The 131986-nt window shown below is 42.0% G+C and overlaps 3 protein-coding genes and 1 long non-coding RNA gene across 7 annotated transcripts in view; 2 read left to right on the plus strand and 2 right to left on the minus strand.

Annotated features, from left to right (window-relative positions):
* pkd1l1 (polycystin 1 like 1, transient receptor potential channel interacting) overlaps positions 1-30545 on the minus strand; it is a 33546-nt gene extending 3001 nt beyond the window's left edge. The window contains exons 1-48 of the mRNA XM_030079811.1: positions 30447-30545; positions 29934-30063; positions 28997-29131; positions 28445-28626; positions 27025-27193; positions 25139-25378; positions 23760-23892; positions 23439-23642; positions 22586-22767; positions 22246-22449; positions 21919-22082; positions 20929-21555; positions 20262-20492; positions 20065-20139; positions 19165-19236; positions 18911-19084; positions 18718-18795; positions 17993-18135; positions 15696-15816; positions 15478-15604; positions 14876-15068; positions 14618-14674; positions 13940-14320; positions 13590-13847; positions 13395-13508; positions 12814-12965; positions 12498-12598; positions 11809-12007; positions 11602-11685; positions 10741-10948; positions 8911-9017; positions 8655-8754; positions 7086-7211; positions 6800-6973; positions 6526-6694; positions 6173-6267; positions 5386-6071; positions 4988-5072; positions 4587-4769; positions 4379-4497; positions 4145-4255; positions 3925-4033; positions 3512-3595; positions 2216-2418; positions 1788-2022; positions 1202-1306; positions 713-853; positions 167-301 (exon numbers count right to left, since the gene is read on the minus strand). Coding sequence (XP_029935671.1) covers positions 167-301; positions 713-853; positions 1202-1306; positions 1788-2022; positions 2216-2418; positions 3512-3595; positions 3925-4033; positions 4145-4255; positions 4379-4497; positions 4587-4769; positions 4988-5072; positions 5386-6071; positions 6173-6267; positions 6526-6694; positions 6800-6973; positions 7086-7211; positions 8655-8754; positions 8911-9017; positions 10741-10948; positions 11602-11685; positions 11809-12007; positions 12498-12598; positions 12814-12965; positions 13395-13508; positions 13590-13847; positions 13940-14320; positions 14618-14674; positions 14876-15068; positions 15478-15604; positions 15696-15816; positions 17993-18135; positions 18718-18795; positions 18911-19084; positions 19165-19236; positions 20065-20139; positions 20262-20492; positions 20929-21555; positions 21919-22082; positions 22246-22449; positions 22586-22767; positions 23439-23642; positions 23760-23892; positions 25139-25378; positions 27025-27193; positions 28445-28626; positions 28997-29131; positions 29934-30063; positions 30447-30486 — 8145 coding nt within the window. The 5' untranslated portion in view covers positions 30487-30545. The remainder of the gene's footprint in view (positions 1-166; positions 302-712; positions 854-1201; positions 1307-1787; positions 2023-2215; positions 2419-3511; positions 3596-3924; positions 4034-4144; positions 4256-4378; positions 4498-4586; positions 4770-4987; positions 5073-5385; positions 6072-6172; positions 6268-6525; positions 6695-6799; positions 6974-7085; positions 7212-8654; positions 8755-8910; positions 9018-10740; positions 10949-11601; positions 11686-11808; positions 12008-12497; positions 12599-12813; positions 12966-13394; positions 13509-13589; positions 13848-13939; positions 14321-14617; positions 14675-14875; positions 15069-15477; positions 15605-15695; positions 15817-17992; positions 18136-18717; positions 18796-18910; positions 19085-19164; positions 19237-20064; positions 20140-20261; positions 20493-20928; positions 21556-21918; positions 22083-22245; positions 22450-22585; positions 22768-23438; positions 23643-23759; positions 23893-25138; positions 25379-27024; positions 27194-28444; positions 28627-28996; positions 29132-29933; positions 30064-30446) is intronic.
* Positions 30546-31542: 997 nt separating this feature from the next.
* LOC115379114 (uncharacterized) lies at positions 31543-32529 on the plus strand. Its single transcript, XR_003930196.1, has 3 exons — positions 31543-31667; positions 31748-31898; positions 32060-32529. It is a non-coding gene; the product is annotated as an uncharacterized LOC115379114 (long non-coding RNA).
* Positions 32530-42906: 10377 nt separating this feature from the next.
* skida1 (SKI/DACH domain containing 1) lies at positions 42907-48336 on the minus strand. Its single transcript, XM_030078787.1, has one exon. The coding sequence runs from the start codon at positions 48334-48336 to the stop codon at positions 45874-45876; it is 2463 nt and encodes an 820-aa protein (XP_029934647.1). The 3' UTR covers positions 42907-45873.
* An 11169-nt stretch (positions 48337-59505) lies between these two features.
* mllt10 (MLLT10 histone lysine methyltransferase DOT1L cofactor) lies at positions 59506-111357 on the plus strand. Of its 4 annotated transcripts, none has more exons than XM_030078962.1 (21): positions 59506-59904; positions 62142-62221; positions 69882-69936; positions 74443-74552; positions 74741-74844; positions 76727-76820; positions 80661-80750; positions 88000-88098; positions 88333-88669; positions 89811-90029; positions 90594-91067; positions 97938-98098; positions 102657-102774; positions 104285-104363; positions 105649-105842; positions 106209-106358; positions 106721-106776; positions 107114-107412; positions 107722-107745; positions 108167-108257; positions 108638-111357. In XM_030078962.1, exons 1-21 carry the CDS (start codon positions 59742-59744, stop codon positions 108932-108934), a joined length of 3294 nt encoding a protein of 1097 aa, XP_029934822.1. In that variant the 5' UTR covers positions 59506-59741; the 3' UTR covers positions 108935-111357. The 4 variants fall into 4 exon arrangements, with proteins under 4 accessions (XP_029934822.1, XP_029934823.1, XP_029934824.1 ...); XM_030078963.1 differs by having other exon boundaries at positions 107725-107745; XM_030078964.1 differs by lacking the exon at positions 107722-107745.
* The last annotated feature ends 20629 nt before the right edge of the window (positions 111358-131986 follow it).

Below are 131986 nucleotides of genomic sequence, written 5' to 3' on the forward strand. Positions count from 1 at the left end.
ATTTTTTGAATGATGGAAAAAAAATGGGACTATATCATATTAGCAAACACTATTTTCCCCATAAAATGAATACATTAACAGCATTTCCAAAAGAAGGCCTTTCATATAGTCATTGATAGAGGACTTGAGGACTTGTATCATTCCTGTTGGCACATTATGTCTTTACCATTGGCCCGATGAGGCTTGAGATTGACCGTGTGAGGATTGTAGCAGATGCAGCCACGGCCCTGTTCACCCCCAACACAGCCACACACTTCACAGAGAGGAGGAAGAGCATCACGCCGCGCAGGGTACGGATATGCTTCAGACACAAGGACATGGGCATCATTATCAGCATCGCTGTTGTCATCCTCAACACCTGCACCAAAATCTCTCTCTCTCTCTCTCTCTGTCTAAGCATTTCATACGCTCAAAGCTTAAATGAGATTTCTCATTTTTTAAAGCAATATGTTGGGAAAAGACTATTAACCTCACATGCAGCGTCTCTTACAAGTGAAAATGCGATTGAATATCTTCCTCAGTCTGGGTAAGTCAGAAAAAGGGTATTTTGCCTAAAATGTTGGAGTATTCTTGTAAATTTTAATGTTACATCAATTAACTACTCAGAGCATGCAGAAGGGAAGGGAACTCCCTCTTGTATCTCTTTCCCTCTCTCCTGTCTTCTCTCCACTTATCCTTCTTTCTCCTTCACATCCCCTCCTCCCCCTCTCACTTGCTCCCAGAGGGCCAGAAGGCTGACATCAACATGTCCTCTGTAGTCTGGTCTGTGCAGCAGGTCCATAGCCTCCAGGGTCATAGCAGAGTGGCAGATGTAATAAATATAGTAGACTATGATCACTGTTAGCACACTGACCTGCAGAGAGAGAGAGAGAGAGAGAGAGAGAGAGAGAGAGAGAGAAATATAGAGTGCAGAAAGTCTAATCAAGCACATTTCATACAGCGAGCACAAACAACGGTTTGCACTGTGTCCTTCAAATGCTTTTTTGTGTGATTTATTCTACCTGTGTGTTTGATTAAGAGCAAGAGGTTAGTTTACCCTTCCAGTAAGGTCACTGTGGTCTTGTGTGCACTTATGCCTGTGTGTGTATATGTGTGTGCACGTGTGCTTGTATATGCAGGCACATGCGGGGTATGTAACTGTGTGTGTTTTTGTCTACATGTGTTTGTTTGTGGTAGATTACTTGTATTGCAATTTTCTCACCTCCAGCCAGTTGCAAGGTGTTCTCCAGTATCCCATCAGCCCTTGCTGCCCTGCAGAGTACACTTGGCGACAGAGTTGCAGCAGAGACAAGAGGAGGAAGAGGAGCTGGAGGGGAGGGAGAGAATCTGATTTTCGGATTTATAAATTTCATAACTCACCCTCTACCCATTATTGAGATGGTAGTAGCTATTTTGTGATAATTCGTAGGATGTGCATAAGGTCAGTGTGGAAACTGCTGTTAACCAAGAAAAAGCTGCCTCAAAAGTTTATTAGTCAAGAGCAAAATTTATGTCCAAGCTGAATATTGGAGTTTAATTTACAAAATTTTCCCCTGTCCACCTTTAGCTTTCTTTACCCACCAAGCTGACACCTTCTGTTTAGGATTATACAGTCGTAGTTCATTTCTTGCCCAATCCATTTTTATTTGGTTCAGGGACATTGGTCATTTGGCAGATGACCTCCTTGCTCCCGTTGAGAGGAGATTTATAATGTTCATATCTTTGCCTATATCCATAGTAGCGCCTTTTAATTCCTCACCTGCTAAAGGACAACCTTTTCTTTGTTTTGTTGTTGTTGTTGTTTTTACCTGGCAGATCATAACGACATAGTCCCATACAGATGGAGTGTGATAGATCCTCACTGACTGGACGTTGACAGAGGGCAGCAGGACACCGGTGGGGCTCTGCTCGGTGAGCAGGGTCACGCTGGTGAACAAATTGGGTGCAGGGCTGTACAGGGTGATGTGGACCTTCAGGGCCACCGTTCGTCTGCTCAGCCAGCCACCTGAGTGCAGGATATTTAGTTTGGACACAGCTGCAGATCTGAGAGAGAGCAGAGGACACCTGGTTAATGATATCAAGAGACATGACATTGATGAGGAACAAGACCTGGATTACGCCTAATCCAGCATCATATATGTGTATATAAGAAGATGAAAACCTAAATCCTTCTATAACACACAACTAGAGTTTCCATCATGTGAGAACTGTGTGTGTGTGTGTGTGTGTGTCTGACCTCGTGTAGCCTAGGCCAACTGTAGCACTCTGTCCTGTGTAGCAACCCAGTTGGCCACACATCTGCTGAGCTGCTGCCGTGGGAAACATGAGAGCAGAGTGTGGATAACTGGAGTCTCTGATCCCGGACCAGAGCAGGGGAAGACATTCTGGGACGAGGCCAGCCGTCCCACGAGGGACCTGAGCAGAAATGAACTCAACTCCCTGTAAGAAGGACAAAATAAAGTCAACGGTCGCCTACAAACACAGTCAGAACTCACAGAAGATGGGGAGTTTTCCTAAAGCTCAGCGTCCAGTATCAATATGGACAGAGCCAAGGCTTATTCAGTCTCAGTTCTGTCAAATCAAAATGTAAATGAAAAGTGTGAGCGATCATTACCTACAGACAGCATGCTGCAGTCTTTTCCTGCCTTCAATAACTGAGTTTGAAAGGAAGTCCACTTTCTACTTTTTTGTATGGAAAATAAATTGAACCCAGTAGTGGAGCATTCGTCTCTACTTGTTGCCAGGGCTGATGCTGGTGAAACAGCGCCCTCTGCTGGTGTATGTAATTATATGCAAAGCAGCTACTCTTTCAGTAGTATGATATGACCAAAGCTGGGAGGTAAACTTTCAATAAATATATATATATATATATATATATATATATATATATATATATATATATATATATATATATATATATATATATATACACACACACACATACATATAAATATATATATATATATATATATATATATATATATATATATATATATATATATATATATATATATATATACACATACACATATATATATATATATATATATACACATACACATATACATATATATATATATATATATATATATATATATATATATATATATACACATACATATATATATACACATACATACATATATATATATATATATATATATATACATATATACATATATACATATATACATATATATATATATATATATATATATATATATATATATATATATATATATATATATATATAATGCATAGCAAGTGATTACTGGATCACTAAAAATGACTAAAACAATCTGATTACTTTTATTTACATTTGATTTATTCTACCGATCAATCATTTCAATTGCTATAATCTAGCAATCAGAATGGTTCCAGAACAACCTTTTTTTTCCTCAATACTGTTTATAACTGCCAGTGTTTATAATCAAATGAGTCAGTAAGGTGAAATAAGTGGTCTAAGCTGACATGAAACAGTATGTGATTTATTACTTTCAAGTTGTGGTCGTGAAAACATGAGGTGGGCTACCTGGCACTGAGGTGAGTTGGACATCTCGGTCTTCCACAGGACAGGCTCTCCAATCAAAACTTGTGTTTCTTGGATAAAACTAACCTGAGGAGCAGTGAAGACAAAACACTCAATTGTCAGCCTTGGCATTGGTAAGAACTTAGTGTGAAGGAGGATTATATGTACAAGGTCAATATAAATATATCACAAACTACCTTGCTTTGCATCACTGTTCTCTCCACTAATACTTAGATATGCTTTCCTTCCTTGACTGGCTGAAGTGGGAGTAACTGAGATTCAGAGTTTAAGTGATCTGATCCCCAAGCCTCCTCATTTTGATTTGATTTCGGACTAGTGGATAAATTCTGCTCAGACTAGTTTAGCAATTTGCATGGAGTGATGAGGCCACTGGAGAGCTTTTAAAGTCATTTTACCTTGGCTGTGGCAGACGGTCTCTGGTAAAGGGAATCCAGCAGACTGGTCTGAGCCCACCTCCACCAGTCATCATGGTTTTGGATGGCTGGAAATGGGTTTTGATGGTCCCTAAGTAAAGACAAAATGAGACTTTAAAGTGTTTCTGTGTCTGTGTTTAATGGAAAAATAGAGAGAAAGAGGTAGGAGACTACAGAGAGCATGTGTGTATGCATCTGTTACCTTGTAAACTGTTTTCTGACGGCGTTGTTGAGGCGGAAATGGTCCTTGAAGGAGCCACCATAGGTTACACACAACAACAAAACCAGCATAGGAACACAGAGGGTCAAATCCCTGGGAGAGAGAGACAGAGAATGTCTCCAAATGACACCATTTCAATGCACACACATGCAGGAACACATACACACATACACACGCACGCACACACACACACACACACACACGCGCCTCACATACCTGAGTGTTTTATTGATGAGAGTCTCTTTTCTTTTCTTCCCCCGAGTTTTCTTCAGCTCTGCTGGAGTCGGTGGGCGCACAAGACGCAGGTACCGGGCTCGCCGACGAGCTACAAGCTGCTGTCAATCAAAAATAATTGGCTGATGGGCTTATGGAATAGAATACAATGGAATAGAATAGAGTAAAATACAATAGAAATGGCTATTACCTTTTCAAGATATGAGCATTTTCCCTGAGGGAAGGCAAATGGCCTGAGCCCTTCAGGTTGATTACAGCCATTGTGGCCCCACAGTTTCAAAGCCTCCATCTCAAACCCAGTGATATCAGAGAAACTGGAAAAGTCTGTCCGGTCCCTGTACCAGAAAGAGACGGTGACTGCCACCACAAGTATCTGAAAAAGAAAAATAAGGTTTCAAATTGAATGAGCTAACTTCTAAAAACAGTGCTTACAGTGTTTGTTTTTTTGTCCATCTAATGGGTAAGCTTAGTTTAGTATTTGAAGACAATATAGTACATTCATTTTGTGAAAAATACTGAAAGTTGCTTAAGACCAGTTAATATTAGACATGCTGGGTTTGGATCAGGCTTGGAGTGTTTAAGTTGGTTTACCATAGCTGGATGGATGAGGAAGATGCAGGAGAGCAGGGAGAAGAAAAGGGAGTGGATCCATAGCAGGACCTTACTGCTGCTGAACCTGACACACACACACACACAGACACACACACACACACACACACACACACACAAAAATTATGACACTGAAATATATGACATTTCAAATATGATGCCACACTGACCTGTTATTGTACGAATGATAATTTATCTGTTCATTTGTTTTATACTTCCTTTAATGGAGTAGCAATCAAATCAAATCAAAACAAAACATCAAACCAACATGGAAAAAAAAAAAAAACTTTCACGTCCTCAGCAAAACAGACACTCCTCACTGAAAAACAATTAAAAACAGACACTGACAGATGTTGAGTGAAAGACACGATGGATCCCACCTTATTCCCAGCAGTGTGGACAGCAGCAGGCAGCAGAGGGACAGCAGCACGCACAGCGCCCCGGCCAGGAGGTGACACCAGTGGGGTCGTGGTCTGACTCTCGCCCCTGACACTGCCGAGCTGTTGTTGGCATGGTAACCACTGCTGTGGTTGGAGCACTCGGCACGGCGACAACTGCCAGACATTGTGCTGAGAAAACGGTCACTGTCCTTGGAGCCAGAGTCGGATGAGGCTTTTATTTGGGAAACTGGATCCTTCTCCATCTGGATCACCAGATCCCCATGTCTCTCTAGGTTCCCATTCCTCTCTCCATCCAGACTGGAGTGGATTATTTGGCTCCCATTGGGTTCCCACTGAATTTTATGCTCTTTCAGAGGATCTGGATCCTTACTGCCCGTGGTCACTAGATTCCTCTGATTAGCCTTCATTAGTAGATCCCCATCCCTCTGACTGGTCTGGGTCACATGAGTCCTGCTGCTCTGGCTTTCAAGATCTCTCTCTTTACCCTGAGGTGTTTGGTTTACATTATTCCTCTCAGTGATCAGATCCTGGAGGGCGACTTCCCAGCTGCTCTGCATCTCTAGAACATCCTCCTTCCTGGTCACTAGATCGCTTAGGATTACAGGTTCCTCATCTTTGTCCTTGCTTGTCAATTCGCCATTAGACACTGAAACAGCGTTTTGGCCCTACAGGAGAAAAATAAGTGTCAGATAGGGATGAGGAAATGTTTGTGTGCTGGTGTGTTGCATTTTCTTTTTCTATGGGGAGCAACTGCTCTGAGTGTAACCTGGTATTTTGTCCTCCAGGCTTTCTGAGCCCACTGCTGAAGACCACTCCAGGACAGATGGGACCCTGATACGTTGTTGTTCACCAACAGGGCATCTGCCGGAACACAGGGAGGGGTGCAGAGGTAAAGAAAGAGGAAGTGAGATGAGGAAACAAGGACAGAAGGGGCAAGAGAGGGAACAAGATGTCACAAAGCATGAAGAAAAAACATGTTTTGTGACAAAAACAGAACAAGATGAAAAGAAAAATTGACTTATTTTATGATCTATGTTGGTTATTTCATTCTCCCATCCCAGGACAGAGGAGAAATTGTGCACGGGACCTTATTTCACTCTATGCCAGCCTAAACCTCACCTTCAAAAGAGTCCAGTTCCAGTTTGACTTTGGACTCCATCACCCTGACCTCTCGCACACGGAACAGGAAGGATATCAGCGTCGCCACAGGCAACACTGCCAGCATACTAAATACACCCGTCACCACGGAAACAGCTGATACATCAATAAGGCCCAACTCGATAGTCAACTGTAAACAAGGGACGAGGAACCAGTGTTTTATGGGCAGTATAACTCAGAACTGTACAGATACTTGAGGCTGCAACATTCCTGCTGTAACTTTTTGGTAACTTACTTGGTCATCCATCTGTGATATGAGCAGTGTGTTGACACATGCATATCCCAGAAGCAGCAGCAGACACACACTAAGTCGCTGAGCATGTGTGAATGAGCTAAAGGAGGGGCGGCAGTACAAAGACATCCAGAGATGGAAGTCAGCCAAGTAGTCAGAAAGCTTCAGATGCAGCAACTGTAAACACACAAGAGGAGGAACTCCCACATGTTCACACAAAGGCGTGAGGGTCATATAGATGAAAATACACAGTGTGTGTTTGCGTTCAGACGTGTATGCAAGTGTTAACCTTGGCAAAGCCTATTCCCTGAGTGCAAACTGTGAGCCTTCTCTCCACCTGGCCATCACTCTCGCTGACAGAAAGCCAGCACTGACCAAGGAAGAGCCAAGCGCGTCCCTTCACCTGGAATAAAAACTGAAAAATGATTCGTCCTGACATGGCCATATGCAAACTCCAAGCAGGAGGATCAGACTCTGTACTGATATTTCTGGAAAAGTAGCGTGAAAAAGGTAGTATCTTAAGTAGGGCTGGGCAACAATTAAAATCTTTAATCGCAATTAATTGCATAATTTGCCTGATTAATCACAATTAATCGCATTGTATTCGCAAAATCCAATAAGTAGTGTAAAGAGCACTTTTATTTCAATGTTCTGCTGCCATATAAACGAAAGTGCCATAACATTTGTTGTGCAAACACTTTTAACATCACTACTTATCAGTAACACATATTTAGTGTAAATCTCAACTTAAAAAATGTCATAATAATAATAATAATAATAATAATAATAATAAATTAAATAAATAATAATAGTAATAATAATAAATTAAAGCTTATTGCCAGGACATTCTCTTTATGAAAAAAAAAATCTACCAACAAAATCCTGAGCCACATCAGGACAAACAGGCAATTTCTGAGGTAACAGCAGAAACTTTTAACAGGGAGCAGCATTACCAGTCTATGTTCAATACCAAAGTGTGAAGCACAAAAAAGTTCACTACTGAAACTTCCTTTACAGGGGACTAGAATGTAAAGCGCATGTTTTACTGGACTTCTGTTTTTTTTCTATTCCTCTGCACTAAGCCAGTTGCTAAGGCACACACGATTATTTACATTTTCATTAGATAAAGAAGCTCTCTTTTTATTTTGCACAATGTGACCAGCAAGAGAAAACAACCTTTCACAAGCGATTGCTGCGCAATCAATAATCAACCATGTTGTCTGTGTCGCTGTCCGTTGTGCTGCTGCAACCGCGTATAAACAAAAGTCTGTTTATAATGAAAGTAGGCTACAGCAGTCTGTGTGCGCGGGGATCCGGCAAACCTGGTGCTGGCCGGCACTGCGTCAGTACCGGCCAGCACCGGCCGCGGCACCGCGCGGTGTGGGGCAACCCGGCCAGGTCTATTCTGCTGGATCTGCCAGGTGCCGCTCCGGCTGTCAGTTGGACCTTTCTGAAGGAGGAGGAAGTTACCTCCGAAACTGTCACGGTAAATAAACATCCCATGTCTGATTAAAAGGACCAAAAACGTTTTTTAGTTAAAAGGAAGACTTGATGAATGTATTTGAACTACACTGATTTATAATGTCGTCGGGCCATGCCTGTGTCTGTTTCAATGTGATGACGTGCACACCGGGGGCAAACGTGCTTGGGCACGTTTGGGCTTTAGGTAATGTGAGTGCAACAGACTTTTACAAAATAAAAGCGTGTGAGCAACATGCGTTAATGCGCGATAAAGTAAATATCGGCGTCAATAGTCACGTTATCACGTTAATGAATTAACGTGATAATAATGCGTTAACTTGCCCAGCCCTAATCTTAAGATTATGTAATGATTAAACAGGGAAAACACACACTTTACCTCTGACACCTCCACTTGTTTGAGGTACCAGCTTGGACAGGGTCCCGTGTTGTCATGCCAGAGGTGCACCCCCTGCAGTCGCCCCAGACTCTCTGTGGTACTGGGGAGTAGAGACAGGAGAAAATTTTAGATGATTACTGTCATCTTTTCACCATGTTTTGTATTGAAACTCACAGCTTACATTATCAGCACTAACGACTAGTAAAGGTAGTGCTATATCCTTTTAATTTGATGAACTCAGTGCTAATAACTTTACCTCAGTATGAAAGTGTCCTGAGAGTTCCTCCTGAATGGAAAGCCTTCTGGGATTTGTAGTTCCTTAGTTTGCGAGAAGCCATTTTCCCCGTGCAGTTTGATGTAAACCTGATAATTATAAACATTGCATTAAGATGTATATCATGTATTTAGACGGACAGGAGGGGCCTTTGCTGTAGGTGAGACTAAATCAGGAGCTGCAGGACCCTTACATGTAGTCTTCATCATTATTATTCATCTTCCTGCTGTCCATCCACGTTTCCTGACCAAAACATTGCAAAACAAAAGCCTGCTGACCAAAATGGAGTATCGTATTATATATAACAGTAATTAAAAAAAGACAGTCTTGATCCCTGACTGAATTTCCTCTCCGATGCAGGAATCTTCACAGCCCCAGTCAGAGGAGTCTACTATTTCCAATTCATTGCTTGGGAAAACAGTCACTCCTACTGGCCCTGGCCATTAAACTCTATCACAATAACAAGATAATGATGTTTAATTTTGATGCCAATGACAACGTTGTACATGTAAACATGTCTAATGCGTTGGCTCTTGAGATGGAGGAAGGGGACGTGGTCTACATAGTTCTCCCCTCAGGCTACAGCTTATGGGACTCAAAATTATTCAACTTTTAGTGGCTTTCTGCTGCTCCCTTTGTAAGGCCAGCTACATGCGGCTCTCAGATGCCAACAGTTCATCTGTTACAATGAAAGGACGTTTATTATTCCAAGCCACTCAGTGTTTTTCAGGCATTAGAATGAGAACATTTTGTTCAACAAAATCAAGGAGCATCCACACAGTGTGTAAACCGCTCTATTAAATGTTACAGAGGGGAATGGCTGGTCCGTGAAAAATGTAATCATAACAAATGTAAATTATATAAAATTAAATAATTTTAAAAAGAAATGTGTTGACAAAAACTGAGCTAAGGGTAATGATACAAAGCCAGAGTTTGCTTTTGTGCCAGTTTAACAAGGATGTTATGTTGTGTGTCAAAAAAAAAAAAAAAAAAAAAAAAAAATCACATTTTCAATGTTATTAAGGTATGGCCAGTTATTAATACAAAGTCGTTTTAAACAAAAGACACCTTTGCTCTATCTTTGGCACTCGGCCTGCAGCTTTGTACCTACAACTGAGTCACATATACAGTATGACAGCACTCCTTCTTATGTGATACTGGTTGATTAAAATTTCATGCATGTGCTTACTAAATTGTGTTTGAGTGCATAATGAGGGAGAATGAAGCTGATGAACTCTTATTTCAGAAGAACAGAGAAAGAGAATGCTCTCCGAGGTCTTATTGATAACTGTCAGGTTGCTGATATTTAGTGTTTTCTCAGCTGTATGCTGCTCCTCTTAGCTACTGCAGTGACCCAAAGTCCCCACAGGGCTCAGCAGAGTACAATCTTAAATCTGTCGTAGTGGTCTTGGCCTCAAAACTGCACACCAGTGGGAAGAAAATGGAGCGTAGATTTAGAAACCCTGAATATTACTTTAACTTTGGCACAATTACAGAAATGCTGATTAACATGTATTGTACCTGTCAATAAACCAAATGAAAGAATAAAAATCCTGACAATCTAATAGATGAACCTAAACCTAATTTTTCCTATTCTGCTTCTAATGTTCTTTTTAGAATTTTTTTTCTTTTGGATGATAAACATAGACACAAGGATGGAAATGACAGGTCTCAAAAGTCAGTCATTTGGGAAAAAAAGCTATTTTGATAGGATTTATTGATTTTTTTAAAAAAAGGGTTTATGTGTGGTGAAATACAGTGTGAGCATGTGAGAGCGAGTGCTGAGCTGAAAGGGAAAGATGTCCGTCTTACCTTGGCACTCATGTTGGTTGCGGAGCAGAGACCCGTGTGGATCGTAACGGCGTAGAGGTGTGGGTCTGATGGAGAGTTGTCAGGAAGGTAGTGGACTATTTGGCCCTTCTCAGAAACTGTATCAGCTCTCTTACACACCACCAGCCCCAGAGTGTACAGGCACAAAAACAACACCAACACACCAGCCACTGTCAGATCGCTGGCCACACTGAGGTGACGGGGAGAGAAAGAGCAGAAAAATGCTGTTATAGGCACTTCATTTCTATTCTCACCAGCCAAAGACACAACAGGTAAAAATGACAATGAATGCACAAGAACACAGAGACATACAGACATACTACAGAGGAAAAAGGCAGCATGCACGCACTGAAATTAAAGCTTTTATTGTAATCTTTCAGACCTTCATCAGACATCCATGCATGCCAGCAGGACTGAAACACCATAGTGCATTATTAGGATCTTTAATTATCAGTGTGTGGATACCACTTTTTATTCTTTTGTTGTTATTCTTTTGTCCGAAACCTGATCACAAACTGGGTTAAATGTGCACACCAACATTTACACATTCACTTACACACACACTTACACACTAGTGCATTCAATGAGGTATTTTTCTTTTCTGCTTTTCAAGTCGGCACTCAAGACACAATCAGGTTTTCTTTTCTTGACGTTTAAAAAATACTGACAGATTAACGATGATTAAAAAAAGCTGCAACACGTCTCTCACTCTCTACTGCGAATTTTTATTCTCTCTTGAAATGATCAGTGGAAGATTCATGAGCGATAAAAGGTGTGTTTATTAATTTATCTAATATTGGACACTGTGTGCTCGGAGAAAGAGCCCGGGTTGGATGAGGTCACCTTAGGAGCTGGTCCAGATCGGCTGTGTCATGGCAGCTCTGGATCTGCTGCTGCACCACAGTCACCGGTGTCAACTGATTACAACTGTAAAAAAAAAAAAAAATTAAGGGATGATCAAGCTATTTTATTATTTTTGTGTGTGTGTGCGAGTGGCTGGTGATGTGATTGCATGTGTGAAGGCCCACACATATTTAATACCCATGTTACCTGCAGTTGACTGCAGCAGTTGTATCTGCTTGCTGTGTCGTGCAGCCGTGCTGTGTCCAGGCCCCCTGCTGGCCGTCCCAGGACAGACACAGGCTGCTCTCCAGTGTGAAGCTGTAGCCGACCCAGCTGCTTTGCTGCTTGTGCCTGGAGGGCTTCCCAAAGTCAGCGTTCAGCAGGGCCAGGTAACCAACCCCTGCAGCTAGAATCACATCGACTGTCATGATAATAGAGGCAAGTAATTTCTTATTCTCTTACAAAACAAGTGAGAAAGTTAAAAAAAATATATATATATTAACTTGCAAAAACAGAGTTAATGCAAATGTAACCATTTGATAGTTACCCTAATACAATATCATGCACATTCCTTGTGAAAACAGTCTCCAAAATTGGTTTTAAAAAAAAAAAAAATAAATAAATAAATAAATAAATAATCTTGTGGCCACTAGTGACTGGTTTTGAAAAGAAAAAGGACAATAATGGTGTTTCTACATCTGTATTATGCATTGCAAAAACCTTGTGCAATTATTTTAGTCACCAGAAAAAATACGAGGTAACGTTTTTGTAGATGATACATTTCATGGAGTCTTTCTAGAATGACCAGTGACCACTGACAGATAAAAAATAGCAGCAGAGGAGGAGTGAAAGAAGTACAGATTTGTCAGAAGTGTCAGATTGGAGGAGTTTCTAACCGTTGAGAAAGGAGGTTGGCAGAGTGATGCGTGTGGTGTTGCCCTCCCACCGGTGAACCCTGTGCAGATGGTACAGGTCAGGGGTGGGCCTCTCAAACATCCTGGCACAACAAAGATAAATAGTTTTGTTTTGTGGAGCATAAGTTAAACAATGACCTCTGTGTATTTGACCCGAAAACTCAGTAAAAGCATCACCTGTTGAGGTCATAACTCTGGACTCTGAGGACGCTTCACTTGTGGTGTTTTATTTACTGGATTACATATAATTTTTGGATTTATAGCTATGAACCAACCAAACAAGCCTCTGCAAGCCCACCTGAAGAGCAGCATGATGGGAAACGTCTTGTTAGGAGGAGGCGTGAACTCCACACTCAGCTGGATGGTCTGCTGCAAGTGCTGCTGGGTAATATTGAAGCTGTGGTAGTTGATCTGACTGCGCAAGAGGATGTGCTCTCTCACAGAGTTCCTCTACAACACAGAGGGGATTACATGTCAATGCTCGAGACCAAGTCATGAAGCAGAGCTAAACAGACGATCAGTTTTCATAACCAAAGTCAGAAAATGTTTGAAATAGATGAGAATTTCATCATTTAAACTGTAACCACAGTTTACTTCCATTATGATTAAGACATCCTTTACCATATTAAGTTAAAGCATTGTGGGGGGCCATAACAAAACCAGCACAAACCTCATTTTAAACTAATTTTTCCCTCCTAATTAAAGCAGTTTCATAACCTTAAAACAATGTTAGACCTCATAAATATTACGAACGGCTCTGTGATAAATGGCCAGTCAGTAATCTGGCCAGAAACCTTGAGATCAACTCACAGCAAAATTAAAAATGAGACATCAGATAAGAAGACCTGTAAGGAACTGTCTAGTAAGGTAGTGACATACATTTCTGGGTGATTTTTGGAGCTCAATGTTGATTGGTTGAAGAAGGGAGCGAACTGAGATCTTTCTCCTTGTGCTGCACTTGTACAGACTGAGATCAACCACCGGCCCACTCAGCTGCAAAAAAAAAAAAAAAGAGGAAAATTAGAACGGCACTTTGTCTTTTTCAGGCACTCTCTCCAGTTCATCCGGTCTCACCTGTGCAGGAGTTGTGGCCCAGGAGAACGGGCTGTGGCTGAACTCACTCAGCAGGCTGATCACACATGGTCGACGTGGTCTTTTCTCAGTCTCTCCACCGTTAGGAACAAACAGAAGCTGCCTCAGGGAGTCAGGCACGTAGATGGAGGCAAACCCACCGCTGATGATGGTGGAGGTTTGGTTTCGGTATGCGACGTGTAGAGCCATGAGACTGGTGCTGATGCTGTGCTCTCGGGCGTTGCTGAATAGGATGTACTTCTGAAATGGATAACAGAGAGAAATAAAAGGGGTGTGGGTGTGAATACAGTATGAGCGAGTTTACATGTACAGGAGCATGCGTTTACTCTCACCAGCAGCAGATCGGCGGCAGTGTGCAGGATGTTGGTCACAGTCCGCGTCACCTTGCTCTGTTTGATGTCAACACCTGTGGGTGAGTGTGGTGCGTGGCCAACAGGGGCGGCTAACCCCTCTGTGATGTTTCTACCATTTGAAGAGCCGGATAGGAGATAATTAGCTGCAGCTGCTGCCTGCATGATGTCATCATTGTTGGGCCTTTCTGATGTGAAGTCATTAGTTGCGGTGGTGGCCTGCAAGCTGTATGAGAGCAGCGTGACCAGTGTGTGGACTGTCTTCTGGTCCAGGTGGTACAGGACGGGGACGCTGGACTCAGCAAACTGCTCTGAGATGGCCTGGATGTGAGCTGCCACCTGCCTGGCTCCTTCTAATGTTACCTTAAAGGGTTTGATAGGTAATCAGTCAATCAATCAATCATGCAGGCAAGCAAAGCAATAATCGCCTTCCAGCACACAATTCATTAAACAACACCATAAAAGGAAAATGTGATATTTTTCTACTTATTCTTATGTCTAATTACATTCTATCCATTAATACACTGGTACTTCCATGCTTACTTATGCTTCCTCCCTTCGTCCACCCACAAAGAAAAATATTTTTTGGCCAATCAACATGTCAGTATCATCATATTATTTGGTGACACAGTGTGTGAGAGGATGCAGCCATCCACCTACCTGATGGGTGACGTCTAGCAGGTTTTTGAGAGTGATGATGTTGTCTATCATTGACGCCTGGAGATAAATTACACATTATAAAATTGTTGCAAAAGGTAGACAAGTTGAAATACAACAGTTTCTGTACACTTTATATCCTCGGAATACAATTTTGGGCGCATCACATCTTGAATATAATAAACATAACTTCAACATAATGTGTTGTATTTCAACTCATCTGAAAGTAAACTGTAGGCCTGTGTGTGTGTGTGTGTTTACCTGGTCACTGATTTCAAGCTCACACGTTGAGCAAATGAGCGCACTGCGTGTGTGTGTTTGTGCTTGTGTGTTTGCACTGGCGTCCATGCTGAGTCTGTTTAGGATTCTGGAGAGTAGACTGATGTAGTTTCGAATTTCCACGCTGTTCCCGAGCTTCACCAGAGCCGACAGGTTCTTCAAACCTGACTCTGAACTACAGAGACAGAGAGAGAGAGAGAGAGAGAGAGAGAGAGAGAGAGAGAGAGAGAGAGAAGGCAACAAAATGTAAACAATGCAACAGTTCACACAGTGTAGCAGGCCAGAAAAGCTCAGTGTTGGATGTTTATATAAGCAGAATTTAGATGGCACAAAGGCTTCCAGAAAGTTTGGACCACTTGAAAGCCAATAATGTATCATTTCTGTATATGACAACTTATCTCATTCATTCTTTCCTTCTTTCTCGCACTCAGTAGGCCACAACAAGTGTTACTGGCAAATACTGTTTGACCGAGGTCTGTAGTCTACCGTACAGGCTTTGAACAGTGTCACTCAACATGAATGCAATGGCTCCATAATCTTTATTGTCAAGAGATGTGGTGAGAGGATGAAGTGGTGTATCTTACAGCTCCATATCAGGGTCTCTGTGGGAGGAGGTGTTTCTGTGGAAGCTCAGTTTGACTTGAACAGTCACAGGGCAGGGTTTAGTCGCCGTTCCAAACCTGCCACTCCTGATCGCTGTGTAAATGATGACTATGGGAACAATGACAGACCATCACTCATTCATCGAACAATCAATCAGTCAGTCACCTCTGTGTATGGGAGTGATGGCGGGGGTGTATACCTTTATAATCGTCATCAGGGTCACCAGCAGGAAGGCTGAAGTAGTACTGAAAGTCTCTCCCCTGGTACAGAGTCCTGGGTGGGCTGTTTCCTATACTGAAGCTGTATTCGTATATTAGGTCCTTCAGCACACACAAACACACATACACACACATACACACAGGGAAGAGGAAATGTTGTTATATTTGGTTGCTCATTAGTGGCAGGTCTTAAAAAACTGCCTATATTTTAAGTCAAACAGATTTAGGAGTACACAAAACTCTCATCTCAAAGTGGCACGTGAGACTTCGGCATAACCCGCAGATCAGAGCAAATTAGAATGAGGACCAGTCATGCAACTACTAAAATACGAGGTTACATCATCGTATCCTATACTAACAGGGTTTTTCATCAGTGGCACTTAGTTAAGATGCTAACCATCTGCAGTCTACCTGGTGGTCTACAAAAGGAGTAAGTAAGGCATATGAAGAACTGCAAAACCTGTAGAGCTTAGGTTCTCTCACTAGAACCTGTGTTTGCCATGACTTCTACTGCTTAAATGATGTCCCCTAGCTCAACCCTTACTCCATGTTGCAAGTAGGTGAGCTGATCAAATGCATGGGTCAGACCTTGTTTATTTCCAACCAAGATTTAGCTGAGAGATAGTAGAAAGTGATACCACAGAGAAATGAGGCTTCAAGCAGCGGAATGCTCATCGTTCTTTATTGCTGTCACTTCCATTCCCTAGCACAACTGGAAGATGAAAGGAAAGTCACAATGCCCTGTCCTATTCACTGACAAAATTGAGAAAGACTGATGTCATTCCTTAGGTGCTTTTGCTTTGTGCATGAATAATGATACAATATACTTCAATGAGCCTAAAAACTGTCAGCTCATCATTAACTTTGTTCAAGAAGACAGAGGAGCTGGTAACTTAACAAACCAGGAATGTGCCTGGCCAGAGGGCTGAGAAGAATGAACTGATCTCAGCTTCATAATATATTCTGGCAGCTGGTAGCCCCTCTGGTTGAGAAGCCACCAGTCCTGGAAACAGACACGGACAACCGTGATGCATTGTGTGAGCCAGAAACAATAGGCATGGCACACTTGATTTTTCTGTCTTCATGATCAGTGAAGACCGGCTCATGGGCATCTACCTATGACAGCATGGACAAAGACCTTCACCCTCATGCTGCAGGATCCAGAAGATCAGCACCCTGGACAGTGTCAGCAGCCAGCAGCCCTGCTGGTGCCAGAGCCTCGGCCTCGGACATGCAAAACTCACGAGGAGAAGAGGGCAGAGACAGGGTTTCAGGTCACCAGGAATCATTTTGATGGTATTGAAAATGAGCACAGGAGGCAATGCAAGCTGAGCTACTGTCCAGCTAACATCGCTCCAACTATCTCCATGAGCTGTAGCTCCTCAGACTCAAAACCAGACCGTCATGAAGTCCTTTCTGCCCATCACTGTTCATCACCACACCCTGTTACCTGCCCTGCTCCAACACAATGGATATCTCCATGCCCTACTCACTCCTCAATACACTCACTGCTGTAATGTAAAACTGGCTTGCACTGTTTTTGTCTGGCCTTTTCTGTCTGGGGTCCCTAACTGAAATCCTGCTCCTCCTACTGAAATGGATACATGGACTGCTGCTGGAGCCAGCAGGACAATGTGATGATGAAGATTAGTTATATCATGAGAGGGACAAAGTATATCTTACTGCCTGTGCAGTTCTGGTCTGAAGTGGGTTATGTCAGTAAAGTAGCAGGGCATATTTACTTGCAACTGAGGCGTGTATTTACATTTGCAAAAACAGTGTAGCACCTGATTTATTTAACAGCAAAGGAACACTAAATCACACAGTGCGGAAAAGTGCTGCTCTCTGCACTGGGCTGCTCTGCTGTGGGTTGAAACTTGAAACTCTCAAACATGTTGCGCTTCTGACCACACCCTAATCCGCGATTTCACAGCAGGCATTTTCCATCAGCTGTCAAAACCAGCTGGTCCCGTAACTGAGTTTGGGGACCTCTGAGGCTCTCTTAAATAATTCAGTTGTTAAGAGTATTCTCAAGGCTTGGAAGATGTATGAGTAGATTTTAAAATTAGAAGAAGAATATGAAATTTGCATTTCTTTCAGATATTTCCTGCAGTTAAGAAAGAAGAAATCACTCTGAGCAGCCTTACAAGAATGGGCCATGAACTAACATCCATCTCACACACCATGAAAAGTAAAACAATCACTATTTATTATTTGCCAGTATCATTAAACTCAGGCTGAGCTGGATGTATGTTTTGTTTATTTCTGTGTATGATACCTCCTTCCCCGAGCTGCAGAAGATGCTGAAGTGTGTGTGTATCTCCACTCCTCTGTTAGGTTGCACCTGGCAGGTAATTCCTTTTGGAGCAGGACTGTTCGCCAGGAAGAGCTGAGACCGGCCGAGAAAGGTATTATGGGATTCTGAATTCAACAGTAAACCATGATGACAGGATTAGCGTCCAGCTAGGTTAAATACGATGAGGTTGAGACACAATTTCCTGAAGAAAACAACTCAGGGGCTGACATACTGTTGTGTTAAGCTTACTGCAGCAGCCACTGCAGACGTCCCCCACATAGCCACCCACACTGCATCTATTCACTGTATCAACACCACAGGATTATTATTATTATTAATAATTCCATGTGGGGATAGAAAAGTAAATAAAAATTAAAGTGAGCAGCAAGCCTGTGAAAATCAAGACTTCTGTTGTGGCTGTATCTGTCCTGCATGTTTTCCCACAGTGCTGTCGCCACATAATTTCTGCAATAATTTAACCTTTAACTATGAATTGTGAAAATACAATCTCAATTATGAATGTTCCCAACTTTAATTGATCATTTCCACATCACTGCAAAAGCATTCATTTCTTTTGAGTGTATGCCATTGGAAATGCAATTGCAACCATCAAAACATCAGACTTTTTGGACATAATTCACAATTTAAATTGGTTATGAGATGGAAATTTACAAATACCATGCATGCCTATTATATCATAGACTTACTGGCAGTGACTTCCAACATGTATCTGCTCCCTGGCCTCAGACTGAAGTGCCTAAAGCTGAGGAGAGGGGAGGAGATTCCTGGAAAAATACAAAGAGAGGAAGAGATGACTGGAGGCTAGACAGAGGGGGTGAAAGAGAGAAGAGCAGGTGTGTGTGTGTGTGTGTGTGTGTGTGTGTGTTGTTAATGATATACCTGTGTCAGTGTAGGACTCAAACAGGCTTCTCTCTACAGGGTGTCGGGGCAGGTCGAGCAAGGTTGGCTCCTGAAACACCAGAGAGATACTGGAATCCACCAGATTGCTCCCCTCATCTTCACCTGGATCAAACCCTGAGTCACCTCCCAGACCGGAGCCTTCACCATCCACACCTGAGAATACACACAAGCTGATACACAAGCTCTCACATGCATCATTGTTGGCACATATATACAAGCGCACACCAACGCACCTGTGGGTCTGCCTGCTGAAACGCCTGGGTCTCCCTCCACTAAGTCCAGCAAGGGAGCATCGTAATCTGAATCTGTGAAAGACTCAACTTTAATGCACCGTGCACCCAAACACTGAAACTGCACAGTTTCTGCTGACATAAATACAATCAGAAAAAGAAACATTTAATTGGTCTAGTGTATTCATTTAAGCAGCATGTGGAAGGAATTTGTTCTGGTGGGGAAAACTAATATTTTCCTTGACCAACCACAGTGGCACATGAAATTTAATAAAAACAGCAACCACCTTTGTGTCTTATTGAGTCAAATACTAGAACAGCTCCCTCGGCAATAATTGTTTGGATATCTGTGGCACGACTGCTAGACCAGAGAAGTTTAACTGCCAAAGATAAAATTTAAAAGCATTTAGCCAGTGGCCGGAGGTATTTTTAAGTCTGGTTACTACTACAGATAAGAACATACAGTTACTATCTACTGTAATAAATAGGAGGTTGTCTTAGGTTTGACCTTAATACAAGTATGCCTTTAAAAAAAAACCCCTCACATTTGTGCACATTTGTGATACCAGAATGTTTTTATGGTTCTGCTCTGTCCACAAACTTTTTACTGAAGAAATTCAAACAGTGGAGGTGATAAATGAGTTTTCAATTTTAATATCTCTGAAATTTCAACTTTACCCCTAGATCAAAGTTTTAAAACATGACAGTGCTTTCAGGCTTTGCAATTTTCTCCTTTGCTTAGGCCCCTTTGAGGATTGGGGTCACTTGTTAAAGCTGCTGGTGCTCATTGGGAATGGTCAAATCCTCTTAAGCAACCAAAGGCAAACAGTAATGACAGCACGTATATTTGTAAGACCATTCTACCAAGAGAAATCACTGTGGATGTAAACGTAATGACTTTACCAGAAATGTTAGAGTTGGATGTCTCGTTATCAGACAGTCCTGCTGGTGCATCAATGGGCTTCATGCTAACTCCGACTGAAAAAAAAAAAGCAGGGAAATAGGAAGAAACGTAATTCAACATGCCTGACGGTGGATAGGTAATTTTTTGCATCCATCCACTTCCCAGTGCCAATCAACCCTCTCTCATTCTTCTTTACCTGGTCGACCTCCCGTGTCACCACTCTCCAGGATGGGGAAAGCGTAATCGGAGTCAACAGGAGAGTCAGAATCAATGGGGAAGTCGCTGATGACGTCACTGTCACCAAAGGGGGCAGAATATTGGATACTACCGTTGTCAAGGACAACAGGTGGGTACTCAGGATCTGAGGAGGGGTACAGTGGCTTAGGAGGGGCAAATTCTTCCAAAGGATCACGATAAGGTTCCTCTCCTGGATATCAAAAGAATAAATCAACTCAGCAATCAATAATTACTCAACTACCCATTTTAACTATCATCTTACACATAATTTTTTCTCAAACAATTTGATTTCCCCAATAAAACTCCTGGCTAGGGCTCAACAATATGGATTTTAGTAGGAATACTTTACTTATAAAATTATTTTGTCACACATTTTACCTTTATCAAACAAACAGTAGCTTCTGCAATTTGGATACTGTACCTGGCCAAACTGTAATTTTGCTAATATTGTGATTAATTGTTCAGCCCTTCCCCTGGCCCTAAATCATCTTCTATGTATGGCAGGCAGTCAAATGCTCATTAAAGTCAAGAATGCAGCTTTAGATATACTGTTTCTAAACATTACTCAGATAGACTAACCCATGGGATAAAGCAGCATGGCAGTAAACATTGCTGCCCAATCTTACCTGACACGGCTTTTATTAACCTGCTGTCGCCCGAAGAGGAGCTGAATGTGCTGGAGGGCTCAGGGTCCACCGAAACAGCAGCATTGTGTGAGGAGGAAAGGGGGGATGTCGGGTTTGGTGAAGGGGTGAGATTTCCCATCTGAACACTCAAAGTCATGCCCTTGGTCCTCTGTACTAATGTCAATTTTCTAGGGCGACCACTTGGGAATGGGCTCTCCTCTAGAGGAGGCTGAGAGACAAGAGGGAACGAGGCAAAGGCTGGCATGGTGTCAAGGCTGCCAAATTCTGGGGCTGCAGTTTGCTTTTCAGCATCATTCATTACATTTGATGACACACTGGCCACGCTCGATGATGTGTTTTCATTCGTGTCTGATGATGTCCCGCGGTCAGGCAGATTTGTATTTTGCATTAACTCCATGGCTGCAGTTTCATTAAGTGGAGTTGAGGGATGGAGAGCATGGGTGTGTTGTGAAGGCCATGTGTGAACTGAATGATCAGTGACAGTGGTGAAAGATGCACTTATGTCTGCTGGATGTCGGGTGGAAGTCCCGGGAGTTTGGCTGGGAGCAGCAGGGCCCCCAATGACAGGGGATGGAGCGCTGAGGTGCACTGTGTGACAAAATGGGACTAAGGACAAAAACACACATAAGAACAAGATTTAAAGTGTTAAGACTGACAAACTATGAAAATAAGAGATGAATAAAATTGGGAAATACAAGCATGTAGTCCAGGCTTTTTGTTTTAATCATACTTGGTCTAATTCGAGCACCTACAACAGAATAGAATACAATAGAAGTCAAATTTTCTGCTGGGGATTTTTCTTGCATGTGAAAAATGGGCAATTTACTATGCATACAAGTGCAATTACTACAGAAAAAATGCATTAAATAAATAAATACATAGAAAATAAATTCAGTCATGCAATCCATTTAACCTAAAATCACAGTGCTGTTCACAGTGAATTGGATATCGAGTGTTTCTTTGTTTTACCTTCTATGACGGGCTTAGAGGAGGCATTGACCAGGTACAGGCTCCAGGTGTATCGGACGTCCTCTGGTGAAGCATCGCAGCTCTCACATACAGCAGTGACAGAGAAGGCCTGATCCCAGTTCAGCTGGTCTCCCTGGCACTGAAGACAATAAACTGACACCTTTCTGGATTGGAAAAACATTCAGGGGCATGTTAATAGGCGCATGGTGTGTCAAGAGGGATTTCTCAATATATATCACATCCATTCAGGTAAATTTGGTTTCCAAAACATACAATCGAAAGACATCACTTCAATCACTCTTTTTTTCAATGTTATTTAACTTTTACCTGATCAGGTTTGGCATTACTGTCAGAAAGGTCTCTGATGAAGCTGAACGCTCTCCGCTGCTGACGGTGAGTGTGAACTGGAACTGGTCAAAGTTGCTTTTCAGGAAGCTGGCAGGAAACATCAACACGGAGGAGGAAGTGGGACTGTACTGGCTGAAACAGGAGCTGATGATGGAGCTGACCGGTTTACATCTCCAGCTGTAGCTGTTGAAAGAAAATTACAAATAACATGTTTTTCTAAAATTTCTAATTGTAAACACACTGTTTATTGGATACTTTTCAGAAATGACAGAACACACATCATTATTAGTATTCATCATGTCGTGCCCATTTTCTGTACCTGATTGGGCTCATGGGGAAATCAGGGTCATAAGATCGCTGACCGTCAAGGGTTACCATGGTGGTGTTCCTGTTGCTGATGAAGACATTGGTGCCGCCCTGGATGAAGGCCACAGGAGGGCTGGGAACCACCTCCACTCTTACGGTGTAGTTACTGTACACCACACTGCCGACGATTTGAACCTGCAGACCACCACCAGCTTTCGAGTCAAACCACATTGATTTGATTCTGATTTTTTTTCCTAGTTTATTTGTCTCAATTATCCAGAAAACAAACAAAGAAACAAAATACCCTGCTAACAGCACTACAAATAAATAAGCTGCAGTGACATTTTGCTGATTATAGGGTCTTACAGAAACAGATAATGTGACAATTATTGTCATCATGGAAAAGCAGAAATAGGATTTTAACAACAGTTTTGTCCAGTGAAAAGGCCGATTTGCACTGGTGTTGATTTTAATTGCTTCTGTCAAGATGGAAAGGCCATTAGTTACATAATCAATCCAATTTTCACTCCTCAGTGTTATTTTCATATTATAGCTATTCTACATTTAGTCATACCTATTCCTTTATTCCACAGTGAGCTGATGAGGTGATATGATGTAGTTAAATATGATTATTGACAAAACGTTATAGCAAAGGGAAAACAAGACAATTTCTATGCACACATTTGTGACTCCTGTATTACATTGTATTATTGTATGATTGTTAAGTAAGGCAAAACAGGACGTTTTCAGCCTGAGCATCCAGTGAGAAATATAGTTTCACCCCTGGGTCCAGACTCATGAAAACATATTGCTGCTTTCATCATGTGGTAGTCGACCAGCCATGGGTGCCATCCTCTGCTACTTACCCTGGCTACGGCACTGTAGGTGTCATAGTGCAGGAAATGGCTTGGCAGTGTGATGCTCTGTTTGTGTGAGTCTATGAGAGGCAATGGGAAAGCCAGGCCTGCAGAGTCATACAAGGTCCAGGTGTAGTGAAGCCCTTCTGAGACGTCACAGTCGACTTCACTCTCATATGTCACCCCCAGACGGATCACCTCGTACCTCCTCGCCTACATGGAAAGAGGGAAGTTTAGAAAGAAGGAGAGGAGTGTAAATCCTTTAATCTATACTTAACAACAGTTCCTAAACAGGCCTCTTTTGGGTGTAGATAAACCTGCAGCCTGTACCTGTATTTTGAGAGGCCCCATGTTTTTAACTGGTGGTGGCTGACATGGACGGTCAACCACAAAGATGTGACTGCTCAGAGAGGCAGAACTGACCAAGTTAGACACTGTCACTTCCACTCTGAACTCTCCGACCCTACAGGAAGAAAACAAACAAACATTAACATTAGGGGTGCACAATACTATACTTTTGGCCAACATCCAATATGTCAGTATTTTCTAATATTTTTTGACTGATTGCCGATACCGAAACCAATATATGAGCATATTTTTTGCACCTAATTGCAGAGAACATCAAGTCTCTCCTGTAGTGGAATTATCATATTATTATGCCTGCTCTTCTCATGATGACTCACTGGCAGATGAAGGCATAAAATACATATATAACATTTTCCTTCAAACAAAACAAGATTCATCCTACTCAAACAGGCTTGGATGATGCCCTGGCAGAAATTTTCATTTTGGGTCAATACCAGTATTTCATTTTGAAGCTGATTGCACATCCCTAATAAACATATATACACATGCACATGTGCACATGTTTACATACACATGCTATCAGCAGAGTGGCCCATTTGAACTTTCTCTGGAAGAACAAAGAAAAGACCAGATACTGAGTTGGCTAACTTCCAGTGGCTATTCAAGCTTGATATTAACTGCCAAATGTAATACAGGCCTTAAGAACAATATAGAGAACAACAACAATTAAAATGTATTAATGGTTACACATGTATGTTGTTACATTTATTTCCTTGACTTTGTCCATAGTCCTGCTAGCAGACTGTCAAGGACAAGATTCCTCTGAAAGTTTCAATGCATTTTTGCATAAAACAAATCTGAAAACAGAAAGGTATTAATGATTAATTAATAAAGGAGTTTTTGGCATTAAACAAGTGTAGCCTGTCTGTTATTTATAGCAATTATGGCTTCACACCTAAAAAGACACAGAGTCTACTTGGTAAAAAAAAAAGAAGTTACATTTTAAAAATCATATCAACGATTGGAATGCCGTATAATACAAAGGCACATTATTGCAAAATCCTAATTACGGTGTCAACGGAAATGTGTTCCCGAGCTTAAAGGGAATCCCCACTGTGTTTAAAATACCTACAGTGATGGGGATGTCAGGACATCAATGCAAACCAAATAGGCCTATCTTCCCGTGTCTTGGGAAGCTTAGAAGTGTGAGGAATTTTAACTTTCTTGGGAATGTAATGTCCACTACTCCTTAATTTCACTCCAGTCTGGACCTGAAGCCAAACCAAGACAATCAATGCAGGTTTGACACAGCAAAAAAAGAGGTAGGAATATTAACTTTCTGTTATACACACAGCCATCATCAAGCTATACTGTTGGGTGCTGTGGTGTGATTTCTACCTCACCTGTGGAAGACATGCTGTTCTGTGCTCCGTCCCGGCCTGGAGGCTCCGTCCCCAAAGCTCCACAGGTAGGTGAGGTCGGTCCCCACATTGACCCGACAACTCATACTCACAGTCTGGTTCTGCAGGACTGAGGCCCGATGGACCAGCCTATTGATTTGCACCGCTCTCTGGACCAGCAGGGGGAACGTCGCGGAGGTGACAGAGGTCAGGCCGCTGGATAACTCTACCACCACACTGTAGCTGGATCAGTGAGAGGGGGATTTAAAATATGGTTACTATGCCATCATGTGCGCTTACATGGACAGAGTGTAATAAATACCTTTTGATACCACCTCTAGTCAGTGATTGCTTACATTAAAGTAAAACTCACTATTGGTTATTATTCAAGTTAGTAGTAATTTCAAGGCCTTTACTTAGAAAATAAAAGCAGTCCATGATTTAATCAGTTGAATTTTTTGAAAAGAACACTATAGCAGTGACCGTATGGGAGCAATATCATTCTATGGATAGTTTTTTTTTAAATATATATAATCTCCCAAATGGAACAAGGCATTTAATTACCCAGTATCTGTTTAATATGAGCATGCTGCATGTCGCACCATTCTTACTATACTGGGATATGAGATATTTAGCCAGCTTTTGTAAATATGATTCTTTATTTAAATTTAGCAGCTCTTAAACCGATTGTTTGAAAATTACACATACTTTTATAATATTAATGCACATATTTGGTCCTAGGACCAAGGAGAAGACCTGAACGATGAGATGTGGAATGCTGTCCTTTACAGAACCCGCCACTCCTCTGTGTGTTGCAGTGCCAGGTGGTTCACAAGGTGCACTGGTCAAAAACATAAGCTGGCCAGACTCTTCCCTGACACAGACACGGTGTGTGACGGGAGCCATCAGGGCCCTGCTGATCGCCACCTTAAGTTGTGGTTGTGCCCTTCCCTTTGCACATTTTGGGAGTTTATGTTTGATGCACTAACAAGGGTCACTTCTGCTCCCATTGCATCTTCCCCAGTTACAGCCCTGTTTGGTGTCTTGCAGGGTGAGCGACTTCTGGATTTTGTGACTTTTTTCACTTGCAAGATGACTGATGTAGATTCTCACTGAAGGAATCAAAACTATGAATGAACACATGTGGAGTTATGTACTTAACAAAAAAAGGTGAAATAACTGAAAACATGTTTTATATTCTAGTTTCTTCAAAACAGCCACCCTTTGCTCTGATTACTGCTTTGCACACTCTTGGCATTCTCTCGATGAGCTTCATGAGGTAGTCACCTGAAATGGTTTTCACTTCACAGGTGTGCCTTATCAGGGTTAATTAGTGGAATTTCTTGCTTTATCAATGGGGTTGGGACCATCAGTTGTGTTGTGCAGAAGTCAGGTTACTACACAGCCGACAGCCCTATTGGACAACTGTTAAAATTCATATTATGGCAAGAACCAATCAGCTAACTAAAGAAAAACGAGTGGCCATCATTACTTTAAGAAATGAAGGTCAGTCAGTCTGGAAAATTGCAAAAACTTTAAATGTGTCCCCGAGTGGAGTCGCAAAAACCATCAAGCGCTACAACGAAACTGACCCAGGAAAGGAAGACTATTAAAAGAATATTAATGCTCATATATATACACAATCAGTGTGGTCATATTTTGAGTGAAAAGGCATTACTGGGAATCATGGAGAGGAAAATCATTTCAGTTGAATGCATAAGAAATTGTCACATTGTGATGAAGCATGTATCAAACATGGAAAAAAAATCTACCTGAATTGTCACTGAACAAGGTTTTAATGCTGCGGGACACAGACCAGCCTTTAGCAGTATGTTTTTATTAGGAATCCATTGAAACTATCCATATAGTGGTACGTAAGAGAAGTTTACCTGCCGGGTGCGTGGTATCTTTTGATGATGGTCCTTGAGGTGGTTCTGACAGGTCTGGAGTCTCCAAAGTCCCAGAGGAACTCCAGAGGGTCGGCCTCATCAGTCACGGCGAGGAAGGTGATGTCTGTGTTTGTGGGATAAGCTTGCTTAGCTGCATAAATGGCCACGACTAGGGGACAAAACAAACATTACATTAATCTACATGTTATTTACATGCCACAGAGGAAAAACACTCTATACAGCACACCCCCGTACAAATCCTCATGGCTACAGAAAGCAAATGAGAGAAATTGTGGGGCGTACATGGTTAAATTTAGGATAACTTTATTACCAATGTTAAAGAAAAAAAACATGTACACAATCCAGCTGTGCTGTTTCTCCAGTAAGTAACAAACAACAGAAAAGTTGTATCTTGCGCAGTATTATACATTATTTTACAGAGATTGTTAATGGCTTGAAGGCACAAAGCTGGCATGGTTTCCCATTAAAGAGAGATCACAATGTGCTTCAGGGATCTTTCCCCAATGCAATACAAGACTATAATATTGAAGCTCAGGTTTTCTTGGACAGTGATCAAGAATGTGAAAATCAGTCAGGAATGAGAGCCAAGTAATAAACTTTCTGAGGTTAGTCTGTCAACAGCGTGGCAGTATCACGTTCAGATGAAAGCATGAGATCTCAATCAGGCTCAAACTGCATTTACCAAAAGAATTTATGAGCAAGTCGTGTGCCACCTTCACTGTGCAAAAGAATAAAGATTTAAAAAAATGTGGCTTCATTTCAGATGTTTGTCATACTGAGAGATCAAAATGTGTGTGGACATGATGTAGAGATAAAAATCAACCTATGTGAGACACTGATTTTTCGTAACACGTGTCAAGAAAACCCAACCCCTCATTCAGCCTGACTACTAATTTAACATTTTTTTCCTCCCAGAATATGTTGTAGTTTTCAACAATCCTGACTACTGAATGTGTGGCATTCATAGACATGATATGATTAATATTATTTTCACCATGTGTCTGAATAAAACACATTATGCTATATTTCTGCAATAATTATCAAGCAAAATGTTCTTTTGTAGAGTTCTTTTTTATTATTATTCGATCACACAACTTTAGGTAAACCAATTGTTGGTAAATAAAATACAAAAATGAGCTATAATTTATTTATTTCAAGATGACTTTGACTGTAGTCTCCACTAATAATTTTTATGATAAGGTTGCCAATTGGTTAAAATTAATTCATAAAATTTAAATTTAATTTAAAGTAATTTAATTTAATCAAATTAAATTAAAAAGAAAAAAAAAGGCCAGACAAATTCAAATTCTGCCTTTGAGGCTTGAGATGCCAACACAGTCACACCGGTTTGGAGCAGCTGAATGTGTGGAGGAGGGACTGTGACTCTCCAGCGGCTGACCTGCAGGCGGGTGAGGGGCCCCAGCCAGGTGTCCAGACACTTCCATGATGAAAGGACTCCCAGCCTGCACTTTGTCTGGTGACAAAGCCAAACTAATGTTGTGGAAAAATGGCCCTTCAGTTCTGTATACTGCTAAACTTCCCTGTCCATCTTCACATGGCAGGTACACAGTCTCAAACGTTCTATAGTAACACAAAGAAGAAGAGAAAAGAATAGAAAAAAAGAGTGGAATAGAATTTTTTTTAAAAAAGGATGGAAAATTATTTTCAGCCTCATCTCAGCCACAATAAAACCACAAGAGCCTACACAGCCAGCAAGGTAGACACAAAGGGGTAACTGGGTATAAATTATGAATTGGTTGTCAAAAACATTATGAATTTTATATGATTTTGTCAGAAAACATTATGTGGCTTTGCAGACATGGTGACAGACAGGTTTGTGTCTGCAGGTTGAGACATAAGACGAAACGCACAATTAAACACTGCAGGAAAATGGAGACTGCAGCAATATAGTCTGAAATACATGAAAAAGGAGGAATTTCAAATGCCTCACCTTTCCTCTGTGCTTTGTCCTGTGACGTCTTGTGGCCCTCTGTGGGAGGATGAGTTGAAGCACTCATTCATCACCAAACCATCCAGCCCGTTGCCACAGTAACAACTCTCTAAGGTCAGTGCTGCAACCTCATACCTTCAGTAACAAATATTGGAGAGAAAAAAAAATAGCCTCTTATTTTATATATCTATATCTACTGATAAATGTTATTTTATATATCTATACGTACTTGAAGGTCTGCTTTAGTTCCATTCACAGATGCATACACAACCCTATCAACTTGATTTTACAACCCCTGCAAACTGTGTTCCCAATAACCTGCCCTGACATTTACTGTAAATGTTTCTAGTTTAAAAAGATATGATTTTTAGATAATAACTGTCTTGGGCTTTTCTGCAGCTTAATGAAAATGTAGGTTAGTCCAGAAGCCCAAAAAAGGCACATTTCAAACAGAATATCCCTCTCTGAACTGTTCAAAAGTCCACCACTTTCACACAAAAAGCCTGCCTCACAAGTCATCTGCTGTGCTCACATAAAAAATAGGATTTCCATTTTTAAGTTCTTGTTTTTTTCCTAATAGCAATTGATTTCTCGTAGCAGTTAGCAGTGAAGAAGAAGGAGAGATAAATATTATCCAAACAGCTGCGCCTGGTGGTTGCAATAATGCCAGAATAATGAAAACAAAGCTTCCCTACAAAAATAACCCTCAAGGGGTTTAGCAAAATTACAAGTCCCAACAGAAATATAATATTAGGAGATAAAAGCATAGGGTGTGATACGGTTTCTAGTTTCACCATGAAGACACGCGTGAAGTCCCTGGAATATAGTTTTTATGTTAATGATGGTTTACTCGGTAACAAACAATAACCAAGTCACTATAAATACAGGGATCACTTTTGGTGCGAATGTGGTTCAGTTTGTATTTTTCTCCTCTTACCCTTCATCCAGGCAGCGCTTGCAGCATGTTACCGGGTCAAGGTCACCGGCGTGCACGGCTGCGTAAAGACCGACGGGTCGGGAGGCGCTTGTGTTGAGACACCCCATGAACCAGAGTGAAGCCTCCACACCTGGGGAGAAATCGCAAAAGACAAGCGGTTAATTGGTTTAAAGCAGATGCAACGTAGCTAATGAACGCATCGCTGAACGAACCAAACATGCCTTTTCCAAGGAGGGTTTCGACGCAGACCGTAAGGAGGGCAAACCTCATGAGTGCAACTAAATTAACACGCAGCATTTGCCCAAGTCGTGCAAGAGGAGCAATGTGGCCTAGGAGGTATTACAGAGGGACTGGCTCTGACTGAGGGACTCGGTTTACACCATGGGCCGTTTACAGCACACAGGCACACAGGATGGGAGACAGGACAGGGCCACTGTATGCAGATGGGAGGAAAGAGGTGTGGAGGATGGAGGGTTTCACTGCAAGAAACACGGCATTTAAATAAGAAATCACCTCTCTCTCCTTGTGTGTCTCTCTCTCTTTCTCTCTCCATCTCCCTCTCTCTTCAAACACTATGACCGCCACATCTTATATGGCCGATTTACAGCCTCCACCGTGTCCTTGACCTCGTGAGTTTTATACATTGAGGCAGATTAAGTGAGGGTGTTTGGGCCCCACCACCTTGAGGATACTGCTGACTCTTTTCAATGGAAATTTTTCATTCTCACGTAGCCTACAGTCTCAACAGCGTTTCACAGGCCTTTCAGGAATCTGCTCCAGAGGTGCAGCTTCATGCCCTCTCGGGGGTCAAGTAAACGCTTCATCGCCTTGACCTCAGGTAGCCTACACTGTTCTTATAGTTCCTGATGGAAATGATATTACCAAGCTGGCCCCTTACAGTCTATTTGATTAAGGTGAGCTTCAACTGAATACTTGGCTCTCTTTATCAGGGAACAGGATTGCTCTCATTGGCTGGTTTGATCTGGCGTTTTTACACAATTCGCCTTGCAGAGCTATTATTTAAAATCAAGTAACCCGCCCCTAATTCTGTGATTGGAGTAAAATTAATTTTAATTCAAATAAACGCTCAAGGTCGTTAAAATGTGTCAGCATTAATTAATTAAGGTTTTGATTGTTTTTTTTTTCTCCACACGGATTAAAGTTTAAATACTTGAGAATTAAGTCGTCAACGAGACTGGTCATCAACCAGTCTTCTATCTATCTATCTATCTATCTATCTATCTATCTATCTATCTAGGCTGACTGTTCTGTTATTAAGTTATGTCGTGGACAGAGAAAAGAAACTGACGTAACAAAATTCATCTTCATACATCAGGTAGGCCTGCAATTAATCACAGAGAAGCAATGAATTATTTGTTTTTTCTATTATGTGAGATCAAAGCTATATGGACGCAAAAGCATTACTGATTTGATAATGCATGTATATACTGTCCATTGCACAAAATGCTGGTTTTAAGCCGGTTGGATGAGGGCCAGAATAAATTTGGTTTCCATTCTTTGCAACGGCTATTCCAAACGAGATACGGTTTCCTAAAAAAGTGTCTAAATTTCAGCCAATCTCTGTTATAGTTTGAAGTCTCTGGGAGAAGTGGTCTTGATGCAGACATGACTTTGACAAACCAGCCTTGCAGTAGCTGCCAGCCGTATTGAAGAGATGTTTTTAATGAGGCAACTTCACCAAAGTCCAGTGGGAGGATAAGCCTCCACAGAGACGTGAGTTGCATTGCAAACACATGCATCGAGTCATCTGGGTCCTGTGTTGAGTCTTGAAATATATTTTTTTCTCAAAATAGGTAAAATGCCAACAGGGTTCGACGATTCCATTCGTCTCTACTGCAGCTTGTCCTCTGTCGGGCATTTTCCTGAAATCGCCCCTCTAGTATCAAGATGTTGTCACCTGGTTGAAGAGAAGCCTCGAAACGCGTTAGTTTGCATGCAAAACAGGTGAAATCATCCCATCGCCACTTTCACATTTTGGCTTGTTTAAAGGAAATGAGGTCTCACTCTTCAGTACGAGATTAAATGACTTGTCATGTGTATCGTGCACGCGTATGTTTTCAGACTGGACAATGCAAACGCCCAGCATAATCGGTGTGTCTTTTCAGGCAAAGTGCAGCTGCCCTATGAGCCCTTTGGTTTGGGGGAAAAGAGGCATCCTCGTCGTGCAAGTAACTCCGTCGTTCCACCTTAAAAAACTCTTCCGGTTTTCCAGACATCCCCTTTAAGAGAGGCTCCAGGTGCTCCTCGGAGTCAGCAGGGGGCGCTGTCAGACCGCGCCATCGCTCGGAGCAGACTGTACCAGAGAGAGGGGCACAGCGGGGGGAATCAAACACATTTTGCCTGTCCATTTTTTATACGGAATTCGCGCATATTTGGTGTTTTCGTTTCACATGTTTGTTCAGTTACTCCCAGACGTTTTCACACCCCTCGCCTCAAAAGAGACGCACATTTCCTCCCAGACCCCCCAGTTTGATCAGATTTCGTCCCCGGCCATATGGGAACATTTTTGGTTTTGATTTAATATTGAGCTGTGGAACTGTATAACAAAAAGATAACAGTGGCGAGGGGGAGAAAGCTGTGACTAGGTTGATTACCCTTACACATCCTTTGAAATGGGATAATTTCTTGTGAATTAAATTATAGTGAAATTACATTGTTCGTTGTTTTACTGTGGGACCCCTGGAGCCCCTTCAAGGACCCCTGGAGATCCCCCGGACCCCACTTTGAGAGCCACCGTCTTAATCAACTTCAGATTTCAATATGTAGAGCTTAGTCCTGACAGTGCGTAACCCCCCTCCGCCCCTCCCTTCTCCCCCCTCAGGCCTACTAGTTCAGATTAATAAAGCTTAAATAAGACGGCTGGTTCGTTAAGCGCTGGTTTCGTTTCAAATACGGGCGAAAGGTGACAGAATCAACAAATGATTTAGCCAACGAAAGCCTTTCAATGAAGCTGCCAGATCAACGTTATGGCGGTGCGTAACGGAGAGACCGGTCCCAATAAGCAGCCGGTCCACGGCAGCGTTATGTAAGCGGCTGTGGTCTGCGCTCCTGCTGAGGACAGGCAGGAGAAAAAAAGAGTACAGCTGAGTCCGTTACAAAATCACTTGACGTGGAAGAAATTAAAAAAAAAAAAAAAAAAAAAAAAAGTTTGTCTAAAGGCTGTTGTATGTGAGGATGGACAGGACGGTGAACGCACCTCTAAGCCTTTTTATTTGCACTGCAGAATTAACCCTCCTTCATCTGCTGACAAAAATCCTCTTAAGTAAAATTTACATTATGTGTCACTAGTAGGAAGACTGCTGCATTCCAGGTGGAGATGTTGTGCTTTAATGGAAAGGAAGGGGATCAAACCAAAAAAAAAAGGAAAGAATAAAACAAAAACACGCGTGAGTTGTTGTTTTATGATGATGATCAACGAAAGGAGGTTATAGTCTAGCCATATTTTTATTAAACACCACGTGACTGTATTTATGGAGAGCGAGAGAAATAAAGTTCTCTTCATGTTGTTTTAATCCTAAAACCAAATTCCGACGTGTTTCCTGATTCCCTCCCCAAAGACTTAACATTTTAAGTTTGACTAGCCTATAACCTCCTGATATTTATAATTTTTGTTTTCAGGTCTTATATTGAAAATCCTTAATCACTTACCTGTCTTCTCGTCTTGAACAAATGGAAAAATGCCAGACTGTATCAATATGATTTTACACATTTTAGTACGTCTCTCTTCAAGACAGCTAAGACAACTCTTCTATTACCACATAGCTTCAACAAGAGACTATTCCTGGAAAAAAAAATAAAAAGGTTTTGAATACATTGCTGTATGATAGATAAAATGTTGTAGAATACATCCTGATTAATCCAAATCTATGTGATCTGTTGGGCATTTTTTATTATATATATTTTTGAAAGGGATTCTGTGCATTAATTCTATGAGCTAGAAATGAATTCAGGACAGTGAAACGTGCAGAGGCTCGTAGACTCATTCTAATGCGAGATTAAAATACGCGTTTTACATTCAATTATTTGTAACTAATGTTATAGGTCACCTATAATTTAGGGTACTTAGAGTGTACTTACTATAGTGGGCTGATTGTTAAACAGTGACTTTGACTTCACTTTGAATGGAAGTTTTTCTTCATGGGCAATTTAATATAGCCTATTTAAAAAAAAAAAAAAAAAAAAAAAAAACGGTTTCCTCAGTTAATTTACAGATCAGGGTTGTAATTTATGAAATCGACAGAGTTGTGGCCCGGTTTGCAAAAACACTTTATTCCAGTCCGTAATGCCTGAACACAAACCAGATGAAATAAGATTAGCAGATTAGGAGCAAAAGTGATGGCAGCGCACTCGAGTTGCTGAACAGCAGTTATTCAATTACTTAAGATCACTGACGAAAACCTACACACACGCGCGCGCGCGCGCGCACACACACACACACACACAGAGAGAGAGAGAGAGAGAGAGAGCGAGAGCGACTATAAGCAGTTTAATCAGCTTGTGTAAAGTTCTATTCTTTTCTATGTCACCATGTTAAGCCCAAGTATTTAAGTAATTTAAATTGATTTATTTCGAACAAGTAACTTGTATTTCAAATAAAAGAACAGTGAAACAGTGACGTTGTCCGACAAAAAGAGGGAGACAAAAATCTAAGACAATTTTTGACATAAATATATGTCATCAGAATATTTCCATTTATAATTATCACATAATTGCACACTATACGTCTTGGGTGCAGAGTTTTGGAGCTATATGGGACCGAGAAACTCCATCCTGTCCCGGCCAAATAGGGTTAAAACTATAATCCGTCCTCTGTGCTTAAGTTTGATCTCCTTTAAATCTGCGGGCCTAATGGAGTCATCAGTGTGCCGTCACAACAGCATATGCACAAGTGTAGGCCACATATACACGTTAAACATCCATATTTAAAATGAATGTGACGACTGTCTGACGCTTGTTTCCCCGGGGGAAGTGGTGTGTGTGTGTGTGTGTGTGTGTGTGTGTGTGTGTGTGTGTGTGTGTCTAGGGCAAGGGGGGTCTCTGGGCTCGGATTACACTCCAAACAAGCTCAATCAGGCCAAACTATTAACGGAGATCCACCGTAACATGCAACTCTTACCAGAACCGGAACACTGGGAGTCTCCGGTATTTGGCAACAACGGCTCCATTCATCATTTCCATTAAAGTTGTGGTGTGAAAACGAGGGAGTGCTCACAAAAAAATCTGTCGCACAACTGTAGCCTGATAAATTTTGGAATGATAGCCTAAACAAAAGGTCACAGTAATCTCACTTTTGAGGACTAGAAATACACAAATCCCTTTGGGATATAATAGGAATATTATAGTGACACCATGATAAATAATACCGTACACTCATGTAGTATGACGACAGCACTATCACATGAATATACAAACACACTCTAATTGCTATGAGGATATAACCATATACCAGACGAATAATAACATCAATTATTACATCATTTCAAGCTCAGTATGAGTGCAGGCACACTGTAAGTCCCTTTGAGAATATTACAGAAATATTATGAGATAACCAATAATCTGTGATAAATCATTATATAAACTTGCTGTATATGTCCCTATGGAAATTTTAAAGAAAGAATCTAGTAATATTTCATTGGGGGTAGAAAAAGCTTCACCTGCAAAGTAAAATTAGGTGCATAAGGAGTTACAGTGAGGCCTGAATCCCCAGCTTTCCCTTTTGTCCCATACTCTGAATACCCAATATAAAGAAGTGGGTAAAAAAGATGGGTGAAACCTTAGCTGGCACAGGCACAGGCAGCCAAGTGTCCTATTATATTTCTAACCCACACAATTTAAGTTACAGCACTTGGAGAGGAGAAGAAAAGAAACTCATCCACTTAAATCTACTTTTGACACACCATGTCTCCTGCCTGTGTGCCCTGCAGCAAGGCAATAGGTCATCTTTTTCATCCATCTGACTTCTGACACTGGGTTAAATGAACAGGTGAGAATGTCTGCCTACTTAACTCTGACAACATAAAAATGCTGTCAGAAATTTAACTTGTTTTCACAAATGAGCTTTTCTGCCCATGAGGGGTTTCCTGTGGCTGTATTTGAGTTTAGCTGCATGCTTCAGACAAAAAATAAGGCTGTTTAAGCCACTTACCAAGTTTTTAGAGTTTTATTTGCAAATTTAATTTTGATAAAACCTCAAATGAGAGATAGAGAGATAGATAGAGAGATAGATAGATTGAATACAACACAAAATATAAAACTGTCATTATAAAATAATTTAAATTTCAAATAACAGCAGCCTATCTCTGTGTCTCTGTTGTTGTGCTGGTGGCTTTTATCCTGGTCCAGCCTGAGCTCCCTGGCCTGATTCCATGGTATGAGGGGTCAAAGGTCACCGCTGGACGTGGCTGTGCTCCAATCCCCCTATAGTGTCACATATCTCAACTGACCTGTCTTTTTGTAATGGAAACTACAATCCAGGTACTATTGTTCAGTCCATGGACATTTTATTTCTAGCTATAGTTAGCCCTGCCTACTAAAATAAATAGCCTACTATAGAGCCTTCTACTTATTATCTCCACTCATCCAGGCTTCATTTTATTCTCTTCTAATGCAGTTAGACATATACATATATATAATTTATACACTGAAAACACTTAGATTATTAATTTTTATTGCTTGAAAAAAGGTCTATAACCAGCCACTTCTCTTATTAAAACTTGTACTGATGGGAGGTTACAAATGTAGGATTCTCAGAAAATATTGCCCATAAAACCTTTGACATAAACCACTTTCAGAACGATATGGCGGGAGGCTTTTCGTGAAGGCTGCTGTGCCTGTTGTATGCATAAATGATGTAAAACTCTTTTCCTAACAAATGCAAATAATGCCGTATTACCCTCGTTAGCCTATCGCACCAAAGGTGTTTCTATTAGCGTTTAACAAAGAACCCCCGATGAGATTTGTTTGTGGGCGTTAGTGTGTGTGTGTGTGTGTGTGTGTGTGTGTGTGTACGTGAGGGGTTTTACAGGCTGGCAATGTATTGATTTCAGTTTTAGAAAATGGCTTGATCATTTAACTTTTTTCTTTTTATTCTTTATTTAATTTAATTTAATTTTATTTTATTTTAACAAAAATAGCCTGTTCACGTTATGATTTTCAGGGAAATTGGTGAACACTGCTCAAACGCCAGGGTTGTTCAGTCATTCATATGACGGGATCAGGACTTTATTTATTTATTTACAAACCTAAAATGGGGATCATATTTAACACAGTAGATTTTTGCTGGATTATATTTTGTAATTTATCCATCCTGCAGGCGATGTTATCTTCATGCTGGGCGGATTTAAACATCCTGTCTCTGATTTAAATTGAAGCAACATTTTTATTGTTTGTTTATTGTTCTGTTGATTGACAGAATGGATTATAAGACCGACAAACAATTGTCAAAGCTTGTTTGTGGGCAACTTTTAAATCACTTAAGAACTTGTTTTAATTTAAAAAAAAAAAAAAAAAAAAAAAAAAAAAAAAAAAAGTTGAAAAAATCTTAATTGCCCATTTAGTCCATGTACATAAATCATACCAGTTTTGGAGCATAGGACACACTACAAATATTAGAAGTAAACCGTTAAATAGTTTAGTAACACACTATAAATTAGCCTCTAGTTAAAGCTGATGAATAATTCATAGAATAACCTCAGCTAATAGGAGCCAAGGGCTATGCGAATAATGAACACAAAATCGGCTACAGGAAAACAAGCGAGGACGGTGAGCGTTTTCATGAGCAGGACACTCCATTTAAATATGTTGGTACATTTACACACAAAATGCCTGCGAAAGGAGACGACAGCTAACCCTGTAAATTAATTTGCCTCTGATTCTGTATTGTGGTGAGTTGGGTCCAGCTGATTACTTATGGACTATAGACTTATAGTGGCGCTCCAGGCAAGGGGCGTGATTGAACTGGGCTTGCTGATAACTGATTGAATTGTGTTCTGGAAGTTGCCAACTCTCCGTGCTCTCCACACAGGCTGCATCTGGCGCTCCCCGCTCCGCAGAAAAGCCCTCGCAATGGAGTTGAGCTCCATGACCGAGCAGAAGCTCTCTGGAGCTGGTTTTCCCCCTCCTCCCCCATGCGGTCCCTCTGGCCGGGGAAATCCACCAGGCTTTAGCTCTTTGGCACCCTGTGCGTCTCCAAACGTGCATTTCAGCGCTTTGGGGGTCAGTTATTAACTAGAAGGCATTCAAATAGCCGGCACACACTGGAAAATAGGTTGCATTTAGCAGACTCTTCAGTCATTTCAGCAGTTTCACCAACTCATTTGTTGATCATAATAGTTGTATGTATTTTATTTTATTTTATTTATTTTTACAAACATAACGGCTATTAAGATTTTTAGGCAGATCAATGTAATGACAATAATAAAAATAACAATAAAAATAAAAAATAAAAATAATAATAATGATGATGAAAAGAAGAAGAAGAAGAAGAAGAAGAAGAAGAAGAAGAAGAAGAAGAAGAAGAAGAATATACCCTAACAGTTCTGCATTATTTTAGACGTATCCCTAAAATATCAGATCATCATAGCTTAAATTTATGGGCACACTTTTTTCCCGGTATTTAATTATGCGATAAATTCTCCAAGCTAATTTAAATAATTTAAAAACATCGTGATCAGTGCCAAGTCACACAAAGACACCATTTGGGTTTGAATGTAATGAAAAGGGAGAGCAGCAGCAGCAGCAGGGCTGTTCCCAGCTCTGCTCTCCACACTGGCCGCCGTCCCTCCCTCTGACCCCGGCTCTGTGGAGGAGGATGCTGGGTGCAGCCCAGCAGAGGCAGCGCTGTTTCCCCCTGTTTCCTTCACCAGTTAGTCGACGATCGCGGGGAAGCAGGCTACAATAAATTTAACAAACATGACATTAGCGGAATTAACATAGCAGACAGAGTTAATGAATATGTGCCTATGGTAATTACGGTCATTATGGCCCATGGACCTTTAACCTGCTTAGAGGCTATAAACCTGTAAAAGAAACCCCCTGTTTCTCTCTTACTTATTTTACTTTGCTTCTTAGCCTACTTTATTATTTTACTTTGTTACTTTGTTACTGTCTTTTCTTTTTTGTTTCTTTTCCTGTCTTTTCTGTATGGTCATAAGAATATCGTAATGCCCTTACCTTTGCAATGCTCATTTGCAGTTTTGGGGATATTTGTGCTAAACTGTTTTTTTTTTTTTTTTTTTTTTTAACCGTGTCAGTCCCTATGGATAAGAGCGTCAGCTAAATGCCTAACTGCCCCCTAAATTGCAATAAATGGGACAGTTTACTAACTCCTAACAGAGATAAGGTGTTAATCTTTTTTGGGAAAATAAAAGTAGGATATGATTACTTATTTTCTAACGTAAAATGCATTTTTATTCACTCGTATATATTACCCATATGTGCCTTATAGAAATCAGAAGGTTCTTCTCTGAATGGCTCGGTATCAGAAGCTCTTTTTTTCCCTTTTTGTACATTAATCTCCATAGGGTCTTTTTGCACCTTCCACATGTGAAACCTTCTGTGGCTAATAACCCACAAAAATGTTACATTTTCAAAACTATGAAAGGAATAAGGGGCAGCAGGTTGAGGAAAGCAGGAAGACTTTTTTATTGATCGAGTTAATCACTGTTTGTCAGACTGTCGCCTGGCCTATAGGTTAATGTTCTGTAGGTTTTAAGAGAGAAAGCACACTCGCCACAACTAGTAACTCTCTCAGCTCAAGACTTCGAGTCGGCCGCGGGATTGTCCGATTTTGGAATTGGAAAAAAAAAAAAGTTTTGCCTAAACCTTCCACCATGAAGAGGCTCACTCCGGTTCTGCTGCAGCACTGCAGAGACCATGGAGGGGTCCAGACGCATGTAGGTGACACAGCCTGGCTCCAGGCTCCTGTGCTCTGCTACCGGACACACGGTCAGACAGTGAAGGACTGCATATGGTTCACTCAGGTTAGCTATACGCTGGACCATGAGTGGAGTCACATCTTTGATTTTTCATGTTCTCATGTTCAATGATTCGTGGCATCAGTCAACAAGCATGGCTAACTTAAATCCCTCTTTCTCCACCTCACTCCCTGACTCTCTCTCTCTCTCTCACACACACACACACACACACACACACACACACACACACACACACACACACACTTTCACCCACATGTAAGCTACGCTACTCGATTCTTGAGGTTTTTCTGATTCTAAAAGTTTTTTTTTTTTTTTTTAAACTTTTTCTGATGCATAATATGTTTTACTTGGACCGTTTTGCAGTTTTAATAAATAAGACATTTATTGCCCCAGGGCCAAATTTTATATTTACATTTATTTGAGCAATTTTAGGTTGACCATGCAATGTTTATCTGTTGTTATTTTGTTGTTATTTCATCTTTAGATCTACAGACAACTCATAATCCTGCAGCAGCATCTTGACCCGTCTTTTACCACCCTGCGTTATTTCGCCCTCTTAATGGGCTTCATGTCGGTGGAGCAAAAATGACATGTGATCGCTCGAGTCTAACATCCCTGAAATCTGAAGTTTCACTCATGCAGGGGAACTTCAGTCTGATGTCGGCGGCTATAGCGTGTGGTTTTCTCATGCAGAGCCATGTCAGTGGCTCCTCCGCTCTGCAGGACCCTTCTGTTTTTACAAAGCCGCAATTCACAGATTCATTCATAGATAGATCCTTATTGTCCCTCCCTAACATGCACAGAGAGAGAGAGAGAGAGAGAGAGAGAGAGAGAGAGAGAGAGAGAGAGAGAGAGAGAGAGAGAGAGAGAGGGAGAGAGAGAGAGAAAGAGGGAGAGAGAGAGAGAGAGATCAAATATTATAGAGAACACGTGTAAAGCATTAATTTAGGGCCAATAAAAATGAGCAGGAAAATAAATGACTGATAAAACAAGTGGTTGGTAATACATTTATAGTCTGCTAATCACGCAAAAGTCCTGCCTAATTCTCCTCAAGTGTCTCTAAACCTTTTTTTTACATTAATATTTTCGGCCAAAATATTATGAGCTTTGTGGTGACCTTTGGGAAGAGGTGGATGACAGGCAAATACTTTACAGCTGAGAGATTAAACATAAAAACGTCCTGACAGCTTTTATCGGCCTCCGTGTATTTAATTGTCTCAAAGATCAATGCAAAGTGCTGACCCTAACGCGGCCTGTGTCTGTCAGCATTACCCATAACTTGGTTTTCCAAACAGGGGGAGAGCAGCAAATATAATTTTGAGTGCACTGCACAGGGCGTGCGATACAGATTGATTGAATAGCCGGACCCTTTAGGAAATTGGAGGGCTTTTTTTTACTCTTTAATCCAAATTGTGGTGAAAGTTGTTTAATTCTTTTCCGCGTATCCTGTCTATTGTTATTCTATAGAAGTTACAGTCTGCTGGTTTCCAATCCGCGCTGGAATTTAACCCTGAAATGCCAGCAGCAATATAATGGCTTGTCTCTGCTCCCAGTATGGCCCCTCCAGCAGCCGTGCTGGGGCCAGACAGCCTGCCATCCCCGGGCTCCCTTATCAACCTCGGGGCTTATAGCCTATACCATAAAGTACCATTAATCAGGGAAACATCACGCCAGACATGGCGGCTTGTGTGGTGGGCAAGTCTAGTCAAAGCTCCTCACAAATAAGTTGCGTGGTTCTGCACACGTTATTTCTCATGTTACATATACCTACAATAAGCTGATAATTTTCTGTTCTGTGCCATGGTGCGTCTATTGTTCTCAACAGCGACTTAACCTTACACTCTCTCATATTGGCTATATATATATGCTAGCATATACGTAAAATGTATTGACTTTTAGTTGTTCTGACAGCTATTCCTCTTACATTTACTGTAGGATTAATATAGCTCTTCATAAGGAAGTAATGCTGATTAGTTTGACACTCGGGTCATCTCTTTACAGAAGCCTCTTTAACTGCGTGCACACCCATACGGTTGTTTGTTTTATCGGCTACCCCAAGCTTGAACGTCCCTTTTTCCAAGTTGCTGTGCCTATAACGCTGTGGAGGCCAGTGTGTTACAGCTGCTGAGATCTGTCTGTACCCCAATGTAAGCACAGCGTTAAGACCGAGAGGGCTTGCACAGTCTCATGTGTAGTGGTTGGAGAGGCTGCATGCGTAAATGTCTGTGGTTCGCCTCTTTGTTATTATTGCAGGCCTACCACCACCTCTTTTCGGCTCGCATCCGTCACGTTGTGCTGGGAATTCCTCCCTTCTATGGGAATTTAACCCCATAGACGATTTAACGTAAATAGGCCATAGTTTGGAAGTTACCGTGCATGTTCCCTAAAGCACAGAGTCGCCTGTGCACTCTGCAGCTTAGGCCTACTAGTTCTGCCTGCAATGTGGGTCAACACTATCGTAAGACTGGGGTCTATTTCCTCTCAGTTTAATCAATTTAAAATGTAAACTGAAACATTCTTGCCTCGTGACAAAGTAGTAAATCTTGATTATTTCATTATATGCTGGATAGAGCTAATTTTCCTAAGAAATTTTCCGACACTTGAATTTACAAGAGAATACTCATGTTGAACTGGCTGTATAATTGCATATAAAGCGCTGAGCATTTTTTAATAACAAAAAGGACAAGACATACACGGAAGACCAGGGAAACATGAATCTTAATTATTAATTAATATGAGCTGTGACTCAAAATAAAAGAGAAAAGGAAAAGACAAAATCCCATAAAAACAACAACATGGCTCTGCTTTGCTTTCCTGTGCAACGCCGTGACAACAACGCAAGTCCCAGAACAGTTTCTCCATCATTAAAGCTCATTGAGTTCTCCCTCCAAAATAAATGGTGATTGTCCAACTCAAAAAGAAAGAGAAACATAGTCTGATGTACACTCAGTCGCGTTTAATGAATGCTTCATAATAAAAAATAAAAAAGAAAGGGAAAGTGCTTCAGAAATCCACCGTTCAAGTTTCCATTTCGAGTGCAGTTGTCCTATATATTCACAACAAAGTCAATATACAAAAAAACCCCAGAAAAATTCACAAAAATAAATACTCAGTTTTATATAAACAACCAGTGACTTCAAATTCCGTGTCAAAAACCTGACCTCAAGTATTGTATCCAAAAAGCTAAGTAAATGAGTGAATGAGAGAGGGGTGGAGAGGGGGTGAGGAGTTATGCAGCCTCTAGCTGCTGCACGATGCAATTGTTTACATTGATAGCGTCACTGTCAGAGAGCTATTTGTCTTAACGGTGGAAGGGCCCTCCCAACAGGCCATTACCACCATCTCCGTCCCTCAGCCATGCATTGTGAATACTGCGCTGCGTGAGAATAGGCTGGTGCTTCAGGGGGGTAAACCCGCAGCTCTGGGTGCATGCTATCCCTCTTCGTCCTATGCCGTGCAGCCTACGCTTTTGACATGCGGATTAGAGGTTGAAAGCTTCCCTCTTGCAACACAGCAACCCCTCCTCATCCCATCCAGCCCCCTCTGTTTTACCCCGACTACTCATAGGTCCTGCAGACTGCGACATATAGGGATCATGTCATAGATTAAAAAATAGCTATTTTAGTTGGGAGGCGAGGGAATAAGTTCAAGTTTGTATTGTTGTCTTAACAGGAGCCTGGAAATAGGGCCCATGGTGAGTGGGGCTTCATGGCTGCAGAGTGGTGCTTTAATCACATGGCTAAACATCTACCACATGTATTCACACTGATTTAGGCAGGGTGAAACAGAGTTTTTGTACATTTTTTTTTTTTACATTCACCCATTAAATGGTTTCTACAATCCTCTGAATGAATGCACCCTTTGCTGCTGCTGTGCTTGTGAGACGGCTGACATCATTCATAGGCTTTGGGTTTGTTGTGATCAGGCTCACCATAAGCTGGGCCTCTCTTTGTCGCAGACAGAAAAGCCTGCCAATTAGAGCGCGTCCTGGACTGCCTTTGAAACATCTACAAATGCACCTACCAATATCTGGCCTACATTTAGTCGCACCTTCAACCAGTTCAATTGATTCATATTTTTAGTATAATGTTTTGGTGGCATCGATGCATACATTTAAGTCACATGATGCTATTGACTGTGTGGTCAAATGAAACAGGTCTGGAATACATTCACTGGGCGGCCATGTTTCAAAGGCTACATTAAATATGTTGGTGTGGTGTGACAAATAAAGGAGGCAAAAATTTCAACTTGTCAAAAATAGATACTTTTTGATAACCTGATTGCATTTTCGGTGTCAAAGAGAGGACGATAGCCGGTAAACTGCAGGATTAAATACAACCGACAACCGACAGTTTGGTCTCTAAGTTGAAGATTTTTTTTCCAGGTCGGTTTGAAAAAACGGGCTTCAACTAAAAATAGGGCTAATGGACAATAACTGCTTAACTGCCACAACCGTATTGGTAAATTATAATGCACATCGGAATTTTAAACTGCGATGTGCTCCTTATGTTTTTAATGTAAACATAGAGTAGTTACAAACTACTCACCAATGTGGGTCAATCCCAAATCCAATACAAATAGTGATCAAATTACCTCCATGTGGGCTGTGTGTCCATATCAAAATTAACCAGAGGTAAAGAAAGCCTCATCTGTAGCTTTTGTCTTTCAGCATCTCTCAGACACCACTTTAAAGGCTAGTGGAAAACCCTAAAGCTGAAACAAGACCCCCATCAGTATCAAAGTGCAATGCATTTAAGCCTATCAGTTGTGCTTTGTCGCATTGTCTTAAGTAGCCACCGGGCTAGAGGGTATTGCTGAATGTTGTTTTGGTGTTCCCCCCCCACTGTGACCGCTGAATCCCACAACATCAAGCCTATGTCTTGTACATTGTCATTCTCCCTGTGTTTTACATTTCCCACTCTTGACCAATGTCCATGTACTAGGCCTGCAAAACGCAAACACAGATTCACCTTGGCAAATCGATGTGATATGCTCAGGAAATCTGTGGACGAGAGGATCTGGGGGGACATAAGCACTTAAATCCAGCCTAACGTGAGACCTAACGGCGTGCTATGAAGGCCTGAGCCCTCTTCTTTTGATTGTCTGTACATAAGGCCTGTGTTGTGTCTGGGCCTGTGTCTGTGCACGGTTAAACATTTGCAAACCAGGAAATACTCTGGAGGAATAAAAACAAGACTGAACACCAGATCACAGGCACTCTAGAAAAACCCCACAACCACGAGGATTCAGTTTCTGTCAATTCTAGTAAAGGCCTGGGAACATGTATAGATAGACATTTATAAGACCATTTTTGATAGGCTTATTCACTGGAATTGAACAATTGGGCAGGGAGCAGTATGGCCAGACGTATGAGCATGAAAGTCATAAAGAAAACACAGCTTTGAAATATAAAATACACCAAGTTGCACAGAAGGGGAAACCCTGATTTTTGATTTACCAAGTCAAACTTGCCCTCAGTCCCAGCTAAACCAAGAGTAGCCTCATTCCAAAGAATGCTGTGATTTTTACCCCTCTCTTCTCTCAGACAAAGCACAAACCACTGGAACCCTGGCAGCATACAATCCAACAGGTCGAGCATATAAAGGCGAAGAAGAAACAATCGAGTTAAGGAAAAAGTCAAGTAAACACACTTTTGAAAACCCCATGTAGCCTATTGCTTAAGATAGATAGCTTATTTAAAGACAAGTTTTTGTTTGTTTGTTTTCAGCATAAATCCATGAGCGGTGTCTCACAGTCCTGTGGGCGTTTTCAGGTTCTCCAAAGGGGATCTTGCGCGTCTCGGAGGATATTTCCTTGAACAAACTTCAAAACGACGAGGAATGTAAATCCATTCAATGAAACCGGCGGAAAAAAATAATTGCGACAAAGTTGCAGGCCATTTGGTGCGTGCATGTTAAGACTCAGGCTACGATTGGGTTGGACAGAGAGATGGTGGAGGCTTTTGTTTTTGCAATAAAAACACTTCAGTATTTCCTGGTTCTCTGAGCGTGTGGGGGAGGGAGAGGCTGGCCGCCTGGCTGCCATCGCCACACGGGGTGGGACAGAGGGGGAGGCCCGGGGGCCCTCAGCGAGTTCAGGGAGTAAGCAGGGCACAAATCCCCGTCGCTGCCAACAACCAGCGACGGTGGAGACGGGAAATTTGCCATCAGGCTGAAAGGCTTCTTTGCAGGCGATGCTACATTGCTCACACTGCTGCGTTTGCGTCTGATTGGTAAATCCTCAGTACATCCCTCAAAACCTGCAGGACGAAAAGAAGAGGCAGCCTTGTCGACCCTGGGCACGTTTTGTTTTGTTTGCGTCCTGGAAACTCTAGGTTTTCTCCCCAGTACCAGAGTCCGGCAGTTTTTGTTCCTGTGCTCCCCCTCCTCGGTGCAGAAGGTGTCCTGGGTGCCCCTGCATTCCTGAGGGCCACAGGGGGACTTGGGGGCCACGTCAATGCTCTTATCAACGGCTTTAGCCCCGTTGGTAAAACCGTCTGCTTGCTTGATGTCTCCGCAGGGATATTGGCTACTACTGCTATCTGCCTTGTCTCCTTTACATTTAACCGCAGAGGCCTGGCTCTGGTATTCATATTCATCACAGCTTTCCTCCACTTTAATTTTCACATTATGGAGGTTGAAGGGGGGAGTTCTGGCTGTCCTGTCGCTGTCAGTGTGGGGTGTTTCGGTCACAGAGGGCTCCTCAGCCTCGGTTTTTATCTTTTTAAGCGGACTGGGCAGTTTTGGGGTGGTGGTTTTAGCCTCTCTCTTGTCAGTACATTTGGGGAGCTTGGTGTCTTTGTCGTGGTCACAGTGTGTGCTTAGTCCCGGGAGGCATTTGTTGGGATGCCCCGGTGTTCTGCGTAGGGAAAACGCCTTATTCCTGTTGGCTCCGGGTGAGTAAGGGGCCACATCATCCACGGGATCAGCCTGATTTGGATCACCGTACACATCGGACACATTTTCCCTTTTTGACTCAGTGAAAAAGCTCTCTCGAACAACAGTGGAGATAAATTTAGTTGGCTGTGGTCCGGTGTTATTTCTTGTTTCACTGCATGTTAAGTCACATTTCTGACGGTTTTCTTGCCTACTGTAATCCCCCCCATGGAAAGCGCCGACATGGCCCAGTGCCCTGTGTTGTTTTTCTTGTTGCTGGTGGTGGTTGTAGTGAAACGTGGGCTGTAAAAGCAAAGGTGCCTTACTAGTGTTGAGAGTTTTGGTGATGGACCCGACCCGGGCCCGTCTGAACCGGATGCTCTGAACCGAAACCCGACTGGAGACCGAGCTTGAGTCGGACTGAGAGGAGCTCTCCTCCTCCTCTGAGCTGACCTCTGAACTCTCAGACTGGGTGTCATCCTCATCCTCCTCCTCTTCCTCATCCGAGCTCCCAGAGGTGGTAGTGGAGAATCCCGACCCAAAATCTGAGTCGTGGTTCGCCCGGTCAGAGTAGGTGCTGGACTCGGTGTCGCTGCTGTAGCTCTCCGGGAAACTCGGCTGGTGGTGATGATGGTGATGGTGATGTTGGTGATGATGGTGAGGTCTGGGGTCCAGGTAGAAATCTGGACTTATGTGAAAAGCGCCCAGAGTCGTCCCGTGATTACCGGATGATTTAGGCTGCAGGAGCAGCACCGGTGGTACGTGGTGGTGCGCGTGCCTGCTCCTGCTCCAGGAGTGCCTCGCGCTGTCCCTGCCGCCGCCCCCCTCGCGCCTCCTCTTCCTTTTGTGAAGTAGGTCGCCGGCTGAGCGCGAGAGCCTGGACTGAGCAGCTATGGCGGACTGAAGTACCACCGGCTGCCGGCTCGCCGCGCTCCGCAAAAACGAGTGTCTCTGGCTTAAAGTCACGCGGTTCCCCGATATCTGAGCCGTTTCATAGTTTTTAAAGTGTTTGTAACTGGACTTTGTCGCTGAACGGTAATCCCGTCCCTGGGGTTTGTGGTAAAATTGAGGTAGTTTGGAGTCGGGAAGGCAAGGAGTCAGCTCTCTTCTCCTGCCGGTTTTGTTGTGAAGTGCCAGAGTCTGCGGGACGCCGTGCAAACTAAACCAAACTTTTTCCTTCCACAGCCCGGCGTCCGCACGGAGGAGCCCCCGGGACGCGTCCTCCGCCCCGGGGGAACCCACTGCCTTCGCCTTCCTTTTGTTGGACTTCAACACCCGCTCCGTTTTGCAGGAGAAATACAGAGCCTCAACGTCCTCCCGCGATATGAGAGTGCATTTGGCGGCGTGGAAAGCGATAGAGTTTATTGCTTTGAGCTTCCGCAGTTCCTTCAGGTCGCAGTGGTGCTTCTTCACCTTTAGATGGTCCATCCGCTTGTGCACGGTGGTCCGGGGGATATTCTTCAGCAGGTCGGTGAAGACCTGAGACAAGGCAAACATTTGCTTGCCTTTGATGAGCAGGTATCCCAATCTCACTCCCTGCATTTCCTCAAAGCCACACTCCAGGTCTCCCATGTTTTATGTATCCGCTCCAATGTATTAATCCATGTATTCCTCTCTCAGTATTTTGTGGAACAGTCAATCAATTGCATGGGGTCGCAACTCAAGGCATCCTGCTCATGCCCTCAAGCCGTCCACACTGCTGCTGCTGCGTCATGAGATTGCAAACTTTGACATACAGAGTTAAATGGTGCTGCTGGTGTTGAATGGGTTGAATGAGCCGACAGCATCCACTCCTCGCTTCTGGCCCCGGTCCGGCATGGTGGAGGAATGCGACGGATGCATCCACCAAGCCGGGGCTGCTGCTACCTGCCTCTGCCGGCTCCACTCCCCTCTGGTCGGCAGCAGGACAAGGGGTAGGTGTACACCACTGCCACAGCCAGAGGGATAAAATAGCGGAGAGAGAGAGGGAGAGGGAGAGAGAGAGAGAGAGAGAGAGAGAGAGAGAGAGAGAGAGGGAGAGAGAGAGAGGGTTGTGAGAGTGGAGGGGAGGGAGAGAGGGAGGGAGGGGGAGAGTCAGAAAGAGAGAGAGAGACAGAATAAGAGCTAAAATGCAGCTGCTATTCTGGCTGCTGGGTGAGCCACAAATAAAATGACAGAGAGGGGAGGTGCGCCAGACTGGAGACACCTTCATCAATTAATGCCCTCGGAGTCGACGCCCATTGGACGCCGCTGACAGGTGATGCAATAGAAATGGATATTCCACCCCCAACCCTTTTTTTACTCCTCACTCCCACTCCCCACCATTACCATAGTTTACAATGTCTCCTTAGTCTTCGTTGTCTGAGTAAATAATATAGGCTAGTTATGACAAGTTTATAATTCAATAAGCGATCGAGAGCTGCTGCTAAATATTAAACCCAACAAATCTAAAACTACGTGCATATTACCAATGGCAATAGGTAACCGACGCTTGCTAAGTGTTATAACACTGGAATGCAATAGAAGTGTGCTATTCCCCTTCAGTCCACATCAAAATACATAGGTTTCCGTATTATGTTACAATCGGCTGTCTGTTGGCAAAATGATCCTGCACACCCGTTGCTTATTTCAAACGATTTAATAATGTAATCTAGATTAAACAGAGACATTTGCTTTTTGCACCTGGAGCCATGCTTTTTGCACGCACGGGCAGTATTGCCCTGACCAAAGCTCAACTCATCTTCTTTTATCGGCTCCAGCTTTTCCTCATGATTTTTCCTCCATGGTATAGACCTGACCTACTTTTACGTTGGCTATACGATAATGCTTCAGCTTGCAGACGCCTGCTAATTTGTTTGGCTACATAGTAACAAATGAATCGGCATTTCTGTGGAACAATATTTTAGGAATTTTCGCCTTTCCCTCCTACAACCGTCCTGCACATTGCATGTGTGTGTGTGTGTGTGTGTGTGTGTGTGTGATGACTAAAGAAATTAGCTGTATAGCAGGCCATATGCTGTTACATTACTGCTAATGCACGCAGTTGTTATTTCTATTGGAATGGCATTTTCCTCAGCTACAGAAAAAAAAAAACAAAAAAAAAAAAAAAAAAAAAACGCGTGATCTGCGTGTGGTAGTCCTGATATTCCCATAGAATCAGAAGGGCCACGCTTGACCGGCAAATCCCTGTTAAATTGTTGCCCAGTTTTCACCATGGTAAAACACAGGCGACATGAACAGTGAGTGGACAGGGTAAATGTGCACAGTCAGGGTTGCTTTTCCCAGAGCATTTTCTCACCATAATGCAGAACTACCCGCATTTTCTAAAATTATGTATAAAAACATATTGTATTCTAAACAGGTGATCTCGAAGCGATAATTCTGAAATATATATTTTATAGTATATTTGGAAAATTTTATTTAGGATGCATTTATATATAGGCTAAAGTACTAACGACAAGCACACTTTGGATTGTAGGGTGAGAAGAACTCTACGAGGAGAACATAATTTGGGATTATTGTGCGCAACATTGTATATATAAATTGTAGCCTATTTACACAAACAAATTGTAGTTTTTCTGGAAATAATGCCCTTTTACGTGTGCTCTTTACATACATTTTTTACACATGTTCACCTTTACTCTGCGCGTTACGTACAGATATTGTGTGAAGACTCTCCCCAAAATGCCCAAACCGCTGCTATGACTTCTGTCAAGTAGGATACACACACGCACGCGCAGCCATGGGGCGCGCGCGCGCGCGCACACACACACACAAATGCTCGCACGCACGACACACACACATGCACGTGCGCACATATACATACATACATACACACCGACTCAGACGCACAGATAGGAGAGGGGAAACGCGGGTTGAAGCCACCGCCCACAGCGTTGCCCGGATAACGTGACCATGTTGTGTATTATTGGCTAATTGTTTAAATTACCGGCAGGTCTACAAAAAGGTGTCGGGCAGGATTTTGTATTTCCCCCTCGGTGAGGTGTTCCAGCAGTCCCTATATGCTCCGTCTTTGTCTTAAAGGCTGAGGTGAATCCCTTGTGGACCGGTCCTGACGGGCAGGGCTGCGCGTGACAGGGCCAAACTCAAGGCTGTGCATACTCATCACCAGCATTTCAAAGATATTTGCTTATTTACAGGGTCTTTACTGTGCTTTGAGTCGCTTTGATGTTACCTTGATGTTACATCAAAACAGCGTGTTCTGTATGGAAGTATAGTCTATTACTGCTGGTTGAACTCCAGAAATGATTTTTATTATCCCCGCAGAAGCTTTGACATACTCTATTATGGAGTGGGTGGCCTAATTATTAATCGGCTAACCTTATTTATCATGGACGTGAGCCAGCAATACATACATACATACATAGCCTACATAAATAAATAAATAAATAAATAAATAAACAAACAAACTCTCTGAAAATGGGTGGAAGTATATGCTGTATTAAAAACTGCAATAGTGGAAAAAATACAGGCAATAAAATTATTTACACAGTATGGCCGAGGAGCTCACACAACACACGCGTGTGCCGAGTTGAGTGCCTCGTGTCAACCATGGCTGTAAAAAACGTTGTGTGCGTGCGCGCGCGTCCCAGTATATTCATTTAGCCTGCAGCCTATATGCTGCTCTGTGTACTAAACAATACTTAGAGCACTGGGTTTGTTGTTTGTTGCACTGAGGTCACTGGGCGGAAATAGCGTATTCCTATGGCACAGACTGCTATTGTAGCCTTAGTAATGTTTCTAATGTACAGTTAATAGTATGGAGGCGCTTATTTTGTCTATTAACCACACCTTAACTTCCACGATACTCGAGTCATACGCCTACCACAATAATTACATGATTAGGTACAAGTTTACAGACGCTGTTGTTTTACGCATAAGTTTATTTACTGTCTCATCCAGGCTTGCAAGCTGAAGCACACCCTGAGAGGCCGAGTGCGAGCAGAGACCAGGGTGCGTGAGTGCGTTTCACATTTTTGCTTACTCCACACCAATTCGTGTGCATAGACTTGCATGTATGTCATCGCATGTGTCTTGCAGTTTCCCCACTGAATCTGTAGCGACTTACGGTCCTGTGAGTTCTCGCTCTGGTTGCAGAAAAAAAAAGTCGCTTGTCGCTTGCTGATTTCATATGACAACATAAATACATGTCGCATGCAGAGTTTCTCGGCTGCAGTAGAGTGAAGTGAGAGGAGGGGCAGCTCGTTGAAGCCCGGATCCCCAGGGGAATAACTCACATCCCAGAGTTACGGCACCATGCTCGGCCAAAGAGCCACGGAGGAACAGAAGTCAGTGGTTGTTTGATGCACACACAGGTCTGTCCTGCACCGTTTCAGGAACGTGGTTTTCTCTTCTGTTTCCCCGCTCCAATACACTACTTACTTATTGCATGGTCACATATTCAGTGGTGAAGACCTGAATCCCTTTAATTGACCCAAATAAAATATGCTTACTGTGCGTCCAGATGGGCATCCGGATCATGTAGGCTTTGCTTCGAAAATAATTGCCCTAACAAAAATATTAATTTGCATTCACTCTCACGCGACGAACAAAAACTGTATAATTGTCCAACTGTATACTACAACTGGAAACTTTAATTGTCTTAAATTTATTAATTTACAGTGGAAATACTTAGCAAAATTAAAGCGTTGCCTCATAGGTCTCAAAATTATATTGACCAAAGCTGTTGATGATGAACGATGCGAAGTCTTCAGATAAAATGTCAGTGTTAAAGTTACTATGTATTGTTTATTTACCCACACGCACTTACACGCACGCGCGCGCGCGCGCACACAGTTAATTCTGTAGACACTAAATGTAATTACATCTATATATACACACATACACACACACCATTCAGATTTGAACTGGTGGTGTGATATGGTTTATTTTTCCTCGATATTTAAACGTGAATATGAAGATGAACAGCCTGACCAAAAAAAAAAAAAAAAAAAGCTCCTGTTTTATTTGTCTCGTTGCTGTCATTCTGAAGGGCTCTGTCAACATATCTGAGTAGTTTCTACATCACCGGTGCTTCAGACATGAGAACAGCCTCATGTTGGCCCCGTGATCATGCTCTTTGAATTATAGCTTTCAGTGCTGCGGGTTAAAGTTTGAATTAAGGTTGCTTTTCTAGGAATGCCCCTGAAAAAAATCCTTAAAGCAAACAATTTTATCTTAAAATTAATTAGGCTAATCAAAAACATGTACAAATATGTTTGTGTTATTTCCAATAACGTATAGAGATAGTTTGCCATGCAGATTTGTGGCGCACCAGATGCCACTGGGCACCTATTCCCCACTGCTCCTCTGTGAATATCGGCCGGGCTGGAGGGGGGAGAGGGATCTACGAGGGGCAGGCTTCTTCCAGCAGCCCGCCCTGGGCTGGTCATGCGGGGGAAATGCTTTGCACGACCAAACCGGCGTCCTCCTCTCCCAGAGGCGGACATTCCGTCACTTCTGCACATAGACTATATTTGTGATACGCCTTGAATACGGGGATGTAAAAGGGGGTAAGAGACTCACTTTACCCACCTTCGTCTCTGAGGAATGTAGTTCACCCTGACCCAATGATCTAAGTTCATACAGGCATAAACTGTTAACAAACATGAAGATGATGTTTTCACTACCTAAAATAAAATATAAATTGATACTGAAAATACATTTGGTAGTAGATTTGTCGGTGTGTGTGTGGTGTGTGTTGGCTTTATGGCGATTCCTTTCTGAAGTAGAGGGTTTTACCCACTTTTTTTATTTTCCACTACATCACTGGTGAAAATGTATTCATGGAGGACATGGACGGATTGCAGTGAGTCGGTAAGGGCGCGTGCGCGCGCGCGCGCACACGCACACACACACACACACACACACACACACACACACACACACACACACACACACACACTTTCCCTTTCATTTTTCCCCTTTAAATTAAATTTAATATGTTCTGACTAGTTTAATTTAAGGGTAAAATTATATCCAGGTAATTAAATTACGTTGCTTAAGTTTATTCTAGCAATGGAATGTGTCATGCAATTTGAAGTAGCTGATTAAACTATAGGAAGTGAAGGAAAGACACGGATTTTAAGACGTAGCCCAGACAGAAGCCAAAACACACAACCCAACATGATCCACATGTGGAAACTAGCTCACTGGCCTGGTTTACCAGCAGACCTAACTAGTTCATATGGTTCATTTCTTACATGGTACTAACGGTGAGAAAGGGGCGAGTGTTAATAATAATTTGAGGTGGAGCTATCTACCCACAAAAAGCTCTCTAGTGTAGTAAGCAGAACCTCTCAGCCCCTCGCAGTTTTCTTACACGCAGCAAACCAAACGTCCTGCAGCTCCGAGTCATTTGTTTTGCATTGAGTTTTATGGAGACACTTGGTCAAGGAGGCGCAGGCACTTGTAAGAGTATAGACTTTTTATGACACAAACCCACTGCCCCATGCCAAAACAATGAATTCCACTCCACCCCCCACCACCCCCACCCGGAGACTGTGATTTTACATGCAATCTGAGCCTGAAGTGTGTGTGGACAGTGGTGGGGGGAGGGACTCTCTTCACCTTTCACCCCGCCATGTTGGGACTATTTGTATTTTCATGGGCCCCTGTGTTACTCGCAAACCGGAGAGAAGACTGGATTTTAATCGATGGGTAAATATCGAGGTTTTAGAGCAGGTTACAAGCAGGGGAAAAAACATTAAGCGCTTGGGAAGATTTGCATGGGTTCATTCATCTGGCCGTTCAGGTTTTGAACCTCTCCATGTTCGGCTGCGAGTGGAAAACACCGAAACTGTCAGCTCATCAGCTGATTACTATTCAAACAACACAAAATCGACTCGTCTACTGGCACGATTGGATTTCAACAACAGTCTATCTCGAATGATCAACTAGTAGCTTTGCAGGTCACGTTTTGTCTACAGCAGCCATGTTATGAACCCGTTTTATATTTTGTTATTGTAGGCCTACTTACTCAGCAAAGCCCTTAGAAAGCTATCACACATCGCAGGCAACACTGTGACGACAGAAAAAGCTACAATCCTCTAATAAAACAGCATACTGCATGTTATAAAGATACTATGTTGAACATAGTATCATAGTATGTTGGAACATAGTATGTTCCAACAAATACATCAACAAAACTCTAGTGATAGCATCGGCGAAAAAAACTCCCATGAAATGCTTTCAGAGGGCTAGAAACTCTCTTCTGAGAATCACACTATAGGTCCCTATAGGGATATTATAGCTTTGCCACTGGATATAAAAATACCATAAACACAATAAAGTCACTATAACTATAACCTACTATTGAGTGCCACAAAAACATAATAAGTCCCTACAGTAAAATTGTGGGAATATTATGTTGATTTTTTTTTCTTCGACATGCAGCTCCAAAAATTAATCCGAAAAAATGAGCTGATGGATTAGCAACAATGTGGCAAGTAATTCTGAAAGGCTCAAAATAAAATTTTCAGCGTTTCCTTTTAACTATAAAGGCTGTCTGCAGGCCCAGCTGAATTTAGCAAAGCCTTTCTCTGTCGTTACACGGAATTTTATCTTAACTATATAACATACTAGCAATCACAGAGCCTGTTAACCTACTGCTAGAGAGAGAGGGTGGGGTGGGGGTGGGGGTCCATCCAGCTAATCACTAATTACGTACCGTGTAATTATATATTCACATTGTTTGAAATAAGACATTTGACTTTGACGGGATGGAGAACAAGACTCCCTAACTGTACCTCTCTCTCTCTCTCTCTGTGTGTGTGTGTGTGTGTCTGAGAGAGAGAGAGAGAGAGAGAGAGAGAGAGAGAGAGAGAGAGAGAGAGAGAGAGAGAGAGACACTACTCTAATCATCAAATGCCAGATCTCTGCTTTTAACAGAAACTAGGTTGCGTGTTATCGTTACCATTTGCGAGCACAGGACAACCACTCGTTGCTTTTTTCTGAGCAGCAATATTTTCTTTGTTTCAATTTAACTGTTGAAGCATATGGGTGATGAGATTCATATGGCGCATAGCGTAAAATGAATCAAATTTGTTACACAAAACAAGCCCGTAGCCTACGTTTCTGTCCGTCTTAACCTAAGTCTTCTGCAACATTTATATTTATCTTCCAGCAAGGTCAATACACCACAGATAGCTCATATCCCCTAACACACCCTGACATGGATGAGAAATGCTCGTTAATATGTATAAAAGCAAATAGACGATATATCCTATCTATGCATGGGAACATTCCCGGCTTCAAAATAAAACTCCTATTTAGCTGTCACTAGTCATTTGTTGTAGCTTATGGGCTCAATCTGTGAAAACATTCCTCCCAGTCTAATGCTTTACTTTTCTATAGATTACAGCCACGTTTTGGCCAAAGTGCAATGTCCAAGAACTCAATTCTGGTTTCACACATCTTTTTAATGAGCATCCCTTACACTGTCATTTTCACAATTTAAAAAAAAAAAAAAAAAAAAAAAAAAAAAAAAATCTCTCAAACAAACATGCAGCAATATAGATGGAGGTAGGTAGAGCGGTAACAATGGGTTAAATAAAATAGTGTAACACACAATCAAGCACATTTGATATTTGTGTTAAATGTCTCGATACCATCCCATTAAACACTGGAAGACGTGGGAGCTGCCTTTCCTCTGGCACTTGCTGCTTTGCCCCGAGTTGTCTTTCCTACACACTGGTTTTCCTTTGCCATGCTCCTCTCTCTGCACGAACTGAGGACAAGACTTGAGTCAGCCCATACAAACTGAATCACTGTTAACTATTTTTCTGTCTCTGACTGTTAAATGGAGACTATAAAGAAGACAAGAACATGAGGTAATGTTATAGGTGTGAATGAGCATAAATAGAATATAACACAAATGTTTTCAAGACTTATGGGTGAAAAGGTGTTTGTTGGAAAGCAACCTAAATCCTTGGATTCATTTTCCTTGTGTGTTACTTCACAATCCTTTTTAATTCCCTATATTTTTAAAATCAATAAAAGATGAAATACCACAGCCACACATTTATTTCAAGGACATCGCCCCAATCTTCTGTCCATCCACACACTGCTTATTCTCACCCGTGTGTGCTTATCCGACTTTCCTACATCAGTGGAGGCTATAACAACGGTAAAGCAGGTAAAACAGGTTACCTATTGTGCATAGTGAAGAGGCAAAAATCTTGGAAACCCTGTGTGATTGGGTGTGAAACAGAGTCGACGGCCCATGATATCAACTCTTGGCTACAGAATTTATTTGCATTGCTTGCATATCCTGATGCAGTACTTTTCCTCATGTACAAATTCTGGACTCTGTCTTTACTGACAATGTATGCACTTTATGTGGCAAATGAACAGTATACCTATGGAGCCAAGCAGCTGCCCTCTCAGTTTTTAAAAACAGAGCCAGGGCTATATGCACAAGGATTCAGAGATCCTGATCCACACATTTTAAAAACAAATCTGGGACATTATATAACATTATAACATCTAAAAGGTTGGTATTGTTCATAGAATACTGTAAATTATATAAAATCTGAGACTGCTAGATGTGCATTTAGGGATGCACTGTCCTCAGGAAAATCTCTCTTGACAACCTGAGGAACATTATACAGGCTATGTGCAGACTTTGACTTAATCAAGTGCAAGTTGTAAAAATCATTTGCCATTTTCAGTGTTTCAGTAGCTATATGGGCCCCTCCACTGCTGCTGCCCCCTCCTTCGCCTCCCTTTGTTCTCTCCAGCTCTAATAGGTTTTCCCCTGCCACACACAATTCACTTTTTTCCTTTTCCCCAGCTCTCCGTTCCCCCCCTTTTAGTGCAGTGCCCAGTGTCGACTGGAGCATTTGAGCAATTTGAAATTAAAGCAAACAATGGGCAGGCACTCCCAGGGACCTCTCGCTCACCATATTACACGGAGGACGCTCGTGTGCTCTTGCGCATTATTGGCAAGTCATTACGTTTCTCTGGAAACCGAGAGCGGGAGCTTGCTCAGAGGAATTGGTGATGCAAGCAGCAGCTGAGTGCTTGGAATAGCCTGTGTGTGTGTGTGTGTGTGTGTGTGTGTGTGTGCGTGTGTGTGTGTTCAGGAGCATCCTTAGCAACAACAAGAGGATGGTGTCAAATCAAAACTAGATACTGAAAGGTTTGATTTGTGGCTTGAAAATGAGATTTTCAAACAAACATCCATATAATATTTTAGAGTTAAAGGAATCATTCTCACAATAAAAGCTTTTCAAAATGCCGTATCATTAAAATGTGAATAAGGTCTACTCTGTCTGTCAGGTTTTCCCAACCCCTTGGTCAAGACACCACGTGGGGTCATAAACAATTCTTAGTCATGTTAAAATGACTTAAATATGACGACATACCAGTTATTTCTTTTGGACTGTTCAGAAGTGGCTCAGAGACAACAACGCAGTGTTTCTACACAGTGTATGAAACAAAATAAATGATCTATCTATCTACCTATATCTATATATATGTACATATCATCCAGTAATTTTGTGTAATTTGCAGGAATTCTCCTACAGGGTCAGCTGCCAGAGAAGGTTTGGGAAGTCCTGCTCTATATGATAGCCCACTTAAGCTCTATTGAAACTGTGAGTAAATCACTGCATCCAGATCCACAACCTAAATTATCTTAAATGTCCTCTATTATTTCATCACTGCCTAATCACTGCAAATGACACAACCAAAAACCATGCATTCATCAGAAATCAAGCCGCTGGATGGCATTAGTTTTTATTTTTTGCTTGTTTAATTTCATTCTAAAATGAAATGACAAAACTCTTCCATGCAAAACAAACCATCTAGTTGTACTCCATTTTAAAGCTGTAAAAAAATTGTTAATGTTTGAGTAATTCGTAATGGTTTGAGTAAAACAGGAGGGGGTGTTTCAAGAAGCAGAATGCGGGTAAGTGGTGTGTGTGAGTGCATGTGTATGTGTATGTGTGTGTGTATGTGTGTGTGTGTGTGGTGGGTCATGTACATGGAATTGTGGTGGGCCTGTTCTTGTCTCCAAATTGGATACTGGTCATTATCATGTTGCCACATCAAAGCATTATATATACATAGATAGATAGATAGATAGATAGATAGATAGATAGATATAAAATAAAAAAAAATAAAAAAACAACTTAATGATCACTTAGGTTGTCATCTGGCAAAAATCCTATTTTACAAACACAGCCCAACTTTTTTTTTTAAGAAGCACAGAGCCAATACAAACAGGTTAAATAAATCAAACAGCTGGAAAGCATTCAGCAAGGTAAATGATTAAATCTGCACTTACAAGTTCCAGTATTATATTAAGTGCCTTTGAAGCATTTTTTATTTATTATTATTTTTTTTTTTTAACCCATGTATAAAACTATAAAACGTGTCTCTGGGCTCAATGCAGTACAATCAAGTCCAAACCAAGACAGACTTTAAAATCCTGACCTGCACACGTCTATTTAACTTGTACCTCAACACTCCCAGTCACACACAGCTTATTTGGAGTGTTGCTCCACTTTGGTGTATCTTTAGTATGGGTTATTTTGCCACATTTTCCTCTGCCTACCTCCATGTTGCTGCAACGTTGACAGCCAACTGAGCACACCGAGTGAAACAGCCTCATGGTGCTGCAAAACTTTCAAAGCATCTCGGCCATGTGCTACCAAAATGGAACAGGCGCTCTCCGGGGGAACCAATCACACCCGCCTTTTACTTCCTGTCAGAGGCACGCACACACGCACACGCGCCTTACGTACTACGCACTTCCTGTTCCCGACCGAGGTCCCCTTCTTCTTCTTCTCGCTCGCGCCGTGAAGTGGATGTTTTGGTGAAAAATAGGCTGTCGAAAAGAAATGTAAACACGACTAAAACATGACATTTCGACCGAGTGGAACCTAAAGCGGCGTGGCAGGGGAGCGAGGGGCGCCTTCTGCAAAGGTTTCGGCTCATCTTCGTCGTACTCCGCATGTCCGCTTTCTTCGTAGATGGTCTCCGGCGAGCGGTGTCTGGCAGCGGACGACGAATTCTTGGCGAATAACATGAAGGAGATGATTGGAGGCTGCTGCGTTTGCTCCGACGAGAGAGGCTGGGCAGAAAACCCGCTGGTATACTGCGATGGACACGGTTGCAACGTCGCCGTGCACCAAGGTAAAAACAAACATAAATAAACACAAAAAACTCACCACGGAAAAAGTGTTAGCTAGGCTAGTTAGCCGCTAGCTTGCAAGGTAGCCAGCATTATCTGGTTGCAAGGTTATGGAAGCGCTTCGCCTCCGTCTGCTCTCACCAAGGCCAAGCCGAGGTCAGGCTTAACTCGGGCAGCGGAGCAGCTCGTCTCTGTAGCCTGATATGCAGCGGGCCATTTGTACACATATATTTATTTATTTTTTCACTTGACTTAAAATGACAGGACTGCGTGTTAGCTTCACGTTGTAGGTAGGAATGAATTCAGTGATACTCAAAGTTCATCCAGGTGACGTCCAGTGTTTACAGGCGAAAATAGCTGCTTATGTGTCCGTCACCATTACATGAGCTAACCTGCTGTTTCAATAGAAGTCAGCAGTTTTGATCCTCTGTAATTGTACGTTACAGTGCTTGTACCTGCAGTAGTATTGTTTTGTTTACATGGCCTTATGTTGTTGCCAGTCACAGTGAGTGCACTGTTGAATCAGCAAACCTGTCATGCAGGGGCATGTTCCCCATGGCCTAAACCTGCGTGTAGTATTTAACCAAAAAAGGCAACAACAGAAAAAAAAAAAACACATTATAAAACGTGAATCAATAGCACTGAGGTTAAGGTTAACGTTGATGATGCAGTTTTTTTACTTTTTACTTTTTACTTTAAGTAGTGTGGCTTTTATGCTGAATTCTTATTTAAGTGTAGGAAATACAAGTTGTGCAAAAACGTGAATTGTGAATTGAACAGCATTAATCTCACAGCTTGTCAGGCAACATGACTTTGTATTGAACACTGCATACATTTTATGCAGTGAAATCAATGCTAGAACAAGTAAGAGAGCTATAAAGTTGTCATTATGGGACTGTGATACTAATATCAAACACACACTACACATATTTCATAGTAGACTATTATTATACTGCACTGGACATAGATAGTGTGCTATAACCTGTTACCGGTTATTACTTTAGGTCATTTGTGCTGTGTGTATGATGACCTCAATAACATTTGGGTGTTGTGTTCTCAAATATCTGGATTATATCTGATTATTCCACTGGATTATAGCTTCTGGTCAGATCAGAGATAATCTGAAAGTGTGTAGACGTACGTTGTACAGGGTAGTGGAACTATATTTAGGACAGCACTGAATGTAGTGCACTTTTTTTCCCAGCAAAGCTAAGCCAGTCTTTTCAAGCATCAAGGGCAGTTCAGGTTAAGCCCAACTTCTGCAAAGCTGCACTAAAATGCTTCTGTGAGGAGCTTCAGCGAAGGTGTTTTGGAGTAATCATGGCTTGCAGAGGCTCACAGAGGAGTTGATGTGCACACCCCAAAGCACACCTGCATATTGAACACATCTGCAGTCCCGTGCATCAAACAGACCAACTATATTCCTTTCTTGCCAGAATAATAGGGCATTTCTCTTAATGTTGTCAGCACTGTACCAAACATGCAAACTGAAAGAACCAAACCATATATAATTCATAAGTTGAGCTCATTTTTAGTGCGTCAGTCACTCTATATGCGTTTATATTATCCCCACCGTAACATTCAGCTATTGTTGTTCCCAACTTGGCACTTTTTCTTGATCTTCATAGAAATTTGCAGGAGATGTCATAATCAGTACTGTTTGAACACAGCCTCTCTGTATGGTTGAAGAAGCTTTGCAAGATAACAAAACCCCATGCCATGATCCATTAAATTCATTAGCAGTTAGGCTGTATTATTATGGTATCTTTAAAATATTCAGTATTTTTAATCTCCTTAAAGCTAGGGTTTGTTGAAGGAAATAATTATTTTGCTTTTTTCAATGTTGCCCATAAATATGTGACATTTAACAATGTATTATCAATGGTCCTGCTCTGTCCTATGTGCATAAAACAGTTTCTAAACATGGGGAACCATGTTAGCTGGCAAAAACAATCTATCTAATTCTAAACCATGTTTACTCTTGCATTCAAGACGATTTGTGTAAAAATGTTCTCTTCCATTGTGTTCGAAGAAGGAGTAAATACAAATGAACCAGTGTGATATTTGTAAACAGGTTTGGCAGGATTGCTGTGTGGCTGGCTGTGCCAGTGTGGTTTCTTTATCTTTGAATGTGAATGCATGTTGTGGAAAAATGTTTTTTTTTGTTGGGGTTTGTGAAGGCTGACTCTACTTTGTCTTGTTTTTCCTTTTTCTCTCGCCTCTATTTCTCTCTCTGCAGCCTGCTATGGCATCGTGCAGGTGCCCACTGGTCCATGGTTCTGCAGAAAGTGTGAATCTCAGGAGAGAGCAGCACGAGTGGTGAGTCAAACAGTTCCTCCATTCATCAACTGTGCATAAACCTCTGGCACAAAAGACCAGGCGCTGACTGCCTGATAAGGACAGTGGATGTCCAAAACATATTATTGAACAGTGCGCGGTTAAAATTGCAACATGACAACAGAAGCTGATGAGATGTTGTATCAGCAGTGCCTTTGTTACAAGTTCTTGTTACAAGCAGCAAGTAATTCCAAAACAATTCTTTAGATGTTGAATGATGTGGCGTTGCAGCAAAGCGAATATGGGACATTTTAGCAGGTCAAAACTATTTTATGGAATTGGTCGGCAAGACCCACTTGTGGAAGCCCTATCATGTGTTGTCCGTTATAATCACTATGTTCCATGCACACATGAAACCAGATTATTTTTAGAACTGGGTGAAGGTAGGATGTCTGATTATTCAGACTCCCCAATTGATGTGTGCAAGGAATAATCGGGTTCCTCCTAAACCCCCAATGTCCCTCGGACTGTTAGTGCTGCTGTCAGTGGTGCTGCAGTGTGTGCTGGGCCACTGGAAAGCACCGGACAACCGGCTTCTTGCTGTGAGGATTTCCTCGAGCTTTGCCACTCTGCTGCAGAGGGTTAAAGCAGGCAGCAGCAGATATGTTTTTTTGATTCGTTATATCATTGTCTATGATATAAAATTATTAAGCATTCTTCAACACTAATGTCAAACAGATGGTAATGTTTTTCTTTTCGTGAGCGTTGTGCAATGTATGTTTGTTGTGTCAGTTTCTTCTTCCAATAATTGGGTTTCTGCAGCAGAAATTTACCTGTGTTAACTGGGTTCCTCTTAAAGGCCCTATGCTGTACACTTTTCCAGGGTTTTATTTTAACTGTTGATATCACTGCAAGATGTATTTGTGGTTTTGAATACCTGTGGACCGCTAAATATAGTTTAACAGCTCCTCTCTCTTGCCTTTTTCCCGGAGCTCGGGCAGCACGGTTCATTTAGCCAATCAGAGGAGAGAATCAGCATATCTCCACTGATTGGCTGACTGTTTTCTGAGTGACTTATGGTCAGGCCAATCTCAGGAAAATAACTGAAACCTACGCTGCTAAACAGTGCTAACCGGTAAACAGGAATTATCATCTTATCTAGATCTATAAGATTGTCATGGCTACTGCTGAGCCTGCTGTTGTAGGACCGTACGTGTTTGAGCCCGATTCAGATCCCGAGTCACAAACTGCAGGAGACACCAAACCACCTCAAATCCGTTTATTACAGGATGTTCCAGAATGGTAGATTATGTTTGTTAAATATGTTGTAACGTTAACAAGCAGATGTCACAGTACGGAGTAACGCTAATCAAAATAACAATAATGTCTGGTAAAAGGTAACATGTTTTTGCAAAATGAATGTGATAACTCCATTGACGTAACGACAGTCTTAGTCACTATCCACTCAATAAGATGCAAGGTTACTCTGTATTCAGTACTCTACCTACTTGAAAATTTAGCAAACACCGATGGTTCAAAGTCTGGCGTTTTTAGTTATAACGAACATTTGTGTGTCAGCTTGTTGCCTGGGGAGCAGAGGCGGGCTGTGGGCGGAGTCACCGTCTTAATGACATCGTGAAGTAACGGAAGTGCAATCCACTCGTTTTACAGGGAGAGTTTCAAAAAACGGGCTGTGTGCACTTCTCCATTTATCACAGGTTTAATGCATGGGACAGTATTTATGTGGCCCCGAGACCTTCCCTATCACGCAGAAACAACGAAAATTGCATTTTTCATGCCATGGGGCCTTTAATTTTTTGACCCAATTACGGTAACTGTGTTACTTGTTTCCATGGCAGTTTAGAAATAAGGTAACTGCTGTACAAAGGGGAATGACCTATTTACTAAAATGCATGTAAACACACTGAATGACAGTTTGTGCTGAAAGTGATTTGTGTATTTGTGAATCTGTGTTGTTTTTTTGGGCAGTTAGAATGATTTCATGGACACTTAGTAAAGCAGACAGATTTAGGTAAATAATTATTTACAAATAATTTTTAAGTAATTATTATAACCACAAAGTTACAAGCAGAGAATTGTCCAAAATGTCTTGGTAAACTGAAGCATTAAGATTTCCCTTCACTGGAACTAAGGGGCCGAGGCCAACCCCCAAAAAACAAGCCCATAGCATTATCCCTCCTCCAGCAAACTTTACAGTTGGCACAATGCAGTCAGGCATGGAACGTTCTCCTGGCATTCACCAAACCCAGACTCGTCCATCAGAATAGAATAGAGAAGCGTGATTGGTCACTCCACAGAACACGTTTCCACCGCTCCAGAGTCCAGTGGCTGCGTGCTTTACACCGCTCCAGCCGACGCTTGGTGTTGTGTTTGGTGATGGAAGGCTTGTGTGCAGCTGCTCGGCCATGGAAACCATGAAGCTCCCAGAACACAGTTTTTGTGCTGATGTTGATGCCAGAGGAGGTTTGGAGCTCTGCAGGTATTGAGTCAGCAGAGCGTCGGCCACTTTTACGCACTATGTGCCTCAGCCCTCTGCAACCCCGCTCTGTAACTTTATGTGGTCTGCCACTTGGTGGCTGAGTTTCTGTGTTTCCTGAAGGCTTCAATTTTGCAATAATACAACTTGCAGTTGATGGTGGAATGTCTGTGAGGGAGGAAATTTCACAAACTGACTGTTGTATCCTGTTACATCACTATTACAGTATCACTCTCAAATTCAGTGAGCTCTTCACATCGACCCATTCTTTTTTAAATGTTTGTAAAGGCAGACTGCATGGCTAAGTACTTGATTTTATACACCTGTGGCAATTGGACTGAATGAAACACCTGAATTCAGTGATTAAGAGTTGTGTCCCCATACTTTTGTTCCTATAGTGTAGCTGCATCCATCCAAGTAAGTCATATGTTTAATCAGTGAGGTGCTTGCTCACGTTCTGCGACGGGTCACAGTGGAAACCTTTTTCATGGCTGTGGCTCTGTCATCTGCATAATATATTTAACTGGTTTTAATCTGTGACCATAGGTCATGAAATTCAAAACACTGTGTCATGAATGAACTATTAATGCCAGATGGATGACATGCCTGTGCTGCTAACATTCTGTTTCTTTTTATTGTGTATGTTGGACCGCTTTTCTGATCCAGCGGTTTAAACTTAAATTGAGCAGCTGAAAACCAGTCACTGATGACCTTTACAACATTTCTCAGCTGATTGTGATTAGTACTCAGGATTGTTGTACCTCTCACTCTTATATCTCTTATACAACTTGGTGGAAACTTGGTGGAATTTTTCACTAAGGTCTGAACTGAATTAAGCGAAAAGGCTTTCATAAATTCTGCACCCTGTTTATGGAAAGTACTGCAAAATTGAAAGGGCTTGTCTCAGTGAGTCTCAGCTGATTATGACGGATACTGAGGCAGATTCAACAAGGAGCCATCTAGACTTTGTTTGCTTGCTGTTTGTTTGATCCTCTATATGTAGGCTTGATTGTCCTGGTTTGCAGTTGGACTTCTGCCTTTTGGCACTGGTCTGGAAAACTTTGATTTTGCTTTTAGCTTTTGAAATGTTTGATGTGCTCTGCTATTGCACATTTTTGCATAGTATTTGTCTGTATGTGTGTGACTAGTTTGCTGCTTTTGTGGCCCAGTTGGCTTTGAATTTATTGTCTCAGTAGGATTACTTGGTTAAATAAAGATTGGAAAAACTCATGCATCAAACTCAGAAATAGACAGGAACAAACCTTGTAGAATTTATCTCTGCTGTTTAGTGGAGAAGGTGACATTCTTACATGATTTGGTCAAAGGTGTAGAAGTGTGTGGTTCGGTGTACCTAACACGGACACATCTCAATGAGTCTGTCAACAACATCGGCTTTCTGGGAAGCCAGCAGGGGGTTTTAGCTCAAACTGTCATGTTTCATGATAGAAACTCAGAAAACATGGTCTGTCCTATCACACACAATAGAACATTGTATTTACTGTCCCTGTGTTTAGTGAAAGTGAAAAAACAAATTAAAGCATGTATTCTCACTAAAACATACCTATATATAAACACATCAAACAAGCACATTCTCAAATGTATATGTTGTGATTGTGTGCAATTTCGTGATAATGTAAGGGTGAAGTTAGTGGTGTGTAAGACAGAACAGGTTTCAAATCCCATCTGAGCTGCTAACTTGGAGCAGGTGGTGTAGTGGGAAGGGAGAGGGTCCGTCAACCTGCTGCGAGGTTCCTTTTAAGAACGTACTCTTAAATCCCTACCAGCTCTAAAGGTGTTGGTTTGTAGTAGACGCTGAGCTCTGACCTTCCTGTAGACGTAGGCAAGAGAAGACAGTTATAATTTGTATTTCACTAGACATTTGTTTATGTCTTGGGTTTCTTCATTAACCCATTAAACCATACTTCATCAACAGTCTGTTGTGTCCTGCAGCTGGTTGGCCTTTTCATTTCCAAACAACAATGTAGAGTTAATACAAAAATTATTGTTTATAGCACTCTTGCAAGCAGGGGTTTATAGTAAAGCCAATAATAAGTAAAGGCCAGTCAGCCAAAAATGCCAAACAGTTTTTATGAGAATAAATAAGGCAAATGACACAACATGATATATGTTTTGATATAATAAAATGGGTGAAAGTTGAGTGTATGAAAGCCCATTTTAGAAGTTAGGTATGTGGAGTAGAAGCACCTTAAACTGCTTGTCATAGTTTGTCAGAGAGGTTGCAGTGCTTCTCATGGAGATGTAAAAATTGTCAGGAAGAAAATCAAAGAAATACAAAAAGGACACATTGAATTAAACCTCAAATAAAGACTTGAACCGGTAAACAGGCAGATTTTGCAAATTGCCTAGCTCCTTGTGTGTGGACACACGTTTCTCCACTTCTCAAAGAGAGAAGCGAGAAGTCTTCAGATGTTTGACAATAAACAATGGCATGTATGCCTGTAAAAGAATAGACTTGGAGAAAACTTCACCAGACTAAAAATAAATAATAAAAGAGCTCCATTGTGGCAGCGTTTTTTGTTTGTTTGTTTGTTTTTTTTCTTATGTCCCAGTATGTTTTTGAAGAAACATCAAGGAGTTTTCCACCTGCTAAAATTCTCCTCTGCTATAGTTGATCTTCAAGAAAATAACATCAAACCTCATTGGCTGATCAAATTAACCTCCACTGATTGAAAGAAATGCAAATACTTCGCAAAAAATAAAACCCATTTCTACTCTGGCGAACTGCACCACCCGGCTTGATACAAAGAAAAATTATTGTGATTATTTTGACAGATATTGCAATTTTAATAACAATTGCAGTTTTAGTGTGAATGATAATTTTTGCATCATAATTTTCATTTTAGCTGAAAACAGAGTAGAGTAAAATGAGGGTGATGTGATTTTTGCTGCGGTCTGTATCAAACCATGTTTTTTTCTTTTCTTTTTTTTAACATCTGGAGAATATGATTGCATATTTGTAGCTCCACAATATTTTGTTTGAAATGGTATGCTGTCACATTTAACCTATATCCAAAAATTGCAGCTGCTGCAATTTGGACATATCACTTATCTATACAGCGATTTCAGTACAACCTCAATTACTTGTGCAGCCCTACCGCTGGCCTGCCTGTGTATGTATCGTGCACCCATGCCAAAATTTCACGTGCTCCAGCTTCGCATGGCACAAACACACCAATGGTGAAATTCGCTCACCATCCACCCTCCAACTGAAAATGAATGGCACATTTGCAATGTTGCATGCCATCTGTTCAAGCCTTTAGAGCGTTCAGACTGTTCATTGCACAGCTGGAATTATACTTCTGTGAACAAACATTTAAACATCTAGGGTATTATGGGTAACCGTAGATTGCAGAGATGGGCTGACATGCAACACCTCCCAAATCTCAACAAAGTGTCGTGCGGCCCTACGTATCAAATAAGCTGACTGGCTGAATTGTCCTGTTTTGTGTCGGGAGGAGGGCTCCAAATGGAAAACAAATATGGAATGAACATGGAACAGATAGAAGAGCACCTTGTGGATGTGGTCCAAAAATAGAAACACAACAGTGCAATTTCTTTTCACCAGGTGGGGAAAGAGATTTGTTTCCCAGTTTCTTGTATTAATTGTGACATTTGCCCCAAGTGAACATGTTACCGTTATGCACAAAATTCATACAAGAAGATAACCATAAATGTCACCTAACGACACCCGTACAGAGTGAGAGGCATGTTTTAGCCTGAAGGAGCATGATAATGCTATGGCTTTGTAACCTCACAACACATTTTATTTTCCTGACTTTGCAATTTTTTTTAAGTGGGAAAGAAACCTTATTGTATTAGTTTGTAAAATTTTGGTCATACTTCTGGGTTTTAGGGTCGCAGAATTGTAAACATTCAAGTCGATGCCAGTAGTCCAAAAATACTTTGGTAGCTGATTTTGTATGGCACCGTAGGTACTGGATGCATTTGTTTAGATTTCGTATTCATTTAGGTTTGGCCTTCAGCGGGCTGTAGTATATTCTTCTGGAACTGACGAGGGCAGTATTCACACGATTTACACTTGTTCAGATGTGCGCTGCAGAAGAGACAAACACACAAGACACAAGATAGAGCAGTAGCTCTGACTCGGCTTGGCCAATAGAGGCACAGCGAGAGTCGTGTGTGGAAGGATTTCGCGTTCGAGGCGGATGCTCAGGGTATAATAATAAATTCGCATATCAAAATATGCAAATGGTGCCATCATGGTTTCTGGTTAAATAGTTTCTTTTTCTAATTTATGTCTCCTTATTATTTCCATATTTTACTCATGTCTCTGCTGGGTAATGCAGTTGAAATTTTGTGCAACTTAAAAAGTTATTTAAACACAGTTGGCTTATTGTTTGTTTTAAATACTTGAAGGCTTTAATATTAGAATGTTCAACAGATTTTAATAAAGAAGTGTTTGTCGAAGTAAATGGGATTTCTTTTTTTACCATGGTATCCAGACGGGTGTCGAGAATCGTGGAAATTCACTGGTATGAACTACTGAATTTCTGGTATTGTGACAACCGAACATTCATGTAGTCATAAGCAGCCTTGCGCTACACACCACCACCCATCTCCGTCATGACTGACCCACTGAAGGCGCACTGGCGGTGGGGACGCGTTCTACCAGAAAGCACACAACACAAACATTTCCTGCAAAAATCCTGCTGAAATTTTCAACCCAATGGATTATATGCTTTTTACATGGACCCTGGTGGTTAGAAACTCTGCGTGACCTACAGTCACAGGGCCAAGGTGTTTTATGGGTCAAATGTTGTTTTAGGGTTAACAGTCACTTTAAGGGTGATGACTGATCACACACACTGTTCTTTGGAGTACACACAGTGTAGGCCCTGGGATGGGGAACACAAGTGAATTTGCGACAGACAGATAAAGCGAGAGAGAGAGAAGGGCCTGGTTCATTGGGCTCAGGAGAACAGCAGATGCCCGAGTACTTCTATGCTTAGACACACATGCACATACACACAGAAATAAACAGCCTTAGGTGCGAGATAGTGAGGGTGCATCACAGGAAAAGCTCTGGCCTCATGCCAAAGTCAGCAGCACATGCCCGAGTTACCTCACATGCCCGCATATTTACCATGCTTTTGTATTCACCTCCACATAAAAGGATACGATCGACCTGTTGTTTCTCACCTGTCGTTTCTCGTTTCTCCACAGAGGTGCGAGTTGTGTCCACACAAAGATGGAGCCCTCAAGAGGACGGATAACGGAGGTAGGATCCCTCTCAGCCACACACATGTACATGCACAAACACGCACATGTACGCAGCCACAGATTTGTGGTTGGCCTCTTGCGTATTTTCGTCATTAATTGCGTGTCACGGGCAGGTTTAAGTGCCGTGAGCGTGCTGGGAGAGTTATGTTGCTTTTGGTTGTGTGTGTGTTGCCTCTCTGTGCCGTCCTTGCCAGTCCATGTTTTATGAGTGTGTGTGTGTGTATGTGTGTTTATGAGGGGGCGGGCCAGGATGGGTATAGTGCATGGCCTGTGAGGAGTCTCCTCTCTGGGTTCATTGGGAGGTCAGGTTGGTGGAGACTGTAAATATTCTGAGTGTGTGTGTGTGTGTGTGTGTGTGTTGAGTCAGTCAGAGAGAGAGGCACAGCTGTGGGATTGTGTCCAGGCCTGCAGGGAGGCATCAGGACAACACTAACACACACCGTTTTACTACTTTCTCTTTCTTTTTACCCTTCCCATGACCCCTCGCTCCCTCACTCTCTCTCGCTGTCTCCTCTCTTTTTCCTCCCATTTTTCTCTCTCCCCCTCTCTTTCCCCTACCTCCTTTTTCTGCGCTCCTGTCTGTTCCTCCTCTCCTGTTGAACTGTGTAAGTTGGTGTTGTTTCAGGTGGGGCAGTAATATAGCGGGGCAAAGGGATTAGTCTGAAATGATGACTTGATCCAGTAACTCGGTATGTGTTTCATGTGGCAGGTAGAGAGGAGAGAAAGGCATAGACAGACACAGAAAATACAGATTTTTTCTGGTGTTCTGACAAATCATTCCTCTGTGTTGTCTTATTACCTCTGTATCGTCAGTAGTTTTTGATTACAACAAGCATATTGGAACGTCAGCGACGTGTCCATTGCATACGGTTGATTCATCATATTAAAGATATGGAAATAATAATGTAGCTCTGAAACTTCTTACTTTGCAGTTGAGTGTGTGTTGAGTGAGCTTTGGTACCAGCTAACACACACACTAAGAGAGTGACCTAAATTTAGTCTTTTTTTTCCACTGATATTGGTGTCATTATTTCAACATGGTTTAATATGGAAGCCTATAAAAAACATAACAAAGAGCTGACAGCCTTTTCCTCCTTCCCCTTTTTCTCACTTTTTTTTTTTAAAAATTTGAAATCCATGCTACGCTGCAGATGAGCTATCAACAAAAGTTAAACTCAGCACTTCTGCTTTGGACTCTGATTAGTTCTCAGAATAAGGGATACTTTGTTTGGCGTTTTGGGGGTAAAAGTGAGTGCTTGGTTTGAGGAGGAAGGGTGTGCCACTTTTATAGTCCTGTTTTATAGGCCTCTTCCAGATTCTTGGAGGGACTTCAAAACAACAACATGCCCCCATTTCACACCACTCCCTCCCCTCCGTCCCGCCCTCTGCCCTCCCTCCCCTGTCCCACTCACCAGGTCAAAGGCAGGTCAGGGGTTCAACTGTAAGTTTAAGCCTGTTTTTGTTTCCGCTATGGGGAAAAACAGACACCTCCAGCATGGCAGGAGGCTCCCACCTCCATTTGACCTCCCGTTCACCTCCTTCAGCTCCTCCTCAACTCCTCGTCAATTTTGCTGCCACTCTACCATGCCCCCATGTCATTCTACTGCCCGCAGTTTGTCTTCAGTGACAGGCAGCTGTGTGTGTGTGTGTGTGTGTGTGTGTGTGTGTGTGTGTGTGTGTGTGTGTCTGTGTGTGCGCACATACACTTGAGGACTGTAACAAATGACTGTTTTAATATTGGTTGACTACTAATGTGCAGTATAAAAAAAACTTTGCAAGTAAATTTTTTTAACGATAGATTTAATTTGTCACATGGAATATTTAACTATAATAAAAACTATAAATCAGCACATTGTTGCCCAAGTTCACACCAGAGTGTGTTACTGGATTGAAGCTATTGCGGGGCTGCATTTGCACAGAAATGCTGTCCTGTACGCGTTCTGTGTTACAGTGTGTTCATTTGAATATTATTCCAAAAAGAACAAAAAGAGGCTTGTTTTTGTTTTATCCAGCTGATAAAACATTGTGTCCAAGAAATGTGTCTGAAATTTACACCAGCTAAAGCACCAAATGCTGGTAAAAGCATCTCTGGTGGATAAAAAAAAGTAAAAGTCACCTAACACTGGTAAGTTTTTGAGATGATAACATTTGGGTGTGTTGTTCCTACAGATTTCTGTCTGTTATGCCCACTATTTGCTTACATCAAAATACACTACTCACAGCCAAAACAAACAGTAGTACCAGTTCTAAAAGTTTTTTTTTTAAAGCGACTTCTAACAGTTAAACAGGTGGTGGAGTAATTTTAGTTAAGAAGCTTTGCTAATTAACAAGGCCATATGAGATTGACAAATTAGTCCTTTTGGAACACCATAGATAGAGCAGACCTCTAATTCAGTGTGAAGCAGTGCTTATCCATTGTTTGCAGTGGACCATACTAAATGCATTAGAGATGAGGGGCTGGTCATTTCTGTGTATAAAAGACTGGAGAGTCATTGCAACATCTTGATTCAAAGAACAGAGTCTGCCACTTGACAGGCAGTACATTAGCTGCAGGGTCTGAACTTTGCAAAGTGGAATTGCCACGTGGTCGTCACATGTCGGCTGCGTGTTGGAAACTCGAACACTTTTTCATCACATTCCCAAGTTAAAAGGCTGGGTTATGGTTCTGCGTCCAAGTATTGCTATGTGAGTATTTATAGTTTATGTGTTAGTGGGTCTGTGTGTAGATCGCTGAAATGCCAGATGGCAGTGCAAAGTTCTCATTACTCCTCTTGAGGACTGGACAATTAATTGAAATATTATCACAGTCGCAGTATGGCCAAATGTAATATCCAAATCACAGAAGCTGCTTTTTTCTCCTTTTTTTTGATAGAGGTAAAATGCGTGACAGAAATGCATTATTAATTAAGAATTGTGGTTCTGCAGAGACGCCTTGACCTACAAATCATATTCTGTAAGATAACATGCTTGTTTGGTAGCCCAGCAAAAATCACATCATCATCATTTTGACAAGATTTTCATTGCATTTTAAAAATATGATGCAAAAACTATTATTCCTACTAAAATCATGAATCATATCTGCAAAATTAATTGCAGTAGTTGTGTTTTTTTTTTTATTTTTTTTTAACCATATCGTTATCCAGAAGGTGCCCACTTTAGGACACATTCTGTAGTGTCTAAACGAGTATTTTTGAACATTTCTAGCCATAAATTTAGTGATATCTGGTAGTCTTTATAATTTGTGTGTGAGGTGTCATACAAATGAATACATTTGTAAAGCTCTCAACTAGTGTCTTTTCAAATGGCGCCGTACTGTCTTCACCATAGGTGCAAATCATCCAGAAACATGTGGGAGGAAATACAGTCGTCAAACAGACCAGTCACTGTTCTTGGGGACTTGCATTGCCCTCTGCGCAGATCCTGTGCATTTTTGGAAGGGTACATGTAAGCTATGGGGGCATTTCAGACATCCACAGCATAGCTACAGCTGCATTTTGACACAGAGCCATGAATAGGCCTTAAGTTAGTTGCTGATAAGATGGCTAGTATGAACCAGCAGGGCTCGGCGCCCTGATGACCTGAGAGCAATCGGTTCAGCAGAGTGTTACTACCTGTTGTTGAAACTAGGTAAAAAGTGTGTAGTTCTGACTGTGTTTCATGTTTTTTACAGCTTTATTTAATTCATTATTTGTTTGTTTTATTTTACCATTTTTTTTTAAGTTGAGCTACTGTAAATGCCTCAGTGTTTATTTAAGCTACGTCCTCTAAGTTAAAAAAAAATGGTGTCAGTGATAGGTAATTTATCCAGACGGTACTGTTTGCTTTAGTTTTTTTTTTTCTTGCTGCATATGTATTCATAAGCTGAGGAAATTTCACCGCTCCCTCAATGTGGTACTGCACTACTTTGACCAAAGTTGTCAGGTCTGCCTACATTACCTCTGTGTCTACAGACCTATTCAGCTATTAGAACAACTTTGTGGTGGTGAAAGAGCTGCTTTTTAAGGTGGATTAGAAAACAAAAAGGGCAGCTGTGTTGCAGTTTACATTCTATGAAAAATATTGATGAATGAATGAATATTGATGAATGTTACTTTTTGATGAATGCATCAAACAAAAATTTGTGCAATAGTGGTAAATAGAATGGCTAAATTATGGCCACTGAAAAGAAATGTTCTTCAGTTTGATACTATTTACAAAGACATATTTGCGGTTGTGTTTGAGGATGTGTGATAGTGAATAAGTGTGCGTGTCAAATGTGACTTACGTTGTAATACGTGCATTTGTTTGAAAATTTTTATGTATATTTACTTAACATAAAATAGAGCCTTTTATTTGTTTATTGTTTTTTAAGCTTGTCTGCATGAGTAGGTTATACTTTCTGGTGTGTGTGTGTGTGTGTGTGTGTGTGTGTGTGTGTGTGTGTGTGTGTGTGTGTGTGTGTGTGAATTTGTGCTCTCTGTGTAGTGTGTGCAGGCACTGATGGTTTTTGACTGTGTGTTTGCAGGCTGGGCCCATGTGGTTTGTGCTCTTTACATACCTGAGGTGGAGTTTGCTAATGTATCAACTATGGAGCCCATAGTCCTCCAGTCTGTGCCTCATGAGCGCTACAACAAGGTAACAGATCACACATGTACACAGGCAGACGCACCTTTTATGGACATTTTGTTATTAATTGCATTTGTGTCGCTTTTCTCTAATAAAAATATGTTTGCTTAACTTTGTGTGTGTGTGTGTGTGTGTGTGTGTGTGTGTGTGTGTGTGTGTGTGTGTGTGTGTGTGTGTGTGTGTGTGTGTGTGTGTAGACGTGTTACATCTGCGAGGACCAGGGCAGGGAGAGTAAAGCAGCAACTGGAGCCTGTATGACCTGCAACAAGCATGGCTGCAGGCAGGCCTTCCATGTCACATGGTGAGACCTGTTCACTTCACAGAAACTTCACAACCCAAATATAGGAGCTATTTTTCAAACTCCTGACCGAGACTCCAGTAAGCAAGTCACCAATTTACCTGAGTCTCGCCTCAGACTTCTGTGTGTTAACTTAAAAAATGACGTTTTATTTATAGGGCAGCACGATGCATGATGTATTGCCATTCTGAAAGTACTGGAAACGTCAAAATTCAGGTCTCATACAGGGCAATAACTTTGCGCATATTTATGCCACAAACACAACTTTTTACATTTTATTAGGGTTGCACGATTATGGCCAAAATGATAATCACGATTATTTTGATCAATATTGTAATCACGATTATTCATCACGATTTTTCACCATGTTAGGGAAAAGCATGTGTATTTTTATTGCACTACTTTCAAACAAACAATATATGAACAGTTTTCAATGCAAAATGAAACTTTAAATAAGAATAAATTCTTAATAATAAATAAATAAATAAAATTGTTTGACTAGTGTGATCGCTCCGTTCCGTGCTTGAATAAAGTACACTTCCCCCACTCTGGCACAGTTGGAGGGGGTGTGGTGTGCTCCAGCACGATACGGGCGTTCATGCACGAGCACATGCACGGTCACGCACGCAGCGCGCAAACGCGGATACGATGTAAATCATGCAACTTTCCTCCTGCCTCCGCAAAATCGTTTAATGCGCACAGCGATTACCGGCGAATGGCCGCGTTGCACAATCAATAATCAACCATGATGTCTGTGTCGCTGTCCATTGTGCTGCTGCAACCGCGTATAAACAAAACTTGATTTATGATGAAAGTATATATAGCAGTCTGTGTGCGCCACGGTGCCGGCCGCAGCACCCGCCGGCATTAGGTGGGCCGGCCGGTGTGCGCAGCAGCCAGCTGACATGCCGCTCCAGCTGTCAGTTGGACCTTTCTGAAGGAGGAAGTTACCTCCGAAACTGTCAAGATAAATAAACATCCCGTGTCTGACTAAAAGAAACAAAAACGTCTTTTAGTTAAAGGAAGACATAATGAATGTATTTGAACTATATTGATTCATGATGACGTCGGAACATGCCTGTTGTCGTATTTGAACGTGATAATGTGTATACCAGAGGCAATCGCGCTTGGGCACGTTTGGGCTTTAGGTAATGTGAGTGCAGGCCAGCAGGGGACTGGGGAGGGGGGCATTTTTGCTTTAGTACGATACGCAGCAAATGGCCCTATGTAAGCAGGCCCTGAGGAGCCTTTCTGACGGGGAACTTGTTGCAGGAACTGCCGTAGCCTACCTTCTTCTCCCGACATGACTCGCTCTCATCAGTCCACCGAGTAACTTGAGGCTGCTGCTGCAGAGTGCGCTCGCTTGTTATTTAGGCAGCTTAATGAAGCCCTAACCATGCGTTCGCCCCCTGGTGGTTGGCTGACTACTGGCTGAGAAAGTGCTTGATTAGATATGCAGCAAAGTCCGCATTTTTAATGTAAATATCGCCGACGATCGGGCTCATTTAATCGTGGCAGCCAAAATCGTGATCACGATTAAAATTCGATTAATTGTGCAGCTCTACATTTTATTATGTGAACATTATCCTTAAGTCAGCCTGAATGTTTATGCTGGTACCTTTTATACGTCTAAATGATTCCTCTGCACTTTGAACAGCAGAATGACTACACACACTTGTTAAAAGCAGAATGACTACACACACTACATGTAGTTCTCAGTCATTTTTGCTGTCATCTTATCATCGGATGCAGACAACGTGAAGTACAAGTCTAGTATAGTATCTTAGAGTAAACTTGTGTTAGGGTAACAGTCCAAAAAGGTTGAGCTATTAAGACTTTCTTTTTTCTGTTTCCCACCTCTCCATTTACATCCTCCCTGTTGCAGTGCCCAGTTTGCTGGGTTGTTGTGTGAGGAACAGGGATCGGATGCAGACAACGTCAAGTACTGTGGATACTGCAAATACCACCACAGCAAACTGGTGAGTGTCCACTCGCATTCTCATTACATTTGGGTTACACTGAGCACATGTCAGCATACTAAATCACACTTACATCCACCAGTATCCAATATCTCATTCATCTCAATTCAAACATTTCCTTATAGTCATAAAGTTTTTCTTTATGGCCTTTATAGCCTAAAGTTTTTCTAAGGCCTTGATATGACCCATTTTAACACTAGATTATCTCAGTATTCATACATTTATGATGGGCCTTGATAGAGTATATCATCTGAATATTTATACATTGGCCCACTGAGACATTGGTTATTATTATACTGGTCAGCATCTGTCCCATGCACAAGACAAATCTCTTTCACTAGCTATCCTTCTTTTTTTTTTCTTTTTAAGAGCCATCCATTCTCTGTCATCCTAAGTCACTGAGCACTGATTTCAGTGTTGTGTTTTGGAAGTGTAAAAGTACCCTGACTGGTGTGTGTACTGAGGGCTTATGGCTGGCTCAGTTGTTTGTTGCTTGTGATTATGTTTGCATGAAAGTGTTGGAGGCTGAAGGTGGGCTGTGTGGTAACAGTTTGGACTAGGATCTCCCTGGTATTCTGTGTCTTGTTCTCCTAAGTGCAGGCATGGCTGACGGTAGAAATATCAGCACATGCTCACACACACATACGTACGACACATACCTTTTATCTCGTGAATGGCAAGTGAGGAGGGACCCGTGGTTTAATTTCCTCTCCCCTTGTGTCTATCCTTCCCTCATTCATCCCTTTCCCTTTCCTCTACTTCCGGTCCTTCTCAGTATCGCACTTCCATCCATCCCTCAAATCCCTCCTCTCTGTTGCCCTTAGCCGCTCTGTCTCCTCAGTTTTTTTTGTCTGTCTCCCCCCTTTTCTGTTCCTTTTCCCCCAGTCTGCCCCTCCTTCCCTCCTTCATCCTTCTCCCTCTTTCCTGTCCCATCATCTCTCTCCCTCCATCCCCTTCCTGTCTCTGTCCTAACCCTGCCCTGTCTTGCTCCCCTTATCTTTCTCCCCCATCTGCTTCCTCTTCCACCCCCACCCAGCCATCCCTCCTTTGCACCCCTTGCCTCTCCCTCCCCTGTCCTGTACCCTTCTACTTAGCCCCTCCTTCTATCACTCTCCCTCTACCCCTCCACATCTTCCTGATCCCTCTAATCTCTTTGACAGTCAGCGGTGTCACTTCGTGGCACATCGTCCCCACAGCTCCCTTGTGTCTTGGTACTAAGCCCAGACCGGGTGTGGGAGCGGGTTGGGTTGCAGGTGATGGGTTTGCTCCCTTGAGTCTGGTTTTCACTGCAAGGTCAAACAGAGCTAACCAGGGTATTTATCATTATTTATATCACTCAGTTTCATGGGATATTTCTTGGGGTTTGCAACAAAACAGTCTTGTTGATTGGGTAGTAATCTCATGTAAGTGTTGTTTCCCTAATACTGAAGAGCTGGGAAGTTTAAATGTCACATGGTCTGATGCTGTTTGAGAGGCCTTGTCTGTCCTCACTAATGATCCTCAAGGAAACACTGGGCCTTGGAGCTGAGCTGACACCAGATCTCCACACCCGAGTGGACCAGGCACCAGGGGATTTTGTTGACTGAGCGTGGAGATGGGGAAGGATAGGGGGAAACAACTGGGAGGTGGAGGGATGAGACTGATAGGAGAAACAAGAATGAGAGAGAGGGGTTACAAAGTAAAGTGATTTTTAGTGATTTAGATAGAAGAACATACGTTTTTATCATTCTCTCCTTGTCAGTCACAACCTGGGATTTTCAGTTTTTGGTTCAGGGTTTTAGATTTTTGGCATTTATTTCTAATAACAGATTACTGTTTTCAGTCCATGATCGCATTCCTGCCTAGTCACAAGACTCACGGTTACTATGCAGGAATCAGTATTGTGCTCAGGGTAATAGCTAGATAACAAGCCATTCCCAAGCAGGATTCATTCAAATGTCAGAGGAAGGAGAGAGAGAGAGAGTGAGAGATGCAACCACTGGTTATGCGCGCTGCAAATGTTTTCAATCCACACATGCACATATATGCTATCACTGGAGACCCCCTGTTGTGTCATGGATTTTGTTCTACCCCTATTACTTTGCAATCTTACACACACACACACACACACACACACACACGCACATGCACACAGTTTGGGGATCGAGTCAAATATGAATTTTTGAGCATGATCGAACTATTGGTATTTTTTAGATGGGTAGTAGGAATGGAAAGAGACAACGGGCTGTACAGTATCAACACACACAGACAGATGACATTTTGCAGTGTTAACAAATGCTGATGGAAAGACTCATGCTGTTTTATTGATCGTGTTTGAATGGCTTTGGATGGTGGGGCATAATGTCATTAAGCTGGGATTGTATGGATGACAGGAATGTACGAGAGAGAATCAATGATGAAGAAAGCAATGTTGTTAGCAGAGTGGGTTTCATAAGATACCGCTTGATGGATGTTTACGCCATGTTAGCAACATATGGCCTTGGACTGGACTTACTGACTAGCCAAATCTAATTGAGAACCTAGAATTTCCATGTTATGTCTGCTCGAAAAGGAAATTTCTCTTAGGCTAGAGGTTTCATCAATACTGGGTAAGAATAATTGTCCCTCCATTTCCAAGCAGCATAAATGCACCCGTTGATGTATTGGCATTAGTTTTTCAATCAACTGGACTGGGTTTTCCTGGCACACAACTGCGTCTACTTACTGTCTTTTCCATGACAGATTGACCGGCAGTCATTTTTGCATAATTTTAGTAACTGCTCTTCCACAATAAATTTGCAAAACAATTAAAAATGCTATTTATTGATTTGTTTCATCTAGGTGGCAAGCCAGGAGACAAGGTGAAAAAATAATTAGAATATTCAGTCAGAGCGTATAAGTCAATTAAAAGTGGTTGTGCTGTATAAATGATCACTCTATTTTGGATTTGTCCTTACAGGATTGAATCACAGTGTAAATTTTAGTGATGAGACTGAGTGTCTTTTGTTAAGAGTGGTGAATAATCAGCAGAGGGTAAGCATCAAAGGGACCGGTCTTTGTATGGATCAAGATTTTCACTGTGTAAATCCAGATTTATACATTTTTTTTAAAGATGAGAACAAGGCTGAGGCAATGAGTTGGATGTGAAGTCACAACATTGCAAGTAGCAGAGTCAGTTTTATATGTAAGGTCAAAGGAAACCCTGTCTGCGGTCATAGATCAGTGCTTTTGAAAAGGGGCAGAGTAAACACAGGCCTGGAGGTAATCTGGCTGCACCTTGAGGTTGTAGCTGTTTATCGCTATGGTAACAGACACTATGTTGTCTTTTGTGGTGAGCAAGCTGGCTTGGGCCAAGATCGATAGCCAAGGCCCTTCAAAAGTCTCCCAGGGTGCCTCTTTTAGATCCTGGCCTAGTTTTGGGAAAGGAGTTTTTTTAAACTGTTGCCCTGCATCCTGACTGTTTTTTTAAATGAATTTTTTCATTGAAGATTGTTTCCAACTCAAGTGACAATGAAATTAGGTTAATAGTTTACCAAATCATTATATTTAAGGATATTTTGAGTTTATTGTGCACAGTTTTTGATTTTTGGTTTAAGTACATATCTGCCACCATGCATTTGTGTGTTAAGTAGAGACCATTCCTCTCAATCCTAGAACCATCATTTTTGTCACTAATGCTCATGACAATGTCTTTTTTTGACTGTCTTTGGATTTTGAGTTATCCTTGAGTTCAGTTGGCTTATTTTAGTTTAAGTTTGTTTCATTTTTTTTTTCCAATCAAAGATTTTTTTTTTTTAGCTTAATTTTAGCCTCTTTCTCTGGACTTCATCCAGTAACTTGGAGTTCCTCTTTACCTTTTAGCGAAGGAGCAGGGGCCGTGGTAGTAGGTCTCAAAGCTTAAGTGACTCTTCCTCTCAGTGTATGGATAGACCCCCAGACAAGGACAAGAAGGTAAGACAGCCCTCAGATCTTACCCTCTCTATGCCTCCCACCCACGACTGTGACTGCACTAGAAACATACGCCCTCACTGTTACATGCTCACACCATGGAAGGACATGCACACGCAAACACACACTCACATGTTGACCAGGGAGGATCAGTCATCGCTCAGTGCCTAATGGCTCCATAACCAACATTTATGGAGACAGTATTTGCCAATATTTGCGGGTCTTTATTTATGAGTAGCCCAGCCCCAGTTGTTTTTTTTTTCTTTAAACAAATAAGACAGTGTAAAATGAGATGTTTACATAGCCAGATGTGATTAAGTGATGAAGAATTAAACTAGCAACAAAATGCTAATCTTAGCCAGTACTTAGATGCCCATTATACAGATCAAAAGGTTGTGCATCTCCTAAAGAATCAAAATTAAACGATACACTAGGTGATTTAGATAAATAAAACTAACATATAATAAGGTTCCAATGGACCATGGAAATTTGTGGATTTGAGAAAAAAAAAAAAACTTAAAATGTTTGAAAAATGAAGGAATGGCATTTAAACAACATTGATTTTTTTTCCCCCTAACATTAAAGTGTGGCAATTCATCACCATTCCTCAGATATCTGGACCTGTCATGGGATCAACTATTCAACCTAAAAAAAAAAAAAAACCTGCAATGGGAATTTCATTGATGTAGCACAGTTTTTAGGCAAATAATTTTGCCTGGATTTCTTTATTTAACAAAACTGAGAGTCTCTGCATTGTCTGATATTATCATGATGTTTTGCCCTAAAACTTGTCAATTTTGAGCCCAAAGAAGACCTTGAAATAGAAACAACTGAGCGTGGGACCCTTTTCATATGTGGCTCATTTTGTTTGGTGTAGATTTAGGAGGAATCGTATTTAGACTGGCTTTAAGCACCCAGTGTGTCTGCAGCCTCACCTGCACCCAGCAGCGACCGCAGCCTCTAATAAATGCGACATTAGTGTGAGTTAATCAGTCACGCCTGTTAGCAGGATGTGTAATCACAGGCTGCGTAAAATCAGAATTTAGACGAGGCGTCAAGTCATCTGTTCCACCTAGTTTTTGTTGTGTGTATCGAGCCCTTGTCAGAACAGAGCAAAGAGCTCAACTTGCCCTGTTGCCTGCAATTGATTTGAACCCATCTGTCACAAAAAGCCATGTTACAGTACTCACACTCCATTATGATGCCAGATATCCCACCTACAGACTTAGTGCACATTTCTTAGATTTTAATTACTCTTCAGATTAGATATGATGTACATAATGTAGTTTGATAAAATGTACCAAACACAATGAACACATTATAGTCTGAGTCCCTTTTATAGTGTGAGCTGTTATAGAGAGAGTGTATTGTTCTCTATCCACTGTTCTCTATCCCCCCCATCCTCCCCCTCCTCACTCCTCACCAGCGGTGCCTCTCTTTGGACGGCGCTCTTTTAATGCATCCGTCCTCACTCACTTCTCGTGCAGCGATCACTTGGCAGAGCTGGCAGCTCTGTAAGATTCACAGTTAATAATCACAGCAAAATATGAAATATCAATATCAGTCACTGCAGTTTGGTGGTTGAAGGGATGGGACTCACTAGAGACAGCCTGATATGATTCACAATAATTGGGTGCCTGTTGGGTATGCATTGTGATTCTGTAAGTATTGTGATTTGATATTACAATTTCTTAGATTTTGGATCATTTTTTTAAACACTGGACTACGAGGAGCTGAATCACACTTTCAGTGACAGTCATAAGCAAGTCAGTCAAATTCACCTTGAGCCTTTAATGTTTATTCCAGGCTTCGACACACTAAGCTGTGCTGTGTGTTTACCAGGCGCCATAAATTTTTTTCTCTTAAATTCTCATGATGGTCTGTGTTATTCCCACAACACTACTGGAAGTTGATCTTTGTTTTGATTATAACATAGACATTGATTTCCTCCTAGATAAAATAAAATATGTTTTAAAACAAAGACAAAACATCAATTCTAGGTCAGCATGGCAATATAAAAATTGACTTGTAACTCGATCACTTTTGCCCCAAACTCTGGGTTGTTGGTGTGTGTTTGCCAAGTCTTTAGTCAGATGTTTAGACACACAGTGAGTGACACTAAATAAGGGACTCAAAGCAGATTAAAAAAAAAAAAAAAAAAAAAAAAAAAAAAAGAGAGAGAGAGAGAGAGGAGGATTGTTTAACAAACTCAAAGATGTGGTGCCAGAGCTTTTGTGTCTTTTTGTGTTTGATAATAAAGCTCAGTTGCTCATGATCACTTAAATAATGTCTTCTGATACTGATTATTAATCACAGCAGAAATACATCAGAATAGAGGAAAAAGACATAGTCCCAAACACAAATACCTGTTTTTCCAAATCATATTTTGCAGGAAAAAAAGTGCTGCAAAAAGAAAGTATATTAAACAGCCATTATTTAACAGTCTTGTTTAATGTGTAAGTAACATTCCTCATTGCTGAACAGGAAGTTACACACTAGATTTTTTCTTTGTCCAGTTACTGCAAAATTGACAAGTCATGAGTTATTTTTCCTCCTAGGACATTGATAGTGTGAAATCTGGTTAGCTCAGTGGTTTAAGGTCAGGGAAGGGAAAATGAATTCATGCATTTTAAAAGCGTTTTCTGGACACTCAGGTCACCCTGTCATTCTGACATCACAGGAAGTCGACCTCTGCATCAAGTTTTTTTTTGTCACCTGATTGGATCTAGTGATTGCTCCACTTCCATTGGATTGAATGCCATGTGATTTACTTATTTATTTTTTGTATTTGCTTTTACACATTTGTTTTAGCAGGCAGACTAATAGTGAGATTATTTAAAATGCTGCTATGCCAAAACATGTTCTTTTCCCCCCTCTCTTTCTCAGTTGTAGTCAGTTGTCTCGTTTTGCCGAGTGATAAAATAGTATGAAAGAAAACAAGTGATTTTCCGTGTATTCATCCATAAAGTCATTAGTGGGATCAGTAACTGAGCATTCAGCAGGTTTTATGTTATTTTGTCAGTGTACGTGGTCTTTGTCTCAGCTTTAGGATGATTGTGTGTGCGTGCGTGTGTGTGTGTGCGTGTGTATGCAGCACATGATTCAGTCGAACTGCGCTGGCTTTGTTACTACTGCTTGATTTGCATTAGCCAGAAAGCCCATCCCCCTTATACACACACACACACACACACACACATGCACACACACACATCTGAGCCAGCTGACCTTTGACCCTCGAATGTAGAAGGAGGGTGTGTGTGTGTGTGTGTGTGTGTGTGTTATGAGGTTTGGAGGCTCAGTTGTATACCTACCTAATGTTAGACCCTGCAGTCAGACTACAGCAGGGGCTCAAAGATCCCCCACACTGGCTGCTTGGAAAAGGCCCGCAGGAAACACACATACACACACACACACTCTCTCTCTCTCTCACACTCACACACTCATACACACACACACAGACATATGCATGTACTGACACACATACATACACAATGGCTAGTCAGAAATCCTGCAGGAAACTGCACAGGGGAATTCCTGCCAGGCCAGGGCGGATTATTTTCCCCCTTACTTCCTGTTCCTCCTTTACTCCCCCTCTTTCCTTGCCTCCCCTCTGCCCCCCATCTCCCTCCTTCTGTCTGCGAAGGCCTCTCCGCTTCCTCCTCGGGCCATGCTGTTGAATTGTACATTCATTCTACATGCTATTCTAAATTATTTAGCAGCGAATGCATTGTCTTTACATTTCTTAAGCGTGGTCAGCTGCACATTTTTAGACCACAAAACACTTGTTGTATTACAGCATAGCTTTTCCACGTTCCAGCTAATGACAAAAAAGCAGTGTGCCTTTCCAAGCTATTTTGACTAAGATTTTAAATGGTCATTTATTTATTCCTAAAGTCTTGGTGAACAAATGCAAGAAAATCCAGATGCCATTGTCAGCAAAGAGTACAAACAGCAGATTTCTTTTCTTGATGGTGGTTGTTAAGGAGGTGGGGGGTTGAAACGAACGGTCTTTTTCTTCCCATTGTGAGAGTCCCTGCTCAGAGTGATCATCTGTGTTTGACAAAGACAGAGAACATATCAGCCCTCTGATGTCATTTTCATTGTCTGAGGGGTTTCATGATAGATAGACTTAGACCACGTCCTCCGCTGCCACTCATATTTACCCCACACAGTCTCAAAGAGCACTTGGACATGTCAAATGATTGGGCCACTAATGGTCAGCAATATAGAGAAAGGCAAGAGGGCGCAGTAAAAGCCTTTGTCTGTCGCTGTATAATCAATTGAACTGATTGATAAGGGTGTGTCAAGGTTACATTGTGTGTGTGTTGTGTTTCCCACGCCCAGTGCTCTAGGTCCAGCAAGCATCTGTGTCACTGGGATGAAACTCCCCCTCCTCGTGTGTGTGTGTGTGTGTGTGTGTGTGTGTGTCTGTGTCTGTGTCTGTGTCTGTGTGTGTGTGTGTGTGTGTGTGTGTGTGTGTGTGTGTGTGTGTGTGTGTGTTATCTGACCCTCTAAGCTGAGCCTCTGTCCATCAACACCTACCTTTGGAATGTTAATGAAAAACAACAAGGGAATCCCTAGGAATTTACCTCTTTTTCTCGCTCTCTCTTTGTGTGTGTGTGTGTGTGTGTGTGTCTTCATCTCTGGTTTCATCTCCCTTTTCTTTAACCTGTCTGTGATAGATGTTTAAGTTCATTCTCACCTTGCAAATTCGCTTTCTCTGTCTCTTACTCTCCATCATTCCTCTTTCTTTCGCCAATTTGCGAGGAGAGCCACCTTGTTTAGAGTTAATTCTCTCTTCGCTATCTCTCTCACACACAGAGAAAAACACACAACACACACACGATATGAACTCGGCGGCTTAAGTCGCCTAACCCCGAGCGTTAGCGGAAGCCAGAGCATACAGAGGGGTTACAGTGAAGCTGCCATCTCCTGATTTGGCTGGCAAAGTCTGTTAACTGCCACTCAAACAGGAAGCCTGGCTAAACTGTCATCAGCCTCCGTCCAATCACTCTGCACCGGGACCCTGAGGGGAAGGGAGAGGGAAAGAGGCGAGTGGGGCGGGGGTTGTAGTGTTTTAGAGTTGTTATGGCACCAAGCATCGCAAGCATGTTGAGTCCTATGTCGTCTCTCAAGATCACTGCATATTTTCACAGCCTATCCTTGGGGCTTTGTGTGTCTTGTGTAGGTCTTTGTGTGCGAGTGTGCGCACATGCACCTTTCTGCGTGTGTGCACGTGCAGAGAGGTGTCGGGGTGCAGAGTGTGCATGTGAGGTGTAAATTCGCTGGCACCCTGTCGCCCCCTCAGGGGTGCGAGAGGAGGGTGGCAGTGCCTGTGTGTGAGCGAGGGTGTAAATTGAGCTGTGATGGTCCAAGTTGAAGGATATGATTGGGGCACTTAGGATACTATCTTTTCTAAACTGCAGTATGCCGAATTTGTGCTGCCTCCTACCCCTTATTGATTGTTTAGTGTTTTTTTTCCCCTCCCTCCTGCTCTTTGAGTGAGGAGATCTCCAACCTTTTATCTCTGACTGAGTCTTTGAAAGGAAGTGCCCTGTCTGTCTCTGTCTGACTTTTGCTTTTTCATCTTCTTCTTAGATCCTAGTAATAGGGCTGCATGATATTGGAAACAACTAACATTGCAATAATGTTGTTTTTCTGTGATATATATTGAAAGAGATACATGCTGTGTTATTCATGTACAGATATACAATTAAATATCATAATTTTTATTATTTAGTTACTTTAAAAGGTCTGTCCTCATCAAACAACAACAACAACAACAAAAAAACATGCGTGATGGGACAGTCCCATGACACACCCTTTTTAACTTTTAACCAGCACTGGGTTGTGGTACCACTGATAACAGAAATACACACACTCAAAAGCTGCATCATGTCACTAATCGCCTGCCTTTAGCATCCAGTTGACATTATCTGTGTGTCCTGCATGTTTCCCTGCAGGTGACATGCAGCTTCTGCATGCACAGCAAACCACAAGCAACAATGATTCTTGGTCAGTTTATCAAAACAGGCAGCGAACATTTTCAGCTTGTGGTCGGCGACTGGTGGAGCTTTGGTTGTTTGATGAACCGATCAAGTTATAGCTGCAACGATTGGTCGAATAATTGGTTAGTTTTCAAATATTAAATGAAAGTTAAGTAATTTTAAGAAAAAAAAAAATCCAATTTTTCTGATTCCAGCATCTCAAATGTGAATATTTTCTGCTTTGTTAAGTTCTCTGTGACAGTAAACTGAATATCTTTGGGTTGTGGACCCCTGGCTGCGACCAAACAAAACATCTGAGGATGTCACCTCGGGCTGTGAGAAATTGTAATCAACGTTTTTCACCATGTTATGGACCAAACAGCTAATCGATTAATTGAGAAAATAATCAACTGATTAATCGATAATGAAAAACGGTTATTTGCCGCTCTAGGTCAAGTTTATCCCCTCACCAGAGCACATAATGAACGTATTGCTGTGAATGCAGAGCCTGTGTATCACCAGCAGAAAACTGCCCAAGAATCCTTACATCAGACAAATTATGTTACATCACATTGACTTTTCTTATAGTCTTGGAAAATGAGAAGTGAATTTTTTGAGTGTTCCTCTTGTATGAAGCAGCAAAAAAGCCGCAGCACAATGGGTTTGAGTTTATTTGTCTTACTTGACATCACACAACCTAGTGTGTGACTTTTGCACATGTGCTATTTAAAGACCCCTTTTGTTTTTTATTTTGGTTATCTTTAACACATGTGGAGAGTCTGCATTACATTCCTGCCCTCCTTTTCCCCTAGAACAGTAATGTGTGTGAGTGGTGTGTGTGTGTGTGTATATATCTATATTTATCTATATTTATATATCAATATCTATATATGTATGTGTGTGTAAACATATATACATACATACATACATGTATGTATATATGTATGTGTGTGTGTGTGTGTGTGTGTGTGTGTGTGTGTGTATATGTATATATACACACACACGTATGTGTGTGTGTGTGTGTGTGTATATATATACACGTATATGTGTATATATATATATATATATATATATATATATGTATGTATGTAATATGCACTCATTCCACACTGTACGAACTGTAGTGTCCATAAAATGGGAGCTGCTGCAGGGTATAGATTGAAAGGTATCTGTGTGTTATTCTTCCTCTTTCTCTCCTCTTATCCATGCACTCTTCTTTTCAGTAGCTTCACACATCTGTTTCTCCTCCTCTTGTCCATCCTCAGAAACACAAGGAGCGGGACAGGCATAAACCCAAACACAAGAAAACGTCTATGGACCTGTCGCCTTCCCTTGTACTTCCAAACATCATGGTCCCAGACAAGGTGAGAGCCCCCGCTCTAACTTTTTGATCGTTACAGTAGGAGTGATTGGCATTAAGTTGTTTTAAAAGTTGGTCTTTTTCTTCATCCTGTCCTCCTGTTTTCCTCACTTTGGTCCTGCCTCTCTCATCTTCTTCTTCTTTGTAATTCTCTTTCCCTGTTCTTCTCCCTCTCATAACCTGTGCTCTTTTCCATTGTGTTTTTGTTTTTTATCATTCTTCTCCTGTCCTCCTCCAGAGTTACAACAGCAGCAGTTCTGGGGGAGGGGTCACCTCTCTGCCCGCATCCTCGCAGAAGCGGTTGGATGACAGCACTGCCCGTTTCACCAACGCCAACTTCCAGGAAGTGCCGTCGGCTCACTCTGGCGGCAACTCCAAGGATGGCGCGTCAGCAGACGGGGGGAAGGTGGGGTCGGAGGCAAAGAACAAGAAGAACAGCGGTGGAAGTCATGCGGTGGGACCGAGGGGCGGCCGCAAGTCTCTCACCTCCTCAGGGAAACCCCTCCCCTCTGCTGTGGTCACCATGACAACCTCCTCCACATCTGCCTCCGCCTCCACCGGGCCGTTCCATCAAGGTGAGACGGTAACTGCAAGCAGTCCTGCTTGTGTTCGTGCAGTGTTTCTGTTACAGTCATGCAGCTATGCAACCCACAGTTACAGTTACCCCACAGTTAGAAAAATGTAAATCATCATGTGGCATTGTTGTATGGCTCACCCACCAAAAAATAGCACATACAGTTGTAGTTGCAGCACAATTGTCCATATATCATGATTTTAATATTGAAATGAGAGCTATTGTTAAATTGCAGAATCAGCTGGAAGTGATCCTGGAAGGGATCCAGGAGCGAATCTGGCTCCCAAAACCAAAATTACTCCCACATCCCCACATCTACTAAAAATTCTTCAGGAAAGACTGGTGATTCGTGTGTGTGTGTGTGTGTGTGTGTGTGTGTGTGTGTGTGTGTGTGTGTGTGTGTGTGTGTATGCGTGCGCTGTGTCATTAGTTGGATTTTGGCCAGATATCAGACTGTTGTGTGTGTGTGTGTGTGTGTGGCCATGATAACGTCATCATCCTGGCTGGCCTCTGGCTCCTGTAATCTGGGGCCCTGTCTGGGAAAGGACCTAAAGAAATACAACACACATAATCACACTCGCTCTTTCTCTCTCTCTCTCTCTCTCTCTCTCTCTCTCTCTCTCTCTCTCTCTTTCTCTCTCCCTCTCTCCATCTCTCATACACACAAACTCACACACATACACACACTCACACTCGCTCATAGATAGAGAGAACATGTGGGGAGGTCAGGACCTATGAGGGAGCCAGTGCTCAGACTCAGCTCCTGTGTCCTGCGCTATCAGAACCCAGAGGTGCTTGTCAAGTGTGTGTTTGTGTACATGTGTGTTTGTGTGTGTTGTCAAATAGAGAAATACCGTGTGTGTGTGTGTGTGTGTGTGTGTGTGTGTTCGCTCATCTGTGTGCTTGCAAGACTGTGCCTCGGTCACATGGGACGACTGTATGATGAGGGAGCAGCAGATAGAGAGTGGGAGAGGTGATAAAACAGTCATTGTTATCTTGTCCACTGCTCCCATGATGATGGAAAAGAGAGCAGAATGGAAACTTTCCCACCAGTTATCCCAATGTTCGATCCCCCGTCTCCCTGTCCATCGCCTTTTTTTCCCTCACTCTCTCTTGTCTCTCCCACTCTCTCTCTCTCCCAGGCCTGCTGTTGACCAGCGCCAGCAAGACACCCTCTGCTGCTTCCTCCTCTGACTTCCTGAGTTTCACCGATTCATCGTTACGTCCAGGGGGCGGGACCACCTTCTCCTCCCCGCCGTCGTTCAGTAGCTGCCTTGTGAAGCCGGGGTCAGAGGGCGGAGCTTCAGAGGGAACCACTACACTCTTCAGCTCTCTCATGTCCGCCACGGCGGCATCTGGAGGTGACTCACTTTACCGTAACGTTTATTATGATGCAGTGTTGTTACTCAGGTGTGGGCTTTTTTTTTTCTCTGTTATTAAAAGATTTCAGTCTAATTTTACTACTGCTTTTTCATTATTGATGGGAGATAGCTGCTTTCCTCTTTAGGTTATTAATAATTACATTCCTGATAATGGCAATGATGGTTTAGTTTTATTGTATGTTATAGCAATTCTTTCACAAGCATATCATGTGTTCAGTACAACTGCATTTAAATGTCACTTATTTCAAAAAGGGAAAAGTTTTTTTTTTTCATGTTTTGATGTCTCTAAAAATTAGCTGAATCATTTCCAATCTACTGATAATTTAAAAAAATGAGAAAATATTGCAAAATATTTTTGTAATATCTCTTTCATTCATTCTTAAAGTATTATCAGTGGCTCAATTCTGCTAGTAATTTTTTGTCAATTACCACAGAACAGATATGTCAACTTTTGAATTTTACACGAAGATACAATAGTTAAAATATTAGAATAGAATTCAAGAAATATATTTACAAATTCAATCCTGTTTCTTACCATTGCAGTGGGCGGAAAACTCTATGAGAATTCCCACAGTCACACAGCCGGCGAGACGACAAGCCTGAGTGGAGCCGCTGGCTACAAACGACCCCAGCCTTCCACTGCGGGTCCAGGAGTGGGAGGAGGAGGAGCAGGAGGAGGAGAAGACGGGGTAAAGAAGAAGAAGAAGGGCAACTGGCGAAACAGATACACGCCCTGCTTCACTTCAGATGTGAAGCCGCTGGAGCCGGCACCCTCCCTAACCGTTCCCACCTCTTCCACCGCCAGCACCTCCTCCTCCACTGCCTCCCCCTCCTCATCATCATCATCCTCAGCACTCTCAGGCCGACCAGGCTCGGTCTCCAGCAGTGGAGGAGTAGGAGGAGGAGCAGAGCGGGGCCTGGGGGTCATAGGTGTCAGTGGTGGGATTCAGAAGTCCCCGTCACTTCTCAGGAATGGGAGTCTGCAAAGCCACAGCAGCTCCACAACCACTGGGACAGGTGAGGAGGAGGACACAGTAACACATACGCGCATACACACACACACAGACACAGCAACACACACACACACTCTCACATGGTAGCATTGCTGTTATATTGAGAGGGTGGAATCGGCCATCCTGCCGACTGGAAATGGTACCCTGCCTAAAATAATTGCTCTTGGACTGGTTTCAGTGGTGTTTTAATTGTCAAAGTACCCAAATACTGTTTCAGTTGTCTCTCCACCCGACAAAGTACAAAACAGAAATAGTTCCAGCACTGTTCTCATCAGTCACTGTGGGAAATTAATTCCAGCCAGTTAAATTCTGATGAATCTTTTCTGCAGCTGCTCAGTTCTTGTGTTTTGTTTTGTTTTGTTTTGTTTTTTGGGGTAATTAGTCAGCGGCTTGAGCAGGTGGCCAGCCATTGCTTGAATGTCCCATTGTATTCTGAAACGTCGAATGTTGCTGGTCAAATTTAGTGTTTATCAGACATTTGTGTCATGGTGACAGCACAAGTTGTTTCCTGCCGCAGTCATCATTTTCAGTTACCAAAATTCATTAGCAGCTCACACAAAAGGGAAGTGGTTTTTCAGGGATCTCAGTATACGTATGGGACGTTCTTGTTTTTGTTGCTTTTGTTGGAGTCCTCATGACTTTTATCACATGGCATCCATCTCCTTTTCCTGCTTTTCATTTCCACTAAATGTTGTTGATTTAAGCACAAATGCCTATGAAGTGCCTCTATGTGAAGCAAAGTATTAACATCGCTGTGCCAATGCAAATGGCAAAGGATTTGACACACCTCTGTAATCGGTTTCTTGTGTGTGTGTGTGTGTGTGTGTGTGTGTGTGTGTGTGTGTGTGTGTGTGTGCGTACGTACATGTGTGTGAATGTTATTCTCTCACGCACGCAGAAGTGGTCTTTCTCTTTTTTTTTCATCTGTGTTCAGTTGCTTGGCAACTGTCTTTTTGCTTTGGAGTTCCCCTGTGCTGATGGTAATGGCTCAGTGGTACGCCCCCCCGTCCCTGCGCCCCATGTCTCCCCTTTCTTCCAGAATTACCACCCTTCATTTTTATTTCTGCCTCCCACCTCCCACCCCCCCCCACCCCCCTCTCACCTGCTTTCTGCTGGTTCCTCACATCCTCACCTCACCTGTTGCTGCCTCATGCATTTATAGGTGTAAGTGTGTTTGCATATTCTCATGTGCTTCCATATATACAGAGACTCTAAAGGTGTTATTAAATCACTCAAACCATGGCCTCTCATGGTTTACTGCTTTCATAAAATAGCCACAACTCACTGGGTTAATAAATACCAAATGCAAACACTGAAGAACAGTTTTTTTTAAACAAAAATAATTAAATATTTTCTCTGAGGTAAAATAGCTATTAAATAATAGCAAAACAACATGGTCTGTAAGTGACTCATAAATACAGGTAGGAGTGGTGGTTTTTGATTTGTATGTATTTGAAACAACTGTCATACTTTATGACTGAAATTAAGAATTATTTTCATTATCAATTCATTGATTATTATTATTTTTTCAATCAGTCAATTAATCACATAGTCTGTAAAAATAAAAAAAATGACAAATGCTCATCACACTTTACCAGAGCCCAAACTGATATTAAAGAGAGAAAACAGAGAAAAGCCATCAAATCTTCTGTGAAGCTCTAACCAGATGTTTTTTACTTGATAAATTAAACCAATCAGTTATCAAAATTTGACTAATCAATTCAGTAAACGTTTCACCGCTAAGACAAAGATGTGTGTTTGTTGGATACTTGGCCATGAATTTAAGCGCAGAGGGACCGTAGCTGTTCATTTTCTAAATATATGTTTCTGCAGCAGTGGTGGCTGGCGATAATTTTGGTTTTGATTCCCAGTTTTGGTTCTCGTGCATTTTCTCCAGCGGTGGCTGCAATTTCTGGCTCTGGTGACTACAACTGCTGAAAGAAGATAGGGAAACAGTGGTGCATATGTGTGTGTGTGTGTGTGTGTGTGTGTGTGTGTGTGTGTGTGTGTGTGTGTGTGTGTGTGTGTGTGTGTTTGAATTGGTGTGTATCGTGTGTTCTTTCTCCTACTGTAAATATTTAGCTGGGGGTTAATGCAGGGCAGTAATGGGGAGGATCTTGTCGTTTATCTCACCCCCCATCCCGTCTGCTGTCTGCACCGCGCTGACGGATGGATAGTTAGGCTGATAGATATGTGTTGGTGGGTGAGTAGAGACAGGGGGTTAGATTTGGGCTAGGTTAATGTTTGATGGCAGGGGGGTCACTGATGGGACGGGGTGAGCTCGCAGAATGCAGCGGGATTGGTGAGAGCGGGAGCAGAGATGTTGGGCGGACAGGGGAAGATGATTTCATATAGGCTGGTTTTTGTGTGGGAGTGTGTGTGTGTGTGTGGAAAAGTGTGAGAAAAGAGGGTGTGCATGCATATAGGAGAGAGTGTGTGTGTGCACATGTGAGAGAGAGAGAGAGAGAGAGAGAACTGAAGTTAAAAAATAAACTACGGTAAATGTATTGTTTCCAGAGTCGTCCTTATTCTATAAATATCTTTTTTTTTCCCCTCCAGTCTAGTACATCATAATGTCAGATTTTATTTGTGTGTTTCTCAGAGGTCAAGCTTTGTGGGCACAATGCTAATTCTTGGACCTAGTTCTTCCTCTCTTTATGTTGAACTGTAATTTATTTTTTGCCTTGCACTGATGATGTCGCCCATAGTTGTGTTAACTAATACAGCAGAACCTCATTACTGCAAAACACAGGGGAAGGTAAACTGTTAAACCCAGCAAAATATTAAGATGGAAAAAAGTCATTTTAATACCAAATACAGCTCATTTTTTAAAATATGATTTTTCACGCACGTTTTCCAAGACATTCATGCTCCAATACATGCTACGTCATTAAGAAATTAGAGTGTCATCTGTGGATGGGGTCCAGTGTTTTGCATTTCAATTACAGTTTTTTAGGGGGGATTTTTTTTCCCCATCAGAATTTAAAAATTCTCTGCTTTGTCTCCTATCACAGTTTTGTCTTCTAGTATGTATAACTGCTTACAATTAGCATCCAACACTTTTATCTGTCAGTGTATTTTTTTTAAAGAAGTGTTTAATCATTGTGAGCCCTGATATTGCGTAGCTGAGTGCATAAAATGAGTAGGATTTGAATATTAAACTAGAAAAAAAGAAATATTTCATCCATCAGAAAGATTAAGAGACATTAAGCTTCATCTCAAAGGAGACTATTGGATGATGCGTGCGCGCGCACACACACACACACACACACACACACACACACACACACACACACACACACACAAAATGCAGAAAGCCTCCAACACGTCTCAGCACTTTATCAGAACAGTTTTAAAGTGACAGCACTTTGAAATACTTTGGAAAACATGTTGGTGTTAAATGTTAATTGCCTGGCTCCCAACAAAACGTGTTGCTGATTGAGGAAGCGTATGGTGGAGTGAAGCAAATATACAGCAGTTAAGTTTATCACCTTCACTCCTCAATTTGAAGCCTAAATTTGTGCTCAAACTTCATTGTCACTTATGTCTTGACTGTGAAACTGATATTTTTTCTTTGTTGTTGTTTTGTTTTTTGTTTTTTTGAAGTACACACACACTGCCAGATTGCCCTCTCTACACAGTTTCATGTCTGAATACCTTTTTGTTTTTATCTCAGTTATACAAGCTACTCAGAACAACAAATATTTTCCTGTTTTCAGTTACATGAGAATATCATAATTTTGCAGTATTTTCTGTTTGTCCCTAAAATAATTTTTTAAGCCAAGATTCAAAGCCTGCATCCGTGCCTTTTGCAAAACAGAGACCACATGGTCCTGATATTCTGCCTTTTTGTGCTACGTGAAATAAAATTTCCTTAAAAAATAAATAAATAAATAAATACATAGTGAATCTGCTGATGTGGCCAGCCAAGTTTTGGATGGACTTCAGTTTTTAGCCTAACCTAAACAGACAACATTGATTTCCTGTTGAGATATACCAGCTTGACTGGATCTCATCAAAGTAACCGAGATATTTCGTTGGTTCCAAACGTATCGAGTGGGAAAGGAAAGCGAAGTGAAGGGTCAGGTGATGGAGGCAGTTCTGCTGTAGAGGCTTAATGCCACTGATCACACAGATAGAGAAGACGTTTTACAAGCCTCAGGCCTGTACGTCGGAGCAACACGGGTTTGTGAGAATATTGCTTGTAGCTTTCGTGACGGGCGGAAAAAATGCCATTTGTTCTTTCTCCCCTTTTGTGGTTTTAGTTTTGATTCGGGAGTAGGTGTTTATTCCTAATGACAGCATGAAGTGGAAGAGCTTTATCATAATACTGTTTTTAATGGAAGCAATCAGTATTTTTTTCTTCAGGAACTAAGAAATACAGCCTTGTTAGGCTGACATCCATGCACTTTTACATTTATCTAATTGGTTGTGAAAACGTTTCATAAACGTAAAGGTTGTAGAATTTTCTGCACCCTGGCAGAAGCTCCCAGTCGAACTTAAAATAATGAAAATGAGATTTCTGAGGTTTTTCACCTGGCAGTGACTATATTTAAAATGTAATAGGTAATACAATATATCCAAAATGTCATTTACTAACATCATATACCTCAACAATCATGTTAACTTTTTAACTTTATTAATAACATAATGAATTATAAATAATAATAATAATAATAATAAACATCCATACACTATTCAGAAAAGACTAGTTCATTTTGTTATCTGTTTTTCTGCTAAGTCTAACTTCTATTTAAAAACTAATTTAAAAGATACTTTAAATTAAAAAAAAGTGGTCGTGTTGCATCATGAATTTCAGTCTAAATTCTTAAATGACTCTGCTGTTCCTTGTTTATGGCTCTTTCATCGTCATGTCCAGGTATTGTTGTTATCATCATCATCATCATCATCATTATTATTATTGTTATTATTATTATTATTATTATTATTATTATTATTATTATAAAGGGTTTGTAAACTACTAATTCCTAAACACACTACACAACCATCATACCAACTGGTTTTAAGTTTATTTTCAATTGTTTAAAGTCACACTATCATGCCACATACTGCTCCCATCTTTAGATTTGGGATACTGTATAATATTACCTTCTGTATTCATACACTTTAAGCCTAATATTGAATTAATATGAATCCTTTAAAATGTGTCCTTTGTCCTCTGCCTGCGCCGCTACACTCTCAGCAGCCCATTGTGTCTCTTATTGTTGGCATGAGCTAAATTCTCTGATAAACTGTTTGGTTGGCCTCTAATCCAGCTAGCAAAATCTTGAGGGAGCACAGGACCCCTCAGCCATGACAGCACTGCTTTGGGTATCAATCTTACTGGTGCATATTACAAAGCATTATAAATAGTATGTGGGCCCACGTGGTGTGTAACTCTCTCTCTCTCTCTCTCTCTCTTACTCTCCCTCTCTATCTCTCTCTCTTTCTCTCCCACCTCCCCCCACCCCTCCCCTCCTGGCACAAAGATCTCTTGTTCCCCCAGTGAATGTGTGCTGCCCTGAGCCATTCAGTCTTTTGTGGGGCTGAGGGGCCCTCTATCTCCCCCCTCCTCTCCTGGGGTCAAAGGGGGGCAGGGGCAGGGCTTACCCCTGGTTAGTGGGCGAGCAGAAGAGTATGTGTGTGTAGGGGGAGAGCGTAAAGCGATAAGAGAATGGTACGACGTGTGTGTGACTGTGTGAAAATGGAGCAGTTGGTATGTGATGTGCAATTAGCACATGTATTGAATGTAGCAGAAATATTCAATATAGAGTTCAAAACTATCTATGATGCGTCACGTCTGTGATCATGGTCGTATCATGTCAGTGATGCGGAAAGACCAGAGGAACAAGCAGAGGGAGAGCATGCGATGTGTCGCCTCAGGAGGAAGAGTCGTTTCATATAAATGTTCCCTCCCCTCTCCTCCTTCCTCTCTGTGTGTGAAAGCCCGTTGTGAATAATGTGGACGTGGATTGGTGTCATTAGATTTTTGCCAGCCACTCTGGGTCACAGGGAGGCTACCCACGCTGTGTGTGTGTGTGTGTGTGTGTGTGTGTGTGTGTGTGTGTGTGTGTGTGTGTGTGTGTGTGTGTGTGTGTGTGTGTGTCTTTGTACACATTGAGTACACTATGATGAAAATTAAAACCTCATTTTGGGGGTTGCCCTGGTGGCTCACCTGCCGCGAGAGCCCAGGTTCGGTTCCGGCCCGGGACCTTTGCTTCATGTCATCCCCTTGCTCTCCACTGCTTTTCCTGTCCTTCTGTCAAGTGGAGCAGAAATGCCAAAAAAGTAATCTTAAACAGCAACAATGAAAAAAAAAAATTTGGAGACACCCATCATTGCTGCAAATGTGTCATGTTTCATTGTAGCAAATGGCAAATTGTTGTATTTTCTCAAAGTATTAGAAGTTCTCCTTTTTTTCCCGGGTGAAAAACCAAGACAAGAAAATAAAATATTCCAGATGCTGGGATCATATTTAAAACTTGCCTAAACAAATTGTTTTAAAAACCACAAATTCACACATGCATTTAAAGTGAAAGCCCAGCCTAAACACACAGGACCATATTACTGCTATAATCATAACCTCAGCTGCTGGTATTTATGAACGTCACCTCTCCAAGAGCAATAATCCCATAGAAATGAGAGCAAAAATCTCAGGCTGCTACACTGACAGTGACTTGGACTGTCAGTGTAGCAGAGTTTGTAGACCAATAAAAACATTTGAGCCTTGAAGTTCAGATGAGTTTTATTTGTGTGTGGGGGATTAACAGCTTTGAACCATATTCCTGTAAAAATCATCCTCTTACCGTATTATTCCACTGAATTAGCAGGTGAGGAGGAGAATAACGCCGCTAACAGCTCTGACTCTCCACAGGTGTTTTCTCTGGTGCAGATGGGTTGTCGTCGGGGGTGGGATCCGTTGCCATGGGCGGGTCCACTTCTGAGTTGTCACAGCAACAGCAGCCCACACCCTCCCTAGCCCCTCCCTCCCCTTTCACCGCCACTGCTCCGCTAACCAGCACAGCCTCCACACATGTGAGTATACACACACACACACACACACGTGTATGTAAAACTTTGTCAATCTCGCCCTGTTTCACACAGTTTTCACTCAACAAACATGCTCACAAAGCACACCCGCCGTCTTATACTCCCTTTCTTTCTCTCTTATTCACTAACACACACACACACACACACACACACACACACACTTCATTCCCCATCCTCCACATCTGTCAATTCACCCTCATTTGTCGCATCTTTGAGTTGAAGTGTTGATAAACTGTGGGAACACAAATAAACCAAAGCACACTAATTAAATGTCTGCAATGCCAAATCTCTCAGCACCATTATTAATCCGCTGCACATTAATTATATGTGAAATGTGTCTGTCCTGACCTTGTGTGAATTGTGTTTTCTCAGCAAGTTATTGTACAGCTGACAGTATGCTGCACCTGTAGAAGATCTTAGTTTTATTCAGAGTTTTAAAAAAAAAAAACAAAAACAACATTTTTGTCATTGCAGCAGCGATGAATTGTCGACACCAACAGCTTGGCTGTATGAGCTTTCACTCTATTATTACAGTATTAATTGGTTGATGCAATTTATCCATTTATCCCTACATATCTTTTCAAGGATGTGGTCAGGAGACAGAAAACAGCAAGGAAGGAAAAAATGATGATATTGCTGTAGGAATAAAATGAAATACTGTGTCTAAAAATAATAAAATCCTGATAAATAAAAGGGCTATTATTAAGGTGGATTTTAATGCTTAATCTGATTTTTGTAAAAAAAAAAATGTAGAAAATGCAGTCCATGTATTAGATTTAAGTTTCTTTAAGTTTTTCCAGTATTATTAAACATTTGAACAAATTGCAGTATCAACCTTGGCTATAGTAGCACCACTTTGTCAGGTTTTACAGCTCAGATGGTTTTGTGTAGAACTGAAGAATGCAGTTTTCACAATCTCTTAACAATTAGTAGGGATGGGAAAAAATAGATTCAGTAACAAATCACAATTTTTTTTGTCTTTGATGATTTTCACATCATCATACTGACCTTTTATAAATACTTTGCCCTTATTTTGGACATATTTTTTACTTTTCGGAAGATGGAGAAAATATTGCGGCCTAGAATGCAGCAGAGGGCCGTGTGACATGTTCAAACAAACATTTAGCTGCAGGTCTCTGGGAACCAAGTCTATCATCTCAGGAATGAAAGACTGAAAGAAAAAAAACACTCACATTTAGATTCCTGCCTCACCTCCACACTATGAATCAAAAGTCTGGAAGAACTTTGGCTTTAATGAATCAGAAGGTAAAGCTGAGTTAGACATGAGCGCTGCTGTATGAAAAGTGGTAATGTGGCAGTCATGCAGCACATGCAGCCTATATCAGGTCAAGATTACTCAGGACAAAACACGTTTTTGTCTTTAGTGATACATGTGTAAAGCTTAAAGTAAATTTCTCTGATGTGCTCATGATAATTGTCTTTGGAAGTATGATTCACCTGCTTGCCGTAGTTCTGTGTTTTATATATAGAAAAGGTAATCAAAAATCACACAGTATCGTAATATTTAATCACAATAATTATAGAATCGCAATCCATAGCGAATCAGCATCCAAGTATCATGGATCATATTGTGTCGGGGAGGTCCTGCTGATTCCATTTCCTAATACTTAGTAGTTTTTGATTTGCATTTTGCATGTGAATTTATTGAAAGGTATAGCCCCATAAAGCAAAAATATAAAACACATAAAAACAAACAAAAAAAAAACATCATTACATAACAAGCATACATAGCAAATAAACAGATACAGACAACTCGCTCACCCTCTCCTACCAGTTTTGTTGGCTTGATTGTGCTTATTTTCAAAAGTGAGGGTGTTGACTCAGTTCAGCCCCCTCCAGCAGTGAGTCTGCCCCCCCAGCACACTCTTCCTCACTCCCTGACCCCTGTGTCCATCCTTTCAGAATCTCCCCAAAGGCCCTGCTCCGTCTCTGTCCACCCAACTTCATTTTTCTCCCCAGTCCACTAACCCCCAGCCCCCGCCCCCTTCCCACATATACACACTGTCTCTCTCTCTCTCTCTCTCTCTCTCTCTCTCTCTCTCTCTCTCTCTCTCTCTCTCTCTCTCTCTCTCTCTCTTGCTCTCACCCCCGACCTTTCTTCTTTCCGTCCGCATCCACTCTTCCATTTCTCTTTCTCTCTGTTCTGCTGTGATGTAATGACATCTGACAAGCACCACAGTGGGGATGAAGGGATAGATGGCTTGAATTCACCGGCCTGGCCCCCATCTCGCCCCATCCCTCTCTGTTTCAGCACATATTACAGAGGACGAGAGGCCCAGGGAAGCACAGGATATCACGCCTGTTTGCAGCATGTATAGAGGAGTGAGGGCTGTAGCAAGTGCTCTGTGTGTTTGTGTGTGTGTGTGTGTGTGTGTGTGTGTGTGAGTGAGTGTGTTTGAGTAAGGACGAGTGAGCAGTTGACAGCAGGAGGGAAGGAGAGACTTATATTGAAGGAGAAAGAGAGATATTGTTGTTGTTGGTTTTTTTTTTTTTGGTTTTTTTCATCTTGTCACTCCAGATTGTCCAAAACGTGTGTGTTAGTTTGTTATGTGTGATGCAGGCCTCTGGGCATCTGGGACACACACTCTGAATCAAGTCCACAGAAATTACGCAACTACAGCAGGATGCCAACCACAGGCGTCCCTCTGTGTGTGTGTGTGTAACAGAGAGAAAGAGAGAGAGAGAGTGTGTGTGTGTGTGTGAGAGAGTTAGTGTGTGAGAGAGGGACAGAGACCATTTGCTATTTTCAGTCCACCAGCAGACTCTCGGCCTACTGTTATTGGCTATCAGCCCAGTCTGAGAGAGAGAGAAAGAGAGAGAGAGAGAGTCTTTGAATGAAAAATGAATGTAAATGAAAAATGAATGTTGATGGGAAGGGGGCAGGATTATGGCATTGGGGAGAGCAGGAGGAGAAAGAGGGTGTGTGTGTGTGGGGGGGGGGGGGGGGGGGGGTGCTTGGAAAAAAAGCTGAAGTCAATTCAGGGAGAAAAAATGGAGCAGGGGCATGGGGAGGGACCTTCTTTGAATTAAGCATGTATGTGATTTTTCAGAGTTGGGGAGGGGTGGTCAGGATTTCAGTCATTTGGACACTCAGCCTCCATTAATTTGAAATGGGAGATTACGGCATTTTCTTTTTCTTTTTTCTTTTTTTCTTTTTTTTTTTTTTTTTTACATCCTAAGTTTAAACAGGTGGGTAAAATAGAATCAGGAAACAGGATGACAAAGCAGGCAAAGCTCCAGTCAAGGATATTCATCATGCATTTATTGTGTCAGCATTCGTGTTTATTTATTTATTTGTTTAGACATACACCTTCTAGACTTCCATGACGAGCTCCTGTTTTTATGCTCACCCCCCAAGATTTCCATTTTAGGGAATGTTTGGAATGGGAAAAAATGCTGTTGAAAACTAGTCAGCTTTTCTGACTCATAGATGAAGTCAAAAATTGCTGAATCTTCACAAATTAGGAAGTAATATTTGAGACATTTTAAAATGTCAAGTTTGATGAATGTAACAGTCGTCATAACCAACTTTTTAAGGTAATCGCGATGAACATACGACTTTTAAGGGAAACGTGAGGCCACAGCAAAGTCACCAGCCCACTCAAAAGTTTTAAATGAAGTCCAGTGTCACGTGGTTTGATGGAGGCTTTGTCCCTTTTACTCCTGAGCATCTGATGTGGTCAGCCATTTTGTTCTTTTAGATGGACCTGATTGCTCTCTGATGCTCCGCCCCCGCGCTCCACCCTCTTGCTGCCTTCCAGGGTCCTTATTTGGGAAATGCTTTAATTGGATTAAATTCTATGCATCAGAAACACTTTGTCAGCATGTCAGCATACTGTAGGGGAGCCGAGACGCTTTCAGCCCCGTATGTGTGTGTGTATGTGTGTGCGTGCATGTGCGTCTTTCCATTCAAATAGGTTTCATTGGCATGTAATACATATTCAGGCTTTTTTTCCCCCCCCAGAAAACAGCATCAGTAATTGAGGTTCATGGTCTCTTGAACTATTTCCACCCAGAATGGTCAGATTGATTCACACTCTTGGACCCTTGATCATCAAATGTCAAATGGCAGAAACAAAGAAAAAAGTTACTTAAGACAAATGGTTACAGCCCTCAGTTGTGACTTACATCCAGAGTTGTCAAATACCCAATAAATGCACACCGGTAATCACGCAAAACTTGATGTAAATGTCAGTGTACTAACTAAAATCACTGCTCATACATAAACCATGTTGTTTAGCTGCTGTTAAAGAACTATACTGCTTGGTGGAATAACTAATTTGTCTGCTTAAATTAAAGATTTATTTAATGTGCATTTTTTGTTTTAGATCAAATGATGCGGTATCACTTTTTCTAAAAGCAATTAGCCGCTTGAGTACGTGATTTACACGGGTTTTCAAAGACCCAAAAAGTGTTTTAGGCAGAATGTGAAGTGATGATGTTGACTGTTGTAAAATCAGTAAAACGTTGCTTTTTGTGGCTTATTGACGTTCTCTTTGTCTGTATCTCTGTCTCTGTGCAGGTGAGCGGTCTGCCAGGCTCCGTCTTCAACCTGGCTCCCTCCCACATGTTTGGGAACAGACTAAACCCAAACTCAGCCATGGCAGCGCGCATTGCCCAGTCTGAGGCTTCACCAGCAGGTACGTGTGTGTGTGTGTGTGTGTGTGTGTGTGTGTGTGTGCAAGGGAGAGAGAGGGAGGTAATGGATAGGTCACGCCCTCTGGGTCCCACAGAGAGGTCAAGGGTCACTACTCGTGATATTTTCAAGCTCCTCCCACACAGCTCCAGTTACACCATGATCTCTCTCTCTTTCTCTGTCTCTCACTCTGTCACACACAAACAGTCTTACATGCATTCACATACACAAGATTTACATGCATAAACATGCAGCTCTCCATCAAGCTAATGGTCCGTGAGCCGTGGTCAGTGTAAGAGGACGAGGAGAAATGTGAAAGAGGAGCAGAAGAGGGAGGTAGCTGCCTTCAGGAACTCCTCTGGTGAGGAAGAGGAGAAGGCCTGGTGGTTTATTGTCTGGCCTGTACAGAAGAGATGATTATAGATGAAGAGTGTAGGTGGTGGCATTAGTGGCCAGAGTCGCTACTTCATGGTGTAAGACATCTGCTTGAACATAGCGGAGAGAAGCAAGAGAAAATAGGGGAAAGGCAGCGAGAGAGGGGAGTTTGGGAGGAGGAGGAGGAGGAAGAGGAGGAAGGTAGCTGGTTCCTGCTGCCAGTCATCAGAGCCAGATCCACTCTGACCTGCGGGTCAGCTCGCTAATCAGCTTGAATGACAAAGGGCCACAGGGCTGTGTGTGTGTGTGTGTGTGTGTGTGTGTGTGTGTGAGAGAGCGAGAGAGAGAGAAACCAGGAAGGCTGTGAGTGCATGTGCAGATATAAGCTAGCCATGTGTCACTCTTGAAACAAATGAAATCATGTCACTGCTTTGGCATTTGTTCACTTCACAAAGGGAAATAAGATGATAACGCTCAAGATAACATCAAATAACCTGTGTGTTCACTGTCACACACAGTGTACACATGTACTTGTTGTGTGTATACAAGCATGCAAATTGTGCTTATGAGTTATCACGGTTACGTATGCACAAACGTGCAAGGTGTGTGTGTGTGTTTGTATGCATGCAGTCTATTTACTTTGGCAGGCGTTTCTCTTTGCTTTTGAGTGTCTGGAGGGTGGAGCCAGCATGGAAAGGGTTACGGAAGAAAAAAGACTTGAAAAAGAAGGAGGGAGTGGGACTAGAGTGGTGACCTGGTGGGGGTAAAAGCTGGGATTGACTGTCTAAGTAGAGGGGAGTTTGTGTGAGCGTGTAGATGCAGAAGTGTGCGTGCGCGCGCGTGTGCGTGTGTGTGTGTGTGTGATTCATTACTCTCAGTGAGGAAAATGAAAAGAAGCGTCTGGCCAGGGGCCCAGAGAGAGGTGGAGAGAGAGAGAGAGACTCATTGAAGGTAGAGAGGGAGAGAGAGAGGAAGCACATGCAGTTTGAATGAGGGCTTGTGTATAAAAGAGATACAAAGGAAGAGAGTGAGTTAGTAGGTTGCAGAGCCGTCAGTTTTAGATGTGCAATTGATTTTCTGTGTGTCTGTGTGTGTGTGTGTGTGTGTGTGTGTGTGTGTGTGTGTGTATGTGTGTTTAGATCAGGAGGTGGGAGACGGCAGCAGCAGTGTTGGAGCTCAGGGCTTCTCCATAAGAGCTTCTCCCAAGACCACCCCGCGGTGAGTACACACACACACACACACACACACACACAGATGCTCTGCTCTCTCTCTCTCTCTCCCTTGTGAGCAAGCCCCTATTTACATTCCACACCCCCCCACCACCACACATACACACACACACACACACACACACGCACACACACACTTACTTCACCCATCCCCCACCCCCATCTCCTCCCTTTCCCTTTGCTGGCCCCTCATCTTCTCTCTCCTCTCATTCCTCACACACACACGCACACACATACACACACACACACACACACACACACACACACACACACACACACAAATCTGCACTCTCTCTCCCTCTCGCTCGTACCCCTACAGGCAATTTTCTCTCGCTCAGCCAACGATAAGTTGTGTTTTTGAAGGTGGTAACCATCCTTCAACTCCGCTTTGAATGTTTTTTTCTTATCGTCCTGTTTATTTTCGCGCAAGGACGGTCTGACGGTCTTCCCTGTCTCCTCCATTTGGGAATGTTTGCATGGATCTCTCAAGATGGAAATATTGACGATACAAAGCCATGTGTGTTTGTTTGTTTGTCCTCTACTTTGTTGGATGGATAGTTTCACTTGACCAGGTTAGTTTTAATTTGATGTGACAGTTTTTTTTTGTTTTTTTTGTTTTTTTACTTTGATTGGTATTTTTCAGTGTCATGTGAATATAGTTTCTAAACGTGGATATTAGAACAAAATATTTATGGGAAAATGTAATTGCAGAGATTTGATTTTTGTTAAAACCAACATGCCAAATGACATGATAATTATGACTTGTCAGTTGTAAACATTTTCATGTCTGTGTAAATTCATGAAGTAGTTATTTTTTGCATTTCATTTCTTATTTTTGGGATTAGGCTATGATGTTGCATATGAAGTTGGATGTAACAAGGGAAAATGTTGTCTTTCGCTTTCCATTTTCTTTATTTCTATTTTATTCATTTATATTGTATTATACTTGTCCATTTTCCCGTCTCTCTGCTATCCCTCTTTCACACTCAACAGATTGTCTCAGCACACACACCAAGATTTATCGCATCAAGACTGTCCACTTCCCTCTCTCTCTCTCCCTCTCTCCCTCTCTCACACACAGAAAGCCTGGCCCCTTTTCATTAGCAGCCACTGTAACAACAAATTGATGTAGTTTTATAGCCAGCAGTGTCTATGTTTGTCTGACGTTTATGTTGGGTCGTTAATCTCCCCATTGACCTCTCTATCTCTGCCTTTCTGTCCCTGCTCGCTCTCTCTCTCTATCTCTCTGTCTCTCTCTCCCTCTCTTCATTCAGGTCTCCCATTGGTGGCCTGCAGATCCGCTATGACCCCTCAGGGTCGTTGCCGGGGCCAGGGCTGGGGTTGCTAGGGGCGGGGGGAGGTGGCGGGGAGACACTGCCCCCGGTGGCCACCAGTATAGAGCAACTCCTGGAGAGGCAGTGGAACGAGGGGCAGAACTTCCTGCTGCAGCAGGGAGCGCAGGGAGATGGTGAGACACCCACACGCACGCACACACACACACACAAACACATAAATTTATCATGAAGACTCCATTCCCGCTCTACTCTCTTAACCCCAATCGTTATTTTGAGCTTTTTCCTTCTCCCACCATTTCTCTTTCTCGATTTCTCCCTGTCCATCAATTGATCTGTCTCTTCCTGCCATTTTGCTCTCACCCCCACTTCTCACTGCCTCTCTCACTTTACCTGTCGGTGTTTCTGTCTGTCGTTCTATCAGTTCAATTTTTGTTTCAGTCTTGACACGTTTCTCACATGAAGTATGCTAACAAGATAGGGATATGGGGAATCAGTAAAGCCTCTCTCTCCCTCTCCCTCCTTCTCCCTCTCCCTCCCAGTGGTGGGCATGTTGAAGTCCCTTCACCAGCTGCAGGTGGAGAACAGGAGGCTGGAGGAGCAGATTAAAACTCTGACTATGAAGAAAGAGAGACTGCAGCTTCTCAGTGCTCAGCTATCAGTGCCTTTCACTCCCACCACAGCCTCCTCCGGTACACTTGCATAGACACACACTAACTCACAGATACACACAGACACATCTATACCCGTTTAAATCAGTTACAGTGAAATGAATATATATTTGCCCGTCTTTAGAGAGATACATGAATTTGTTTGACAGGAACAGAGATTTATATTGTTAAGAGATTATGTGTCATGGATTAAAAAAAAGAAAAAGAGAAACAATAATGAACACAGAGGCACAGATGTCCATGATGGCATCCTTGCACAAATACACTTAGACACACAAACCTTGATCATTCTCACCATTCATGCCCAATTTGCAACTACAAATACGGACACACACACACACTCACACACATAGAATCTAAATATGCATTAATTTATGTTGCAGACGTGAAAGGAGCTCAGCTGGGAGCCAGTGACTCCTCCTTACCAATGGCAGCTCAGGTAAGGACAAACCTCTGTCTCATTATGGAGTATAAACCCAACAGCACCACATGGTCAATACAGTAACCAAACTTATAGTCAATTTATGTAATAACTCAATGATTTTAGATCAAAGAAGCATCATATTCTAACATTGGGATAATTGGTACTGCAGGGACTGCTGGTATGCTCCTTCACTACGCAATCATGTTATTATAACCACACTGACAGAAATGAACCCTGACTAGAAGACATTGTTTATTAATGGTCTCTCATTGCCTTTCTCTTTCTGTCTGTCTGTCCTGTTTTCATTTTCCCTCTCTGCCTTTCTTTCTCTCTGTCTCTCTCTCTCTCTCAGGACAGTGCGTCATGTGGGGGCCGCAGCAGTAGTGGTTCCACCTCCTCTCTCTCCACCCCTCCCTCTGTCTCCCAGAGCCCCCCTCAGCCGCAGCTCAACGGGGTCACGGCCGTGGGAACCACCCCTGCCGGGCTGGGCGGGGTGGCGGGGCTGATGGGCGCTCTGGGTGGGGGCGCGCTGGGCATGGGGGGCATCGTTGGGGCCCTAAACGGGGTGATCCAGACACCAACAGGCACTCCCAGCCCTCACACTCACACCTCGGCAGCAGCTACTGGTGTCACTCTGCCCATTAACAACAGGTATTTGTCTGACTGCATCTTTTGTTTATTTGTTTTTCTCTCTTGTTTTTTTTTTTAGGGTGGAATTGGGTCATGGGTCACAAATGGTGGAGTAGATTTTTGGGGGGGTTCCCCATAGCCTTATTTTGTTTACTCTTTGAGAGTCATCAACCCCATTGTTGCTCCACCAAATCCAAACAAAAGTAAACTGCAAACATGGAGTCTTTTCAGATGCCAGGGATCAACCCAGTCTTGATTTTATCAGTTGTGTGACTGTGATTTTGATTGGGTCCTCTTCCTTTTTTCTTTTGCTCACGTGTTGGATTGTAGCAGCTCAGCAACTGCTAAGAACAGGTGAGAGATCAAAATTCGGTGCAACCTCTTCACCACAGCCTGTAGCTCCATTTCATGTCCCAGCAGTCTGCTTGAGGGGGTTTGTGATTCTGTTGAGGTTCTCCTTAGGTTCTTCTCAGTGTGTGAATTCCTGTCCCCTATCATCATCAAACTTTTAAGAAAAATGTTGTGTAATTCCCTGATTGTCCCTGTGTCTATCATATTATCATCTGAAACACGGTGCAGTCTCAATCCATGATTCATCATCTTCACCTCACAGTTTTTTTATGTTGCATTTTGTGTTTTTTGTGGCGTTCACCTTGTTATAAACCTTTGAGACTCTAATTGAGCTGTTTGTGAGAGAAGAGCTGATGAGCAAGGAGATGCTGTGTCTGTTTTGTTGTTGTCTGACTGTGTTTTGTTGTGTTTTTCCCAACTTAAGTGCTGCACGGCTCGGCCTTCTGTCTGAGCAGCAGAGACTTCTCCTGCAGCAGCATCAGCTACAGCAGCTACTGTCTTCACAGCCCTCAGCGGTACGATACACACACACGCATACAGCACTACTGTTTTCCTTTGGACAGCAGCCTAAATCATCAGTCTGGAAAAATGCTTATTAACTTTTCTTCTCCTTCATCCCTCTTTGCCTTCTTTCTCCTCCCTAATCATTCCATCAACCCTTTCTTCCCTCTGTTTTACCCCTCGCCTCACTTTTTGTCCCTCCACTTGTTTTCTTTACCTCCTTCTCCCACATCTACCATTCTTCTTGTTCCTTCTTTGCATCTTTACCCCATCTATCCTCTTCTTTCCTCTGCTTCTTCGCACCTTTCCCCGTCTCTCTCTTTTCCTCCCTCCTCTTCCCCTTCCTTTCCTTCCTCCCCTTGTTTTCTTTCCCTCCCTCCTCCTCCCTCTCCAGGAGCAGCAGCAGGTGTTGCTCTACCAGCTGATGCAGCAGCAGCAGGACCTCCAGCAGCTGCAGTCCCTCTCCTCCTCCGCCCAGATTCCCTCCATCCCGCTGTCCTCCTCTCAGCTGCCCATCAACAACCTGCTGCCCGGCGCCCACGGCCAGAACCAGGGCCAAGGCGCCATCACCGCCAACCCCTTCCTGGCGCTGCAGCACACACACCCTCACACAGACACACACGCCTCGGGGGCTCAGAAACCACGGCTGTCCGAGAAGGCCGTGGGCGTCGCGGGGCAGGAGAAGACATGACAGCAGACGCCTTTCTTTAAACAGAGTTTTTGGGTGATTGGCCCTTCAGGTCATCTTTCCCATTAGGTGATGAGACCCCAGATGCCAAAATCATCCTCATGTTCCCCGTCGGTCAGTCAGTGTGGCACTCCATGCTAACCTTTTAGCGTACATTATGTTGAGTGATGGTGGGAGCATTGTCCACAGTAAGAACATACTGTTAGTGTTTTACATCACATAGCCTTTAGGGTCAGAAATTTAAAAAAAGGAAATATTATTAATTCAGTGTAGCTGTTGCAGCCAGGCTTATTCTTATTCGTAGTTCAGACAAATGTCCACATGTTGGTCTGCTGTGCATTGATTTTTAGCTGCACACAGTCTCATCGCCCACCATGTTCAGTTTATGTGGAGACAGAAACAAATGTGTTAATTTTACCTCTCATCACATACACAAAGTACCAATTTATTTACTATTTAGCTTTAAATTTTTTCTCATTTTTTTATGATCATCATTATGTTACTCATCTTCACCCAATACAATGTGTGCTAAAGTGCTCTAGCATGTACTACCAGAGCAAATGATCTATTGGGGACTTAGGGGTGATTTTGGTGTTTCTATTCTTATCTTTTTACAAATTGACCAAAAGGCCAGTCTCCCCAAAACTGTATTCTTTAATTTTTTTTTCTTTTTTCTGTTTATTCCTCTCATCTTTCTACTTCTTGCACCCATGTTTCCTTTTTTGTCTTATGTTCTCACTCTGTCCTCTCTTTCTCTTCTTTATTCTACAACTCTCCATCTCTCACTTTTTCTCATTGCTTCGTCACTCCCCATGCTCACATCGCTCTCTGTCTGGTCTCTATGCTACTTTACTCTCTCAGGGGCCTCTGCTAACCAGTCGTGCACTCAGCACACAAGCTAGCACACATAACTACAACCGTAATAAATAAAAATAAGGAATAAATAAATAGATAAATACTACTATCCCCTACAAGACTCACCAGTAGCAGATGTAGGTTGACATCTGTCTGTTGTAAGTTTGGAGGGGAATAATAGGCGTGAGGCTTGTGAAATGATCCCATGTGCTTGTACTGTTACCTCTCCCCGTGTCTCTGTTCATGCTGTTTGTGTAAAACCATTAACTGTCAGTGAGCCAAGCCTCGTATGGTCACCGCAGAAGCCTTGCTTTGACTGTCTCTTCTCTGGGCCAGATACAGGGGGCTCATTCAGTGAAGGGAAGTGTAAAAAAAATGAATGTTCAGAGGGATGCTTTGTTCCACACAGCACAGAATCACGAAGAAGAAGAAATTATGCAGAAACAGAGCCGCTGGTTCTCACCCCGCAGCTCTGTGCAAACGGCGTTGCATTGCATTTTCCTGATTGAGCCCCCTGCTGCACCTACCTCTCATGCAGGACCAGCCTATCAGGACCTAAGGGCCGCCAGAAGCGGCCAATAAAAATCCCACAACAGTCAGGACTGGCCAATCAGGGTCAAACCCAAGTGCCTGAGGCCAAGGGGGGAAGGCGGGATTTATTTTCCTTTTACCTGTGTCCCTGTCAGTCAGCCCGTTCTCAACGCTACTGGTAGTTAAGCTGCGTTGCTAAGGCAACAGATCACAGAACACTTGTGCACGTCAGACCAGACGTGCCCTTCCTTTAATAAAACCAGGAAATACTATTCTGCTGCATTCTCTAATATCAAAGCCAACTTTGTATTGTGCTTTTTATTTATTTGGAGATTGTTTGTGTAATGAACGTAAGATGCTATATTTTAAAAGCCCACTGGTGTTGCAATATAACATCGTTTTATACTACTACTGTATAAAGTTTTTTTGTTTTGTTTTTTGTTTTTTTTTGTTTTGTTTTGTTTTTTTTGTTTGTTTGTTTTTCTTCCCATACAGTTGAATCTTACTGTAAACTTTTTTGATGACTTAAAAGCGATGTCATGTATTTGAAAGCTAGAAACTACTTGAGAGTTGGCTGATGGGTTAGTGTGGCTGTACATAGCTGTTTGTTTGTGGGGGGGCAGGGGGGTTGGGGGAGGTGGAGGGTGGTCAGTGGCACAGTTTTTACCTCGTTAAGTGTATATAGATCTTTCTCATTGGCCGTTGGTGTATATAAGTGATTGTGATTGGCCGTGCTGGTGTGAAGGATAGCCAATGAAGCCTCAGTTTGTGCGTGTGAATCTTAGGACCAGATAAATAGGTTGACGGTGACTGGACACATAAAGTATTAATTTATTTTTATATGTGCAGGGACATTGTGTTTCTTTTTTAAGTTTTGCACCATTTTTCTTGATAAAAAGTCATTTTATACTCTGGGCACCGTGTTTTCATCTGTGCACACGTTTGGATCAGTTTTGTACAATTGGAAAATGAAGGGGGGAATGGGTTCTTGACATTGTATTTCAAAACACCAAAATAAACAAACGCTCTGGATAAAGTAACAGGACTGTTTTTTCTCCTACATGGTTTTAGTGTAAATTACTGCTATAAAAATATGTGTATTGACTGATCTTTTTTTTGCCACAATTTTTAAACAACAGATGCAAAGATTAAAAAAAGAAGAAGTTGGGTTTGTGGTTCTTTACCATCCAAAAATAATTTACTTGCATAATTTGGAGGTATTTGTGCCATAGTGATTAGTGAATGTTGAACTACAAAGGTGTAACACAACAAATTTTTTAACCTTAAAACTGATCACATAATAATTGAAACATCTACTGTTATTTTAAAAACATTTGATATTTGAAGTCAGTGTCTGGGTTTTATGATACTAACACACTGATCTAAAACACATGTTGCTCAATAATGTCCTGCTGATCACCTCTTTACACACAGAGGCTACGCTGTGTACACATACTATATACTGAATAGCTGATAAACACTCAGTAGCCACTTTATTTGGTGGGCCTGCTCATATGTATCTGATAGAATATATTTTAGTTTTTTTTCTGATCACATGTTGGTGACATGTTGAACTGCCTGAACAATGAAATGGTGCAAATTTTAGAATGAAAAACAAACTGCCTGCTGAATGTCTTTCCCCTGTTTAAAATCACTCCTACAAGTCACTCAAGAATTAAAACTTGAGACAAAATGTTGGTCTTAATAGTGTTTTGTTTAATGTATGTGTTGATGAATTTCCACTTAGCTGTATATTTGTTGCCTAATATCTTGCATGGCAACTAGAAATGAAAACATCAAGAATACATGAGTTTGCTTCAAAGAAAAATGTCAAAGTCATGCTGTGGTGGAGAGAATTTAGGATTCAGTTGTGTTTTCTGTGGTTATAATTTGAGTTTTTGGAAGAGCTCACCTGGTTGATATTGTTCCACAATTATGTAAAATATGGAAGAGATGGCAGCAAGAATTCTGGTGAGTGGAAGATTAGATTTATTTCACCAATTTGTGAGAGTGAATTGAACATCTGATCAATATACTAAGAGGTGCCAACTGGAACTCAAATGTTTTACATTTCAACTGCATGCCATAAGGCCCCTGCTAAAAACGTGCACACACAGACACACACCCCCAAGCTGATGACTTCCAGCTGCTGAGCAACACTGTGTGTGTGTGTGTGTGTGTGTGTGTGTAGAGGTGGGGGCACCATTCTGCTACATCTGCCTCTGCCCTGGTAATTAAAAGCTCACGTCCCCCCCCTGCACCACCACCCTTACCCCACACACACACAGCCGAACCTGCATTCAACACACAACCCCCTTTTCCCGTCTCTTTACCCGAGCACTTGCTCACTCAGCCCCCGCAAAATACCCCCCTCTCTCTCCATGCCCCCACCCACTATCAGGCCTGTCAATCAAAAACAGGCTGTTTAAACAGCACCCCTCCACCCCCCACCTCCACCCATAGGACCCTTTCTTTTATGAACCCTCACCATCAGTGCTCCCTCCCTCCCCTTAATTCTGCCACCCCCGCTGCCGCCTGCCCCGCCACACACACACACACACATGCAGGGCTGAGCTGCTGTGTCCATCATCGATCACCTCTGAGGGAGGGAGGGGTGGGGTCTCACCAGCTGATGGAAGACCTCTGTGTGCTGCCCGACCAGGTGCCTGATCACAAAGGCAAAGCATTGTTAAGCCCTGGTGTTAGGAGACAGGAGACATACCCTCTCTGTCTCTCTCTCTCTCGCTCTCTCACACACACACACACACATACACACAAAGCAGATAGCAGGCCAGCACAAGGGTTAAGCCCTGGATGATTAGACAAATGTAGGGCAGATAGCTGCGGCTTCAGAGGGAGCTGAGCTGCTGTCACTGTGGAATGCACTGCAGCAACACGGGTACCTGCCTCCCACCAACCACGCACACACACTTTTACTTTGTGCTCTTCCTCCGTCTCTAATAAAATACTTTAACATGTTTAGCAGTTTTCAGGAGGCTCAGGATTTGGCAGTTTATCAATGAGCATGCAAACTCATGGCATTCATACCATTACTGGATTCAGCATTTAATTAATACAGAATTCTAGTTAATTCAGTTGCACAATAAATAGAAAAGCTCTTTTTGTCCAAGACAGAATGATATAACTGATAATAATTTCTTAGTTAAATAGTAAAAAAAAAAAAGAGTAGATTAATTCAAAAATATACACAAAAATATATAGATGAGAGAAAAAAAGATTTTGCCAAAATAAAGTAATTGAAATGTAACTTCACTACTATTTCACTATATATATATATGTATATATATATATATGTATATATATATATATATATATATATATATATATGTATGTATTTATGTATGTATGTATGTATGTATGTGTGTGTGTGTGTATATATATATATGTATGTATGTATATAGATAGATAGATACATACATACATATATACATACAAAGACATATTGCCAAATATATAGAAAATAGATTTAATGTTGACCAGATACCACCAGTGATTTAAATTTCCTAAGGCTTGTTGTACACACTTCTCCTTTTCATACTGTGATGGAGATTTTCTGTTTTCTCTCTTAGCCACCGTTACTTTATTCTGTTTTTTTTTTTTTTTTTTTTTTTCCTGAAGTTTCCCTGCTATCCTCATCCCTGAATTTGGAGCAGAATAATATTTTTCTCAATACATTATGAAAACATAACTCAGCCTCACTGTCATTATCGCTGTTATTTGACAGAGCAGTGCTGAAAGACAGGGAAGAAACCCAAACTTTTTCAGGTTCCCAATGTAACCAGTCCAGGATGCCTCCACTGTCATTCGTTCAGTCATGTTCACGTGAGGATGATTTTCTTACACTCTCATATTTCTCTGCTGCCATAGTCTCTTACATCCTGGATAAAATCAATACTTTATGGGGCTCAGACGTCATACTCCAGCATCACAGAAATCAAAGCACCACCATAAAACAAGTTAACCAAGTGCCATGAGTAATTCTTACACAGGTTCAACATATGTTTAGTAATTCAGTTAAATGATTTAATTAGACCTCAGACTCAAAGAGCCAGAGCAAAGTAGCAATAAACCTGAGAGAGGCTACAGTGTAATAAAGCATTAGCAGGAGGAGGCAGCCGCTGGTGTGTACAGTAATGCAGTGTAAATCATTACAGAGTGGCTGCCATTAGGAGGCCTGAGCCTGGCCAGGAACCTGCCGGCAGCTGCCAGGGGCCCGGATCCGGTGCCGAGTGGAACCAGATCCGGCAGGCAGAGGTGTTTAGGGCTGGGACAGGACGAGGAGGGGGAGGAGGAGTGTTGGAGGAACAGCTGAGCAGATTCCCAGGGTATGCAGCCCTGACTGTGTGTACATGTTTGTATCTCTCTGTTTCTGTCTCTGTGTGCGTGTGTGTGCATGGATGTGTGTGTGTGTGTGTGTGTGTGTGTGTGTGTGTGTGTGTGTGTGTGTGTGTGTGTGTGCCTGCCCCCCACAGGTCTCTCTCCTGTAGGATAATGGTGGAAAGGAGAGGCAGCAGGATTCAGCCCCATCCCTCTTCATTCTCAGACAGCCTGTATTCTTCCACTAAGTGACTGTCCTCTGTCACACACACACACACACACACACACACACACACACACACACTTCATCCCTCCCAGGCTTCTCTCTTTCCCAGCTGAATGACACCTAGCTGGGCTTCCTTAAAGCTTCTTGATGCCATGATGCACACACAGTGACGGAAAGGTAAATAAAAAGCTGCATGAGTAAACTATAAGCTCAACATGAGAAGAAAAAACATCAGTATAAACAAGAATGTCATTTTCATATGCTCATATGAGTCTAACATTACTGTCTTACTTTACTGAACTTACACCGCTATCTATCTATCTATCTATCTATCTATCTATCTATCTATCTCTATCTATCTATCTATCTACCTATCTATCTGTCTGTCTCTCTCTCTGTGTGTGTGTGTGTGTGTGTGTGTGTGTGTGTGTGTGTGTGAATGATGAACACATAATTGTTGATTTTTACATTTCTTCTTTAAGATTGAAGAATCAGTTCTAGCAATATTTCCGAAAAATCCTGATCAGTTTTTCTCCTCTTATACCACAAAGGACCTTACCGTGCCTACCAATTACAATGCAAACGCTCTGCGTATGTGTGTGTGTGTGTGTGTGTGTGTGTGTGTGTGTGTGTGTGGGTGGGTGGGTGGAGGGTCCATGCACTTACGCAAAGCCCTAATATAGAGACTGACCAAGACACAATGGTTATATTGAATCCTCTCTCTTTCTCTTTCTCTTTGTCACACACTCGCGCGTGTGCACACTCTTCACAGCAGTTGCAACGGGCTGGATTTTTTAGTTTTAAGAAACTTTTAGAATAATCATCATTTGCATTTTCAATTATCATTTCTTTAGCAATTTCAATAATGTGCTCATCGATCATCAATCAGTTAATAAATCAGCCAATCAGCCAATCAATCAATCAATCAATCAATCAATCAATCAATCAATCAATCAGTCTATCTATCTATCTATCTATCTATCTATCTATCTATCTATCTATCTATCTGTGAGTTTTTAAGTTCTTACTTTCTTATTCAAGCTCTGATGTCTTTCTGTATTTAATTATTGATATTTACGTCTCCTTTATTTATTGTCACTATTTTCCCCTGTAGATTACCCGTGTTAATAAAACTGTCAAATAAAGTTGCTGAAAACGTAATTAATTTAAACTATTAATACATTTTAGACTATATTTTAAGACAAAGTCAGACCACTTCTTTGGAAAGCTCTTTCAGTCTTCCTCTGTGGTCACGATAAGTAACTGGCCATTAAACCTGCACCCAACTTGAAAATCTGTGAAAATGGTTTGAAATGTTATTTGGAGTCTATATGAAGTCATGTGGGTATGGAAAAATATTTCAGTAATGTATTTAAAAATTGCTGAGATAAGTAGGTTCAACACAAACGCTTCCCCACCGCCCGGGCGCTCAGCAGCGTCTCCCCGGTTTCAGCGGCTCCTGGTCCGTCTGCCTGCCGGGCGAAGTGACGCGCTCTGCGCGGAGCGAGCCGTCCCTGCCCCGCTGCCTCCGGCTCCCACTACCGGCGAGTGGGATGACCGTCCGAAACCCGCAGACCAGCGGACAAAAAACCTCACTGTGCGCTGTTAAGCACATTACCGAACCGGTGAAGCGAGGGGATTTCACAAACCGATTTCCTACAGCTCATCGCTGCCTGCTTTTCCCCTCTGAAAGGGGAAATGCAGAGCTCCGGCTGCCAACGTGCCTGTTTGCTGTATAGGGCACAGCCATGATTTATTTCCATTTGGAGGCTACGTGGCCTGTTTTATCAAAAGCTACATCATATACTGAATTATACAGAGGAACTACAACAAAATCCAAAATCATTTCAAATCGTGAAACAGCCTAATTTTACCCAGCAGCTTATTCTAAGGAAAAAACGCTGTAGTCTTGATAAAATATACCTTCACGGATACAATGAGTTTCCACCAACCTCAACGTATAGCCTAGTTTATGGTGTTTTGATCTCCTCTAGTGTCCCCATAATATTCCTATAGGGACTTTAACTGAGGCTGTGACCTTATAATAATTTATGGTATTTTCTTTATCTCCTGCAGTCTACTATCACTATAATATCACTAAAATAATCCCCCAGGATATCATATGTTGTTTATGGCTTTGCGGTGATATTTATACAGCCTATAGGATCTTTCTATAATTTATGGTCCGCGTCTTTGTGCAGCTATAGGCTACATACAGGCTGTTTTGTTTTGAAGTCTATGGACCAGGGCAGCCCGTTGCAGGAAAGCCACATGACCCACACAGAATTAAACGAAATTAAGTTATCTATAAATTCAGTTAAGATGAAATAGAAAACATTTTTTTTTTTTTTTTTTGCCACTGACCTATTTATGATAGGCGTGTCTCTACGTCAGAATAAAGTATATCATCTGGAATTATGCTTGTTTAACTTGGGTGTCTTATGGTACATATTTGTTAAACTACAGTATAAAAAATCTTTGGAAATTAATTTTTTGGACTACAAATGCAAACGTGGCGATCTTACAGTGGAGAGAAGGAAATAGTAAGCAATTATTAAAATGGTACAGGAAATTCATAAGACACCAAGCTCTAACACACACACACACACACACACACACACACACACACACACACAGGGACACATTGCACTTTTGCTCAAATTGTTTACAACCTTTCCATGGATTTAAAAAAAAAAAAAAAAAAAAAAAAAAAAAGGGCAATTTCCTATGTAAAGACCTTGTATCTACAATTGCAGCAACTGGGTTTTTGCTGAAGGGTGAAACACCATTACAGGGACAGGTGGCGGTGGCAGAGATGAATGTGATCTTGTGGGGTGATGATGAATGTGACAGGATATAGATCTGAGATGAGATCTGGTCTGATCATCAGGTAAAAATAGATCAGTCAGCACAGATCATTACTGGAGTCGGGATAATTAATTTTAAAATGGTTGGCTATCACAGGTCTATATTATTAAATAATTCTCTGTAGTTGGTGGTGTCAAGTTGAAGTATTTAAAGTGTGTGTGTGTGTGTGTGAGTGAGTGTGTCTGTACAGTCCATATATGATAATTACTTTTAAAAATAGTAGCACACAGGAAAACCTATCAGGTGTTCATATTATTAACTACTGTATTTACCATTAGCAGGTGATGTCAGGCTGACAGATTTGAACTAGGGCAACTCTCCTTCAACACTATTGGTTTTACCCACAAAGGAGAGAGTGTGTTTAGTATTGTGGCCAAAATCCATAACAAAAAGGAGCCCTCTGATGCGCACTGTTTTTCTGCAATTGTGTTTGTTTGCATGCATGTCTTTTTGTATACTCACTTAAAAAATATGACCCACAGCAAAACATGTATATCTGGTACTGCTGGCCACTGTAGCTCCACTGAAACTTCAGGTGATTAAGTGCCTTGCTCAAAGGCAGAAATTATTGAGGGAAGAAAGAATATGTCGTGTCACTCAGCTCTCTAAAAATAGGCCAATAGTAATCTCTCTAAAAACCAAATAGTGGTTTACAGTGAATTTTTTTTAGTGGCCTTAATTTGATTTGAGCATTGAACATGAAGAGCAGCTGCCTGGTCACTTCTCTAACTTATTTTTGACAAAGTACTGAGTAAGTGCATAAATGCATATAACATTGCAGATTCACAAAGGGACTGCGACGGAGGTAAAACAGGGAGGATTCTTCACTGGTTGCAGCGGTATAGAAATGGTATAGACCGAGGCGGCATAATGGTACAGGCCGATGTCAGCCCTCCCCTCCTCCGCTCCTCCACCTATCAGGAGGCCTCGTTTATTATACAGACTGGAGACCCCAGGGCAGGGAGGGGAGGGAGGATTGAGGGGGGCATATACATGTGGTCCAGTGATCCTAACACACACACACACACATGCATGCACACACACGTACACGTCTGCATGCACATACAGCTGATTCTGTTTCTCCCTCACAAACACACTGAGGGAGTGAGGGAGTGAGGGGCCGAGGGAGGAATGCAGACTGGAAAGAGAGAGAGGGAGAGAGAGAGAGAGAGAGAGAGAGAGAGAGAGAGAGGGAGGGAGTTGTTGCTGCAACTGTGATGAATTTTTGAAATATTAGTTCAATAAAACAGAGCTGTGAAGTTTTTAAAGGTTCACTGCAGGTTAGCGGGTGTACATGCGTCTGTACATGTGTATGTCTGTGTATTTGTGTGATGGGTTGTTCATGCACACACACACACACACACACACACACACACACATATAGATATTTATATGTGTGTGTGTGTGTGTGTGTTGTGTGCGGAGAGAGAGTATAAATGTACATGTGCCTGCAATCACCCAGGCCCTGAGAAGTTCACGTTACCCATGAACAGACGTGTGCTGAGGTAACTTCTCAAGTCTCACTCTGCTATTTTCAGAGAGAACAAGAACACAGAATGCCACAACCGGAGAACTTTAATTGCATCTTGACTTGAAAAACAATGGAAGGCTCAGGTAGGCTGCGTAGATAATATTTAATTTGTTTTCTCATCAAAAAAATATCTACACATATTGTATTTCTAAGCCAGCTGTGGCATCTTGGTCTCTGAAAGTACAAGAGGAATTGAATTGAAATTTAATCTTTTAATCTTTCCTTTATCTATCTATCTATCTATCTATCTATCTATCTATCTATCTATCTATATATATATATATATATATATATATATATATATATATATATATATATATAACAATTACAGAACATAGCTTGTAAGGTTTATTAGGTGGATAATAAAAACATTTTCACTTTGAGAACTATTCAGCGGGGATATAGATCCAAGGAGGTAGGTTTTAGGGGTTGAAAACTTGATTTTTCTCACAGCAAGTTTGCACTTTAACACTTCACTTTAATACTACCAGAGTATCACGATACTAACCCCTTAAATCCTCATGATCCCACACCATTTAGTGTATTCTAGTATTACAAGTACAAAAGGTATCCTATATGTTACAGCAGCTCATGTTGGTAGAATTAATGTGTGAGAAAATGCAGCTCAGTGTCTCGGATAAGAAAATAACACAATGACCAGATAAACCAGTAAGAGCCCTGCTTTGTTTGCCAGTTTGGAACATTACCTATTCCAAACAAATCCTGCTCTACCCTCTAGATTCTAAATCAAACATTTAATAACATTTAATATCAACAAGTCCGGGTTTTTACTCTTCAGTGGTATTGTACTGTTATTTTGTATTATGATACCATGGGCTAGCTGTGGTTTTGTGGCAGCCTTAACACTATGTAACTGAGCACACATATCTTTTCATCACCAGCAGGACACGAGAAACCAGTCAGATCTGAGTTACATAGGGACAGGGCTAAATAATCTACCCAGATATACTACACATGATAGCAGGAGTGCTAGATAAATTGAAAACTGGAAAAACTTACAGTGCACTCCCCATCCCCACAGCTGGGAAATCATTAAAGAATATTTGATACAAAGAGTTATATATATGTATGTATATATTTTTAAAGAGTATTCTCCATTAGTGTCTGTCATACCAAGCTGTTGAAACACATTACTTTGAACAATTATAAAAGCTGTGGTCTAATCTTTTAAAAGTCCCAGGGTAATGTTGGAAATGGAGGAAGCAAGAAGGGGAGAGGGGGATGGAAGGAGGATAAGGGGAGAAATGGAGGAGGGGGAGGAAAGGGAGGAGAGAAACTCAATCTAAAGCACCAGGTGCACCTTTTGTCAACATAATCTCCCAACCCTTGAGACCGTGCACACACTGGCCAACATATACAGCCTTTTATATGTACAAATGCTGCCTCGACCGGGGATTTGAATCCTGGGTTAGCTCTGGTCATATGTAAAAGGAACTCTCAGCTCTGGCCTATTGACATGGCGCTGCTGGAACAGGGCTTGCTTCATTGTCGTGTAACTGCCCTTATGGTAATAATCAATCGGACAAGACATTTACCCAGGCATTTTGGTGATGATCATGTTTTATCACCTGTACATAAAGGTATGAAGTGTGGCATATGGCATGTTGGATGTAGTTAACACTGCAAAATTTAAATTTTTATGCATGAAAGAAAAAACTTTGCATAATAAAAGAAAAGAAAGTCACAAAATCACCTTTTCTCCTATTTTGTATGAGAGAGAGAAAGAAAGAGAGAGAGTCTGGATGTCTTGAGAGCAATACAAAAAAAAAAAAAAAAAAAAAAAAAAAAAAAAAAAGAACACCCGTATGTGGATTCAAAGGGCCATGTCTTTTGAACACATGTTGGTTTTCATATGTGGACAATTTCCTGTAAATTTTCTTCAGATGTGGAAATGTCAATTTGCACAGGTGAAAGTTTTGTTTCTCCACATGTGAACATTTTTTTCACATTTCACCTGCTGCAATATCTGACAATATTTCTTTCACATGTGAAAAATTCATTTAACCTGCAAAGACACAACTTACAGCTGAAAGTGTAATTTTTAAATGGAAACTGGAAAAAGCGACGTGTCCATAAAGCACATGTGCTTTGAATTCACGTGGGTTTTCACATATGCTCATTTTTTGTAAGGAGGTAGTTGCAGATGGAAGGGACCAACTCTTGAAAGTGGGAGTGAGATGAAAGATGTCTGTCAGTGTCAGAGAGACAGACGGACGTGTAGAGGTAGAGGATGTGTAGTCAGAGAGAAAATGATTACCTGAGCACACAACCATTACAAGGCTACAGACATGTATTGATCCACGTCAGACCGTTCACCATATTGTCCAGGGATGTGATCGCAAACACAGAAACAAAAACAGGACAACTGTGGGAAACCATATGAACAGAAGTTATGGGAACAAAAGCTTGAAATTGTAAAAAATTGTGAAAATATGTGAGAAACTGTGAAAATGACATCTTGTGCAGAAACACAACCTTGAATAACAGTACAGGTGATGTTAATCAATGGCTGTTGCCATAGTAGATTTAAGCAGACTGGACGCCCCTTGTCCACAATCCCTCACCCGTCATCCTTTAAGCTCGACCCCTAAACTCCCTTAAAGCCTCAAGTGGGGACGGAGCCAAGGACAGAGCTGGTTTCTCATTGTGATTTAATCTCTCTCACTCGCTAGAACAAACATCAAATATGGCCTCCTTATCAGGCCAGGCCCGCTCTATCTATCACCAATCAATATCTCCTTTTCTTTGTGTGTGCGTGCATGTGTGTGTGTGTGTGTAAAACAGGTCTCAGGGGCTGCACTAACTAAGGTCAAAGATCAGGTATAACCCTCCAGCGTGGAATGACAGATGTGGCCTGAGGAAAACAAGATAAAAGTAAAAGACAAGAAAAAAGAGAGTGAGTCAGAGGTTTATGTCAGTTGCATGTGTCCTAAACAAGAGATCAGACAAAACAGGAACTGTTGCTTGTTGCTTCTATTTTTTTTTTTTTTTTTTTGTCTTTTTGCAGCAGGTATAACCTTGCCCCAGGCATAGATATGGGATCAGTTTACCTGATTAAATCTCAGCCTTGAACAATGGACTGGGAAGGCCAAACTGACATCAGACCAGCCTCTATAGGGACAACCACATCTAAATCCTGCAAAGATGTATTATCATAATGTTACGGTTCCCTCCAACCGCTCCAACTACCTGTTTAAAAATGCCACAAGCTAAACGAGCAACGGCAGCGTAACACGGTGGTGAACGTAACTCTTTATTAAAGTCAGCAATACTTCCTTCAACCAGGGGGAATAGGAATGAATTTCAAAGGCGTTGGCTTCTTGTGCTTCCTGTTTGCGGTGAGGAACGAGAAGCAAACCTTTTTTGGTGTAGCGTTATGGATGTGGAAGGACTTTGACCACAACATTCAACACTCACACACACACACATACACACACACACCCCCACACATGAAGGGAAAATGGCAAAGTGGTGCACACGCGTAAAACCATTTTCTCCCCGGCTAGGACATGAAATTCAGTGTATTATGTATAAAATATATATGTATGGAGGCTCTGCAAGTGATATGACACTTTGTCTGCTGCTTCTATTCACCATGAAACAGCTCCATAAAGCTGAAAAAAGTGCTGCCAGGGCTGCAAGCAGTCTGCAATGGCCGTTAAAGATAGATGGAGAGAGGGAGAGAGAGAGAGAGAGTGAGAGAGAGAGAGAGAGAGAGAGAGAGGGAGAGCAGGGGGCAATCCTTTGTTCTGTCAAGGACTTAACACAATCAGAGTGTACAGTGTGTCAGGAGCGCACAGGCATATATCAACTTCAATCTCTTTTTAATGAAAAATCCTGCCCTCTCTAATATGTGCAAATTAACCTCCTCTCCTCTCCTCCCCTCCTACCGCTTCCCCTCCCCTCCTTCTCTCTCTCTTTCTCTCCCTTGTAGAGGCCCCTTTACCCACACTCCCTCTCTCTCCCTCTCTTTCTCCCCACCCTCTCTGCTTCCCCCCATTCTTCCTTTTCCACTGTTTCTCTCTCTCTCTCCCACCCATCGCCACCTATCTCCCTTCCTCTCCCTTTCTTCACACGCTTCACTTTCACTTGCATCCCCTTTGTCGATTTTTCCTTCTCTCTCCTTCACTGAGAGACAGAGAGAAAAAGACTTGCTTGCCATTACCTTGTTGCTTCAGTCACTAGTTCAACTCCCCACTCACCCTTAGTCACAACTATTTCCAAGACCAGAAAAAAAACAACAGGAAAACCAAAAAACCAAACCAAAAACCAAGAAAATCCTACTTCACCCTTCCTCCTCCTCCTCCTCCTCCTGTTCCACTCAGTTTTTACTTCCCTCTCTTTCTCTTTCTCCTCTCACACACTTACACTACACCGTGCAATCACCCAGAGCACAGAGATGAGTCGGTCAGATCCTTGCCTCCTTGTTCTGCCCGTGCTGATTGTAATTTGGAAATTACACCTAATGAGGAATTTTTAAAAACATGGCAGCCGTCCGTGTTGCCGGCTCCATGCCGTTCCTTGCTCTAATGGATTTCCTGGTATGGAATCCATTTTTCCCCCATTCTGCCCTGCAGGGGGTCTGGCTAGCTGGGCTCCCCCCACCCCAACACACACACACACACACACACACACACACACACACACACACACACACACACTACTGCTCCCTCCCTCGCCTTTCCCTCCCTTCTTGGCTCTCACCCCAGCTCCACCTCCTGACCCCCCCACACACACAGCCTCCCTACATCCCCCACACCCCTCCCTCCCTCCAGCCCCCCTACTCCACTAATTGGGGGCGACTGGTTTTGGTGAAAAGAAGTCATAATCATTGTTTCTGCTGCTAATTTAAGTGGTTAAGTGTACGGGATCAGCTCGCAGACAAGGAAATGAATATGATTAAATTTACATTTTTAATCTCAAGAGCTGCTGTACAAATTTTTCAGTTTTTTCTTTTCTTTTCTTTTCTTTTCTTTTTCTTTTTCTTTCTTTCTTTTTATTTATTTATTTTTCCATCACCAGACATTTTTGAAAGTTAAACCCCATGTGGGATTTGGCGTCCGCCTAAATGCACAGTTTGGTGTTTTTGCAGAGTCCCAGAACATGTGCAACAAATCGGTCAGCACTAATATTAAATTATACGTCATATTATAAGTTTTTGTTTGGCTTGGTTTCTTCGCTTATTTCACTAAATCACTGCAGACGTAAGAACATTACTGTAAACGAGCCAGACCATGCCAAAAACAACCACATTTTATACGTCATATCCTGTCCTTATGTTATAAATAATAAGAAATATGTATGTTATGTATGTTTAAAGACCGACATGAATGACTGAATAAAAGCCCCAGAAATTAAAGACATACTTAAGTGAAACATTCAGTGGAAGAAGTGGTTTTATGGGTATTTTTCTGCCTGCATAACATTTTATTTTGCAGTCCACATGGAAGAGAGTGATCCATCACATGTCTATGGATCGTAGTTTTAAGCCGCTGTACTAGTCTAACCACTGGTAAACACCTGTATGCTTTGTGTGTGTGTGTGTGTGTATAGAGAGGATTTCGCAGAACTGGAGGAACAAACACACGCGCGCACACTCTCCCACACACACTCACTCACACACACACATGCATGCAAATCAAAGCCATCAACAGCTTGTGATGAAGTGAGACGTCGTGGCATAAACAGAGTGTGCCGTTACCATGGAAGCCACTTTCACCTCACAAGCCGAGAGAGACAGGCAGAGAGACAGAAAAACACAAAGAGAGAATGAGACGGGGGGAATGACAGAAAAACAGTAACAGACAGATGCAGAAAGGGTGGAGAGAAAAAAAAGAGAAAGAGAAAGCTGGTGTGTCCAAGCATTCCTTCAGCAACATTTCTTAGCTTTTCAAACCCTTCTCAGCTTTTCAGACTTTTCTCTCTGCTGGGTAAAAAAAAAACAAAAAACAAAACAAAACAAAAAACAACAACAACTGTAGCCTATGAGTACAGTAAGTGGTCAAAAAGAAAGCAGAGGAAAGGAAAGTTCGTTAAAATGTTCTGTGCACACATACACTGGGGCTGTTTAAAACTTGGTTGAACATTCACAAGTTTATTAACTACAACACAAAGCTGCAGAGGCAGACAGACAGGACTCAACTAATTTTTTTAGCAGTGGCTGCTGGAGGTTTTTGTGGTTTTGGATCCACATCTGTCCCTGCTTTGGTCCTACTTTTGCTTTTACTGCAGGTTACAGCCTGGAAACTGCTCTTACTCAGATACTTTGTTTTATTAAAAATTATGTTATTGATTGATGTTAACCCTGCCTGACTGTGTGTATTTCTGTTTTTTTTTTTGTTTGTTTGTTTGTTTGTTTTTTTGTTTGTTTGTTTGTTTGTTTGTTTGTTTACCATTTGCACACCATGATAGAAGTTGCCACGCTTCCCAGAGCATTCAGAGGTTATAAATATACTGCATACTGACATAAATTCCTGACATAACATGAACATTTTTAGATTTACCAGTGCTTGTCAGAAGTTTGTTTGATAATTCACAGGCAAATTTCCTACACTGCAGTGTTTACATCACACAAGTGTTTCACTTTATGAGGATGGCCATAAACAAAATTTTAAAAATAATTCAACTGGAACTGGAACAAATCATTGCCTGCATTTTCTGCATAGCCCGGATGCCCACTCGACTCTGACCAATTTATAGCAATCACACATTACGGGAAGTCGAACATGGCGACCTGTTCATATGACATCAAACAGGCGGTATGATTGGATGATGGCAAGCCAGGGTACTTTAGATATCTTCCTTCATTTAAGCTGAGACGCTAATGGCAAATCTCCTTCTTTTATACTGGACAAATGAATCATATTAGCCAAATGAAAACCTTCATCCATTTCATCTAGCCCATGTTCTCTCTGAGCGATGTAACAGCAGGTTACATAACATCTGCCAGAGTCGGCATAGAGTTTGAAAAAGTAGATTGGTTGGAATAAATCAGCTAAGAAGTGCCTGCAGAATGTTTTACTCTTATTATGAAGTCCCGGTAAAACACAAAAATACATATATCTGCTTATAGTTTTGCTTTAAGTCCATGCATTTGGGACCACCCAACCATGCTTCCTGGCTGTTTTTTTTTTTTTTACCACCAGACAAGTCTTCATGTGACATTGCCCTGTAATCAGGTATTTTACATGTCAGGATTTTGCTGCTTTGCTGAAGAACATGTCTTCAACCCTGAACGCTGAGAGCCACCAAGGGAGACAAGCGACTTGACTCCATAGCTGCCTCAAAAAGGCCGAGTGAGCATGGCCGTTCTAGTGATGCTAGGTTTGTCAGGAGAGGCTACAGGAGGTAATCAGAGGAAAATATGTCCTGTCCTCCTCCTCTTCTTTTAGACCTCCATTAGACCAGCCCGCCTCTGTCTGGGAAAATTGATTTTCTCTCCCCCTCCTCCTCTCCTCTCCTCTTTCTCCTCTCTTTTTGCTTCTCAGGTTCCATTTGGGGGTTGTTCATCCACTCTCGAGAGCAGTTTGGAGAGAGAGAGTTAGAGAGAGAGAGAGAGAGAGAGAGAGAGAGAGAGTGGGGCGGAAGAATAGTTAGGCTGCGACAGGTTGTTCATACATATAGTTACCCGCCCCCAGCAGCAGCCACAGCGGCTTGGATATGGGCTCAGTCTTTTTCAGGACTGCCATCTGCAGCCTTCTCAGACGCACAGAGGCCTACAGCCATTTGAACCTCCTTTCTCTCTCTCCTCTTTCTCCTTTTTCCAAAAACCCTCCTCTCTTCTTTACTCCTCCTCATCTGCCTAATCCTTTCCTTCCTCCATCCTTCAGTCTCCATCTCTTCCTCTGTCTGTTGCCTCTCCACCACCACCACCACCACATCCACCACCAGTCTTCACACTTGCACCCCCCACCCCCCTCTTTCTTGGAGCCAAGTCTTGGATCAATGCACCATTGATTTTCCTATCAATGAACATTAGTATGGATCAGACTGCTGCTTGCACTGCCCTGCCCCGCAAACACGCACACACACACACACACACACACACACACACACACACACACACACACACACACACACACACACACACAGACACACACACAGAGTGAGAGAACGCCTGTTGCCACAGGGAGCCCAGATTTCATCACTGCTCAGCTACATGCACAAAAAGGGATGGGCTGGATGTTGTGGACAAAGGAGAAACAGCAAGGAAGAACAGAAAGACAGCAATAGAAATAAAGGACGGTGGGATTGATAAAAGCAGGGTTGTAGCAAAAGCACAGGAAACAATCAATGAAAGGAGTGACAGAAAGGGTAGGAAATGAAATCAGACTGAGCAGAGTTAGTGTTTGTGTCCACGTAAAGGAAACAGTCATTGGTCAACTGTCTGGCTGTCGATTCACTGAGGAATAATTCAGTCTGATTGGCAACCAGCTCAGGCTGTTGATAATGGCTGCTAATCATCACAGTGAATGAATGTGTGAGGTTTATACACCTTTGGTCTCTCTCTCTCTCTCTCTCTCTCTCTCTCTCTCTCTCTCTCTCTCTACCTCTCTCACACTCACACACACACACACACACACACACACACACACACACACACACACACACACACACACATCTCCATCTCCTCTCTCGCCCTATAATGGGCTCTGAGTCAGGTGGAGATTGACACTTTTCTTTCTGCTGTGCTCCTTTTGTGTCCAACATTGTATTCATTCCACACAAACCAATGGCAGCCTGTGGGAGAGCACATTTCTGCACACATCAGCTACATTTTGCATCACCAAACAATGACTTTGTGCATGCACTCAACATTACCATCATTAATTAAACTCTCTGGCAAAAAGTGGAAACAAGAGGAAGACAAGGAGGAGAAAAGCAAATATTTCATATTTCTTATCCAGCAAGCATGGCAGCAGGCAGGACTCCTGCAACAGTTGACATAAACTGACTCTCAGTCTACTCTGTCAAAAAGGCAATAACCATTGCTGGCTAATGTCTACATATAAACAGAATGCATTCATGTTTTAAGGTGTTTATAATCAGCTATCTTGGTCAATGTTTATATGAGAAGCCTTGTAGGCCTATGTCTTTGTAGATTGTGGCAGTCAGTAAGCAAACTGCCAAAACACTTCCATATTTTCAGGTTGACAGACAGGACTCTTCTGTTGTATGTGCAATATAAGTGAATACAAGCACATTTATGTATTGTATAATAAATTTCATACTACACATGTAATATTTTTGGTATATTCTCAAATACATGTTTTTATCTGACTTTTTAGTGTCTCAGTTAGTTCTACTACCGCTAATCGTATTGCCTTATTCCACACCTTTCCTTACTTTTCTTCACATATTTTTGTTATGTTCCTGGTTTAAATGTTTTTCTTAAGTGTTCACTAGTTGCTGCTACATTGGCCCACTTTCCTCCTGGGGATCAGGGGAGTTTCATCTTCTAGATCTTCATCTTAAAATACTGAACTATGGTATTTCACAAATCTTTGATTTTGGGACATGGGAGAGTTAAAAAGAATCACAGTAGCAAACAAAAATAATGTATAAAACAAAACGATGCAACAAAAATCGGCATCTATTCACTTAAAAATTGTATTACATGTTCTATAAATGGTGTTTAGGCTGTTAATAGGCTGGTGTGTGCTGGTGCTGGTCTGTTATCTGAGGGCTGTCTGTAGCTGGTCTGACAGTCAAACAGAGTCATTATGACACAGGAGTCGTGCAACAGCTGAGATACACATGACTCTGGGAGTCCACTAACTCTACAGGATCACACTTACATATTGGCACTGAATGCATACATCACACCAATTACAGAGAGAGAGAGAGAGAGAGAGAGAGAGAGAGAGAGAGAGAGAGAGAGAGAGAGAGAGACTGTGCAGACCGGTCATGATGGAACAAAGGAACATCCCTCTTTCGGGGCGCATGCATGAAAGTTGATCCTCCGTTAAGACCCCCTGCACGAGGAACCTGAGAGGCCTCGGGGCCGTCCTTCGCCCTGCCTGATTGTAAAGCGTTTTAATTTGGGCCGCGGTGAACGCCTGCCCGCCTGCCCGGAGGAGAGCAAAGAGGGAAAAGCAGCCTTCTGCTCTGCTCTGCCCCGCCTCACAGCCAGCACGGCACTGTGTGCGTGCGTGTGTGTGTGCGTGTGTGTGTGTGTGTGTGTGTGTGTGTGTGGAGAGAGAGAGAGAGAGAGAGAGAGTGAGAGAGAGAGAGAGAGAGAGAGAGAGAGAGAGAGAGAGAGAGAGAGAGAGAGAGGGTGGCTGGGCGTAATTCCATGAATTGTTACGAGATGGGTTTTAATTTGTGTATTTTATTTTATTTTATTTTATTTTATTTTCAGAGGATTTCTAGAACCTAGAATTCATCAACAGTAACATGGTAATTTTCTTCCCTGATTATTTGGAGTATGTGTGGATGTTTACCTCCGCGTTTATAAATAAATAAGCTATTTAGTTATTTTTTTGCATTTTTTTTTTTTTTTTGTAAATCTATCTATCTATCTATCTATCTATCTATCTATCTATCTATCTATCTCTGCTTAGGTTGGTGGCAGCAAAATTCTTCAACTTAGGCTGTACTACAAAAACACAATTTTAATATCTTGCGGCTCACAACATTGAATTCACAACGTAGGCTATAGCCTATATTTTACCCGCAAATTGTTCTTTAAAAAAACATCCACTGTTAGGTGTCCGGGAACTTGAGGCTTATGGCCACAACTTTTACGTACAGTCCTAAGTGACAAATATAATTTGTGCCAGCCTATGTGAAAACTTGCACACAGGATTAAAATGTTGCATTGCTGCCCCAGTCCGGCTTTATAATCATACAGCCAGTGTCCTGCTAAAATCTCGTATCTCCAAAAAGTCAGCGTTCCCAGATTGAGACTAAAGTTTGGTTTTCCTTTTGATGTCCAACTGTCTCTGACCGTACGGTGTATTAATGACTTGTCTTGGTCCTGTCGATGCCAACGTCAGCTGTTTATAGATGACAACAGATCTGGAGACACAAAAGTTTTGCAGTCATCGTGATGGGATACTTGAATGTTACTTGAATTTGTAGGCTAAGTAAGAAATAAGCTATGAATTTTGCTGCCTAGCCAAGCTCACTTTCGAATAATCAAAAACATAAGAGTGCTTCATAGTAAAGAAATACAAGCAACCATTTTATAGCTTCCTTTTACAATAATGCCACAATAAAAATAATTACCATAATCCTTTAATGTTCAGCTGTCATCATTTAGATTTGTGTGGTACAGGCAGCCACAAGGCGATCTTATATATAAATATATATTCCTTTATGTTAAATGCCTTTATGTTCCACTCCCCAAGGAAACCTTAACTGTGCAAATAACCCAACTATTATTAGCCTATTTAGTGGTACTCCAACTTCACTTCAGCCCACAAAGATGTACTCTGTGTTATTCAGAGTGCGGGCTGCAGCAGCTAGAACCACGAGAACGAACAGATGTGGAACCTGGTGGTGTTGGCTTTCATGTGCGGGACGGGACCAGGCAGGCTCAAAGGGGAACATCGAGGAATCTCGCTGCTGGGACAAAGATATTTCTACTATAGTTTAACGTCACTGCTGTAGTTATCCTCCGTCATATGGGCAAGCACTCTTCTCCTGTACAAACTGTGTAGTATAGGCCGAGACACGCGCGCTCGAGGGCGCACGCACGCGGGCAAACACAAAAACAAACAGCGGTCAACCTGTGTGCGCTGAAGGGGAGGGAGAGGGTAAAGAAAGCCAGCAGATTTTTTTGGCAACATGTCAACCGGGACTATAACCTCCCTAACCACAAAGTTCAATTACTCACTTAGCTGACTTTGATCCAGACCTTCGCCAGTGATTGAGGCTTTTACATGTGGACTGAGTAGTGAGTCTTCAAGAAGCCCACCCTTGAATAAACCAATCAACAACAACAGAGTTCACTCACAGCCACTAGCTACATAATGCCTGCCTGATGGGCGCACCACAAGGGAAACTATATGGCTTTATAACTAACAGCAACAATAAGCAAAAGTGAAAAATAACACGCCGATAATCAAATAGTATAGCCTTCAATGATGCTGCCAAAACAAATCTAGTTCGAATGCTTGTTTTAGGCTTAGGTTATAAATTGTGGAACTTTATCGAATAAATAATATGGCCTATACACATCTACATACACTAGGTATAGGCTAAGCAGATGTGTTTCGGGGCATAGTTGAAATTAAAAAAAAGACAAACAACAAAGAGCTGCTATAGCTGCATCAGCGAGAAACAGGCAGGCTGTCCACCGTCCTCCACCATACCGGGTTAAACATGGCGGGTGCACCGCGAGGAATGTAAGAGGCAACACTTTTCTAAACAGTAAACCGCTTTTTATGGCAGTAATAATCACTCAACACATCCCTCGGTGTGCACAACTAGTCTGCCGTAGCCGGTGCGCTGCCGCTGTCCCGTTGAAGCGAGCAGCAAGTGACGGGAAGCCGGGCTTCTGACAGCGGCCGCAGCAGCAGCAGCAGCCGGGACGAAGCTGCTTTTCACCGGCAGCAGCAGGAGGAAAAGCTGCCCCCTACTCGCCGAGAGAAAAACCGGCTTACACGGGAATGAAAATAAACTAACCTGGAAATACAAATAAATTTAAATACAATTAAGTAAAATTAAATTACAGTAAAAT

This window comes from Myripristis murdjan, chromosome 20 (genome assembly GCF_902150065.1).
Source record: "Myripristis murdjan chromosome 20, fMyrMur1.1, whole genome shotgun sequence".
Classification (NCBI taxonomy): domain Eukaryota; kingdom Metazoa; phylum Chordata; class Actinopteri; order Holocentriformes; family Holocentridae; genus Myripristis; species Myripristis murdjan.

Excerpts from the sequence above, each read along its gene's own strand:
- skida1 (XM_030078787.1), bottom strand. The coding sequence starts at position 48,336 with ATGGGAGACCTGGAGTGTGGCTTTGAGGAAATGCAGGGAGTGAGATTG.
- mllt10 (XM_030078962.1), top strand. The coding sequence starts at position 59,742 with ATGGTCTCCGGCGAGCGGTGTCTGGCAGCGGACGACGAATTCTTGGCG. Across the intron at positions 104,364-105,648 it reads TCTCCCAAGACCACCCCGCG|GTCTCCCATTGGTGGCCTGC; the intron begins GTGAGTACACAC and ends CTCTTCATTCAG. Across the intron at positions 108,258-108,637 it reads TGTCTTCACAGCCCTCAGCG|GAGCAGCAGCAGGTGTTGCT; the intron begins GTACGATACACA and ends CTCCCTCTCCAG.